This window comes from Cnephaeus nilssonii (genome assembly GCF_951640355.1).
Source record: "Cnephaeus nilssonii genome assembly, chromosome: 22".
NCBI lineage: Eukaryota > Metazoa > Chordata > Mammalia > Chiroptera > Vespertilionidae > Cnephaeus > Cnephaeus nilssonii.
This window is the reverse complement of record NC_137093.1, coordinates 11,965,849-12,090,843: the sequence shown is the minus strand read 5'-3', so window position 1 is coordinate 12,090,843 and position 124,995 is coordinate 11,965,849. Positions and strand designations below refer to the sequence as shown.

The following is a 124,995-nucleotide window of genomic DNA, read 5'->3' as shown; positions in this document are numbered from 1 at the left end:
CTGAATATAAATGTAATATATATTTGTTTCATAAATGTAAACAAACTTAAGTAAAAGTCCGTTATATATAGTCACAAGTTTCAGTTCCATAGCTCGTTGTTCACAGTTAGGTATAACTTTTTCTGAGCAAATACTAAGAATTTTTTTAGTATTTTGTATATATAAGTCTTATAAGTATGTGTTTTAATAAAAGTGAGGTTATGCTACACTTTCCTTGTCAGTATTTGAAACCTATTATTCTTTTTTTAAAATATATTTTTTATTGATTTTAGAGAGGAAGAGACAGAAACAGCAATGATAAGAGAGAATCATTTGCTCAGCTACCTCCTGCAGGCCCCCACTGGGGATTGAGCTTGCAACCTGGACATGTGCCCTGACTGGGAATGGAACCATAACCTGCTGATTCATAGGTTGATGCTCAACCACAGCCAGACTAGCTGGGCTGAAATATTTTTTTAAAAATATTTTTATTGATTTCAGAGAGGAAGGGAGAGAGAGATAGAAACATCAATGATGAGCCGAAACCGGTTTGGCTCAGTGGATAGAGCGTCGGTCTTCGGACTGAAAGGTCCCGGGTTCGATTCCAGTCAAGGGCATGTACCTTGGTTGCGGGCACATCCCCGGTGGGGGGCGGTGCAGGAGGCGGCTGGTCAATGTTTCTTTCTCATAGATGTTTCTAGCTCTCTATCCCTCTTCCTTCCTCTCTGTAAAAAATCAATAAAATATATTTTAAAAAAAATCAATGATGAGAGAGAATCATTGATCGGCCCCCACCCCCACTGGGGATGGAGCCCGCAACCTGGGCATGTGCCCTGACCAGGAATCAAACCATAAACTCCTAGTTCATAGATAGATGCTCAACCACTGAGCCACGTTGGCTGGACGAATCTATTATTTTTAATGGCTGCATAGTAGCATACAATATTTTATTTAATACTAGAGGCCTGCCCTAACTGGTTTGGCTCAGTGGATGGAGCGTCGGCCTGCAGACTGAAGGGTCCCAGGTTCAATTCCAGTCAAGGGCATGTACCTTGGTTGTGGGCACATCCCCAGTGGGGGTTGTGCAGGAGGCAGCTGATTGATGTTTCTCTCTCATCGGTGTTTCTAACTCTCTGACCCTCTCCCTTCCTCTCTGTGAAGAATCAATAAAATATATATTTTTAAAAAATACTAGAGGCCCGGTGCATGAAATTCGTTCATGGGTAGGGTCCCTAGGCCTGGCCGGCAATCAGGGCTGATCTGTGGGGAAACCGGTGGGGCGATAGGGGCACCCACTCACACCCACCTTGGCCTGGCACCACCCACTCACCTGCTCCACTATCCCCCCGCGGTCCTGCTCTCATTGGGGCCCATTGGGCCAGCAGCACCTCCATTGCTGCCCACTGCCAGCACCACGTCACCCATGGCCACCATGTTCCATACCACCTCCTGGTGGTCAGTGTACATCTAACTCCTGGTCGGTCAAACTCCAGCCTGTGGAGACAATTTGCATATTAGCCTTTTATTATATAGGATTGTTTACAGTATTTTGTTAACAATGCTGCAGTGAACATTTTATTTTATTTGTTTTTAAATACATTTTTTATTGATTTCAGAGAGGACGGGAGAGGGAGAGAGAGAGAAACATCAATGATTGCTGCATCGAACATTTTAAAAGGTAAATGTTTGAATATTTGTGCAAATGTATATAGGATGCATTACTATATTATCAGATTGAATATGTGTTTATTGGCAATTGTTATTTTCTGTGACTTGGTTTATATCCTTTGCTCATTGTTCTATTTGTTTACTTAAAGGAACTATTAAAATTATACCTTTTGTTAAGTACACTGTAAAATTATGTTTTTGATTTGTCATGTATATTTTTACTTATTTATGATGCCTTTTGAGGTACAGATGTGTCAAATTGTTAGGAGTCAAATCTTTGAATCTTTTCCTTTATCAATTGGCCATTTTAGAGTGATGATCGATTTTGCAAAATCATTTTTGTTTTGCAAATTCACCATCTGATTATCCAATAATGTGGTTATTGATTAAAGCTGGTATTGAAAAATTATTTCTGTGCTCGCTTGAACAGCACATATTCTAAAATTGGAACAATACAGAGAAGATTAGCATGGCCCCTGCACAAGGATGATATGCAAATTGGTGAAGCATTATAAAAAAAGAAAAGAAAAATTACTTCCCTCCCCATGATTTAAATGTACTTAGTAAGACTATCCCCTTATGCCGAAACCGGTTTGGCTCAGTGGATAGAGCATCAGCCTGCGGACTCAAGGGTTCCAGGTTCGATTCTGGTCAAGGGCATGTACCTTGGTTGCGGGCACATCCTCAGTAGGGGGTGTGCAAGAGGCAGCTGATCGATGTTTCTCTCTCATCGATGTTTCTAACTCTCTATCTCTCTATCCCTCTCCCTCTATGTAAAAAATCAATAAAATATATTTAAAAAAAAAAGACTATCCCCTTACAACTAAATTTCTTTTCATGTAGATGATTTTACTAATTCCTGTCCAAATTTGGTTCACTATGCCCCAATTTCACTATATTTTAGGTTTTCTTTCTGAATCTTTTATTAGATTTTTTAAAAGTATGGAATAACTTTTTTAAACTGTAGAAAGAATGACTGGGGCAAAAATGCCAAAAATATTTTATAACCTAAGCAAAAGAAAGAACAGGTCATGTAGGAAAAAAAAAAAGTTATGCCCAGTCGGTGTGGCTCAGTGGTTGAGCATCAACATATGAACCAGTAGGTCACGGTTCGATTCCTAGTCAGGGCACATGCTCAGGTTGCACGCTTGAGCCCTAGTAGGGGGCGTGCAGGAGGCAGCCAATCAATGATTCTCTCTCATCACTAATGTTTCCATCTATCTCTCCCTCTCCCTTCCTCTCTGAAATCAATAAATATTTTTTAAAGTTATAGTACTAATCTTTTTATTATATCTGTTGTAATGGGAAAGTCTGACATATCACAAACTTTGGAAGTACATTTTCTTTTTTAAAAATATTTTATTGATTTTTTTTACAGAGAGGAAGGGAGAGGAATAGAGTGTTGGAAACATCGATGAAAGAGAAACATTGATCAGCTGCCTCCTGCACACCCCTCACTGAGGATGTGCCTGCAACCAAGGTACATGCCCTTGACCGGATTCAAACCTGGGACTCATCAGTCTGCAGGCTGATGCTCTATCCACTGAGCCAAACCAGCCAGGGCATAGAAGTGCATTTTCTAAACAAAATTAACTATTAACAATCTGACTACATGTGCAATTTTTGTAATACAAGGACTCACTGAAAATGCAACTGGTAGATCCTGACTCAGCTTTCTATGGTTCTAGACAGGCAAGACCGCTTTTCTGGATGGGTGCCATCATACCAGGGTGAATTGTTCATGTTTTCAGTCGTGGAGGCCAGTTTGTTAGTCATAATTGGCGAATGACACATGAAACTGGACTAGGAGAGGTTGTGGGATTGGACCCAGGGCAAATTTCTCATGGGCTTCAAACAAATATCCTTCTGTTCTTACCACACTCTCTCCATGCCTATCCTGACTTTTGACTCTCTGAACCAATCACAGTTCTGCTTTTCATATTGGTCCAATTTAAAGTTTTTATAGACTAGTATAATGAAGAATATAGAGGCCCTTCTCTATGAAGGTGGTTGAGAGCTAATATGGTTGCATGATTCAGGAAATCAAAGATCAGGACAGGACCTGTCAGCGTAGTTCAGTGGTTGAGCATCGACCTATGAACCAGGAGGTTCAGGGCACATGCCTGGGTTGTGGGCTCAATCCCCAGGATGGGGTGTGCTAGAGGCAGCCAATCAATAACTCTCTCATCACTGATATTTCTTTCTCTCTCTCTCTCTCTCTCTCTCTCTCTCTCTCTTCATCTCTAAAATTAATTAAAAAATATATTTTTTAAAAAGATCAGGACAGACATAGCAAGCATGTGGTTATATTTGAAAGAAATGGTTAAGTTTTTCTAAATTCTGCCCCAAAGGTCTATGGACTCATAGTTAAGAATCTCACATTATGCCGAAACCGGTTTGGCTCAGTGGATAGAGTGTCGGTCTGCGGACTGAGGGGTCCCAGGTTCAATTCCGGTCAAGGGCATGTGCATTGGTTGCGGGCACGTCCCCGGTGGGGGGTGTGCAGGAGGCAGCTGGTCGATGTTTCTCTCTCATCGATGTTTCTGGCTCTCTGTCCCTCTCCCTTCCTCTCTGTAAAAGATCAATAAAATATATTTTAAAAAATTTTAAAGAAAAAAAGAATCTCACATTACAAAAACAAAAAACAAAAAACAAACAAAACAAAAAAAAACACAACACGAAAATAAAAAGAATCTCACATTACAGGTTCCTCTGATGGTCCTCTGATTAGAGCAGCCAGAGCAGAGATGTCTCAGGCCTGCCTTGGGGCATTTGCTCTGTTTTCTTGCTTGAACCACTTTCCCCTTGAAATCCATTTACCCTCACCTCCCGCAGGTCTGTGCTTAAATTTCAACTTCTTAGTGACACTACCTTGACCACCTGATTTAAAAGTCTACACACACACACACACACACACACACACACACACGCGCCACCCAATCACTCCCAATCTCCCTTGATCTACACTTTTCCATAGTACTTTCTACTATTACATAATTACTTTGTTTATTGTTTATTGTCTGCCTTCTCCCACTAGAATTTAAATTCCACAAGAGCAGCAATCGCTATCCACTGATAATATTGCAAGTCAGGAAAACCAGCTCAGATTCAGCAGTGGGGAAAGAAATTCCTCCTCTTTGGATGAGCTACAACATATTGTGGCTTTTTACCTTTTACGTCTATTATGTATGTTTCGAGCGATGTATTGTTAAGTCTCCGGTTCTTTAACTGAGCATTTTCATGCATCATTCACTTACTGCAATCTGTGTAGTCTAGCAAGTACGATTTAAAATTGGTTTGAAACTCACCTATTTTGGAAATATTTGAGATAAAGAATAGGTAACTTCCAGAATAGGAAAAAAAAAAAGTAGAATAAGAGAATGTTTAAAATCAGAAACTGCTGGGATAACTATGTCAAACAGTAATGTTAACAAACCAACCTAATTTTAGTGCACTCAATTTTCAAAACACTCTACTCTTATCCATCTGGCATGTAATAACAGGTTGCTCTTCCAAGAAATTGTTTGTCTTATGATTGGCCCAAAGTACCACATTCAAGTTCAAAGTCATATCTGTTTTTGTCTCTCATGATTGTTGATAACTAATAGACATCAGTTTGGTAAGATTCAAAGTTGAGCCCTAGCCAGTTTTGCTCAATGGATAGAGTGTCAGTCCTTGGACTGAAGGGTCCAGGGTTCAATTCCAGTCAACGGCATGTACCTCAGTTGCAGGCTCAATCCCCGGCCCCGGTCAGGGCACCTTCGGGAGGCAATCAATGATGTTTGTCTCTCACATTGATGCTTCTCTCTGTCTTTCCCCCTCCCACCCATTCTCTCTCTAAAAAGAAAAAAAAAATCAATGGAAAAATAGCCTCAAGTGAGGATTAACACCAAAAAAAATTAAAAGTTGACACAAATTGAATCATATCCATATGAATAAAGCAATAGACACAGTCAACCTCGTCTACCTTGGAGCAGGACTCAGAACAATGTGGTATCTCCCAAAAGCAAATTCAAGTACACTAAGAGCATTAACCAGTAAGGTACATTTTCTGAAGAATCTGGAGTAAAACACAGGCAACATATAGTAAAACAATACAAATGCTCAGTAGCGGTTTCTATTTTATTTTTTAAATATATATTTTTATTGATTTCATAGAGGAAGGGAAAAGGAGAGAGAGATGGAAACATCGATGAGAAAGAATCATTGATTGGCTGCCTCCTGCACCCTCCATACTGGGGATCAAGCCCGCAACCCTGGCACGTGCCCTTGACCGGAATCGAACCTGGGACCCTTCAGTCTGCAGGCTGACGCTCTATCCACTGAGCCAAACCAGCTAGGGCCGTTTCTATTTTCTTCATGAAGTTCCTTTTTTAACCAGTCTGTTAGCCCTCAAATATTTATTTTATTGTTCTAAGTAGTTCTATTTTGCTTCTTACCAAATATTTGCCCCCAGATAAATAGCTCTCTTCCTAGGAGAGGAATCCTGTTCTTTCAATTGTCCTGTTCTGCCACCTTGGCCGGCTGTCTTTTGTCTTTATGCTCATGACCTCAGGTTAACAACATGGCTGCCTCAACTCCAGCTCTCATACCTGTGTCTGTGTCCATTTAGCAGGGAAGGAAAAGCCTTCCCAGAGCGCCTCTAAGCCAGCTTTCCTAGGTAAGGTCTGAGTAAGTGAGCAGAAGTTATTGGCACATTGCTATGTCAGGTATAATTTGGGTTTAAGTAAAAAGGAGGGGGGCAAGGATCTTGAGTAGACAATCAGCAGTGTCAGGCACAGCTGAGCTCTCTATGGGCGGATGTCCTGGTTCTGTGGCCCAGTGATTGTTTGCTTGGCGTCTGCTCCTAACATATGCTCTTTCTTGGTTCAGTCAGGACTCAGAGCTTCCTCCTGCTGACTCAACCTTTCCTCCACTCACTGACACAGCAGGCACCCCTGCGTCTCTACCACATGCTGCTCCTGTGGGTCCCAGAGCAGCCACACAAAGCTCTCAACTGCCTTTCGTGACACCCAGTGTCCAAGGCCTAGAAACGCAAACTGGATCTTCCTTATGATAACCTGCCCCCACCCCTCACCCCTTCTTAACACTGTTGGCATGGACTCGTCATCCTGCCTAAGGGTTGTCTTCCAGACTCTTGAATGTAGAAAGGCTCTTGTTCTGGGAACCACCCTCTTCCCTGCCCCAGATCCCAACCTGTGGCTCTGCCTTCCTTACTTGCCTCTCTTCCTTTTATCCCATCAACTCCCAGGCCTAGAAGTATAACACCTCTTATTTCTTCTATGCCGTATCCTCTTTTTTCCCATCTCCAATCTCCTGGTTAAGTCCTTTATATTTTTATCTATCTATCTATCTATCTATCTATCTATCTATCTATCATCTATCTACCTACCTAATTGATTTCAAAGAAAGGAAAGGAGAGGGAGAGAGAGATAGAAACATTAGTGATGAGAGAGAATCATCAATAGGCTGCCTCTTGCATGCCCCACACTGGGGATCAAGCCCACAACCTGGGCATGCGCCCTGACCAGGAATTGAACCATGACCTCCTGGTTCATAGGTCAACCCTCAACCACTGAGCCATGCCAGTTGGGTGAGTCTTAATGTTAGACAGGAGACTCTTCTGTACATCATAGCAGAAACTACAGGAACTAAAGGAACTTTCTTTTTTTAAGGTATAATTTTTTAATTCATTCACACTGGACAGCCATTGCTGTGTTGGTGGTTGCAACCTGGGCATGTGCCCTTGACCGGAATCAAACCCGGGACCCTTCAGTCCGCAGGCCATGCTTTATCCACTGAGCCAAACTGGCCAGAGCTAAAGGAACTTTTAATAACCCTTTCTCTCTTGACAATGCTGGAATACAAAGCCCTTTTTTTTTCTCTGCAAAATTCTGTTTTGGGTTGCACAACATTGGAAAAGCAACTATGTATGCATAAAAATGGTTAAAATGGCACATTGTATGTTATGTATTTTTTTACCACAATTTAAAAACATTAATAATGTAACATACCCCAAATCATTGAATTGTACACTTCAATGGGTACATTATAGGGTATGTGAATTACATCTGAATAAAGCTGTTACAAAGATCCTGTTTTGAATGTCAAAACCTGAATTCCTTCTTTTTCTTTGTTGTTCTCGGGTAACAATTCAACTTCACTTTCGCTCCCATCTTCCAGTCACAGCAAATGGATTGTTTAGGGTCAAAGTCAGGTATAAGGAAAGACAAGAGAAGAAAAGAGCATTAATTTTGGCTTAAAATAAATACTTCCATTAAATATATCTATTTATATAAAAGCCTAAGCGACCGAACAAATTGACTGGATGCGCACTGACCACCAGTGGGCAGGCGCTCAATATAGGAGTTGCCCCCTGGTGGTCAGTGTGCTCCCACAACAGGGGTGCAGCTCAGCTGACTCAAGGGTGCCAGAAGTGGGGCTCATGGCGAGTCTCTTCCGCCTCTGGGGCAGCGCTACTGAGCGGAGGCAGGTGCAGCAAGGCCGGGATGAGTGGGAACAGCACAGCTTGGGCTTCTCCCTGGCTGCCTGTGCTTTGAGCACTACCACATCCCTTGGGGGATGTCAGACTGCGGGTTTCGGATTTGCAAGAGGGAGCAGACCAGGCTGAGGGACCCGACTGGTGCACGAATCTGTGCACCGGGCCTCTAATACAGAGGTCACCAACCTTTCCGACCGCACGGACCACCAGTTGGCAACTGCTGCTCCAAAGGTTTCCTTAAACCAGCGGTTGCCAACCTTTTGGATCTCACAGACCACCATTCTATATATTATGCACACTGTATGGCACCTTGCTTTAAAAATATATGTATATTTTGTTGTTAATATATTTTTATTGATTTCAGAGAGGAAGAGAGAGGGAGAGAGAGAGAAACATCAAGAATGAGAGAATCTTTGATTGGCTGCCTCCTGCACACCCCACACTGGAGATCAAGCCTGCAACCTGGGCATGTGCCCTGATGGGAATTGAACTGTGACCTCCTGGTTCATGAAGTCAACGTTCAACCATTGAGCCACGCTGGCTGGGCCCATCCTGCCTCTCTTACCCTCAGAACCCCCCTTCCTCTGGCCTGGCCTGGGCTGCCTCTGGAAGATGGTTATTCAGGGTGTGTGTGTGTGTCTGGGGGGATATGTGTGGGTCTGGGGGTGCTGGTCCAGGGGGGAGTCACCCACTCCTTCTTCAGGTTCTGAGGCTCAGATTTCATCTGCCCACCGCCCTCTTTCCCGGTCCAGCTCTGTGGGCACCTGTTTAGCAGAATGAGCAGAGCAGAAGAGAAATAAACAGAAGTGGTTACAGCTGCACCCGCCATTAGTTAGCAGTGGTCCTTGCCTCACTCTGTGGCATCTATGATTATTGCACGGGATGCCTATTAGAGCTGAAAAGTGTTTAGATGGGCGGGGGGGGGAGTACCTTTCAGATGAGGACTATGGATACTGGATTTCAGGGGCTGCCACCACCACTTGGACCTCGGAGTTTGCAAACCAGGGTGGTGTTGAATCAGGAAATAGCGGTTTGGGGGATTTAAAAGGTGAATGGAGGGGAGGGGCCCCCAGATCAATTCACTAGGTTCAGGATTTCGTGCCTTTCCCCTGTAGTTCCCTCCCCCCTGCTCTGTGCAGCAGCACCATGCTTTGAATAAAGGTCAGCAAAGGGGTCACCCTCCTGATTATTCTCTTCCGTGCGGCAGGAGGAGGAAGCCGGGGCTCCCTTATCCGCCACAATCCTGACAGCTGCAGTTCCCTCCCAGGGGCTGCAGAGCTTCTGGGGTTGCCATGGTCCATGGGAGTGAAATGCTGGCCGCCCTCTGCGGCACCAGCCCGGAGCGGGCTGTCGCTGTCACCCCTCCAGTCCCTCTCCAAAGCTTTTCAAAGAGATCCCTGGGCGGAGGAGGGCTGGGAGGAGGGGACGGGACACTAACCAGGGCTTCAGTCCAAGCGGCAGGGGCGAATCAAAGAGGCCTTTCTCAAACGATGGGAGGAAGTGCTGGGCTCGTTTCAAGGGGTTTTCAGCCCTCGGTCTTTTCCGGCGCTTCGCTGGCTTCCCTCGCTGCGGGCAGCGCCTTTCGGCCTCTCCCCCCCGGGAGTCCTCACCCCGACCTCCCCGGAGGGAGACAGGATGCTCCCTACTCGGAGCAGGCTGAGCGCACCTCCTCCTCGATTCTTTCAAAGAATTTCTCGCCCCCGGGAGGTTTGGGGGGAGGCGGGGGCAGGCGGGGGAGAAGAGGGACGGGGAGGCCGAGCCGCCAATTCACCGGCTGGGGTCCCGGCTGGATGGGGCGTGGGGTGTGACTCGCACCTTCTGGGACTGAAATGCGGAACCGAAATGCCGAGCAGCCCGAGCGCAGGCCCCCGCGGGGTCCTCGGCGCCTTCCTCCGGACCCGGGGCCGCGGGCGCGGGGTTCCGGGCTCGGGTCCCCGGGTCGCGGCGGGTGCAGACAAAGCGGCGGGGTACGCGGGGCCGGGGCGCGGGGCGGCCGAGGGCGGGGCGCGCGGGGAGGAGCCGCCCCGGCGTCTGGTGCAGGCGGCGCGCGCCCGCCCGGCCCCGCGGCGGCGCGTCACGCTGTCCCCGCCCCGCCCCGCCCCGCCCCGCCCCGCCCCGCGCCGACAAGCCGGGAGGCGGGAGGCGGGAGGCGGCGGCGGCTGCTGCTGCGGCGGCGGCTGCTGAGGTGCAGGTGGCGGCGACTGGCGGCGAGAGAGGCGGCGGCCGGCGGTGAGTGGGGCCCTGTTCCTTCCCCGGCCCTCCTCCCCTCGCCCCGCCGGCCGTGCGGGGCCCGCGCCGGGCCCGTCCCGCGTCCGTGAGGGGCCCAGGTCCGCGCGCCGAGCCGCCCCCCCGGGGGCCCGGGAGCTCCGAGGGTGGGGATGGCCCTGGAGGCCCGCGGTCCCTGGGGTGCTTCCCGGGAGAGCGGGGACCGAGGCCGGCCCTGTGGCGCCCAGTCCGCCTTCCTTCCTCCGCCGCCTCAAGATGGAGCTGGGACTCCGTGGTGCCCTGCGCCGCCCCGGGCGACCCTCTCCCCTGCGCTCGGCCCTGGGGGGTCGGGGCCCGGCCGGACCTGTTGCCCCCCGGGCGCCGCCCCCGCCGGGTCGCCCGAGCCTTCCTCAGCCCTGGGCCCAGGTGCCCGCGGGCCGGGACGGAGGGCGCCGTGGCCCTGGCCTCCGGGCCTGGCTGGCGGTGGCCTTTGCCCCCGTCACCCCCCCGCAGTGGGACTGTGATTCCGGGGGAAGGTGGAGGGGGAGAGGGCACCGGGGTCTCTGAAACCGCACCGCTGCTCCGTCCACCCGAACCCTCTGCCCGGGCAGCGGATTGGCCCGGGGGACGGATGACACTTGTTTAGAGGTTATTTCAAAAGCGGAGCCTCCATTCCCTCCTCCCGGGCTTCAGACACCGGATTTGGGTTTGGGGGTAAATCCTGAACTCGGCTGTGGCTCCACTTCGTGTGGCTTTTCCATCTGGCAGGGCCGGGGGGTGGGGGGGAAGGGGACCCGAGCGCCACCCCCTCATCCCTTCACGGCCCCACCTCTGGGGCATGGAGAAATGACACGTTGAATCTGCAGTCCTTGGAGATGTCTGTTTTTAGCAAAACTTGGGCACCAATTACCGTATTTAAAGGAGGGTGGAGAAAATCCTGCAATTTTATTTTATTTTTTGGATTCAGCAGCCTTGCCTTCCTGTTTTAGGTTAGGACAGTGTCTGGCCGGTGAGAGGTCAGTAAGGGGTCCTGTTGCTGCTGCTGTGACAGGTGATGATTCTGTTTGGTGGTGTTACTCTTTTATTATTATTATTGCTGTTACTTATAGTGTCCACAAGTCCAGACACCAAAGTCTTTGACTTTGGCTTTTTAAAAAAAATTTTTTTTCAATTACAGTTGACATTCAGGATCACAGTGTTTGACTTTGGCTTTAATGATAACCTCTTGCAAGAATCCTCAGGTATATTTGCTCCCAGCCTTGGGGCATTTTACCCTCTGAAAATAATAATTACGTTTATTGAGGGCTTCTTGGGGTTAGGCTCTGGGCAAGTCTTTTGTATGTTTTATCTCAATCAATCTAACCCAATGAGGGTGCTCTGTATCACTATCCCCATTTTAAAGAGGAGGCTTAGAAAGGTTAATTACCTTGACCGGGTGCACACAGCTAATAAGTAATAAGTGGTGGTGTCGGGATTTGAGCTCAGGTGTCCCGACTCCAGGTGCTTAATAATTAAATTAGTGAATCTCTAGCAAGGAGCCAGTCTAGCCTTAAGTAACTCAAAGAAATGGGTGATTGCTTGGCTAAGGGCTGGTGCTGAATTTTTAAGGTTCAGAGAAAAAAGTGCATCTTAGGTTTCCCACTAGACGTGGTTCAAAGGAGTAAAAAAACAAAACAAAACAAAAAACCCACAAGACTAAAACTGGGTGGAAACCTGCAGGTATTCCGTCTGAAGATTAAGATCACAACCTTCTCTGCTTTTTAAATAATTGCTTAAGCTCCTACCTGTGCCTAAGTACAACATAAGCTGATCTGGTTTCTGTTCTTTATAAGTTTAGAATTTGGTGCCCTTATTTATAGTTAAAATTTTTTTTTTTTTTACCCAGTGTCTGATACTGAGTCTGTTGCATCCCATGTGACCCATAAATGCATGTGAACTTAACTTCAGTCATGTTTGACTCTTGCTTTTTAAGTATTGTCTCTGTTGATATTTCTAAGCTTAATGGATGGAGTGTAAGAGATGAATTGGTCCTCTTGTACTCCAGACATCTTTGAATTCATCACATGTTGGCTGCCTGAAGTTCTTCATTTGCAGATAAAGTTCTGGTCTTCCGTGTGTGTGTGTGTGTATGTGTATGTGTGTGTGGTCCTTGCCTTGTATAAGGTCCTTGCCACCATGTATATTTCACTTCATAGTATCCTCTGCAGGATTCTGAAGAGTCCCATGTGTTCAGTAAGTCCCATGTGTTCAGTAAATATTTGTTATTTAGTTAATTGAAAATATGAAATCCGTAAGTTTCAAGACTGGTTTTATAGAAGTCAAAGCTAAAGAGAAAAAAACATACCCAGAAGGTGGTGTTGTAAAATCACAGAAAAATGGCTTAATATCTATTAACATTCAAAGAAAATCTTATCTGTGCAGTGTTAGCTAAAGGTAACTTCATAACCTCACTGCATATAGCGTCCCATTTTATCCAAATTACCAGCTTCTTTAATCCCTTCCTTGTACAAGAGAGATTCTCTCTATGATAAAAGAATGGACAGTGTTATTCCTTGCAAGCCTGTTGTTCTCCTTTACAGTATTTCTGAAGTGTTGTGATATTCTCCCCAAAGGCAGCTCGAGGGGCAAAGGTTTACCTGTCTGTGCGCTGTAGTTCTCTTCCTCAACAGATTTTTACTGAGCACCTACTGCGTGCCAGATGCCGCCCTGGGAACTGGTGATACAGCAGTGAATAAAACGGACAGAAATCCCTGTTCTCTTTGAACTCCCCCTTCAAGGAGGGGAGGCAGACAATAACCATATTAGTAAAATTTACAGCGGTGATATATGGTAAGAAAAAAAAAACAGGGAGGGGGGAATATTAAGTTTTGTGGAGAAAAATTAGGGTAATAGAAGTTTTAGGTAGGGTGGTCAGAGGAGACCTTGTTGAGAATGTGACTTTTGAGTAGAAATCTGTAGGAAGTGAGGAATATAGATCCAAGAGGGAAGAGCATACTAAGAAGAGGGAACAGCAAGTGCAGAGGTCCTGAGGTGGAGGCTTGGGAGGGGGGTAGATAACATCATATTGGTTGTAGTTCTAAATATGTATTTATTAATATAGTGAAAGGTACAGAATCATGCCATGATTTTGATGAAGAAAGAGTTAAAGATAGGAAAACTGAGGCTTAAAGAATTTTACTAACTTACTAAAAGGCCATATAGCCAGTGAATACAGAGCTAGAAATCGAACTCGAGTTTATGTTATGCTAAGCAATGCACAGAATATGTTGGCAGTGGAATCTTCAGATCTTCGGTACTTGATGTTCAGACTTGCTTTGGGTGTATACTTTCTCCTGTTTGTGTGCAGGATCTTTGCTCTACCCTGGGAGGCTTTGTAACTGGTATTTGCACATACAGCTTTTCCCTGGAATTGTGCTCCTGGCTACCAAGTCTTCCTTTTTCAGTCTCAAAAGTTTCTTGGTTCAAAATTTATGTTTAATATAAACCTTCATGTTGGTCTCCTAAATATTTTTTAAAATATATTTTTATTGATTTCAGAGAGGAAGGGAGAAGGAGAGAGAGAGATAGAAACAACAGTGATGAGAGAGAACCATAGATTGGCTGCCTCCTGCATGCCCAACACTGGTGATCGAGCCTGCAACCCGGGCATGTGCCCTTGACCAGAAATGAACCCAGGACCCTTAAGTCCACAGGCCAACACTATCCACCGAGCCAAACTGGCTAGGGAGGTCTCCTAAATTTTAATTGGAAAGCAGTGGCAGAATCACCCTGGATATGAATTTTTTTTTAAGATTTTTATTTAGGGAGGCTTTAAGTTATTATAGCATCTTATATATTTTTAATATGTGTATGTTTCCCATGTAGATAGAACTCGAAGAATCCATATGCTTTAAATCAGCATTTGAGCTACAATGCACTTTTAAGGGAAACCATATTGACTGATGGTACTACACAAGAATTTCAAGAGTGACCTCTTCAGATTCCAATCAGGTCAACAGAAGAGGCCCTTTTTTTTTTTTTTTTTTTGATAGGTTTGGCAGACTTAACCAACCTTGAATTTGGCTAGGACATCTGGGTTAATATCCTGGCCCTGGCACTAAGTACCAAGGAATCTTGGCCATAATTAGTAAATAACTTTTTTTTTTTTCAATCTCCATCTGGCAGCTCCAGAAGGACAGATTCCACTCACACTAACTCAATGGGTGGGTCCGTCTTTTGACTCTGTTATTGTGGTTCAGCAACAAAATCTTGCAAGTTTTCTTTGCAGAATATTAGGAAAGAGGAAGTAGTCCTGTTACAGGATCCCTGTTGGGAACCTTCTCTGGTATGTCTTTCCCTGGGGAAACAAACGCATTCTCATCCACCTCTTCTCAGGAATTCGAATGAGATTACAGACAGACATTTTTCGGCCCTAATGTTTTATGGAAGCAGAAGGTCTAATCTACTTTCGACTTGAATTAAGGAGTTTTGATATTTGTATTCTCCTTCGCTTACTTACGTCTAAGTATAGCTTGGATTAGATCCCAGTTTTAACTCTGCCCATTTTTCACACTTAAAATTGCCAAGCCCTTGATTTACTGTGTCTCCTCGTAAGTTAAGGGCCTAAGAACCAGATGTTCAGGGTGCATGCCACCCGGAATCCGGGGTTTGGTGTATAAAGGACATATAAAAGGAAGGCACCTTTAATGTTCGTTTTCTGATTCTACAAATCCCTAGTCAAGTAGTGCACTGAAATATTTGGCATATCTTTTTTTCTCTCTCAGAAATGATAAGAGGTATTAGGGATCTTTTCCTAAATATCTTGTAATCAAATCTTTTGACCTCCTGCATTCTCTCTTTAACTGATTTCCTCCATAGGATGAATGATTTAATATTTGGTTGTTGTTAATTCTTCCCCAAAGTTATTTTTCCCCATTGATTTCTATGAGAAAGAGGGGAAGGGAAGGAGGGATGGGGGGGGTGGGGGGTGGGGAGGGGGGCGAGAGACATCAGGGCTGGGAATTGAACCTGCAACTTACATATGTGCCCTTGACCAGGAATCGAACTCTCAACCCTTTGATGCTTGGGCCGACACTCTAACCACTTAGCAACACCGTCCAGGGCACCTCCACAGAATGATTTCTTATTAGAGATATTATGTTCTAATACCTAAGGCAGTAAGGAACCTATTTCGATTTTTTCCCAGACTATAGAATAAATAAACTTTGCAGGCAAGGTAATTTTTTTTTTTACAGCCTCAGTGAAAGAAAACTTTTATCACTAAGTCTCATACATGGGTGTATCACATGAAGCCATATTGATAATTTTTGTTGTAAGGCACACGTGGCTTGCTTAGGTTATTCCATTGAGATTCTAGTATCAGAGTCAAATTTAGATTTTAGTTTTCTAGTGAAGTTATTTTTCTTTGAGGTTCTCAGGTTTATTTTTTTCCTTATGTTTTACAATTCAAGTGACCCTTACATTTTCATAGCATATATAAGTTATCTTATAATATGTGGGTTCAGTGCATAAGGCATAAAACACACCACAAAAAACACCCACAGAAAAAAGCAAATTATTCATAATTCTACTGTCTAGAGAAAATCATTTTAGTATTTTAGAATATGTCCTCCCAAATGGTAAGATTTCATTCTTTTTTATGACCTAGTAGTATTCCATTGCAGAATTTCCTTCCTTTTTAAGGCTGAATAATAATACTCCATTGTGTGCATATACCACATTTTGCTAATCCATTCATCCGTCAGTGCTTCCATGTTTTAGCTATTGTGAATAATGTTATTATGAACATGGGTGTACAAATATCACTTTGAGATACTGCTTTCAGTTCTTTTGGGCATATACCCAGAAGTGGAATTGTCGGATCATATGGTAATTCTTTTTAATTTTTTGAGGAACTGCCATGCTGTTTTCCACAGTGACTGTATCATTTTATATTCCCACCAACAGTGTACAAGGGTTCCACTTTCTCAATATCCCCTGCCAACACTTATTTTCTTCCTTCTTTTTTATTTTATTTTTTAATTGCAGTTATCCTAATGGTTGTGAGCTGGTATTCTTAGTGTAGTTTTTACTTACATTTAAAAAAAAATGATTAATGATGTTGAGCATCTTTTCATGTGCTTATTGGGCATTTATATAGCTTTGGAAAAAATGCCCATTTAAGTCTTTTGTCCAGTTTGAATCTGGTTGTTTGTTTTGTTGTTGAGTTTATCCATTCTCTTTTATTTTGTAAAATATATTTTTATTGATTTCATAGAGAAAGGGAGAGATGGGAGGGATAGAAACATCAATAATGAGTGAGAATCATTGATTGGCTGCCTCCTGCATGCCCCCTGCTGGGGATTGAGCCCTGCAACCTGGGCATGTGCCCTTGACCAGAATTGAAACCGGGACCCTTCAGTCCACAGGCTGACTCTCTATCCACTGAGCCAAACTGGCTAGGGCGAGGGCATATTTTAAATGAACAGTTGTCACTGAAGAACTTGTAATTTATGAGAAGTTAAATATTCAGCATGGAAAAACAACTCATGCTCCTCATGTCAGAACTTGTGCCTTGCCAGATTTCAGGCCCTTTAGTATGTTTGTCAATTTTATTTTCCACAGCTTAATGACAGAGGTGTGTGTGTGGGGGTGTCTTTCTAAGGTAGAACCTGCTGTGTGTCTGTGTAGATTACTCAACAGATAAAAAATAACCAACAATGAAGTTGGGTGTTAAGATCCAAATGATCCAAATGAAAACAATTTCTTTTTGTTGTTATTTTTTTTTGTTAATCCTTACCTGAGGATATTTTTTTCCATCGATTTTTAGAGAGAGTGGAAGGAAGGGGGAGAGAAAGAGAAAGAGAAACATTGATGGGAGAGAGAAACATCGATTGCCTTCTGCATGTGCCCCAACTGGGGCCTGGGATCAAGTTTGCAACCAAGGTACCTGCCCCTGACCGGGATTAAACCCGGGACCCTTCGGTCCCAGGGCTGACACTCTATCCACTGAGCCAAACTGGCCGGGGCCAAATGAAACCGATTTCTAGTTTCCATTTACAGTGTGTAGGGTGGTTGTGTAGAAAACTATCGTAGGGATTTGTGAGTAAATTTAGTAGAGTGTTATCTTCTCTTGAAATAGCCAAGCATCCTTCAGTAGGTATTGTGAAAATAAAAATGTGGGTACTTTTTTCTGTTGGCTCTAAAGACCAATAATCCTCGGGTGCAGGGGCCTCAATAAATGTACATCACTCAGAGGGGAAAAAAGTACATCCCTGAGGGAGGGGGTGGGGACGGGGCCTGTAGCAACTCTTAAATTTGCTCATTTGCAAAGTGAAAATAAGAATGCTTTTATAAAGAGAAAAGAACCAACACGGAAGTAATTGGTTCTTGTGTGAGTTTTCTTTGTGCCCCTTTCTTGCTCAGAACAAACAGTTGGGATGTGTTAGCTTTTAGTGTGGGCAGATCAGAAACTTTTACTCATCAGCATACTTTATGTAGGTCAGGAGTCTTTCATTTGGAGGTTGGGGTTTAAGTCCTAGGCTGTTTTAAGTAACTGCGACCCTAACAAATGATTTCACTGTACATCTATATCTATTTAATCAAACCTCCGACCCTTCAGTACGTGGACTGGCTAGGGTATGATTTCACTTTTTAGAAGCGTTTTCCTCAGTGGTAAAATGAGGAAGTTGAACTAGATTGCCAAGGTCTCTTCTGAGTCTAAAATTCCATGATGCTATATTAAGCACATTTGCTCCTTTTTATACATTAGTATAATTGACTGCTATCGACCTATTAAGTTCTTCTGGGAGATACTAACCAGGCTTAGTCACTTCAGTCCCTTTTAAGATCCATCTTAAGCTGATGGTAGTAGAGTTACAAAGCCAACTAGGTTTTGTAGAAACTTGTGTAAATGAGCAAAATAGCTCCAATTATTCAGCTTTTCATGGCTCCTCCCTATCCCTTTTTCAGTTCTTTTGTAGATGGAAGATCTTTAGGAGGATGCTTATATATATATTTTTTAAAATTCTTATTAAAAATATATATATTTTATTGATTTCAGAGAGGAAGGGAGAGGGAAAGAGAGATAGAAATATCAGTGATGGGAGAGAATCACTGATTGGCCACCTCCTGCACGCCCCCCACTGGAGATTGGGCCTGCAACTCGTGCACGTGCCCCTGACCAGGAATCGAATCTGGGACCCTTTAGTCTGTTCTATCCACTGAGCCAAACCAGCCAGGGCTGGTTTGCTTGTTTTTTGCATAGATCTAAGTAGCAGGAATAGAAAATAACTCTTCACTCAGACTGGGCTGTATGAAGATGTTCCTGGTTGCAGGCAGTTTGCACCATGGCACAGAGTTCTAAAGACTTGTCTAATGCTCCAGTTCGCTTTGCCTCGACTGGGTTTCTGCCCCCTCCTCCTCCTTTTTAAAAGTGCTATGGACTTTGAAACTCGGGGTACAGCTTGCATTCTATATTATGTCATACACACTCTAAATTTTAAAAATGTAATTTTCAAGCACCAAAGTAAATTTTCAAAGGTTTAGGTCTATTTATACCCTGTTCTGACTTCATTCAGCAAACATCCTAAACTTGAGTCTTTATTTACTTACAATTTTTATTTCTGAGCCTGGCCAGCATGGCTCAGTGGTTGAGTGTCAATCTATGAACCAGGAGGTCACAGTTCAATTCCTGGTCAGGGCACATGCCCTGATTGTGGGCTCAATCCCCAGTGTGGGGTGTGCAGGAGGCAACCAATCAATGATTCTCATCATTGATGTTTCTATCTCTCTCTCTCCCTCTCCCTTCCTCTCTGAAATAAAAAAAAAAAATACATTTAAAAAATTTTAACTTCTGACTTTGATAGAAAGATGTGGTAAAGCTTTCTCGGTATCTTATTGTATGATATTCTCAAATCAGCCCTTAAGGTTGGTAGGCCGATTTCATAAATTGCTTTGTAAGTTAGAAATTGGAAATACCACTTCTTGTAAACACCATTTGAATTAAGGAGCCAATTAATTTTCTGCCCTTACTGGCTTGTGTCAGTCCTTTAGTGTCTAAAATGGGCTTTTACATTGTTCTTTGTAAACAACCACTGCACTTTTTGCTTATCTTTCATCTTTTGTACTTTATCCTTGCTGGAGAATGCAGTTTGTGTTTTTTAATTGTTCAGTTGATTTTAAAGCTGTTTGAGTCTGGCCTACTTAAGAACTTGTATCCTATATTGTGGATGCAATAAATACTTACATATGTAGATAAATATCGGTGGAAATAGATCTTAGTTGTGCTTTAGAACAATGAGGTGACAGAAGGCTAAGGCAGAGCCGGGGTTCTGCTTCCTGGAGTCTGCCTGACATTTTTGGAGGGCGTTTCAGGGAGTGCTTTTCTTCTGAGTCCAGAGTGATGACAGCAGTAGGGCCTGGATAGATGTGAGCGAACGCTTGGCAGGTTCCCAGGGGTGGAAACCTTTGAGGAAATATCGGTGTTTATGAATATTCTCGACAATGGAATTAAAAAAGGATAGTTTGCACGGCTTTAATATTCAATCAACCCTGGTTCAGTAATGCACCATTTGAAAGGCACACAGATCTGAAATTAATAAGGGATGGCCCCTTGTAAGGGAGGACGGTGAGGGACATGTTTTTGAAGAATAGACACATGGCTCTTTGGAGTTAGTGTAAGTAAATCCTGTAAAACAAGGGAATAAACTTGATGGAGAGATGTGGACCTGAATGGAAGTATTGACAAGTGGTGCCATAGTTCAGCTGGTTTGGTGTCTTTTTACATTTTACCTGTTTCTCTCAGGTCTTCTTTTCCCTTCCTTGAACTGATTTTATTATTTTGTGTCATGCTTTATAATGGCTGGTGAAATGTGTCCATTTAGCAGTACAACAATATAAGTTATTACCAAGCTTGTGGATTAGCTGTAAGTTTATCAGAGGCCGTGCAGAGTAACTTGAAGGAACAGTGAGAAAGGCCTCAGGCAACTTTCACTCCTTGGAGGTTCTGTTTCTTTAGCCAGGTGGTCCTTGGAGAATGCTGGTGCTTTTCAAGCTACACTAAAGATGCTGCCTTGCCTTAGCCCCGTGGTCGGCAAACTGCGGCTCGCGAGCCACATGCGGCTCTTTGGCCCCTTGAGTGTGGCTCTTCCACAAAATACCACGGCCTGGGCGAGTGTATTTTGAAGAAGTGGCGTTAGAAGAAGTTTAAGTTTAAAAAATTTGGCTCTCAACAGAAATTTCAATCATCGTACTGTTGATATTTGGCTCTGTTGACTAATGAGTTTGCCGACCACTGCCCTAGCTGGTTTGGCTCAGTGGATAGAGCGTCGGCCTTCGCATTGAAGGGTCCGGGTTTGATTCCTTGTCAAGGGCACATGCCTGGGTTGTGTGCTTGGTCAGACGTGCAGGAGGCAGCCAATCAATGATTCCCTCTCATCATTGATGTTTCTATCTCTCTCTCTCCTTTTCCATTCCTCTCTGAAATCAATTAAAAAAAACCACCGCCAACAACAAAACCCCACCACTATTTCCAGATGCTCTGGCCTCCTGAACATATTTGCTCCACCCTTTTAGGCATACCCCTTGGAAGGACAGTCAGCTCTCTGGAAGATGGACTCTCTTTCTGTCTCTTTCCACTTGGAAAATGGCTCTCGTTCACTTTCTATGTACTAGTATGTTTATTTCTGACAGGGCTAGACCTTTTTCCCTGGCTCATCTTTTCATTATTCCCCAGTCTTGGAATGCACTGCTGGAGATGGTGGGATAAAGACATTTGTAGTTTGCCCTTCTATATCGTCATAATCACCAGCCTTAGTGTGTGTGTGTGTGTGTGTGTGTGTGTGTGTGTATATGTGTGTATATATATATATATATATATATATATATATATATATATATATATATTGATTTCAGAGAGGAAGGGAGAGGGAGAGAGAGAAACATCAATGATGAGTGAGAAACATTGATCTGTTGCCTCCTGCATGCTCCCCACTGGGGATGGAGCCCACAACCAGGGCATGTGCCCTGAACCTCCTGGTTCATAGGTCAATGCTCAGCAACCACTGAGCCATGCCGGCCAGGCCCATGTGTAAGATTTTAATGTTACCCTTTAAACCAGGGATGGGGAATGTCCGGCCCATATGGCGTATAAGGCCCTCAAAATCATTTGGTCTGGCCCTGCCAAGGCATTAGGGACGAGTTAACTATATGTTTGACCAAATATAGCAGGCTAATTTTTAAGTTGATAATTTTATATGTCCCTCGAATGATGTTATAAATATCCAAATGGCCCTTGGCAGAAAAAAGGTTCCCCACCCCTGCTTTAAACCAACCACTTTACTTGCTGCTGAAAACAAATGGTTCCAGTCCCCTCGCTCTCCCCCTCCTCCGTCTTGCTCTTCTCTCTAGTTTATCTCACTTGTTACAACACTCATTTGGAGCAATGGTCCTTCTGTGGCCCATGCCCTAAACTGTGCTTGGTGACATCACACACATTTTCTCTGTGTTCAGGGGCAAGCTTCTGAGGCCAGAACGATGATGAATGATGACCTTAGGTGGCTGCATGTTGCTCTTGTCACCTTGACCAACCACTCATGTGCTTGACAGATACTCTGTCCCGGAGGTGCTTCCCTCCCCATCCCCCGTGGAGTATTCTGTGTCTTTATTCAGACTAACTGTTTTCCCAGATGTTAAAATGTTGGGACAGTGCTCTTTCTTCCCTGGTCTTACATTTTATAGTCAAAGGCAATTCACCAAAGGTTTGCGGGGGGGGGGGGGGGGGGGCGGGGGCGGGGGCGGGGGCAGCGGTATCTGATTAGTAAGAAACGAATAACTTAAAAACAAAAAACAAACAAACAAAAAAAACACACACGAATAGCTGATACCAAATTCACATCCTTTATCTCTCTCTCCTGCAGTTTTCCCTCCAGTCCCCAAGCCTGTCTTTCCACATGCTCTTATCACGTGGGATTAGTTTCTTGCAATTGGAAAGACAGCAAAAGCTACGCTGCTTCAGTAGCATTGTGCTCTCCCTCCCTTCTTTGTGCTTGAAATGCTGCCGCCTGCTCTATTGGCCTTACGTCTGCCAGTCTCTCTCAGGTTCCTTTCTTGTATCTTGAGACACACTTATTAAATTTTCATCTGTAACTCAATCTCCGCACTTTGCTTTGAGTTTTGTGTGGGCGTATTTTCAAACTCCTGGCGTTGAGCTGTCAGTTTTCCTGGGCCTTGTGCTATATAAGCAGGGCTTCTTCAGACGTATCCCATCAAATAGCCCTCTTACTGTAAATGCTATCTTTTCCTTTTTTCTCTTCAGAGCAGTGAAATTATTCACAGTTTTATATGCAAGGGTTTTTGTGCTCTTTTCCTCACGTGTTGTAATGATGTAGGGAAGACAAATGTTGCCTACCCAGGGGGCTTGGGGTATCTGATTGGTAAGTTTATCATCAATGCCAACCTGAAAGCTACTTTCTATGCTGCCTTAAACATGTATTCTAGACCTGCACTGCCCATTGCAGTAGCCACCAGCCAGTCACGTGTGGCTGTGGAGCATGTGAAATGTGGCAAGTCCAAGTTGAGATGTGCTCCAAGTATAAAGTACACCAGGGATTTCAGTGACCTCATATGAGAAAAAGAATGTGAAGTAGCTCATTAATAATTTCCATATTGATTACATTTGAAGTGATATTTTGGATATATTGGATTAAATAAAATGTTATTCACTTCAGCTGTTTCTTTCTAATGTTTTAAAGCATGGTTAGTAGCAAATTCTAAATTACACATTTGCTTCGCATTATATTTCCATTAGACAGGCTCTTCTATAAGAGTATAAATAGTGTCAGGAAAGGTAATGATATATTTGCGACTTACAGCTCTTGCATACCACTCACTAGAGGTAGTAATTGAGCAGTTTGCCTATAGCTGCATTGGCTTACTTTCAAAAGGAGACTCCAGGGTCTGGAAATCCTCTAATGCTGTCACGTTCATCAAATGCTTAGAGGGTGAGTTCCAGTTACTTGATGCTCTAGTTTGAAATAGCAGTGGTGCATCATTTGACAGGTTCTTTCTTGTTCTGATACTGAGTCAGTTCAGAACTTTTTAGAACTCTTGGTGTGTATCAGATACTTTTCTAGGTCCTTTGGACGCAAAGAGAAATCTCATCCCTGACCACGAGGGACTTAGTCACAGCATGGTATGCAAACAAGACGGGAGTGAGTATGATTCATTGTTCAATAATAGAAGACTGCACAGTGGCTAGGGGAGTCCAGAGGAGGAGATGATGGGGCAGGAAGTGTAGTCAGGAAAGACCCTGTGAGGAGATGCCGCTTCTTGTATTCTTTTAGAGTCCATTCCTGAGAAAGTAAACAAAGGATATGCGCTTTGGATGTAGAAACAGTCCATTCGCCGACCTGGCATAATGATGCACTCCCATCTCTGGACAGTAAGCTCAGTTCAGCTAGGGTCTGAGATGTGTTTAAATTGGCCCCCCTGCAGGCCTATCAGCTATCAATTAGGTTTTGATAGTCGTCTGTGAAGTTAAAACCTTTCATGTTGTACTTAGAAATCAATTGAAGAAAGCATGTAAATGCTCTTCAGGTTTGTTTCCTTCAGTCTTTTCTGTATATGCAGAAATATGCATGTGAATGAAACTGAAAGGAGGGAAAAATCGAATAACTTTGCCTTTTCTGGTGGAAACGCAAGTCAGTTTGGAAAGCTACCAGAATGTTGTGTAATGTTTTCAGTGGCTGAAGCAGACGCGCTCAGGTTTCATTGCTGCGTCTCTGTGTGTTGGGGGTGGGGGACAGCCAGTGACACAGCATACAACAGACACTTACATAACCATGACTTCAGGGGACAGGAGCAGGCTGTGAATGAACCTCCCAAACTCGGGAATGTGATATCAGAACACAGCCTTCGAATTTCTCTCTCGCTTGGCTTGAAAATCAGCTTCAGAAACCTCTTTCTCTCAAACTAGACTTCCGTTACTCTCAGAACTTCTTTCCCTCCGGCTATCAAGCTCATGGACATATATATAGCATGTTAGAATTAGAAGGGGGTTCAGACGCCTCAGAGTGCAGTTGTTTACAGGTAAGTCTCTTAGCCTGCCTGCTGCTGGATTTCCTCGGGGTCCCTCCACTGTAAGCAACAGCCCTGTTCCTGGAGGCCCAGTGTGAAACTCCTTCATTGCCAATTCTTCGACTCTCCCTTGCCTCCCAACAGAATTTCCGGATGTAGTAAATAAAGGAGTCTGTTTGTTTTGCTGATGGGACAAAGTGGACTCTGAGGGGACTGAGGTGGAGTGTGGAGATGTGATTTGCCTCGTATCATGCAGTGGAGAGTGCCAGGTGATGTGGAAGCTGCTCTTATCAGATTCGGTTCGTTCTGCACGGATGGCAGAGGATTCTGCTTACCGGCTGCCGCATTTATCGCCTCCCTTTCACTTTTGAATCCTTGCCCTTCCACTTGAGTTTTGATTTGAAATCCAAAACAGTGGAATCACAAAAGGATGGAGTTAGAAATGGATCTTATCTGATCAGTATCCTCAGGTGGTAGATGAGAATATCGAGGTCCGGGAAGGGGTTGTGTACTTGTTTGAGGTCATCCAGCTGGTACAGAATCCTCGTGTTCATTTCCTAGTACAACTTGCTCTCTTATACATTTGTGTGTTTTTTAAGCCACACATTTTTTTTAAAAGGTTAGAGTAAAAAATAAAAAACAAAACCTTAAGAATTATGGGGAATACTATTCCTTTTTTTTTTTTTTTTTTTTTACCATAATTTACATGATGCTTGTTTTGGGGAACTGCTTGTTTTGAGGAACCTCTTATTTCTGTAAATTGCTTAAGCATTTTTTTAGGTTATGAGGGGTTGAGAAGGCAGTGTGGTTTGGATTTTACTAAATTACCTTTTACAATAAAATTTTTGTGTGAAAGATGTTAACATAGACAAAAGTAGAGGGAACAATGCCATCACCTTACTTGAATAGTGATCGTTCATCACTAGTCTTCTTATGTAAGTTGTATTGTCTGTGGTACTTTAACTTATTACTCGTGTAATTATGCTTTTTTTGCTATGAAGCATTTCTAGCTCAGGTGCTTATCCAAAAAGTTTCTTTGAGCACTTTACTTAGCCGAGATGATTGCAAAACTCCGAGCAAAGTTTTTATTATCTTTTTGCCACTGTATTAGGTAAGATAAGCTAGCTGCAGTGACAAACCCCACTAATTTTAGTGACTTACAGGTGCAAGTTTATTTTCAGTTTCAGAAAAGTCCAGGGTACATTTTTCCTGATGCGGAAATGGGGAGATGGGATTCAGGCTTCTTCCGTTATGACCCCGCCATCTTCAATCCACGCGTTTGATGACATTGCCCAGCTTGTCTTCATCAGGCCAGCGAAAGGGCCTAGGGCCCGGGGGATTGCACGTGGGAAGATTTTGTGGCTGGGCCTGGAAGTGACGCACATTTCACACGCTCCTCTCATTTCATTGGCTAGAACTCAGTCACGTGGCTACACTGAGCCGAAAAGTGAGCAGGGAAATGTGGCCTGTTAGGAAAGATGGCTTGGTGAACAGCTTACCTACTGCGCATGCGCATCCACGCCTCACACTGGCCTTGTGCCGCATTTATGTTCCTACGTAGAAAGCCGCCCAGTAGAGCCCTGGCCGGTGTGGCTCAGTTGGTTGGGCATCTTCCTGCGCCCAGGTCAGGGCACGTGCCCAGGTTACGGGGTCGACCCCTGGTAAGGGGCGTGCAGGAGGCAGCCAATGGACGTTTCACTTTCACTGCGATGTTTGTCTCTTTCCCCTCTTCTCTCTTTAAAAATCAATTAAAAAATACAAAAATCTTGAGAAGAAAAAAAGAAGAAGAAAGAAAGCAGTCCAGTAGAGTCTGCTTCCTAACTCCCTGGTTGAAGAAGCCATCTTATTGTGGCTCAAAACATCATTACATTTATTTTTCTGCTTATGAAATTATACCTATTAGATAAAATTTGAGAAACCCAAGAAAACACAAAGACGATATAAAAACTAACAGTAATCCCAGCACCTGGCGATAATTATTATTAATCCTCTATTATATTTCCTTCTGATTTCAGAATTTTTATTATTTAGAAATATTAATAAAATTTCACTAATTTTATGCTGGCTTGCAAATGCCACAACTAGGGAGGAGGGGAAAACAACAATAATAACATGGGCGATTTTGCCTTTTCTCAGCAAAGATGGACTATTGCAGAGCCATGGTGAGATCTGCACTTTTGGCATTTTTGAAATGAACTTCTTGCTTACACATCATAATCCTCACCCTTAGCAAACAGTAAACATTGAGGCTGGTAAAATTTGTGGTATATTAGAATGGCAAGGCAGGGGGATAATATTTTAACTTTCTGACTACTTCCTACTCAGTTTTCAGACCTCTTAAATATAGCTTAATTTTCAAGGAGAGAATGCTAAGAAAAGGTGTTTCAAACTGAACCCAAATGAAAACTTGCAAATGTGAAAGATATAAAAACACATTCCTGGCAGCGTTCTTAGGTGGATGTGCTTTTTTCTGCTTACCTGCACTGCTTTCCAGGCCAGCAGTGGGGAAAATGCTGCTGATCTGAGATGGGAGGATCATTTGTTGGGAGAGAAGGTACATTTCTTGAGTCATCAGCTCTAGATTCAGGGATACAGGGCCTTCTGGTTTTTCCTTAAAGTGCTGTGGTTGCAGCCTAGACCAGCATCAGAATTCCTGTTTGTGAGGTCAGCATCATGACCTCACAGCCAGGGTTGCTCAAAATGTTTGCCCAGCTTCTGGCAGGATGTGAGCTGAGGCCTGGCCCGATTCTCCAGACACCATGAGGTACCGCTTTGTCCTATATTGCCAGATTTGTGTTGACTTTTCTGTGACTTCCTATAGATAAAAAGCAAAGACATTGATGTTAGGCCCTCCATAGTTTACTGAAAAAGATTGTATGATAAAAAATCACTGTTTTAAAACATCCTCTGGCAGGACATTTAAAAACAGAAAACTCACCAGCAGCGCAGAGGTATTTTACTGTGTGAATGAGTATGTGGTTAACCATTTGCTGTGGCAATGGCATTGCTATTGCCAATAACCATGGCTCTATTTGCTATGAAACTTGCCATCAGTTTTCCTGTTCCCTGCAAATAAACATAACATTTTTTTGTTCAGTGCAAACACATCTATTGCACCAGGCAAGTAAACATTTGAAATGATGAGACTTGGTTATCAGTGGTACCAATTATTTGTGACCCAGATACCTAAAATCACATGCATCACAATTGAGAGTTACCCCCTTTTGCTTTTAATATATATTGTTTTGCTCTTTGTACCAGTTTTAGTTGGAGTTGAAAGAAAGGTGTTGGTTTATACACATACCCAAAACCTATTCGCTGAGGGTTAATACATATACTTTCTTAAGGATTGTACAAGCACTTAATCAATTATCTACTCCCACCCTTTATTTAAGTAGATATTGGACCCCGGGGTGCTTGGATACTTCCCAATTTGATTCTGTGAGTTTAAGTTGGGAGATTATGTGCCCCCCCATTTTTTTGTTTTGTTACCTCTTTTGCTCCTTGCATATAGCATGTCAATATTAAAGAGACTCAACATCCCATTTTTTGAGCATCGTCCTCTGTGTTCCCTATCCCGCCCCCCCTCTGTAACAGTCACATGTCCCAATTTTCTTAAACCTATAAGACCTATAGTCTTAAAATATTTACTCTCTTTGAGACGAGGAGCCCTTTATGGATTCAGTAGGTGTGTTCCCTTTCAAAGGCATCTCTAACTGGGTTGTCTATAACAAAGCTCTTTATTTTTTATTTTATTTATTTTTTAAAATATATCTTATTGATTTTTTTACAGAGAGGAAGGGAGAGGGATAGAGAGCTAGAAACATCAATGAGAGAGAAACATCAACCAGCTGCCTCCTGCACACCCCCCACTGGAGATGTGCCCACAACCAATGTACATGCCCTTGACCGGAATCGAACCTGGGACCTTTCAGTCCGCAGACCAATGCTCTATCCACTGAGCCAAACCGGTTTCGGCAATAACAAAGCTCTTTAGAAATGAGCCATCCCGTCCACAGAGGTTGTAGAAACGAAATTGCTGGTTTAATAGTAACGCCTAGTTACGGGGACAGTATGTAAATGCTTTAGATCAGTTTTCATTATTAAAAACAATTCTGTGCTTTTAGCATTTATTCTTATACAGGAAGAATGGAGCTGAATCTTTAACTTTTGAATTTCTATTCCCTTTGCAAGATCTCTTTCATGAAAGGGTATAATTTCATAAGCAGGAAAAAAATTTAATGATTTTTTAAGCCACAATAAAATGGTTTCAACCAGGGTTATTGACGGTGTGTGAACGGTAGTGAGTGGTAGCAAAGGGGGCTGATCCCAGAGGCATCTTGAACGGACACTGTTCGTCTCCTGTGTCAGCTGGAACGGGAACCTCCCTGTGTGCCTTGCATCAAGTGTTAGGTGGCCCTAGCTTCACCTCCAAACTTGGGATTCATTCCTCAAGTCATGGGGTTTTTTCCCTCCCCCTCCTTCAGGGTCCTGGTAACTAATCCATTGTGTTTTTGTTTTGTTTTCTTTCACTACAAGTGAATTTATTCCTTATCTGGATATTATTAATATTCTTACCTTTATGAGGCATATTTGAAGTGATTGCTTATTAAAAGGAATAAGTGCAGTAAGCATATGTATTATGTCTTGAGAAGGCTATAGTCTTTTTTAAAAAATATATTTTATTGATTTTTACAGAGAGGAAGAAAGAGGGATAGAGAGTTAGAAACATCGATGAGAGAGAAACATCAATCAGCTGCCTCTTGCACACCCCCCACTGGGGATGTGCCCGCAACCAAGGTACATGCCCTTGACCAGAATCGAACCTGGGACCCTTGCGTCTGCAGGCCGACGCTCTATCCACTGAGCCAAACCGGTTTCGGCAAGGCTATGGTCTTGAACTATTATCCCCAACCTCTGAAAATTTGTTTAGAAGACAGATTTTTATGTGCTTTCCTGTTCAAATAATGTGTTGTGAGAGAGGTTGTATCTGAGAGGAAAGCAGGGTGCTTGGATTCTTGGAAACAATAATAGCTAACATTTGTGGTGTTTACCATGTTCTAGCATTGTTCTGATCACTTGAAATCTCCCCAGATGCTAGTATTTTTTAACATTTAACATGCTAGACACACGTGTACCAAACTTTGACTTCCTAGAGGGTAAGACACTTTTCTTGGGGGTGGGGGAGATGGGAGGAGAACAGTCCTGCTTTCTGGAATCTTAAGTTTGAGTAAAGCTGACATTCTCAAGACATATAAAAAGTACATTTCTTTTTTTGGAACTACCAAAGAGGATGGGTCTTCTAAGGTTATTTGCTTCCCTGAAATAAATTACCTTGCACTTTTAAATTTGTTATTTAGATCAGATCTCAGAGTTAAATCACAAAAGCAGGATATTATATCTAGTTCAAGAATTTTGCTTATTTCAGGCCTGGCTCTTTTTTTTGTGTCTCTTAAAATAAACCTGTACGTTACACAGAAATAAACAACACTGTTCGCCTAGTGTTGATGTTTAGCAACAAAGCTTCCCTGTTTTTAGGTGGAACTGGAAACCTTTTCATGAGAAGGAAGAGAGTAGAGGGGCTGTGCAGCTGAGCCACCTGTGTCCTGGAATCCCTTTCCCTCACCCGTAGTCAGTGCTTGGAAGTAGATTGCTCTTCCTGCTTCTCCCTTTTGAGAATGTGCAAGCAAAATAGTAGCTATTTTTAACTGTTTAAAAGTGAGTCGAGTTCTAGAGATAAGCATTTTATAAGTGGTTCTTGGCTTGAAAAAAATCTTAGAACTGTGGCATCAATGGTGTAAATACAGGATTCTGGGGTGGTGTTTATATTATACTAGAGGCCCGGTGCACAGATTCGTGCACCAATGGGGTCCCTCGGCCTCGCCTGCAGGGATCGGGCCGAAACTGGCCTCTGGGTCCAGGGTGCGGGTGAAGCAGATTTGGGGCCGACAGTGCTCCAGCAGCAGCCTAACCCATGACCGATTCTGCAAGGAATTGGGCTCCCTCCTCTACTGGTTGGAGCATCTGCCCTCTGTTGGTCATTGCATGTCATAGCTACCAGGTGAACGGTCGGTCGGATGGTCGCTTAGGTTTTTATATATATAGACTAGAGGCCCGGTGTATGGATTTGTGCACCAGTGGGGTCCCTTGGCCTGGCCTATGCCCTCTCACAATCCAGGACCCCTCAGGGGATGTCAGACTGCTGGTTTCAGCCCGATCCCCGCAGGCCATGCCAAGGGACCTCAGTGCACTGGGCCTCTAGTATGCATATAAGATCTTTGGTTAATCTCTTCCCGCCCTCTCCCTTCCCCCTTCCCTCTGAGATTCATTAGCTGTTCCATGTTTCCATGCCTGTGCACCGAGTGTCTGCCCCCTGGTGGTCAGTGCGCATCATAGCTACCAGGTGAACGGTCGCTTAGGCCTTTATAGATATTGCCATCTTATAGTTTGGAAAGCAAGATTATAATATAATGTGACTGACTTATATGTGTGCTTTGTGAATTCTTGGTGCTTTACACATGTAGGTCATTTTAGTAATGCTGGTACAAGTATTTTTAATTGTGTATGGTCTCTTGTAAGCACTATACAAATCACACTCAAGTTCACATCTGCTTCTTAGCCAAATGAAAGAAAAATAACGTGTTAATCTGAGGCGCACCTTCATTTAAGAAAGGATAAGAATAGTAGCTAATGCACAGTGTTATAAGGCTCAAATGGGATAATGCACGTAAAAATTATTTCTAAATTATAATATTCTATGTATTATGGGATAATAATACACATAAAAATTATTTTTAAATTATAATGTTCTGTGTGTTATGGTCCTTACATATTGAGAAGGGTGGGGAAGAAGGGTATTTGTCTTATTTTAGGTCCAAAATTCTTGATTCAGTGAGCATAGGCATAAAAAATTCAATTATGTTCAGTTCGTTAGAGGGGCGGGAACACTTTTTTTTTTTAAATCCTCACCTGAGGATGTTTTTCCGTTGATTTTTTTTTTTTTTTTTAGAGAGAGTGGAAGCAAGAGGGTAAGACAGAGAGAAGTATCAATGTGAGCGAAACACATCGATTGGTTGCCTCCTGCATGAGCCCTTACCAGGGCCCAGGCCAGGGAGGAGCCTGCAACCAAGGTACGTGCCCTTCAGTCTGCAGGCTGACACTCTATCCACTGAGCCAAAACGACCACCTTTTTTTCTTTTCCCTTTTGCATGTGTAATATATTGCTACCGTTAGCTACTTACCTTCAGGATAGTAAATTGCTTTAAATTCATCTCATTAGCATTTTGTGTTTTTAGTATCTAGAATTTTCTAGGTTCCTAGGTTCACTACAGCGATGGTTTATTATCATAGATAAGAAAAAGTTGAGGCTGTGAAAGGTGCTTTAATAATAACTGTTGTATCTACCTTTTTTCTCCTATAGATTCTAAGCTCTTTTTGTGTTTTTCTCTTTGCAGATTTAACCCAGAGACCGACTTCCCTCTAGAAGCACCCACAGCTATATCCATGGTCGGGGAAAGGTAGTGGCAGCAGGCACGGGAAGCGCAGCTCTGCCGTACTGAGGACAATGAGTGTGCTCAAACCAAGCGGGCTCAAGGTCCCCACCAAGATCCTTAAGCCTGGCAGCACAGCCCTGAAGACACCCACTGCTGGTAATGCCTTATGTTTTCCTCCAGAGCAAAGAAATTACAGCCCCACATGAAGGCTTCGGTGTGAAGATTTTAAAAAGACAATCTGATAAAACCTCACATTCTTGAAAAATATTTGAAAATGTTTTGATGAACAGAGTAGCATCTTATGGCTAAAAGTCTGAATCAGTGAAGAGTTTCCCTTGTTGTAGGTTATCTTTACTTGATTTAGTGTCGGGTGATAAAAGAGTGGTCAAATTAAGTACCTTGGGTGTTTGATCCTTACAAATCGAAACTCTGCGGACTCCCTTAGTATAGTGTAAAGAGATGTTCGGCATCTGCTCTAGGCCGGCCAGGCCCCTCTCGTCCCCAATCTTTGCACAATCGACTCCTATTCATCAAGTCTTGGGCCAGATGTCACCTTCTCCAGGAGGCCTTCCCTGACTGCTCTGCCCAAAGGCACTGTCTCCTCCACAGCACCTAAGCTACCTGAAACGAGCTGTTGTGTCTCTTTATTTACTGCCTGTCTCCTCATCTCTAGACTGAGCGCTATGAGGGCATGGATTGTGTTGTCTTGCTCTGTCCCCCAGTGAAGAACCATGCCTAGGACTTGTCCCAGAGTGGCAGGAGCTTAAAAAACATGTGCAGCATAAATAAATACATTTTCTCATTTAATTCTCAAGATAGATATTTAAAAAACCCTCAAGATAGATATTACTTCCCCCTTACCAATGAAGAAATTGAGCTCAGAGGGGTTGTGTGACATCTTAAGATCACAATGTGCCTAGGAAATGGTAGAGTGATGAAGAATGTGGGCTTTCTTTGCCAATTCACACCAAATACTGATTAAATGCTTGCTGGGTGAGTGTATGAATGCATTTCCAGTGTAAATATCACATTTCTGGCAAAATGTAACTTCTGTCTTTACCATAGCGTAGAGATTGCACAAGGTCGTCTTGCCTTAATGGGGCCAGATGCTGTCTCTCTTGCCTCGCTGTGACCGCCATCTCCGCCAGCAAAGGAATGGTCTCTTTGGTTGTCTTGGAGTAATGATGATAGGGACCACAGCACAAACCCCGCCTTCACCCAAGCAAATGCCAGTCTCTAGTCAAATGGACCTAGTCTTGTCAGCTGTCGTTGGCTACTCAAATGTGGGAACGAAGCCCACCTTAGTGGATTTGAGTGGTATTTGTTCATGACGTTCAGGGTTGGGGGTGGAGGAAAGAATGAAATCAGACCTGCATTATGAACTTTGGAAAAGGACTACTTAAAAAAATTTTTTTTTGCCCTAGCTGGTTTGGCTCAATGGATAGAGTGTCGGCCTGCAGACTGAAGGGTCCCGGGTTCGATTCCGGTCAAGGGCACATGCCCGGGTTGCAGGCTCGATCCCCAGTGGCGGACGTGCAAGAGGCAGCCAATCAATGATTCCCTGTCATCATTGATGTTTCTATCTCTCTCTCCCTCTCCCTTCCTCTCTGAAATCAATAAAAATATATATTAAAAAAAATTTTTTTAATTGACTTCAGAGAGGAAGGAAGAGGGAGAGAGAGATAGACATCAATGATGAGAGAGAACCATTGATCAGCTGCCTCTTGCACTCGCCCTACTGGGGATCGAGCCCGAAACCCAGGCATGCGCCTTGACCGGGAATCAAACCATGGCCTCCTTTTCATAGGTCGATGCTCAACTATTGCGCCACACCGGCTGGGCAAGGACTACATTTTTTTTCTTTCTTGTTTTAACTTCATCCAATCTTAATTGTAAGTAAGGATTAAATCTCATCAGCTCACTGAGTTTCAACAGCATTGAACATGGTAGTGATGGAGCCAGTAATTTTTGCCTCCTTGCTAAAACAGAAAGAAGGAAAGGAAGAAAAATAGGGCACTTTGACTTTCTCTAGTGTATTTCCCTTTAGGTCTGCTTGAATGTGAAACCGAATCTCTTCTGATCCTTCCATGTGTTTTCAGTTGCAGCTCCAGTAGAAAAAGCAACATCCAATGAGAAAGCATCAGGCGCCCCTTCCTCTGAGGCACAAGAGGAATTTGTGGACGACTTCCGAGTTGGGGAGCGAGTTTGGGTAAACGGAAATAAGCCTGGATTTATACAGTTTCTGGGTGAAACTCAGTTCGCACCAGGCCAGTGGGCCGGAATTGTTCTAGATGAACCCATAGGCAAGAATGATGGCTCAGTGGCAGGAGTCCGGTATTTCCAGTGTGAACCTTTAAAGGGCATTTTCACCCGGCCTTCCAAGTTGACGAGGAAGGTGCAGGCTGAAGATGAAGCCAGTGGCCTGCAGACGACTCAAGCTTCCAGAACGACTTCGCCTCTGTCCACTTCTGCAGCCAGCATGACAGCCTCCTCCCCAGCCACCCCCTCACATATTCCTCAGAAGTCGTCCCAGCCAACAGCAAAGGAACCTTCTGCTACACCTCCGATCAGCAACCTCACAAAAACTGCCAGTGAATCCATCTCCAACCTTTCAGAGGCTGGCTCGGTCAAGAAAGGAGAGAGAGAACTCAAAATTGGAGACAGAGTACTGGTGAGTCCAGAAACCTTCCAAAGTCGTCGTGTTGAACTGAGATGTAATCACTGATGAGCGGTTAGAAATACAGGCTCAGAGTCTGTTCTGGAGGAATGACCACTCCCTAATAGAGAAATGAATCAGCTTTTCTAGTGGTTCAGTTTATGTGTAAACATGCTGTGAATTAGAACCTCGCCATGTAGTTTGAAAAGAGTTGTGAGTATAAGTTTGCAGTGATCAATTCTAGTTTTATCTCCCAGTTTAGCCAAAAGAATGAGTTTATAACTTATAAATAACTAGAGGCCCAGTGCACGAAATTTGTGCACTCAAGGGGGGGTTCCCTCAGCCTGGCCTGCACCCTCTCCAATCTGGGATGTCCGACTCAGGGGATGTCCGACTGCCGGTTTAGGCTAACTCTGCCTGCCAGCCTGATCACCCCTACCTTGCCCCCCTGCTGGCCTGATTGCCCCTACCTTGTCCCCCCTGCCGGCCTGATTGACCCTAACTTGCCCCCCTGCCAGCCTGATCGCCCCCAACTTGCTCCCCTGCCAGCCTGATCGACCCTAACTTGCTCCCCAGCTGGCCTGATCGCCCCTAACCGACTTTGCCTCGGCCCCTGGCCTAAGCTGCAGTCTGGCCTCCCTCTGCGGGAGGAGACCTGGCAGATCAGGGGAAGGTGCTGCCCCCATTACCGTGCTGCTGTTGCCACTGCTGGCCTGAGCCTGGGCCCTTCGCAGCCATGCCTCGGCCCTTCGCAGCTGTTGCGGCTTTGTCCGGAAAGACGTCTGGGAAGGTCATCCGGAAAACATCTGCTCTAATTAGCATATTACCCTTTTATTAGTATAGATAAGGTAATTTTACTTGACAAAATAGGCTCAGAAGTGGACTTAGATGTCTTTATAAGTTTTAAAAACATTTTAATCTTGCTTTAATGATGCACAAGCTCTATTTCTCCACCAACTAAAGTAAAAAAAAAAATTAATTCAAGTACTAGTCTAATAGAGTTCATAAGAGAATATCTGCTATACATCATCTGCTCTTGTCACATTACTTTTTTAAGGGGGTTTACTTACCATCATATGTTATAGATGGAGAGGCTCAAAAAGATATCAAGAAGCCACCTTACAAAATCTTGTTGCTTACAAAATTCCTGTGAAACAAGCCCTATTACCACTCATTGGACTTTTTATAGCTTTATAAACCCAGGCCAGTGAGATTAAATGGCTTGTTTGGGACTTGATAATGAATAGATTGGAGAGTTCAAAAAGGATTCACTGTTTCCTATTTCCTGTTTGCAGACCCACTCATTAGCCCTGCAGAATTGATCCCTGCTCTTACTTCTCACAAGAGTTTACGAGAAGGGTGTTTGCTTCCCGGTCAAGGCACACACCTGGGTTGTGGGTTTGATCCCCAGTAAGGGGTGTGCAGGAGACAGCTGGTCAATGATTCTCTCATCAGTGATATTTCTCTCTCTCTCTCCCTTCTCTCTGAAATCAATTAAAACACACACACACACACACACACACACATATAAAAAAAGGAATTTTAGGTTTGGTGGGGGAAAAAGTATAAGAAAACTGCCAATTCTAGGAAGTAAAGAAACATATTGGCATGGCATTTCCCCCCCAAGGTAAATGTATATTATATTACTGCATCTAGAGAAGTGTTGCCAGTCTGTTTTATGGTGATTTTTTATAAAGCTTCAGATTTGAATGAAGCCCATGGTTTGCTTGGAGATTTTATTGCCCACAGCCTGTTAGATGCCTCTTGGAAAAACAGTCATCATGACAGCGACTTAGACTCACCCCCAAAGAATTCAGCAGATTAGCTGAGGAGATTACATCATCTTTAGCTAATGTGCTGAGTTCTCGCATGATGTTGGTTCGACCTGCTTTGGATGCTGTGGTGTAGGAGTGGGAAGGAAACTGAGGCCAGTTTTACAGAGGTGATTGCTTGTAGATTCCACGAATGCCATAAGAGTGTTAGAAGGTCAGATGTGCCAAATCTAGTGCTGGAGTCTCGTTGGCATGAGAAAGCTAGCTGCTAACATATAGTAGACTCCTACGCTATCCGTTAAAACAGTTTTTTAAATACATGTTTTTATTGATTTTTAAATATCCTATCTAATAATAGACAAATATGCAAATTGACCATACCTCTGACACATCCACAAGCCACGCCCATCATCCAATCAGAGCGAGCATGCAAATTAACCCAAACCAAGATGGCTACAGCCACAGAGAGCAAGGTTTCCTGGTAACAGAGGAAGCCAAGGTTTCCGCCTGCCCTTGCCAGGCCTAAGCCTCCACTCAAGCTACAAAGTTTCAATTATAGAAGGTAAACAAATTCAAACAAATGGCGGCAGAATGGAGCTTGAGAAAGCAGGCCAGGGTTGCTGCCGGCAACAGGGGAAGCAAAGCTTTCCGCACACCCTGGCCGGGCCCACCCGCTTAAGGCTACAAAGTTTCAATTATAACCTCAACACAAATGGCTGCCGGCCTCGGAGAGAGCCCCAGGCTTGGCTCCGCTCCAGGCTACAAAGTTTCAATTGTAGAAGGAAAATAAATTCCAGATACCAGGGCCTCCGCTTGGGTTGTCAGGGGGCGTGGCTGGCCTGCAAACCACCACAGGCCCCTTGCTCAGGCCGCCCCACACTCCAAGGGAACCCCCACCTGATCCGGGACGCCCTTCAGGGCAAACCAGCTGGCCCCCACTCCTGCACCAGGCCTCTATCCTATCTAATAAAAGAGTAATATGCAGATTGATCATCACTGCAACACACAATATAGCTGCCCCCATGTGGTCAAAGATCCTGCCCCCATGTGGACACAAGATGGCCACCACAAGATGGCCAACAGGAGAGGGCAGTTGGGAGGCACCCAGCCTGCAAGGGAGGGCAGTTGAGAGGGACCAGGCCTGCAAGGGAGGGCAGTTGGAGGTGATCAACCCTGCTGGAGAGGGCAGTTAGGGGTGACCAGGCCGGCAGAGAAGGGAAGTTGGGGGCAAACAGGCTGGCAGCAGAGTGGTTAGGGTGTGATCAGGCTGGCAGGCAGAAGCGGTTAGGGGCAATCAGGAAGGTAGGCAGGCAAGCAGTTGGGAGCCAGCAGTCCTGGATTGTGAGAGGGATGTCCGACTGCCTGTTTAGGGATCCGACTGCCCACTGGGATCGGGCCTAAACGGGCAGTCGGACATCCCTCGAGGGGTCCCATATTGGAGAGGGTACAGGCTGGGCTGAGGGACAACCCCCCTCCGTGCACGAATTTCGTGCACCGGGCCTCTAGTATATATATATTATTGATTTTTTACAGAGAGGAAGGGAGAGGGATAGAGAGTTAGAAACATCGATGAGAGAGAAACATCAGTCAGCTGCACACCCCCTACAGGGGATGTGCCCGCAACCAAGGTACATGCCCTTGACCGGAATAGAACCTGGGACCCTTGAGTCCGCAGGCCAACACTCTATCTACTGAGCCAAACTGGCCAGGGCTGATTTTTTTTTTTTTTTTTTTAGAGAGGATGAGAGAGGAATAGAGAAACGTCGATGAGAGAGAAACATCCATGAGCTGTCTCCTGCACACCCACTACTGGGGATCAGATCTGCAACCTGGGCATGTGACTTGAGCGGGAATTAAACTGTGATCTCTTGGTTGTTCATATGTCAATGCTCAACCACTGAGCAACACCAGCCGGGCAAAATGTTTCTAAACTTTTATAAAAAAAGATTAAACAGAGTTGGGGGAAAATATGTGTCATCCCAAACTCATAAAAAAGTTATATTCAGAGAAAAAAGCAGAAATAAATGCCTTTAGTATTAAAAAGCAAGATAAAAAATAAACAGTATATGTCTTAAGAAATTAGGAAGGAGCCCTGTCCATTGTTTCTCAGTGGTTAGAGCATCGGCCCGTGCACCGAAGGGTCAAGGATTTGATTCCTGGTTAAGGGCACATGCCTGGGGTGCGTGTGGGAGGCAACCAATTGATGTGTCTCTCTCACATCCATGTTTCTCTCTCTCTCCTCTCTCCTTCCCTTTCACTCTCTTTAAAAATCAATGGAAAAATATCCTTGGGTAAGAATTAACAAAAAAAGAAGAAGAAGAAATTAGGAAGGAAAGAACAATAAGCCAAAAGGAAGTGGAGAAGGGAAGGAAGCCTGCTGATAGAAATAAGGGTGCGCAGTGTGCCGTCATTGGTGGGAACTGTGGAAGATGAAGTGTTGTTATGATGCTCATCTCCTCATTTTAACGCTCTCTTCTTCCAGGTCGGTGGCACTAAAGCTGGTGTAGTCCGGTTTCTCGGGGAGACGGATTTTGCCAAGGGGGAGTGGTGTGGTGTGGAGTTAGATGAGCCACTCGGGAAGAATGACGGGGCTGTTGCTGGCACAAGGTATGTTTGGAATTGGGCACCATCTTGTCTCATTCTTGCACGAAAAGGTGCCCGAGCAGATCTCGCCCATTGTGTCTAATAACATGGAAATGGGTGTCTTGAAGAGCTGCCAGCATTAAGACACTTGTTGGGTTTCCTTCTCCCTTCGTCTGGCAAGGTTTTATGAAGCAGATCACTGTATTGCTGAACTCCTTTCTGTATGTTTATCTGATGGTAGAAATATTCATTCCCTTTGTTACTTTAGTACCGATGAGCAATTCTGCCTCTTGCATCACATTATTATTTATGAGTGTGTTTTCTAAAACATTGCTGAGGTTATTTAGCAGCCTTTATCCGTGTGAACGCTGCCTGCTGTGCGCCATCCCCCCTCCCCATATCCACCTCCCTCCCCAGCTGATCGGTAGAATTGACAGCAAACCAGTGACGACTTAGGAGTTAGGAGCGCTTTCTCATTACAGTTTCTCTTAATGAAGTGTTTTGGTTACTGTCCTTATTATTGTTCTCTCAAGGTATTTTCAGTGTCAACCCAAATATGGCCTGTTTGCTCCCGTCCACAAAGTGACCAAGATCGGCTTCCCTTCCACTACGCCAGCCAAAGCCAAGGCCGCCGCGGTGAGGCGAGTGATGGCCACCACGCCCGCCAGCCTGAAGCGCAGCCCATCCGCGTCCTCTCTCAGCTCCCTGAGCTCGGTGGCCTCCTCCGTGAGCAGCAAGCCCAGTCGCACAGGATTAGTAAGCCTCTCTCTCCTCACTGCATGTGTCTGCCTCCCAGCGCTCACAGCCAGTGCACCCGCTCTGCTTCTAGAAATACTAAGTCGCCCCTCACCCTTGTGCTAAACGTTAGCTGTAGCTCGTGAATGTCCGTCCTTGCCAGAGTCACAGAATAAAACTCTAGCAAGAATACACGTTTTAAAATAGTTTTTAACAACCCCTTTCCTATTCCTAAGGCTTCATGATGGAGCAGTTCTGGGTGAATCTAGCCACTACTGACAAGATGACTGCTTTTCTCAGAAATTACTTTGGGCACAAGAAAGACTGGAAAACTGGGGGGGGGGGGGGGGGGGATCCTTTTCCTTAAGGACATATGTCTCTTTCTTATTTCAAACAGTTTTAGGAACTAAAGTATTTTGAGCAAAGCCATGTTCTTGGAATTTTGACATGAATACAGTCTAACCCTCTGAAAGCAGATAATGTGTGGAGTGTTCCCGATCTGAGCCAGAGGACACAGAAGGGAACTTGTAGAACTTGAAAGGATGCTCGGAAGAGCTATGTTTTGTTTTGTCCTCTCTCTATGTCCTCCTCCCACCTCCTCCCCTCTCCCCCCTTTCCCCATTTAGATCACTAAACATAGAGAATTATTTTAATTCTGATGTTTAGATCACTAAACATCAGAATTAAAATAAAACAGCAGCGTCTCATTCTGGTTGATAATGCGCGCTTCATCAGGGTCAAAGTAGTGCCTTTTTGGCGTTAACCCCTGCCATTACGCTTATCTACTTGAAGAGAGGCAAATACCGTTGAAGTTTGCAACGGCAGTGTTGTCCTCCAGGCTGAGTTCGGGATCTCTGCATAATGATGGTGAACTACGGACAGGAGTTAGGATGCTGAGTGGTGTGATTTCGGTCTGCCTTCTTTCGGGTGATGTCAGGCAGGGAAAGGCAAGGCAGAGGGATCTGCCCTTAAGTGGGGGTTGTGCTGCTCTGCCCGCCAGCCCAGGTGCACTTCTTCCTCATCAGTTCAGTAAAATCCCGCTTGGACTATTTCATTTTGCATTTGAAGAGTTACAAATGGACTTTATGGAAAAGGTTGCCAGGAGCAACGAAGTGGAGGTGAAAAACCTCAGTGCCCACAACACCTTGTTCCAGGGGTCTGCAAACTCCAACGTGGATGTCTCGTCTGCTTTGTCAGTCCTGGACGATTCCACAGAGGTGTCAGGTCTGGGTTAGGAATTCTTTCTTGAGTCATTTCTATGACGTTGTAATCATGAGTCCATTTCCTTGGAAAATAGCCGAGCTCTCCTCGCTCCCCCCAGCCTCCCCTCTCAGACCAATTCTGACAACTCATTCAGGGAAGGACGCCAACAAAAGAAAAAGGAGTCTTCTCGTCTTGCAAAACAGCTGATTTTAAAAAATATTTTTATATAGGGTAGCTATGGTTTCTAAGTCAAAAATCACGATAGAAGAATATGCCAAGAATATAGAAAATCTGAAATGTGACTTCCTAGAAATGTTTCTAAGCAACATAATCCTACTCACATATATAAAAAAGTCTAAAGACTTTCCTGCAAAATGATCTGGAAGTGTTGGGCACAGAGATTCCCAGGCTTCCTGGGTTCACAGGCCCGTTAGTGACTCAGTTATTTTTTCATGGTGGACCTAGGTCAAGAGAGGTAGCTGACAGTTCTGTTTATTAAGTAATTAGGTCTAAATAACTTAATATTTATGTCTCAGGAGTTGGTAGCTGTTTAAAAAAATGATATCTATTAATTAAAAGGACAACTATTTTAAATTCATTCTTGAATAACCATAACTCATCACTACCAGGTTGTATGCTGCAGTTGGGCACCTGTCAAATCTTGGAATCTCCCTGAGCACCATCGCCCTCATTTTCGGTGCCACACTGATTTTTGTTGGCTTAGTCCTTGCTTTCTGTCATGGCAGTAGCCCAAACCCAGCTTCGGAAAGACATGACGTCATCTAAAGGAATATGTATGACCACCTGAAGCGTGAAGAAATAAAATGGAGTCACTGTGGTCAAGTGGCTAAATTACTAAAATCGCATCGGCCGAGGCACGAGGAAACAATTCATTAATTAGCCTAGGAACTTAAACTTCTTAGGAAAGAATGTTCACGTGTCCAGACCACCTGATGCCCATTAGCCAGACCACGGAACGTCTGGAAGATGACCACCGCAGACCCATCCAGAGGCTAAGGATGCAGAACGGATCCTTCTCAAGAATGTGCACTATGAGAACTCTTAGATTTTTATTTCTTCTTCAGAGGGACACCCTGGGTATTTTCTACCTGTGTTTCCAGTTTGTAAGCCTTAAAACCCTTGAATAAATCTTTAGTGTTTATTTCTAGCCACAGCCTATTGAAACGGAATTGCCTCAAACTATAGTTTGCATGGTGACCAACAGGTGTCGCTGTTTCCCTTGAAATTCACTGCCCTTTGCTGCAGTCCCCTGGGGCATCTCTGTGCAGGAACCTCAGATTTAGTGTCTCCAGGAAGAAATGTTGGTATGGGAACGTATAATTTAGCCACACACGTAATGAAACTGGGAAGTCAACGTCAAATGGTAAAGGAGAGAACAGGAATCCCCCCTTCCCCAGTATGTGTAATTCAAGCAATTTCACTAAATAGAAGCCACAAAGGACTACTCGGGTTTGATTGGATCCTTGCCTCTCCTAGTCATCAAATTGCCTCACTAGGAGGGGATGGCAGATCCCCGTCCTCAGACTGAGTAAGAGAAGAGCATTCAAGCCTCAGGTGAGGCCCCAACTGCGGAAGGTGAAGTCAGGGCTGCGGTGGCCCGCAACCTAGCGGTCGCTGAGGGAACAGCCCTGCACACACACTCGCCAAGCGCCAGGCAGTGAGGCCCTTTCTCGACCACCGGCCTCTAAAGCTGGGCTTGGAGGAATAGTACTCGACTTGCCCAATTATCTGTTAACATGTAGTAGGAGGTTCTTTGCTCTGTGCTTTTATGTGACGTTAGCCTCAAGATGGAGGATTCAGGCATGTGAAACAGGTGTCCTGCTGATCCACTCCTTTCCTAGTCACTCTCCCCCACTTCTCATTGTCCCCCCCTTCCCTCTCCATGCCCCCTTTTTTCTCACCCTTCTTCCCTCCCCTACTTCTCTTTGTCCATAAATCTCTTTCTCCTCCTTTTCATCTCATGTGTTTTTTTTTCTTCCTCTTATATGTGTCCTTACCCAGACATACGCACACACACTCACCCACTCCCACGCACCTGAAGGCACATCACTGGTCCTCTTCATCTTGTCCTTGTAAATCTCTCTGGGGATGGGCATTCAGCTCCTCAAGGCTACGTTGCTGGGCAAGATCGCCTCTGCCTTTCACTCTGAAACAAAGACGAAGAAAGTCCTGGCAATGGTCCAACTATTTAATCCATTGAAGGAAGGTTCGTGATGAAGAGGGGGATCTGTTGGTCTCAACTTCAAGTCTAAAGATCAAAAGATTGCCCAAAATGTCGTAACAAGAAGACAGCTGTAAGTGAAGCTTAGGTCGGGATGAAGTGGAGAGAAACGTGTTAAATGGGTTCTGTGGAATGTTTCTAGATTCCTGTAAGGCCCTGCCGGCTGAGCTCAGGGTCCCTTTGACTTGAGCCACTCCTTCTTCTAGACATCTTCCTGATTGGTCCACGGCCTCTTTGCATTGATGTGTTCTTTGTGGAATTGACAGACAGGAGGCCTCGCATGCTGTCTTGTTTTCTTGATGAAGAGCCTTTCCGAGTCATTGGCAAGCCTGAGAGCTGGGGCGGCGCTTTCGCTTTGCTGAGGAGGCACCCACCCTGCATGCATCGCTCCCTGCCCGCGTCCCTCGTAGCATCATCACCCTTCACTTCTCTCACTTTCCTTTGCAGTTGACCGAAACCTCCTCCCGGTACGCCAGGAAGATCTCCGGCACCACCGCCCTCCAGGAGGCCCTGAAAGAGAAGCAGCAGCACATTGAGCAGCTGCTGGCCGAACGGGATCTGGAGAGGGCGGAGGTGGCCAAGGCCACGAGCCACGTGGGGGAAATAGAGCAGGAGCTAGCCCTGGCCCGGGACGGACACGACCAGGTGAAGTCTGGTGCTGGCCTTGTGGTGATGGTGACAGGTTCTAAGCTGATCGCGTTGCAGAGATGGTGGCAGGCTCTAAGTTGAGGGAGGAGGCCGAACTACCTTCCTGGTGCCGGGAGCTAGTCTTGGGTGTAGTCCTGGGAGCACTAGAAATGTCTTTGCTGGGCTTGTTTGAAAGCTGTGAACCGGAGTCCCAGTTTGCATCATCATAAAAATGGAGTTTTGTTCTTCTTGAGTGCACCTTAGCCTCTTGGTCTTTACGTCCAGGTCTTTTGGCCTGTGTGTGCTAGGTGAGCTGGCTTAATTGGACTTCATCTGTGATTGCAACTTCTGTTCTGTAGATGATCCTCTGCATGAGTTTTAGCTTCCATAGGTGGGAATCGTTGTAACATTGCCCTCTGCTGCCATCATGGTGTGGTTTCCATCCTCGTCCTCCGGGAATGCGGCTGACAATAACCTATTAAAAATCATAGAATGCATTCTAACGTTAAAGGTTCTGGAGGAACGCCAGCCCACAATGGTGCCACTTAGCCGTAGCTCTTTGGAGGTGTCCCTGGGCCTGTTTGGGTCAGAGAGAGGCCCCTCACTGACACCCTTGCCTCCCCAGCATGTCCTGGAGCTGGAGGCCAAGATGGACCAGCTGCGAGCCTTGGTGGAAGCTGCCGACAGGGAGAAAGTGGAACTGCTCAACCAACTCGAAGAGGAAAAAAGGTGATCCTAAACTGTTCCTGGGGCACGTGTGGCCTTTTCCTTTTAAACTTCCTTCCCATTAGCAACCATGTTGGTGTCAACCCGTAGAACCAAAGGAATGGCCGTGTTCAGCGGAAATAGAAGTCTTCATTCTGTGAGAGGAGGGTTTGCTTTGATTTGACTTCCTGTGAGTCGTTTGTAATCATCCAGACATGGCCTGATTAACTGAAAAATCATTTAAGGAGCACCTACTGTGTGCCAAGCATCCTCTTGAGGGCAGCCTTAGTTGTGTGGTGGCATTCACTCAGACCCAGCCCCCTGTGGAGTCATTCCTGGGGAGGGGTGCTGGGCCCAGCTCCCTAAGATTTATCCAGGTAGCTGATGAAATCCTATTATGTCTGATGGGTGATACAAGGTCCCTGTCCTCAAGAAACTCAGTACCTTTTTAGGAAAACAAGGCTCTCACGTGAGGCAGTTAGGAAAATTTCCAGGTCAGGCTGAAATCAGGTGCTAAACTGAGAGAGAAAGCAAGCTTGGGTGTGATAGAAGGGTTTTGAGGCCGTTAAACAATATCTCTACAAAAAACATCTTCATGGAAACCATGTGAACATCTCTGGTTATGGGATGTTAGTCCTCAGCTGTTGCACTTAATGCCACCTTCTGCCGTTTCTGACAGCGACTTCCTAGTCGCTAGTGATCAGGATGGTCATAGACACTGCGTGGTGAGGGGACAACCCAGTGGAGGTGGAATGCAGCCTCTGACCAGGGGAACCACTTTCTCATTGGACAGAGAAACACTGTACAGGGGACATCTCCTCGCCTCCTGAGTACGGGTGCAAGTAAAGGAGCGACAGTGACAGGTCCTCCCGGACTGTTTGCTCCGTTGTGAAACCTGCCCTGGCTCTGCTGACTGCGGGGCAGAACTGTCCTCCCAGCTCCGCAGTAGCTTGAGGGCATCCGACCTTTTCCCGTGAGGCAGACCTCGTCTTGATCGCATCCATTCTGGTGCTTATGATGAAGGGAACCGATTGATTTTTCTCAGCTCTTACTCCTGCCTTCTGGAACGCATACCTGGATAAAACTCTGGAGCTTCCCGAGGAAGAGTAGAGCTCTCGGGTGCATACACCAGAGGCCTGAAGATGCACTGATTTTCTGTGCTTCTGAGGCATTTCTTCCACGGCCATGTGCTAAGTTCACCAGGGTGTGATTGTAGAGACACCGGCGCACACTTGTTCCTCGGTTATTTTCTTAAGTGCTTTGTTTCCATCTCGTTCCACAGGAAGGTGGAGGATCTTCAGTTCCGGGTGGAGGAAGAATCAATTACTAAAGGCGACCTTGAGGTAAAACCCCTCCAGCTGTCTAAAGCGTTTATGGGTCCCCCTGTTCAGAAATGTGGACGAAATCATTGTGCCAGCTGATGTGGCCAGAACTGGCAGCAGAGGGATGGCAGGAGCCCCGCCTCTGGCCAGCTGGGCTGTGGGCGTGGCTGCCGGAGGTGATGGGGCGGCCTCTGAGCCTGCGACTGAGCCATCCCACCTCCTGTGGCCCAGTAAAGTTTTCACTACTCTTTCCTTGTGCTTTGAAATTAAAAATCTCGAATTGGAGTTAATCGAGTCATACATCTGGCAGTGTGTCCCAAGTGAGACTCTCCATGTCTCTCTGATGAGCAGAAACGGCATTCCTTGGAAGGAGCATTTTTTGCTTCCTCATAATAGTCCGAGCAGGACAAACCTTTTATAACCCCGTAAAAGGGGTAAATATATGTTTTAGTAGTGGAGCTTTTCACAAAAGTAATTACCAGAAAAAAACAAGAGCAATTTATATTTTAGTTTCTTTTACTTCCATGGCATATTTTAAATTAATAGGGATTTTCCTTTACAATCAAGTTTCTCATCTCGTAACAATTATTCATAATAGTTTTTTTCAAATTTAGACACCACAGTTCAATGGTCTTGATCAGGGGTCCTCAAACTTTTTAAACAGGGGGCCAGTTCACTGTCCCTCAGACCATTGGAGGGCTGGACTGTAGTTTAAAAAAAACTATGAACAAATTCCTATGCACACTGCACATATCTTATTTTGAAGTAAAAAAGCAAAATGGCAAAAACACCCGCGTGTGGCCCGTGGGCCATAGTTTGAGGACGCCTGGTCTTGATGCTTTTCAAACCACTGCTAGATATATGACAAGTATAAATTATTAAAATTTTCAAATTCTGCAGATTTTTGGTACTTTAATCTGTAATATTTTAGTAAAAACTGCACGTTTCTGTGCAGCTATCAAAGTATACATGTATGCTACCATTACAATTTTAGAATCTGTTGACTGCCCACACCATGCTTACATTTCAAGGGACTTCCAAATAGGAACTCTGATTTCTTTGGAAATAAATGTATCCTTATAGTAAACAAAAAGTAAGGAAAACATTTTCTGAGTTTTAGTTTTATAAAGCCCAGGATTTAATGGATTATTAGTTATAAGTCTTCATTCATTTCATATATTGTACAATTACATTTCTTTAGTTTACTTTTGTGTTATTCTCATCCACTTAAAAACACCCTAAAGTTTCATTAGAAGTTTCATATCATCATCCAATTCATTTGAAATATAGCCTATGGTGTTTGGGAGAAGGACAAATGAAAATATTTACATAAGCACTAGGCTAGTATATAGTCTGTCTGATAAACTTACTTGAAATTAATCAAAGTTATTTTGAAACCCTAACATTGAAACTTTAGTCGAATCTCTCTTTTGTTGTTGTTTAATTTTTTATTTTTTTACTGATAGCAAAAGAGCCAGATTTCTGAAGATCCCGAGAATGTAAGAGGGCCCTTAACTGTGTGGATATTTTCCTTGTTAACACAGATTGATTACAGATTAAAATGCTTATTGATATGCTCAAATACTAACTGCATAATCTGACCTTGAGACATTGACCTTAATATTTCTGTGCATGTGGCTTTCAAAGCAGTTACATTTGTATCCTGAAGAAATTGTATGTAATGACTAAGTTCTATAAATCCATTTTGTTTAATGCATAGGCGTGCATTTACTTTATAAGAAATTTTGTCAAAAACGGGCAAAATTAATTTTGTCTGGGAGTCTGGCCTTCACTTAATTCATAATGTCTTCTAATTTTAATAGAATTATTCCAAAGGAGATGAAACATAAAACATATTAGGTGAAGGAGTTATAGAAATTCTGGGGGAAGTTTTCCCAGATTGTCTAATTTTATTCCCAGGAGAGGTAAAAGGGAATTGTGAATCCCAGACTGATTGCCTTGGGTGTGAGCACCCCCTGCTGGCCAGTGCCTGTCCTTGCAGCTGACTAGAAATACAAACTTGGTATTCGTCACTGTATTTTCCCTAGGGTGTGAACCTAGAGGCTAGAATTCTTCAGTGAAGAGATTGAGTGTTTTAAAGTTATTATTTTTGAAGTGAGGTTTTTAGGGTAGCAGTGCTACTAGGCATGTAGGTGTTTTTCTTTTCCTTCCTCCTTCTGCTTAAGATTAAACACCCAATTCAAATCTTACCAAAGTGACCTCGAAAGCCTGGCTTCCTGGTGCCCCTTGCCAGCTCTAATGCCAACTGAAGGAAACCTAAAAACTTCTCACGGTGATTTACCGCCACAAGAGAACAAAATGAAGGCAAAGACTGTTTCTTCCCACCGCCTCCTGGCAGGTAGAATATACAGCTCAAGACTGAAGTTTTACGACAGCCTCCGTTCTGAAGGTTCCCTTTTTGTGAAGCTACTTCAGTGATCTGGGTCTCCTCTCTCCTTCCCACACGGGCTCCCGCTGCGCCCAGTGTCCGTCTGCATGGGGTCTCCCTCCCGCCTCTCTGTGCGCTTCTTGCAGAGCCGCTGCTTGCCCTCTCTGCCTGTCCCAGGACTGCCCTCTGGGAGACGTGTCTTCTTCTGAGAAAGGAGTCAGTTAACAAGGAGGGTTGTCCTGTTGGGTGTAGCGTTTTGACTGCATACCATGGCGTGGGCGTGGATCACTAGTCCCCATGCTGATGGCTGGTCGGAGACCGTGGTGCAGTCCCAGGTCATTGGTGTGCACCCCGCCAGCAGGGAGGTCTCGCTGCAGTCACCCGGAAGGGGGAGAGGAGCACACTCAGTGGATAGGGGCTTTTTATCTCGAAGTGGTGACCTTTCACCCCCAGGACACTGAACTCGGTGTCCAGAGGAGAAAAAAGGTTTTGTTGCCTTTTGCTATTTGGATTTCAGTGCTTGAGGCTGCGACCACAGTTATGTAGTCCTGGATCAGATTCTTTTCTTGTGGAAGCAGTAAATAGAACAACTTCTGTCTGAGGCACTCCAGAGGAAGGAGACTATCCAGACAATTAGCTTTCCAGTGTTGTTATTTTTGTTGAGTGTAAGAGCTGAAGGAGGTGAAGATGACTTTGTTTTGTTTTTAATTTTGTGTTCACGGTTTAAGCATTCCATGGTGATTTATACCTGGTTTGCAAGCAAAGGGAGCTCTTGAATGCATTGGCCTCCCCAGAGTTCCACTGGAGGTGGTAAAGACGTTTACAGTGTAAAACACCCCACCCTCTATTAAGCTCTGCACTACTTTTTGCTTCTTTATTTAGAGTTTGTTGTCGTTTTCTCATTTCCCGTAATGGTTCAGACTGATAGATCTGTCTGGTTGGAACCACAAAATAGTTAAGTTACTACAGTAACTAGAAGCTTCTGGGAACAGCTCTGTCAGTGGGTTATGCTGGACCTCGCGGGTAGAGAGGTGAGCGGGAAAGAGGTGCATTCAGACTGACATCAGGATTATTTGATGAAGATTCTGTTGTACTTAAACCTGCTAGAAAGAGGTCACCTCCGGCTTCTCCATCGGGTCCGCATGAGTGAGGGAGGATGGAGAAGCTCAGCGGTTTTGAAACATGGTAGGGTCTCACCAGCTCTTGCATGGAGTTCAAACTCACGCTTTTGTGTTGAGTCACCATTTCTTACCTCTAAGATAAGAACTACGTCTAGGGATCAAGATAAAGAGTCCAGTTTTGGCCAAACTTTTCAACTTTTCTCCTGCTCTGAGCTTCAGGGATGGAAGCTATGGAGCATAACTGTTACTGGAATTTTCTTTTTGTAAATCTGATTTCTTTTTTTTTTTTTTTCTGTCCCCTGGTGACAGCCTTCAGAAAAGCCAGTGCTGGAAAGAAATTAGAGCTTTCATGGCTCTTTCCTGTCAGATGTGAGAATGTTGCCGAGAATCTCACCAGAGGCCACTGGTGTGATTTCCTTAGCGCTCGTTTCTGGATTCCCTCTGTGAGGTGTCATGCTTGACCCTTGTTCATATCAAATTTGTGCCAAAGTGCAAGGTTCTGCTCTAGGGATTTACTGACCATTCATAAAGCTCGCTACATTACCTTCTCCGTATTTAGTCTTAGTGGTCATCGTGAGGGTCAATCTACTTTTTAAAGTCACCAAGTCAGTTACATATTCGTTAATGCCAAATAGCCGTCGTGGGGAGGAGGGAAGAATGGTAGTTTAGAGGAATATTAACTGTTCTAATTTGTGCTGATAAACCTCACTTATCAATATAACTTGTATTTGGCTGCATGCACCTGACATTTTTCATCCTGCCTCACGTGTTTTCCATTTTTCCTTTCTCAATAGCCTAGCCCATGTCCCTCGCCCACCTCATCCTTCTGTTGGTAGTTTTCATCCTCACCCCCAACCTCCTCATCTCACTTCCATCCTCTTCCCGCCTCCATCTCCCGTCTTGTTCATCCTCTGGCGGAAGGTACTGGTGGCTCAGCCTGCATGCCGCTGTCCCCTCTTGTGCTGGCATGTCATGGTGGCACTGTTGTGTTCTCTTCCTCTTCCTTTTTACTAACAGACGCAGACCAAACTGGAGCATGCCCGCATTAAGGAGCTTGAACAGAGCCTGCTCTTTGAAAAGACCAAAGCTGACAAACTTCAGAGGGAGTTAGAAGACACTAGGGTAATGGTTTTCACTATTTAATGAAGCGGACCCGTGTATGTGAATGCTGGACACCTCGGGTGACACGCCTTGCAGATGGCCTAAGCCTTGACCCAGTGGTTCGACCTGAGTTTGGTCTTGATACTGTTCGTGAGCTTAGACGGATGGGTAGGCACAGGAGTCTTATGTCAAATCTTTGGTCAGAGGTAAAAAGACTCATTCCTTTGTTTCACTCAGCCAAAACCAAGATCAGAAACTCGACAACTGTATACACTTGTATACATGGCTGCATTTGCGGTTCTTTGTATTCCTACCTCGAAATTCATTTCTCCAGTTCGCCATAAACAGTCAATTATCCTCTTATTGTCCTATTCCTAGTCACTGGGTTTTCTAGATACTTTTTTTTGTTTCTGTTTTTTTACTTTAGCTCTCTTTTCCTGCCTCCTTCCCTGGCCTCTTGAGGGAAGGGAACGGAAGCATTGATTCTTTTAAGTGAGAGTTAAGGACTTTTACCCCACTTATCTTCTGTTTTTGTTTTTTTTTCTCCTTGATATTTGTTTTCTCTTTGCATTTCCCTCCTTTCTGTCACCTCGGTGGTTAAAATGCCAGCTGTCAGGAAGGAAAGGTGTGTTGGGAAACAGAATGGCTTCTTACCACTCAGAGCACCCTTGGAACCATTGCGTTTGTCATGTTTTTGCTTATATATTTATTAACACACCTACACAGTACTTACTTCATGCCAGGCACTATGCTGAGTACTTTACAAGTATTAACTCAGTCTCACCACAACCCCAGGTAATATTGTCCCCATTTTACAGATGAGACACTGAGGCACAGAGAGATTAAGTAATTTGCCTAAGGTCACACAGCTAATAGTAAGGCGGAGCCAAGATTTGTATCTAAGCCATTTGGCCCCAGAGTCTGTGCCCTTAACCACAGAGTCTGACTATTATGGAAATAGTTTTGTGGTGAAACATTTAAGAAATAATATGAGTTATTTATATAGAAGAAAATGTGTGTGTGTGCGCGCATATCATGAATTTGACTGTCAATGGCTAAATTGCCCAGATCTTTAATTTTAAAATTTCAAAAATTACTCTATCTCTGATCAACTATTGGTTATAAAACCTGATTTTTTTCTTTTGAATCATTAGTATTTTTAGAAATGTCCCTAGTTGACAAATCATCGACTGATCTAAAAATCTACATAATTGAGTGATTTTTCTTCTCTAAATCATGTTTTTACTTTTTTAAGAAGAAAGAAAATGTTCTCAGTCAGCCTCAACACTAAAGCTACCTCCTGTGTATGGGGTGAGAGGAATTCCCTGGTAGTTTGGTGGTTTCTCCATTGCTCAAGAGCCAAAGACTTGGCCTGGGAAGTAGAAGAGACTGATGATAAGGCTGAGCTCCTTGGTGGGGCTGGCTGTCGAAGGAAGGATAGTTTTTTACTCCCAAACTCCTCTCCCAAACTGCTTTGTCAGCAAACACCTTGGATGCTTTTTTGTGTGGCTATGGATAAGAAGACATCCATTCACCGCATGGATTATTCACACATTTCCGATTCAAGCTGTCATTTCTCTTTTTATCTAAGATTAAAAAAATTTTTTTAAATTGACTTGAGTGAGAGACAGAGACAGAGACAGAGACAGAGAGAGGAAGGAAGAAGAATGAGAAACATCAATTTGTTGTTCCACTTATGGATACATTCATTGGTTGATTCTTGTATGTGCCCTGACCCGAGGATCGAACCCGCAACTTGGGTGTATTGGGACGTTGCTCTAACCAACTGAGCTACTTGGTCAGGGCTCAAGCTGTCATTTTTCTGTAACAAGTCGTGTCTTCTGTTGATCCTCACTTTTGGTTTGTCAAGTGTGAAATCAACCAGTGCCCCATATATGTTTCATATCACCTAGACTCCTTTTAGGAAGCGCTTTGGAATTCCTAAAAGCCAATAAGCCCAGCTCATAAACAGTGTGCTCGGGGCTGTAGAGATCTTAACAAGAATAAGAAATGACACCTGACTTTTCTGGCCTCAAATTAACAGGAGAGGCAGACCCATAGGTAGTTTTGCCTGAGGGCAGACTTTTGGGAAATCAAAAAAAAAAATAGACGTGCTATGAAAATGCTACATAAAGTACAACCACACTATTTATTATTTTCACTTATTTTCTTCACTTGGCATTTCCTCAGTTTGACTGTTTTGTTCTGCCTAATGAAGAACTATTGCCCTCTTGGATTCATTTGTCATAGACCTTGTAGCAGTGGGCCTGTCAATATTTTGTACCTTACCTTGTGAAAGCAAACTCTGGAACTCCCTACTGCACACCCCAGAAAAAATGTTATTGAATTAACATCTTGAATCTGAATGGGCTGTGGCCCGGAAACACAGCAAGGGTAGATAGCTCTGAAGTATTTAATGGCTCAATTATGCAGTCTTGGAGACCCAAGTACTTTCTCTTCCTATCTTTCCGGGGGCATTTAGTCTATTGACATCACAGCCTGTACGTGGGCAGAGGAGAGAGAGTCAGTGCAGCCATTCCTTTCTGTCCCGGTCCAGGCAGTGAGGGGGAGGAGTTTGACCCAGGAAGCTTGGGACTGGCTGGTGTGTTTAATCATTCACGCTCCCTCCTATCTCCCAGGTTAGCCAAATACCTTTTATTCGTGAGGCTACCGCTTCCCACACATTTTGTAGACTAATCTGACTGCCTAACAGGTGGCAGAGGGAAATAATTTCCTAAGAAAGAAAGGCCACAGGTCATGTAAGTGTTTTCCTTAGTCCAGGGGTGTGTATTTAAAAGAAGCAGGTTCCTGGGTCCCTCCCTGAGCCGAAATAGAATCAAAATATGTGGGAGTGACTGGGCACCTGCACTGTAGACACGCGTCCAGGTGGCTCACGTGCACACTGGAGTCCGAGAACCACTGGGTTAAGGGAACGAGGTATGCACCTCAGAATGCGACAGAATTAAACAGTCCAAGAGGGGTGCTATGTAGGATTCTTTTATATGATTGCAGGTAAGTCGTCATTCTTTATCATTTTTTTAAAAAAAGGTTAGTAAGTTAATTCATCATCCAGTTGAGGCTTTTATTCTATAGTTGCTGTGCTATTCGTTGAAACATTGGATAGGTAATTTTACACCTCTGATACCCGTGCTGTTCAATAGGAGTATAATATGAGCCACATATGTGTATATATATAATTGAATTTTTCTGGTACTCACATTAACATACTTTTTAAAAAAGATAACAGGTGAAATTAATAATATATTTTATTTAAACTAATATATCCAAAATATCATTTCATCATGCAATCAATATAAAATCATTAACAAGATACTTTATGTTCTTTTTTCTCCAAGTCTTCAAAATCTGATGCATATTTTATGCTGACAGCCATGTCACCTCAGACGAGCCCATTTCAAGTGCTCTGTAGCCATAGGTGGCTCATGGCTGCTCTACTGGACAGCACCATCCTTTAAAATCATCTCCTTCAGATCAATAAGCATTGATACATCCTGAGTGAAGCGGAGAGAAAAAACAGGCAAAATAAGGAGGATTCTGTCCACCAGCCTGCAGATATATTTGAGAACTTTGAAAGTTACTGTTTCTGTTAACTTCTTATCAGTTTCATGCTGGTCATCATGTACTTCCTCGCTTTAAGCTTCTTTGGAGGAAAAGGAAGTATTTTTGGAGTTAAACTCAATATCAATTTTAGATTCCTTTAGCGTGTCAAGATGGTGGAAGTTTGACAAAGATTATAGTTTTGAATTGGAGCTATCAGAACTGGGCTTAAACCACGATCATAGTTAGAGACAGACTATCATGTAGGCATTGTGGGGGTAGTTTGCTGCCTTGGGATGGGATAGGTTTATTTAAGATCTTCCAAGTTAAAGAAAATCGTCCATGATTTGTTATTTAAATGATCTCTTTTTCTTTGGACTGCTGTTACTAGGTGGCTACAGTGTCAGAAAAGTCTCGTATAATGGAGCTAGAGAAAGACCTAGCGTTGAGAGTACAGGAAGTAGCCGAGCTGCGAAGAAGGCTCGAGTCCAATAAACCTGCCGGGGATGTTGACACGTCACTCTCCCTTTTGCAAGAGATAAACTCTTTGCAGGAGAAGTTAGAAGCCGCCCATACTGACCACCAAAGAGAAATTGCCTCCCTGAAGGAGCGTTTTGGAGCCCAGGAGGAAACCCATCAGAAGGAGGTGAAGGCTCTGCAGGCTGCCGCGGAGAAGCTCTCCAAGGAGAACGAGTCGCTGAAAAGCAAGCTTGACCACGCCAACAAGGAGAACTCGGACGTGATCGCCCTGTGGAAGTCCAAGCTGGAGACCGCCATCGCGTCCCACCAGCAGGCCATGGAGGAGCTGAAGGCTTCCTTCAGCAAGGGGGTGGGGACAGAGCCGGCCGAGGTGGCCACATTGAAAACGCAGATAGAGAAAATGAGACTAGATTACCAGCACGAAATAGAAAGCTTGCAGAATCAACAAGACTCCGATCGGTCTGCTCACACTCAAGAGATAGAAGCCGTCAGGGCAAAGCTGATGGAGGTCATTAAGGAGAAAGAGAACAGCCTGGAAGCCATCCAGTCGAAACTGGATAAGGCCGAAGACCAGCATCTGGTGGAAATGGAAGACGCCCTGAACAAGCTGCAGGAAGCCGAGATAAAGGTAAAGGAGCTAGAGGTGCTGCAGGCCCAATGCAGTGAGCAAACCAAGGTTATCGATAGTTTTACGTCACAGCTCACGGCTGCCGAGGAAAAGCTGCTGGATCTGGACGCCCTTCGGAAAGCCAGTTCCGAAGGTAAATTGGAGATCGAGAAACTTAGACAGCAGTTTGAGGCAGCTGAGCAACAGATTAAACGTTTAGAGGTTGAAAGGAATGCTGCAAGTGACAAGGTTTGTATTGACATCCTTCATCTTTTTCTTTTCCATTTGCTTTACTTACTTTTTCATTGTATGGTTTTGTTTGTTTTTTTGAAGTTAACTCATCTTCCAAATTCTTGATTTAAGTAAGACAAATTTCTTGGTGTTAACCAATTTCCCAGTTTGAATGTAGTATGTTTTGATAGTCTTGAGTATGGTTTCATCTGAGGAAATTGGAGAAAATAATGGCTCAGTTATGTGAATTTGTTTCCAGGGTGTTCCTTTACCTCCATGCTTTTCTGTGATCTACCATTCAAGCTTAGTTTCAGTCTAGAATCTCTTTTTAAAATAGAGAGCTCCCTAATTTGATGGCTCTAAGGTAAATGAATGAATAAATTCGATAGAAACTCACATGATCATCGCCTTTCCTAGCACCATAGTTGCCTTGTCTGTGAGGTCATATATGAAAACAAAATGTGAGCTCCGAGCAGTACTTGGCTGTAATATATGAACATGCCGTGATGAGTAACGCTCACGGCAGAATTCGGGTTGAGAGCCTGGAGCCCTTCGCAATGCCTCTTAGGTCTCATTGGAGAGTTTCTGTGCCACAAGCAGAACACTGTCTATTCCTCCTTTGGGGGGAGAGACTTGATGAGGGTGCTTTTGGTCAAAGCACAGGAAGTTAGGTGAAACATCTGCCAGCTTCCTTTCCTACAGCGAGCCTTGTTCAACAATGTCGTCTTCACTTTCTGGCTTGTTCCAGGAGCTAATGCTCTTCCCAGTCCTCCTGCCACTCGGTGAGGCACCGGCACTGATGCCGAGTGTCCTGAGCTTTTTGCAGGAGAAGCAGCTCTATCGGCAAAGAAGGAAGGGTTGTGAGGGTTAAGTGGGGAGGGGAGGACAAATGGCAAAAATTGCTAAGTAACCTTCGTTGAAGATGATAAACTATTTACAGGAAATTTTTCTCAAATCTCACTCGATTCCAAAATTCCAATCAAAATACAAAAGTCAGTTAGTGGGGAATATGCAGCTAATGGTTGGTGCACTTTTTTTAAAAAAAAATCAGGATTTAATGAAAGCCCATTTCTGATGACTGTGGTCTAGTGCATTTTTATAATTTCATTTTTTATGTTAGATGTTGGAATACTTTAGGCATATAAAAAATACAGAAAATGGTAACCCAGACCACAGGTACCCATCTTTTCTATCTTAAGGCTTTTAAAGTCCAGGAAATGAAATTGCTTAACTAACTCATTCAGAAAGTAAGCATCCGTACTTGCTGCTTTAAATCATGTTGATATCCCAAATAGAGGCATAAAAAAACATTCTATTTTGATTACTTTAAAATAGCCATTAGATAATCATATCTAGGACTGACTGTGAAAAGTCATTTGTTTCTTAGAGTAAAAAAAACAAACAAAACAAAAGGGTTTCTTACCCCCACCTTTATCCCTTTCAGTTGTGTTTGTTTCTCATAAATTTTTGTGTTTATTTTTTTTTGTTTGTTTCTCATTATTATTTCGTTTTTGTTCATTTGCTTCTGCACCACGTAACTGTGTATGGTAGGCTAGTAGCATTTCCAAAGAGCTGCAGGGGAAAGAGCTCACACTCAGCAAACTTGAGGAGCACGTGAGTGAAGTCAGTCATGTGAAAGAGGCTTTGGAGAAAGAACTTCAGATGTTGGTAAGTACCTGCTGGGAATCTGAGTCTCTGGCCAGTCGAATTGTTCCTGTTTACAAACAAAAATCTCCATAAAGAAAAAGCATTGTACGTAGTTCTTTCTCTCTCAAAGTATTGATTTAAACCGAGTGTATTAGTAATTGGCTGCTAAATACCTTGAGGGGAATCTGATCACACCCAAACTAGCAATAAAGGTAGGTATTACAGTCAGTCGTCCCCCCTTATCCGCGGGAGATACATTCCAAGACCCCTGTGGATGCCTGAAACTGCGAGGGTACTGAACCTTGTATGTACTATGTTTTCTCCTATGCCAGACAGATCTTTGATAAAGTTTATCAGTTAGGCACAGTAAGGGATTAACAACTATAACTACTAATAAAATAGAACAGTGATAACAATATACTGTAATAAACGTCATGTGGTCACGCGTTTCAGGGGCCCCTTGCTGAAGTCCTCATACAGGCTCAGTGCTTTCTGGCACAAAACATTGCCATTAATTGAGACATGTTTTCTGCTTGTCTACCCACAAATTTTAAAAAATATATTTTTATTGATTTCAGAGATGAAGGGAGAGGGAGAGAGAGAGATAGGAACATCAATGATGAGAGAGAGACTCATTGATCATCTGCCTCCTGCATGCTCCCTATTGGAAATCAAGCCCACAACCCGGGCATCTGCCCTGACCAGGAATTGAACTGTGACTTCCTGGTTCATAGGTTTACATTCTACCACTGAGCCATGTCGGCTGGGCCACCCACAAATTTAATGCCTTTTCCATCAAGCACTAACCATGCACTGTGGTCCTAACTTTTGGAGTTTGAGGTGCAACAGCAAGACTAACAGGAATTTCTTTTCCTTCACAACTTCACAGATAGAAGATTCTCACCTCAGCATACAATTTTTTTTCTTCCTTAAGTTGAGGACTTTCACCTTTTTACTTGCAGGGGTGGGGAACGTTCAGCCCGTGGGCCATATATGGCCCTAGAAATCATTTGGTCTGGCCCTGCCAAGGCATTAGGAAAGAGTTAATTAAATGTTTGACCAAATATCGCAGGCTAGTTTTTTTTTTTTTGTTTTTTTTTAAAATATATTTTATTGATTTTTTACAGAGAGGAGGAGAGAGAGATAGAGAGCTAGAAACATCAATGAGAGAGAAACATCAATCAGCTGCCTCTTGCACACCCCCTTCTGGGGATGTGCCCGCAACCAAGGTACATGCCCTTGACCGGAATCGAACCTGGGACCCTTGAGTCCGCAGGCCGACGCTCTATCCACTGAGCCAAACCGGTTTCGGCCGCAGGCTAGTTTTTAAGGTGATAATTTTGTATGGCGCGTGAATGGTGTTATAAATAACCCTATGGCCCTGGGCAGAAATAAGGTTCCCCACCATGAAAAGGAAGCACTTGATGCTGATCTTTGCCTATCTGAACCGCCAGCACCACTGCTCGAAAGGCTGCTATCCAGTAAAATAAGGTGACTTGCAATAAGCATTGCGATATCTCGACAGTCGATTTGATAACCAGGATGGCTGCCTAGGGACTAAGGGGCAGCCAGAGTATCCAGCATGGAGACGCCAGACAAAGGGATGAGGCACATCTGGGCAGAACAGGGCAGGATGGCACAAGATTGCATCACGCTACTCAGAACAGCACACGATTTAAAACGTTTGAACTGTTTATCAAATAGTTTATTTCTGGATTCCACATGTAATATGTTCAGACCTTGGTTGGCGGTGGAACTGAAACCATGGGAAGTGAAATCTCGAATAAGGGGACCTTCTGTTCCTTCAAAAATAATCTGTCCTTTGCTCTGGTGATGTGTTGCTTTGGCGTGCTATTGAGTGCTTAGTTTTGTTAGACACAGGGACCTTCCTAGTTAGGCACCCAGCATGTTTGGTTTCATGTATGATGAGGCCATGCACTGTGCCTTCTCCATTTGCCTGGTGACAGCCAGCCAGCCTGGACCCCTGGACCCTCTGTTAGCAAGGCAGGTCCTAATTCCGCAGATTCACACAACTCTCTCTTACAACTCAGCTTATTCACATCAGGAAATTTCTTTTTCTTTTCTATATCCTCCTCGGTTTCTAATCCCAAGAGGTATGATTTTTTTTTTTTTAGCTTTTCTCAACTGTTCTTCCTACCTTGCCTCTTGCATCAAAAACATGAGCTTAACCAAGGTTGATCACCATAAGCAGTGCCAGTGATAACCACACATTGGTGGGAAAGGAGTTGTAGGCTTATGGAGGAACTAGGTAAGGGAAGCATGTACCACACTGTGCACACACATGCATATACTTAAATATGTGTGCACACACACACATATATCCAGATGCATGTGTATGCCCAGGCATGCACACATGTACATGCAAATCTCATTCACTCGTGCTTATACATGCACAGTATGCATACGGTAGTAATTGATGCCTCCATGTTTTAAGTGTAAGTTAGTTTTAATAAAACAAAACCAGTCACAAAAATTAGGTAGCGTAGTTATAACTGAAACATTTAGTCTTCATAATTTGAAATCTCTCTATTCTGAATACCCAATTCTTTTTTCTTTAGAAAGAAAAGTTTGCTGGTGCTTCAGAGGAGGCGGTCTCTGTCCAGAGGAGTATGCAAGGTATGTGTTTCTTTTTTCTTTATTAAATATATTTTTGTTGCTTTCAGAGAGGAAGGGAGAGGAAGGGAGAGATAGAGACATCAATGATGAGAGAGATTAATCGATTGGCTGCCTCCTGCACACCCCACACTGGGAATCGAGCCCACAACCCGGGCATGTGCCCTGACCGGGAATTGAACCATGACCTCCTGGTTCATAGGTCATCGCTCAACCACTGAGCCAGGCCAGCTGGGCTGCAAAGTATGTGTTTCTAGTGTATGAGTAGATTGGGTTAGAGAGTAGATTGTGTTAGAGAGTGTCCTGTTCTTACAGTGGAGCTGGCCCCTGCAGTACACAAAGTCCATGCTGCCCACAGTCCGACTGCACCATCCTCCAGGCCCCTGCAGTGCCCAGTAATACTGCATTCCAATACTCAAATGCCCAGTAATTTTTTTCTTCTTTTATTTTTATTGATTTTAGAGAGAGAAAGGAAGGAAGGGAGGGAGGGAGGGAGAGAGAAACACCTATGGGTTGCCTCCCACCCCCCACCCCCCGACGGGGGTTCATCAAACCCACAGCCGGAGTATGTGCCCTGACCAGGAATTAAACCCTCCACCTTTTGGTGTACGGGATGATGTTCCAAGCAATTGAGCCACACCAGCCAGGGCATTCATTATTTTCTTCTTTTGACTTAAAGTTTGTTTCATATTAAAATGTAAGTGTACTTAAGGAAAGTATTATCTTGCCTAAGCTTTAGTCCCTGATAGCTCTGTTGAGTTTTAAGTGGAAGGATGCCTGCATAATCTACAGATTTGCGGAGGCAAAAGTGATGCATGCTTATATTCTTGAGGTTCATTATACAGTGTTTGATTTGCAATGGAACTTTTTAGTATTCCTGTGACTTCAAATCTCACACATATGATTTGCCAAGCTCTAGATGGCTTGTTAAATATGAAATATATTAAACTTTTCACTTTATCCTAAATAGAAACTGTAAATAAGTTACACCAAAAAGAGGAGCAGTTTAATGCGCTATCTTCTGAATTGGAGAAGTTGAGAGAAAATCTAACAGGTAAGAAGATGTCTCTGGTTACTAAACATTAAGTATAGTATGCTCCCTAGGATTTGAGATAATTGCAGTATGTTAGAATAACATATCTATTGAGGCTTAATGTCTTCACTCATTAGGGTGATATAATGAGACAAAATACTTGCTGAGGTCCTTCAGCAAACCCTCTCGGCCCTGTTTTCAAACGAGCCAGTGTCCAGCCACATCGCTCCGCTCCCACTGCTGTCCTTGACCCAAGCCAACCACCTTGCATCTGCGCTACTCCAATAGTTGGCTTCTTGCCTACTTCTGCCCTTGTTTCCTTCTGTCTGTCCTCAGCACAGCAGCCAGAGCGACCCTTCAGCATCAAGTCAGCCCCCAGCTCCTGCCACTCCTCTGCTCAGGATCGCCCATTGGCTCCCATCTCACTCAGGACCAGAGGCTGTGGTCCTTACCACCACAGGCTCTGCTTTCTCTCTACTTCACCTTGTACTAGTTTTCTCTTTGTCCTTTCCACTCCAGCCACAGTGGCCTTCGTGGTGACACCTGCATGTCAAGCATGTTCTTGCCTCAGGACCTTTGCACTCGCCCTCCCCTCTGCCTGCAGCCCCTTGCTTCACTTCCTTCAGGTCTTGACTGAACTGTCACCATCTCAGAGAGGCCCTATCAGAGATTTAACCCCCCCACCCCAACTTCTTTCTTACTCCTTTCTTTGCTTATATTTTCTTCTTCTTAGCACTCAGCACTATCTATTATAGTATTTCCTTTCTTTATTGATCTTGTTTATTGCTTGTCTTCTTTGCTAGAATATAATTTTCACAGGGATTGCTATATGCAAATATCCTCAGAGCCAGGCTTGGTGTACAGGATACAGGCAGTCAATTTTTGTTTATTATAACAGCAGTGCTATTTTTTTTCTATGTCTATTCAGGCATGGAGGCAAAATTTAGAGAGAGAGATGAAAGAGAAGAGCAGTTGATAAAGGCAAAAGAAAAACTGGAAAATGACATTGCAGAAATAATGAAAATGTCAGGAGATAATTCTTCCCAGTTGACAAAAATGAATGACGAGTTACGTCAGAAAGAAAGGTGCGTATGAGCGCTAATAAGAGTGCCTGCTCTAGGTTAGGCTCTGAGGCAGGGCCTCTCGGTGGGAGGGTAGCCCAGATCTTCAGGGTTGTTATGTTTTCTTTCCCGTCTCTTCTTTCTCTTATTGCCTCAGTGTATACTTGAGTCTACTGCTTAACCTCTAAGGAATACAATATTGTAGCCCTTCCGTTGACTTGTTAGGAAAAGGTGGTAGTTTATCAATGGCAGTAACATCTTTTACAGGCAGTTAAAAATATTTTTTAAATATGTTTTTATTGATTTGAGAGAGAGAGCTAGGAAGAGGGAGAGAAAGAGATAGAAACATCAATGATGAGAGAGAATCATTAATTGGCTGCCTCCTGCACGCCCCTCCTCCCCCCCTCCCCCCGCCCGGGAATGGAATCTGCAACCTGGGCATGTGCCCTGACCAGGAATCAAACCATGACCTGGTTCAAGGTCGATGCTCAACTACTGAGCCACACCAGCTGGTTATTTATTGTCATTTTTATGTTTTATGTTCTCAAGCATCACTAGAATGAGTTTTTTAAAAATCTAGTCTGCTAAAATTTTGACACTTTGTAAATGCTCAATATGTTTACTTTTCACTCATTTTTTCCTGTAGATCTATGGACATAAAATAATCCTAACAATTATAGTAGATGCTACTCTAAATAATGTATTTATAGCTATGAAAGTTGTTAAAATTAGTCTTCAGGACAAATCAAGTTTTTGGTTGTTGCTTATTTCAGATGTTACTAATTACTCATAATATTTATAATCATTAATACAATTATGATTAATAGTACCTTTCTAGTGGAACTCTAGAACTGAAAGCATTCTCTTGAAAAATCTGACACGGTGTATTGAAACTTCTCCTAGAAATGTGGAAGAATTGCAGCTAAAACTTACAAAGGCCAATGAAAATGTGAGCTGTCTGCAGAAAAGTATTGGGGATGTAACTCTCAAAGCTGAACAGAGCCAGCAAGAAGCAACTAAAAAGCATGAGGAAGAAAAGAAAGACTTGCTGAAAAAACTGCTGGACCTGGTAAGGAGGGAACACACGGGACTGTTTGCTGGCGAGGCAGGTGAGGGGCAGTTCAGTTGTGGTGAGGTGACTCATCCCTTCTCTCGGGGCTCCCGCAGGAAAAGAAGATGGAAGCGAGCCACAACCAGTGTCAAGATCTGAAAGCCAGGTATAAGGAAGCCAGTTCTGAGACCAAGGCGAAGCATGAGGAGGCCCTGCAGACGCTGCAGACGCTGCTGCGGGGCACAGAGGAGAGGCTGGCGGCCACCCAGGAGCAGAACAGGGACTTGATGCAGGAAGTGGTGGAACTGAAAAAACAAGCCGAGGAAGCTAGAGTAAGTGGCAGAGGGAATTTCGTTGCATTTGTTTCCTTGGGTTCTGCTTCAGGCTGGAAGGGCACTTAGCAAGTGGCAGCTAAGGAGAGGAGCTTGACAAATGTTCGCCTTGCCAGTGCATGGCCTGATGGTGAATCACATTTCCTGCCAGCCGCTGTCCTTGTCCAGGGTAGGCCATAGCTGCAGGTCTCTCCCCTGAACATACCATGTGGCCATCGCCCCCTCTGCTGTCACAAAGCGTCCGATGTGGCCTGAGATTGGTCTGCCTTCTTGGAATAGACTCTTTGTTGTGAGAAAGCTTGTTCCTCTAATCTTGGCCACCTTGCAGCCACCTTGCGGGCTAGGAGAGACCTGTTGCAGAAAAGCCAGAGGTAGAGGCCAGGTGCGGAGGTGAGCAGGGAATGAGCCTGGTTGGAGCAACAGCTCCCAGAGGACTTAGAGGGTAGGACTCTGGAGAGCACTTTTGCATGCTCCCCAGGAAGGCACAGTGAGCTTATTGACAAGGAAGCTGGATTCAGGGCCCGCACGGAGACATCGTTATTAAATAAGAGTAGAATTTGATGTATTGCATTTCGTTTTGTGGTCAGGATTGTATCTGTGCCCTAGTAGATTTTTATGACTCTAGTAACTTAATGTTCAACCTTTCCACTAGTGATTTTTTTTTAATATTATTTTTATTGATTTTAGGGAAGGGAGAGGAAGAGAGCAATAGAAACATCAATGATGAAAGAGAATCATTGATCAGCTGCCTCCTGCATGCCCCCTACTGGGTATCAAGCCTGCAACCCAGGCATGTGGCCTTGACCGAAATCGAACCTGGGACCCTTCAGTCCGCAGGCCGATGCTCAGTCTACTGAGCCAAACCAGCTAGGGCTTTATACTAGTTTTTAACTTTTTCTTACTGCTATTTAACTTACTGAAAGAAAAGTAAATACTTGTCTTTATTTTGAATGTTCCAGAGAAATGTTTATAGAGGAGGAGTTTGCTAGAGAGAAAATCTACAAAGAGCATCTGTAGGTCTTGAAACAGATCCCATTTAAAGCTTGTAAATTAAGTGGATCGTGACACAATATATGTTGTGTATAAGATGTCTAAGTTTTCTCCCTCCTGCATGCTGGCCACCAGGGCTTTCTCTTCTCCCTGTAAAATACCTAAAGTTCCATGAGCCATTCACTTAGCACTGGGTGTAAGTTCCAGATCTGCTGTCTTTGTGGTTCCCTTGATCTGGACAGACTCCAGTTTTTTCGTGGTTCCCTTAAGAATGTTGCAGCCTGACCTGACCACAGCATTCTAGTAGTTTGTGTAAAGTCTCATTAACCTTGTTTGCTGGCTGGGTGTCTGTTTGTTTGTTTGTTTACAAGGGTCATTTGGTTCACATGCCGGGACTGCTCCCCCTCCAAAGTGTCTGGATATTCGGTGTCTGTGGCTTTCAGTGTTTGTCAACAACACTGGCTCACAGGCTCTTTTTGAGAATCTAATGGAATCTTATGATGTTTTTCCTGGGAAAGTTTATATATACACCCAGCAAGCTTTATGTGACATTCCAGGAGGTGCGTGGAGCCCATGAGGCCTCTGCTTCCCAAGTTGTAAGAGCCCTGGTTCTATAGCTGTGCTGTCCAGGACAGTAGCCACTAGCCACGTGTGGCCATTCAAATATAAATTAGTCAAATATATATATCTACATATATATATATTATTGCATTTATTGGGTTGACATTGGTTCATAAGATTATATAGGTTTCAAATGCACATTCTATGATAATTGATCTGTATATTGCACTGTGTGCCCACCACCCAAAGTCTGATCATCTTCCGCCACCATACATTTGGTCCCTTTACCCTTTACTACTCCCCGCCCCTCTTCCCTCCGGGGGCCACCATACTGTTGTTTGTGTCAGTTTTATATCCCACATATGACTGACATCACATGGTTCATAGCTTTTTCTTTCTGACTCATTTTGCTTTGCATGATAAGTCAGATTTTAATAAGATCGGCTGTTTAGTCACACTCACCGTGCTCAAGTGCTCACACATGTGGCTAGTGGCTAGCATACAGGACGGTGCAGATGGAGAACATTTACACCATTGCTGAAAGCTCTGGACAGCGCTGGTTTAGACACTGGTCAATTTATGCGTTCTGTAAACGGATGCATTTGTTTAAAAACCCACTTATTTTCATTGCCAGAGCTTAGTGAATTATTCTGTATTTTTAATGTTGTATGTAATATTGGGATGTAATAATGTTGTATGTAATAATGTTGTATGTAATATTAGATCCGTGTCAGGCCAGCGACTCTCCTTTAGTAAGTAAAGGTCTGCCGTAAGTTTGAAAGCAACAGATTTTTTTCCCCTTGCCCTTACCCTGCCATCCCCCCCACTTGTATTTTTTGAAAATATGCTCACTTTTCATAGTTTGTTGGATTGTATTTTTAAAGATTCTTTTGTGCATCCTTTCTACATAGACATTGTTGGATAATTAGAATGGCAGGGAAGAATCTTATGCCCCGATGTCAAAAATCACACTACTGTTTTTTCTTTTTAATTTATATATTTTTATTTATTTCAGAGAGGAAAGGAGAGGGAGAGAGAGAAGCATCAGTAATGAGAGAGAATCGTTGATTGGCTGTCTCCTGCATGCCTCACACTGGGGATTGAGCCTGCAACCTGGGCTTGTGCCCTGACCGGGAGTCAAACTGTGACCTCCTGGTTCATAGATTGTCACTCAACCACGGAGCCATGCCGGCTGGGCCACACTACTGTTTTTACTCTTAAGCAGCTGTCAAGAATAATCTCAAAAATTCTCTGAAAGATAAAAGAAACTAATAGCTGTCTCAGCCCTTTGTGGAGCTAATCCCACTCTGTAGCATCTTATTATGGGCTCTGTTCTTCGGGACTCTTTCCCTTGTTATTCAGATAGTTTTCGTGACATTTATTATAAAAAATTTTTAACTTTTATGATTTAGGCTACATTAAGTTATCTGGGCTTGCATGTGTCTGCTTGATTTCACCTTATTTCCATTCTTCCCACCTTTTGTTTCTGTAGTCGCTAACTTGTTTGTTAACATCAGCCCAAAGAGAAACTGAGCTAATGTCAGAAGAGCTGAGGGGTCTGAGGTCAGAGAAGCAGCTTCTGGCGCAGGAGGGCAATGCTTTAAAGTCAGAGAAAGGTGCGCTTTTGTCCACGCTCGTAGAGGCAGAGGCCAGAGTGACGTTCCTCCAGGAAGACCAGCGGAAGCTGCGGTCGATAAACGAAGCCCTTACTTTAGAAAAGGAGAAACTCTTAGAAGAAAAGCTGCGTCAGGAGGAGCAGCTCCAGAGTGACGCTCTGGCTGTCGAGAGAGAGAAACTGCTTCGAGAAGTCAGTGCCGCACAGGAAGAGCTCTCGAAGATGCGCACGGAAAACGACTCTCTGCAGGCTTCCAGAGCCACCTTGCAGGCTCTCGTGGAGGAGCTCCAGTTCAGCAAAGAGAGTCTGACTGCCGAGTGCCAGAAGGATCGGGAAGAAAAAGACCACCTGGAGGACCACGTCAAGAAGCTCGTGAGCGAGAACCTTGCTGTGGCCAAAGATAAAGATGAGATCATTCAGAAGCTGCAGAGCTCTTACGAGGAGCTGGTCAGAGACCAGAAGGCCTTGGTGCAGGAGATGAAAGATCTCACGGCGGAGAAAAAGTCAGCGTTAGAGAAGCAGTCGGGCCTTGAAAACATATGCGTAGCCCTGAAGGTTGAAATGGATGAGCTCCTGCAGAGCAGCAGGGACCTGCAGCTAGAGAAGGGCGCACTGCTTCAGGACCAGGACAAGCTGAGCACCAGCCTGGCCGCTGCGCTCCAGGTCAAGCAGCTGCTCAGCGCCGAAGCCAGCGGGCTCCGTGCGCAGCTGGATGCCACCAGCAAAGGGCTGAGGAAGGCCGAGCTGGAGACCATGCAGCTTCAGGCCACAAACACCAGCCTCACGAAGCTCCTGGAGGAGATCAAGACCAGCCGGGAGATCACGGACTCCGAGTGCATCCAGCTCCTGCACGAGAAGGAGATCCTGGCCATGTCTGAGAGGAGGCTCCTGGCCGAGAAGGAAGAACTCCTGCGTGAAAATAGGCTTCTCGCTGAGAAACTCAGCCAGTGCTCAGAGGAGGCCGTCCGGGTCGAGGCAAGCCTGAACGAGAAGGTCGCGTACCTGACTTCGGAGAAGGAGATGGTTTGTCAGAAAGCTTCTAAGATAAAAAAGCAGCTGGACAGCCTCCTGAAGGAAAAGTCTGTGCTGGAAATGCAGAATGGAGATTTACTTGCAGAAAGAGAGAATTCCATCAACAGCATAGGAGAGCTTAAAAGGAAGTACGATCAAGAGTCTGCAAACAGGAGGCTCGTCATGCAAGAGAAGATGAAGCTCCTGGGTAACCTCGATGCTCTGAAGAAAGAGCTCCAGGAGAGAAAAAAGGAAAACCAAGAACTGGCCACCGCCAAGTGTGAGCTCTCGCTGAGGCTGAAAGAGGCCCAGGGCGCCAAAGAGCAGCTGGAAAAAGAGCACACCCGCATCCAGCAGGCCCAGGAGAGCCTGAATGCTGAGCTGGAAACGTGCTGCTCCGAGAAGGACCTGCTGCTGCGGGACAGGCTGAGCCTGCAGGAGGAATGCCAGAAGCTGAAGGAGGAGGTGCGCGCCGTGCAGCAGTCCTTGCTCCGGGAGCAGGAGGCCCGGGCCAAGGAGAGCGAGTCAGCCTCCTACGAGAACAGCAAGCTCCTTGGGAGGGCAGCGCACCTGGAGCAGGAGCTGGAAGAGCTGAGAGCATCCACCAAGGAGCTCCAGGCCGAAAACGTGGGGCTCGTCCAAGAGAAGAGCACCTCCGAGCAGAAGGTGGCGGAGATCCTAAAGGAAAAGGAGCTCCTGACTGCAGAAACGGCGCGGCTCGCTGCCAACATCGAGACACTGCGGAGCGACTTTGCCTCCTTGTCCAAGTCCAAGCTGGAGTTACAGGAGCTGCACAGCTGCCTCAGCAAGATCCTGGACGACCTGCGGCTGAGCCACGAGGCGGCCCTGGCCGATCGGGCCCAGGCGCTGCAGGACCACAGCAGCCTGCTGGCCGAGAAGAGGGAAGTGGCGCTGAAGCGGGACGAGCTCCTGAAGGAGAAGGAGACGCTGGCCGAAAGCTACTTCATCCTCCAGAAAGAGATCAGCCAGCTGGCCAAAACCAACAGCCACATTTCCGCCAACCTCCTAGAGTCTCAGAACGAAAATCGTATCTTGAGGAAAGACAAGAGCAAGCTCACCCTTAAAATTAGAGAGCTCGAGACTCTTCACTCGTTCACGGTAACGTGGGAGGTCCCAGCACTGAGCACCTGGACTACTAACACTGCACTAACTCCTTAGTGGCCAGGGCGTTTGTGTCCGTTTCCCTGCAAGGCAGTCCACCCCACTTTCTCCATTGTTTGTATGTCTCCATCTGTTTGTTGCCACCCAAAAGGGCACTTTTTTACTAAATGTCTAATTGCAGTAATCTCTCTCCATTAGAAACAGTTGTAAACTGTGAATACCAAGGATATATTTTTTAACTTTAGGGGAAAATTTTCATGAAAAAGTCAAATGGGGTTCTTTTTTTTTAAAATATGTTTTTATTGATTTCAGAGAAGAAGGGAGAGGGAGAGATAGAAATATCAATGATGAGAGAGAATCATCGATCCGCTGCCTCCTGCATACCCCACACTGGGGATCGAGCCCACAACCCAGGCATGTGCCCTGACCGGGAATCGAACCATGACCTCCTGGTTCATAGGTCGATGCTCACCCACTGAGCCACACCAACTGGGCTCAAATATGGTTAAGGCTTATGAACAATAGTAAAATGGTCACATTGTTGAAATATATAGTATCTGCTGTTAGGCTTTTTACTGTTTCATTGTGTCCGTCCATTTGGAGTTGGAAGGCTCCAGTGGAACCTCCATGGCTGGTAACAGGGAAGGCGTAACACTGAATTCCCCTACGTGTCATTGGACCGCTTATAGTTGCAAGCAACTGCCTAAAAAAGTTTTCATTTATTTTATGATTTATTTTTTACAGATTGCCAGCTAAGGGTTTATTTCCCTATTCATCTTATCTTTTTTATTCACAGCCATGTTTATATTCTTTACCCACCACTTCTCACATGGACATTTCCATTCAGTGCTACTCCTTAAGCACTTGACCCTTACATTCTAATTACACAAATAATTTTTATTTTTACTTGAAAAATTCCCCACCTCAATTCTGAGTGGTTTCAAAAGCCCCCCAATTTGAACTAGCAAGGATAGCATTTTAAGCTTCGAACGGGTACATGTGATTAAGAGAAAAATGCAGCCACGTAAGGGTATCGCTCTTGATCGTCACTGCACGTTTCTCTCAAGCCTAAGCCAGGATGGCGAGTGTGACTGTCAGTGTCGCTCGGAAGGTGCAGGTTCAGAGGGGTCTGGAACTGTGCACATTGCCCGTGATAATCGGTTTACTGAGAAATGGCCTGGGAAGGGAGCAAAGCCTCTCATGTCTCGGTCAGCGTGTGCTGACCTCAGGCTGGCCGGTCCCTGTGTGACCCCTGTGCAGCGCAGCCTGAGCGTTGACCTCGCGGGGTTGGCGAGCGTGGCCCCGTGCCTCACAGTGCTTTCTTGTATTTAGGCTGCTCAGACAGCAGAAGACGCCATGCAGATCATGGAACAGATGACCAAAGAGAAGACGGAAACTCTGGCCTCCTTGGAGGATACCAAGCAAACCAATGAAAAACTGCAGAATGAAGTAATCAGATTTAAATGGCTTTTTGTACAAAGGACAGCTTATCGACTTCATGGGATGTTTGATCACTAACTCAGGATTGTTTATTTTTTTGAAGTGTGGCCTCATGCAGGTTTGATCTTCGTTAGTGGAGTCGAATGTACACCAGAACCACGATATTAAATAAAGTGTATTACTTCATTGCTTACCTAGTAGGATCCACCTTTTAAAAACAGCGTGGCTTTCTGTGGTAACTGTTTGGTAGAACCACTGAGAGGAGGCACTGATAACATGCTCTAGTTTTTATATCTTTTCTCTTAGATCACATACACCTTCCCCCCCCCCCCCCCCCCAACTTTGAGCCATTAAATTTCATTCCTCAGCTCTGAGTTTGACGTAGGCCTTTTCTTGGCCTAATTCAGTACTGGTTCCCAATTGTGTCATCTCAAATTAGTCACTTCTGGGTCTTGGATATATTTATGTTGTCGAGATCATTTCGATTCTGTCCAAAAGTAGCATTCTCATTCTTACACCCTCCTCTGATTTCTTCCCTCCATCCTCCCAACTCATATCAATCCTTTCTGTCTTTGGAAAGATGTTACCAAAATCCTAAGCAGGGTGATTCGCCGGGAATAGTTTACATAAAATTCTATAGAACTTTGGGTGCTTTTATTTTTTATTATATTTTAAAATATATTTTTATTGATTTCAGAGAGGAAGAGAGAATTAGAAACATCAATGATGAGAGAGAATCATTGACTGGCTGCCTCCTGCATATCCCCTACTGGGGATCGAGCCTGCAACCGGACATATGCCCTTGACTGGAATCGAACCCAGGACCCTTTCGTCCACAGGCTGACACTCTATGCACTGAGCCAAACCAGCTAGGGCCTTTGGGTGCTTTTAAACGTGACAAGCAGATAAGACATTAAGTAAAGCACGATAAAGACTAGGCCTTCTCATTATGGAAGATCCAGGATGTGAATCTGTGAAAGACATGAGCATTTTGAGATAATTATAGGGTCAATAAAACTTGACACGGTAGGGAGTATATTTATAGAATTGACAGTCTTCGGAGAAGACTTTAAGCTAAAAATATAAAAACATTTAAAAAATCATTGATGATCATCAACATTAAAAGCTAAAGTAGATGAGGTTTTAGGGACTGGCCCTCACCTCTGAGGCTAGAATCGGGTGCCTCAATAGCCTACGCCCAGGTGTCTTGGTTGCAGCCAGAATACAAGGCAGAACAACTCATTTTCTGGACCCACGGTGATATTTTGTTTTTCTTGTTCTGTGACACTGGAATGTTAGAGGGCACGAACAGGAAGGTGGTGTGTAAAAATTAGCAAGACACTTTCTAGGACTCCTGACCGGTGACATGTGGCATAGCAAAAGTCTCTCTGGCCATGGGAGATAAGTGTACAAATCCCAGAAAGCCAGCCGGTGCCCGGAGCACACCCTGTGTGATGGGTGATCCCCTAAAGGGCTCCCCATCCTTGATGGGGGCTCCCCACCTAGAACTGCAGCCCCTGCCAGAGCCTGTGGTTGGTCACATCCCCACTCATCCCTGTCCCATGTCTGGATTCCCGCCAGGGGCCAGGCAGGCCCTACACCCGGCTATGTCCCCCGCGGGCAGGTGGCGGGGCGGAGGGTGTGTGAGGGCCTTTTAGTATCACTACATGGCTTTGTCCTCCTCAGATTGAAGTTCCAGTGGATAACTCTTTCATCCCCCGTCTACACGTTTTGTTTCAAGTAACTTTTTAAATGAGGACTATGTAAAATTGGTACTGGTGTTGAAAAATATCATAGCCTAAATCACTAATCTTAAGGAGAGAGGTTTGTTTTCATTACAAAGAAGAACACTTACTGAGGTCAAGCCTTTGAAATTTCTTTCTTTTTTAAAGGATGGTTCATACTTGACTAGCAAGTTCAATGATAAATGTCAGGAATTGTACACAAGGTGAAATGAAACTTTCATTTTACTTACGAAGCAGTTTAGTCTGACATTTTGACCAGGTGTACAAGAATCCAACTAAGTGTAAAGGGGGGGTTTACAGTTTATAACACTTGGTCATATGCAATCTCTTCACCAGGGTGATTTTTTTTTTTTATAAGTGACTGAGTTCATTTTTTTTTTAATGCCCATTTTCGTGAATAATTTGTCATTATTCAGTCATGTCATTGGAAAAGGAGATAATTTCACTGAGCTTTTTTCTCTTGGTCTTTAAGTTGGATACACTTAAAGAAAACAACTTGAAAAATGTGGAAGAGCTGAACAAGTCGAAAGAACTTCTGACTGTTGAGAATCAGAAAATGGAAGAATTCAGGAAAGAAATGTAAGTTTATCTCCTGTGAGAGATGTTGTGGAACTTACTAAAGTCACAAACGTGAAAACAATGCTAATTATTAAAAAATATATATATACTTGACAAGTACATGGAGTAAAAACAGTCACCCTCCTGCACCTGAGAAGGGGCCCCTATAACACACTGACGTAAGTCAGAAATACAGGTGTGGTAAAGATCAAAATGAAATGTGTGCTGGCTGGTGGCCCGAACCCCAGCCCAGCCCCCCACTGCCAGCATCCCACCTCTGAGCTCTCTGGGCCGTCCTAGGAAACGGAGGGGCAGGGCCAGAGTGAGCCTCGCCAAGAGAGCTTGGGAGTCGAATATGATTCCTCCTCCCAGCTATACGACTTCGAGACTCTGGTCACGGTCACTCCACTGGTTGGGGTTGAAGTATTCAAGGTCCTTGCTCAATCATTCTGTCCTGCCCCCTCCCCCACAGTGTTGGGTGGTTTCACCTCTCGTAAGAGGTAAATTGTTTTTGTGCCCCCTTCCTTGAATGAGCCCCTCAAGCACTGCAAGCTTGGCCTCATGCCAGTGGAAGCAGAGGAGCAGGAGCAGAAGGCGGTGCTGCTGCCCCTCTAACCTCGGCCCGTCTTCCTTCCTGGAGCCGCACTCCCCTGATCCCTGATGGCCGTGGTCCAGGCGAGGGGCCAGGCCGAAAGGCGGACAGAGCCTAGGCTGTTTTTTTTTTTTTTTTTAAATCCTCAACCAACAATAAGTTTTCATTGATCTTTTTTAGAGAGAGAGGAAGGGAGAGAGAGAGAGAAACAAACATCGATTGGTTGCCTCCCACAAGTGCCCCAGCTGGGGCTGGAACCTGCAATGCAGGAATCAAACCCGAAACCTTTTGGTGATGCTCTAACCAACTGAGCCATTGGGCCAGCGCTAGGCTGCTTTGATTCTTAACTTTTTTTTCCTGGCCCGCCTCTATGAAGTGCATGTACCCACTGCGTTCCAAAGAAAAAAAAGGTGTTTCTATTTTCAAATCAGGTCCATGTCGCCAGTTTTTAATATATATATATATATATTTAAAATATATATATATATATGTTTTATTGATTTCAGAGAGGAAGGAAGAGGGAGAGAGAAGCATAAGTGATGAGAGAGAATCATTGATCGGTTGCCTCCTGCACACACCCCAGCTGGGGATTGAGTCCGCAACCCAGGAATGTGCCCTGACCAGGAATCAAACGGTGACCTGGTTTATAGGTTGATGCTCAACCACTGATCTATGCTGGCCGGGCCACCAGTTTTAAGTCCAGTTTTCTCAATTCTACAACTTACTGCTGCCTTTACAATTTGGGACAAATCTTTTCAGTTCCCTGAGCCTCTGTTTTCTCATCTTTAAAATACAAATAATACCATGAGCCTCCTTAAGGGTTTGAGGATTCAGTGAGAAAATGTGTAAAAAAGCATTTTTGTTGATTTTAAAACATCAAACAAAGACTTAGGACATTTTGATATTTCTTAGACCCCTTTTTTACATTTTCCTTGCTGTGGGCTCCTAAAAGACACCAAGGATTGAAAAACATTTAAAAGATGGAGATCTTTCCTAGAGAAAGAATAGGGTCAGAAATGTCTCTCACAGGCCACACAAACGCCAAGACCAAACATCCCCTGAGGAGGGCAGTGTTCACCTGGGAGTGAAAGGTTTGGCTTATGATGATTTCATCATGAGTAAAACCTTCTATTTGGTCAGGAATTCATTAGACAGAAGATGGACTTCAGCTGTCCTATGTGCGTGTATGTTTTGATCCATGGCTAACATCAAGCCTCCCAGGTTTTGATGTATGTTTGTTTCTTAATATATTTTTATTGATTTCGGAGAGTAAGGGAGAGAGATAGATAGAAACATCAATGATGAGAAAGAATCATTGATTGGCTGCCTCTTGCACACCCCCTATTGGGGATTGAGCCCACAATCCGGGCATGTGCCCTCCTTGACTAGAATCGAACCCGGGACCCTTCAGTCCACAGGCCGACACTCTGTCCACTGAGCCAAATCAGCTAGGGCAGTGGTCGGCAAACTCATTAGTCAACAGAGCCAAATATCAACAGTACAACGATTGAAATTTCTTTTGAGAGCCAAATTTTTTAAACTTAAACTTCTTCTAACGCCACTTCTTCAAAATAGACTCGCCCAGGCCGTGGTATTTTGTGGAAGAGCCACACTCAAGGGGCCAAAGAGCCGCATGTGGCTCGCGAGCCGCAGTTTGCCGACCACGGGGCTAGGGCAAGCCTCCTAGGTTTTGAATGACTAATTACCTGAGGCTAAAATTCCCTCTCAGTTTTTCTTCACTTGCTAAATAAATATCTCCGTAAAACACCAAATTTAATGTGCTAATAAGAGAATTGCTTTGCAGATTTATTCCCCTAAGTCTTCACGAGGCTAGCCCAGCGTGCATATTATAGGTGGATGGAGAACTAAAAATCTAGAAAACGGAGATGCCAAGCACCGCCACCCATTAGACAATTGAAGTTAAAAATAGATGTGTTCATGCGTCAGTGGATGGATTCATACCCAGATGACTGGACTCAGAATTCAGCCATGTATGGCAGCTTGCTAAAGGGAGTGTAGCCAGCACAGACTCAAGATGCATAATTGTATCAAAACCTGCGATGGCATAAAACTACAAAGTAGTGAGCAAATAAAATATTTGGAATGTCCATGTATGGAGGTTAACAACTTGGGAGGTATATTTTGGATTAATTTTAATCTTGGAAAGATGCTTAGTAAATAGAGTTAGCCAGCTCAAGTTTTTTTTTGTGTTGTTGTTTTTTTTAAATAGATTTTTACTGATTTCAGAGAGGAAGGGAAAGGGAAAGAGAGACAGACACATTAATGATGAGAGAGAATCATTGATCGGCTGCCTCCTGCATGCCCCCTATTGGGGATTGAGCCCGCAACTGGCCGTGTGCCCTGACCGGGAATCGAACCCCGACCACCTGGTTCATAGGTTGATGCTCAACCACTGAGTCACACCAGCCAGGCCCTGCTCATGTTTCATATGCTGATATTCACAAGATAGGTTAGCAGGCTATTTTTAAAATTTTATTTCCTTTGATTACAGATTAGCATTATAGAAAGAATATAGTCCAAATAAAAACACCTGCTACATAACTAAAAAACTACATTTCCTTTGGGATTACACCTCTAGTTGGCAAAAAAAATATACTGAGATTCAGACTAGCACTTGATTCTGACAGATACCGACAAATGAGACCATTAGATTTTTATTTCTGCCAGCAAAAAAAATAAAAAAATAAAAAAATCCAACAATAAAAAAAAAGATTACAGACTTAATGCAGTTAGGACAGAGTACCTTGGCGGCAAAGTAAATCCCTTTTTCAACATAAGTAGGCTTTAGTATGATTTTCTAATGGATATATTCCTGAAGTCAAGAGGGGTACTGACCATTTCTCTTGTCATTTATTTGATAGTGACATTGCGTTTTGTATGGGGAGTGTTTAGAAGTAAGGTGAATGTGGGTGGTGAAAGGCTGGATGTAGATTTTATTAGTTTTTTTTAAAAAATATAATACCCGTGGGTGGCAATCCTCCTCTGAGAGGTTAGAGCCATTTAGCCCCTCCTGCGTGGAGATAACACTGCCTCCTGTTATTATAGATCCTATCGGGCACGTGACCCAGATACATTTTCCTCAGTGCTGTGAAGCTGGTCGGCTCCCACAGTTTCCGTGCCTGTCTTGTTTCTATGGTAACCCTGCACCCACTGTCCTTGCAGAGAAACCCTGAAGCAGGCAGCCGCTCAGAAGTCCCAGCAGCTTTCAGCACTGAAAGCGGAGAACGTGAAACTTGCCGAGGAGCTGGGGAGAAGCAGGGACGAAGTCACGAGTCACCAGAAGGTCAGTGGGCCTCGGGTGGGCGTCCCTGCCTCGGCCACGCCAACGCCTGCTGCTGCTGGCGGGGCGCTGCTTAGAGGCAACCCCAGAGGAGCTCCATGTGGCTGGGTCCTTCCCACTGGGATGTCACGCTGCCTGTGTTCCGTGTCTCCTTGTTTCCAAGTTGCTGTGCTGTAGGGCTTAGGGTAGGAGTCACTGACAGGTCCTTAAACACAACACACCACCACTGGGAACTTGGCCAGCAACTAGAAATTAAGATCATTATTAGCTGATCTTACAGCAGTGCATTTACATGGACAGGACGGTATCTTCTTCCTACTACACTTTTAAAATGATTTTCTCTAAGATTTTGTTTTTTCTTTCATCAAAATTGGTTTAAAAGGGAACAGATTCCAAGAATACGGTTTTGGTGTGAGGCTTGGCAGCTGTTTCTAAATAGAACTCTGCTTCACTTTAAATTTTAAGACATTGAACAGACATTTCCTACTGGAACCACGTGTACGTGTGCACTCCTGTGCATTGGTGTGCAGGATGTGCGTTACACCCAGAATGAACACTAGCCACAGCCCGTTTGCTCCTGTGTTTAAACCCCACAGGTTTCTGACAAGTTTATTAGACACTGAAACCAACCGGACTTTAAAGAACGTCACCTTCTGCTCTTTATTCTTTAGCAGCCAGATCCAAGTGCTCGGTTGTTAGTCACACCTCATGTCAGAGCCGAAGCTCAAAGTGGCATCGTGGAGGGAACGTCACTGTGTAGTAATTCTGACTCTGCGCGGCAAGGGGAAAAATTTTCCCAGCATGCTTTTCAAACATTCATTCTCACGGGGTGGAGTAGTTTGGGGTAAGTGTGTAGCGTATCTGGGGACATTATACAGTCTGTGGCGAAAGCACTCTTTGGAGAATTGAGCTCAGACTTTTAAAGTCTCCATTATAGCTTTTCACAAAAGGGATGCCGCATCTCTCCAGCCTCTGGGAGGACCAGGGTGCTGTTGGCGATGGTCTCTCTCCTCTGTTGAGTCCTACACTGTGACGGGCACAAACAAGTGACAGCTGTCATCTCACTCATCTGCACAGTGATTCTAGGAGTGGCATTGTCATGAACCCATTCGTAAAAGGGGAAACGGGAACACAGAGAAAATGGTAACTTGCTCAACCTCGTTCAGCTAATGGTGTCAGGCCATCTGTCGTCTTCTGATTTGGGCCAGGCCAGAATCGGAGTGGGCTGCCTTACCTAGGGTGGTGCGCTCCTTCGATCGGTGCACGAGCAGCTGGAGTTCATGAGAAGTAGAAACCCAGGAGAGGTTTTCTTCCTGTGCAGCCCCAGTCGGAAAACCCAGGAGAGGTTTTCTTCCCTGTGCAGCCCCAGTCGGAAAACCCAGGAGAGGTTTTCTTCCCTGTGCAGCCCCAGTCGGAAGCACTGGGGAGCTCTGAGGTCGGTGTGTCTGTGCAGATTGGCCAGGGAAGGCCCTCTGCTCAGTGCTGCGTCTGTTCCCATCTCCTTCATCTTGTTCTGTTGAACTTGTCTGGGGGGAGAGCGGGTTCTGTAAGTGGGAGGAACACCCAGAGGTCATCCTCTCATCTCATGTCCTGACCTTCGCTGGGCCGTTGATTACATTTCTGTTTCTGTCACCCAGACCCAGAGAGGACTCTGTAGGGGCTGCCACGGTGCCTGGGGCGGTTTTCAGGGCTCCTCTCCATCCCCCAGCTCTTCCTCTTCCGCATGTTGGGGCCTGAACTACCTTCCTTTTGAAAAGGTTTTGGCTCAGTGGATAGAGCGTTGGCCTGCAGACTGAAGGGTCCCAGGTTCGATTCCGGTTAAGGGCATGTACCTTGGTTGCGGGCACATTCCCAGTGGGGGGTGTGCAGGAGGCAGCTGACCGATGTTTCTCTCTCATCGATGTTTCTAACTCTCTATTCCTCTCCCTTCCTCTCTGTAAAAAAATCAATAAAATATATTTTTTTAAAAAGAAAAGGTTTTGTGACTAAACATTTGAAAGTCAGTGACGTTGAAGGGTGTTAGGAAATAGCACCTGCAAAGGAGCAGCTAAGAAAATGGCTTCCCTGTAAGGACTGAGGTTGCTGTGCCCTTTGCTGTTTTCTAGGTTTTCCTCAGGAGAGACGAGGGGTGTGAATAAAGCATCATAGGCTTTGATGCTCAAGGTTGTTAACGACATTGATTACCAAGAAGGAGTACAGAAACTCTTCCCTTGATATAGATCTACAGTTTTACATAGAGACGTGTGTGTGTGTGTGTGTGTGTGTGTGTGTGTGTGTGTGTACATATTTCAGAAGAGTGGCGAGAAGCATTCATTTAAAATACCTTAGAAGAAACCTTAGTCTAAAGAAGGCTGGTGCATTTGCTGGCTTATTCCTCTGATTGTATGACTTCTAGGAACCTAGAGCACTTTTACTTGTGTGAAATTACAAATTTTCACTCTCTTACATTTCCAAACTATTGATCAACTATGTTCAGAAATATACTACAGAGCCAGTGTTCGGCAGAAACCCTATTTAAAAAAAAAAGACTTTTCAATGTAGTACTAATAAAAATATTTAATGTTTCATTCTAAAAATTAATACAGTCAAGACTAGATTGACACGGGGTAGGATCTGAATTGTCCTGGCTCCCTTACTTAGCGGCCCCAAAACTCCCTGCATATCTCGTGAGCAGACTACTGTGCACGTTTCACAGAATCGTCACAGCACACCTCTGCGACAGTGGGTTACTTTGTAGTCGAGGAAGCGGAGGCTCAAAAGTGAGGTCTCTTGCGAAGGACATAAATTTACTGCTGTAACCATTCTGTAGTGTGCAATTCAGGAGCATGTAGTCCATTCACAGTGTTATGCTGGTCCAGAACAGCTACATCACCTCAGAAGGAGACCCTGCCCCCATTTAAGCAGTCACTCCACATTCCTCTTCCAGCCCCTGGCAACACTAATCTCTTCTCCCTCCCCACTTGGTGAATTTTGTCTCTATGGATTTGATGATGACGGTAATGATGATGATTTTTAATCCTCACCCAAGGATATTTTTTCCATTGATTTCTAGATCGAATGGAAGGGGGAGAGAAGGGGAAAGAGAGAGAAAAACTTCAATGTGAGAGAGACACATTGATTGGTTGCCTCCCACTCATGCCCTGACTAGGCCTGGGGAACCCGCAACCAAGGTATGTGCCCTTGACCAGGAATTGAACCTGGGGCCCTTCGTCTGAGGGCCGACACCCTAACCACTGAGCCAAATCCGCCAGGGCTTATTATTCTTGATATTTCCTATAAATGGCATCATACAGCACGTGTCTGTTTGTGTCTGGCTTCTCAGCATCGTGCTCTCAAGGTTCATGCAGGGTGTAGCAGGTGTCAGTGCTTCGTTCCTTTTCATGGCTGAATAGTCTTTTATTGGGTGGACGTACCACATTTTGTCTGTCCATTTGCTTCAGGTGTTTTATGTCTCCTTTCTTCGTTCAGCTTGTCACCTGTCCCTCCTGATGTCTGCATTCTGCCTATAGTTGCTACCACTAGTTTTCCATTAAGATCCCCCGTGGGTTGAGAAATCTCTTTTCCTTAAAAGCAGTTCTAAATCTTGCTGTGCGTTTTCACACTTACAACCCCAATTCTTCCTTCTTTTCAAACTTTAAAAAAGAGTGTTCTGTTTTCTGCCTCTGTCTCCCACCTCCTGCCTCCCTCCCAGCCCCCTGCATGCTGCTCTATGCACCCGAGGTGACGGGTGCCTGAGTCATCGCTTACCGAGTGGTGGCACCGATCTTGCCTTCCTTCCCACTCTGAGCACTTGGCACCGCAACTGCATTCTCAATGCTCCTCTTGTAACTTCTTCTGCTCCTTCCGCTCCTTTTTCTCTGCATCTCCTGCCGTACCTGGTCACCTCCCTTCACGGCTCTGCTGCGACATCCCGTCTCCCTCCCCACATGGCGAACCTCTCCTCGTTGTCAGGAGCCCACCCTAAAGCTCGTCGCCTCGCAGCTCAGAGCTCTCGGCTCCTTCTTTGTGTTCCTGTCACAGTTGCCACTGTTGTCTTACGTGGAGCGCTCAGAGCTCCATGTTGTGGTCGTTTTTACTCTTCTCTCCCCACACGGACCTCAGGACAGCAGGAGTCATGGAACACGGCAGGAATGGGATGAGATGAGTGTGTTGTGTTTAGCCAGGGCTTCACATCCTGTCCTGTCTTACAGGAGGTGTAGAGACTTTGAGATGCCCTTGGACTTCCTCACACGTCCAGTCCAAAGCCTTGTTGCAGAGAGTTGTGCTGCCAAAAGCCTGATATTTAAAAAAACACACACAAAAAAACACAAAACACATTTTTATTGATTTCAGGAGGAAGGGAGAGGGGGAGAAAGAGAGAGAAACATCAACGATGAGAGAGAATCAATCATTGATCAGCTGCCTCCTGCACGCCCCTACTGGGGATAGAGTGTGCAACTGGGCATGTGCCATGACCGGGAATTGAACTGTGACCTCCTGGTTCACAGGTCGATACTCAAGCACTGAGCCACACTGGCCAGGCAAAAGCCTGATCTTTAACTGAGTGGAGCACTTGCTATGTATGGACAGTGAAGACACATGTTGTGGATTCCGGCAGCTAACATGGTCTCAGGAGGAATGGCGAGAATTCAGAGCATTCTTTCTTTTCATGGGGAATACTAAAAATAACCATCTTACTGTGAGTTCTGTTCCAATAGTCATCTTAGGCAGTCACTTCTGAAATGTCTGATTTATCATTCCCAACCCTCATACATCTTCTCCTTTGTAAGGATTGCAGATGCACTCGGCTGTCACTATGGGAACGGTGCTGATTTCCTCTGGTTATTTGCAGAATGAGGTTACAGTTTGCCTGTGACTATTTGATAGGATTAGAGACTCAATACCAGTATTTCATCCACAGTTCTTCTTGGTTATAGCGCGTGGTGCATACAAAAAACATTACATGGGGTTATCATCTAAACTGAGTCATGAATGGGCTCTGGCCAGGCAGCTCAGTTGGTTAGAGCATCATCCCAATATGCCGAGGTTGCAGGTTCAAACCCCAGTCAGAGCACATACAAGAATCAACCAGTGAATGCATCAATAAGATTGATGTTTCTGTCTCTCTCTTCCTCTTCCTCCCTCCCTCTCTCTAAAATTAATAAATAAGAATTTAAAAATAAGTAAATAAGTTGATGCATTAGTGATTGCCTGCCTCTTAAATAAACCTGAATTACCAAACATGAATGCTTGGGAAGGGAATGCTATTTTTAGCTTGCCATGTTTTATTTTGGAGAAATGGTGATCATCAACCCATCACAATTTTCATTGGGTTCAGGGACTTCTGGGCAAGTGGGGCTGAGTGAAGCTGGACCATAGAATCTCTGTCTCTCTTTTTTTTATAAAATATAATTCTTAAATGAATTTTTATTGATTTCAGAGAGGAAGGGAGAAGGAGAGCTAGAAACATCAGTGATGAGAGAGAATCATTGACTGGCTGCCTCCTGCACACCCCCTACTGGGGATTGAGCTCGAAACTTGGGCATGTGCCCTGACCAGGAATGGAACCCTGACCTCCTGGTTCATGGGTCAACGCTCAACCACTGAGCCACACTGGCCAGGATCTTCACTCTTCTTTACACTGGAGGATTCCCTCTTTCTTTCTCTTTTATGACTTGACTCTTTGGAAACCTTTGTATTTTATAGGCGAGAAACGAAGGCTTGAGATAGAACAAGCATAAAACAAGGCCCACAGAGAGTAAATGACCTCTTCCTAGCCCTCCCTGAGTTGGTGACATTCAACCTCTGTTGTTTCAGGAAAGGAACCAGAATGTTCATAATGACGTTTTCACTCATCTGTTAACATTTATTGAATGTCTAAGGTTTATGCCCTTTACTGTTCAGATGTTGTTTAATACTTTCTTTTGTTTTGTTAATCCTTACCCGAGGATATTTTTCCCCATCAATTTTCTTTGAGTGAGTGGAAGGAAAGGAGGGAGGGAGAGAGAGAGAGAGAGTGCCTGTTGCATGCACTCCAACCCAGGCAGGGATCCTGCAACCCAGGTATGTGCCCTTGACCAGGAATCGAACCCTCAAACCCTTGGTCTGTGGGCGGCCAACACTGAGCAAACCAGCTGTTGATTAGTAGTTTTAATTCTCAAGTCTGTGAGGAAAGGGAGTCAGTCAGGTCATACATGGTTTGTAAACAAATAGCTGTACTTCCTGTGATATGGTGCCAACTGCTCTCACTGCCCTGGGCCTGGGAATGGAACCCGGGCTTGAGAACTAGGCCTCTGCGGGCTCGCTGGGAACTGACCTTCCATGTGTGTGCTTTTTTCCAGGTGGAAGAGGAGAGATCCGTGCTCAATAATCAGTTGTTAGAAATGAAAAAGAGGTAGGTCTTCTTTTTCTGTTTATTGTGGGCATGTGTGTGAGTGTGCGAGTTTAATAAGGAAAACGTTAGAAGGTGATGTGTACGGTGGTGACGTATAGAAAGTGTGCGACCTTCTCATTCAGAAAATTGCATCGTGATAGCTCAGTACTCAAACCATTCACAAATGATGAAAACTCACTTGCCAAAGTCTCGGTCTTCATTGCTAAAACAAAGAACAGCTGCATTTTAAGTCACGTTCAGTTGCATTTGTTTGGAAGTGTTCTAAAAGCAGATTGTCTCACGTGATACTGCTGTTCCCTCCTAGTTTCAGTAACGAAAAATGCTATCATTTTACAAGGAGTGATTGATCTGCCTATAAACACGGATTTCCATGATATAAACATTTTAATTTTTCAATGATAACGGGTAACATAATTGTAAATGTTTATTTTCAGAAAAAAAGAGCTTTGTCATTTTTTTCATGATAATTAAATAGTATTCAAGTGAAAGCCTCCCAGTCCTTTTGAGTAAGGATACACAGGCCCACAGAAACAGTCATTTAGAAGCTTAGTGCTTTTATACATCCTGACAGTCTGTCTGCTCTTTTAAAATGTGCAGTTTGTGTCTAGAGAAATTTTAAAAAAAATAATGAAATAAAGTAGAAAAACAAGAATTCCCCACGCTCTTGCAAAGTATTCTCCTACTTGTCAGGGCCGAGGGGCTCCCCTGCCAGGCAGCTGCACACGTGTGTTATTTACACCTCAGTGCCCCTCCTGCCCGCTCGGCAAACCTGCTGAGGAATTGAGGGCTGCACTTCGCCCACAGATATCTGAGTTCCATAAGCTACATTCTAACGGATGTTAGGCCTTGGTCCAGGGGTGCCGTTCTCCATTCCCTCTAATTAGTTTCATTCTTTGTTCAAGTCTCACACCAGAATGTGCATGTGTTTCGGCACCGCCACGCCCCTGGCCCAGCCCGGTGTTCTCCAGGTGACCAGGCGTGAGCGTGGTGACCAGGCTGGCCTGCCTTAACCCAGCTCCTGGCACAGCCCCACCCATGTGGGCCTCCGGTGTTTATTTTTTCATCCATACAGCTTTGTTTCTGTAAAAAGAACTTCGTGGGGGAGATCTGTAATACTCTCAACAACAAAGTTAAATTTAAAAAAAGAAGCAGCAGCAGCTCATGCCCGCAGTTATCTAGGACATGTGAAGAAGTTCATAGGACTCTTCCTGTGACATTCTGGCCAGCGGACAAATAAAAATGGGCTGATGTAAGCCCTGGCATGTCCCCTTGCATTGACGTAGCAAGTCTGTAATCTCAAAACAACCCACTGAAGTATATGGTGAGGCATGCATTTAAAAATGATGAAACCTCAACAGTAAAGATAAACTTAAAAAAAAAAAAAGGATGAAGTGCCAGCCCAAAGAGTCAGGCACCTTGGCCAAGAACTTAGATGCAGGTGTAAGACACAGATCCTCAGATTTTTATGCTGGTTCTTGTCTCACTATACAGTTATTATTATTTCTTTTTAAAAGAAAGATGCTGTGCTTTGTTCATCCTTACCACATGCCTTTCAAAATGTGATTGGGGCCCTAGCTGGTTTGGCTCAGTGGATAGAGCATCAGCCTGTGGACTGAAGGGTCCTGGGTTCAATTCTGGTCATGGGCACATGCCTGGGCCGCAGGCTTGGTCTCCAGTAGGGGGCGTGCAGGAGGCAGCCAATCAATGATTCTCTCTCATTGATGTTTCTATCTCCCTCTCCCTTCTTCTCTGAAATCAATAAAAACTAGATATTTTTTTAAAATGTGATTGGGCGTTGACTTTTTTCATGGCTTCAAAAGGTGGAACATCCCTGTCTTCATATTTCACCATCTCTGCTCCTGTTTTCGGTGCTGGATAAATTTAGGAGGATGTCTCTTAAAAATTACTCTTGTTACCAGTAAATACAGATAAAAATGATAATTTTTCTGGGAGTGAAAAAAAATTTAAATCTATGTTTTCATATTTACAACTATTTTTTTAAAATATATTTTGTATTGATTTCAGTGAGGAAGAGAAAGGGGGAGAGAGAAACATCAATGATGAAAGAGAATCATTGATCGGCTGCCTCCTGCATGCCCCCTACTGGGGATCTAGCCCACAACCCGGCATGTGCCCTGACCAGAAATTGAACCGTGATCTCCTGGTTCATGGGTAGAGGCTCAACTACTGAGCCACACCAGCCAGGCTACACCTTTTTTTTTTTTTTTTTTGGTCAAATTGTTTATTAACCCTCATGGAAAGTTATGTCTGTTTCAGAAATCTGAAAGCAAGTATATGTTTGAGCTAATAATTTGGGCCCCTAAATACCTTCTAAAGTCAGTTTGATAAAGAATTTGTATATGGGTCTATGTGTATCATAGTTAAGTAAATTTAGCATGGAGTACTAAAAAGAATTTGATTTGCTCTTACTTTAAAAGTCTGGAAAGTACTTAAATCATAAAGTTATTTGAGATGTAGTTGTTGAGACAAGAATTGAGATCTTAGTCGACAGTTTAATTTGGAAGTGACCGTTGAATAGACATAATCAAGAAAGCATAGACTTGCCTTCATTACACTGAAGTCATTGTATTGAAGTGCAGTACTTACTCCCGACTGTAGGATGAAGCTCCTTTTCATGAAGAAATTAGTAACAAAAAGGGGACATCTGTAATCCTTTCAACAATAAAGATAAATTTTTACAAAAGAAAGTAGTAACATCCTTCTGTATTGCTACAGTTTATTGGTATCTAAACATTGAATTGCAAGCAATATGTAGTCAAGATTTTCCTCTTAAGAATGTAATCATTGCCCAGCCAGCATGGCTCAGTGGATGAGCGTCAACCTAAAAACCAGGAGGTCATGGTTCAGTTCTCAGTCAGGGAACATGCCCAGGTTGTGGGCTTGATCCCCAGTCGGGGGGCGGGGGGTGTAGGAGGCAGCTGATCAATGATTCTCATCATTGATGTTTCTTCCTCTCTGAAATCAATAAAAACATATATAAATATTTTTTTAAAATGTAATCATTTCTTTGGAAAACTGGTTTCCATGTTAGGCAGACCTCCTTCAAAACAGGTTCCAGGATGTCTGAGAGATACGGCAGAGCCGACCTTGATTTGCCGTAACTGACCGAGAGGAGAGGTGGGTCTTCTGACCCCTGAGGTCTGCAAGCAGATTAGAGGACTTGTTTGGCTTCCCTCCCTCGCTCTAGGCTTTTCCATGTTAAAGAAGGGACTTGAGAGCCAAAATCTTAGACGTGGACTTGTTGGAGTCAGAACCAATTCTGTCAGTGTAAATGCTAGATTGCCGTCAGGGCTGGAAACTGGTTGACAGTTCCCTCGACAAATTCTGCGGAGTCCCGTGCTGCTCACTGTGGGTGGCTGACTGTCTGACTGTCTCCAAGCTTTCGCTGCTTACCAATGCTCACTTCACTCCTCTCTTTTCCCTTCCTACTCTTGCTTCCTTTGCTATATCTGTGTGTCTTTCATGGTAAGACTAAAGAAAGTCTATCCACATTATAATAAATAAATTTCATATATTTTTAGTAAACCAAATTGTTGTATATATATTTTTGGCTGCCTTTGTCCCTCTGTGTCTTGCTTTTGTTTTGTAAAATATTCTCAGCAGTATACGCACACACACTCACACACACATTATCTTTTTTTTTTTTTTTAAGCAAAGAATTGCAGTGCAAACTTCTCCTGACTTGCATTTATCTTCATGTTTCTAATATTTGGTTCTTGTTATTTTGCATTTTTAAAGCTTGCCCAGTTATACTTTAAGGTATTCGCTTTACTGCTAGAATTTATTTCTTGTGCAAGTAGTAAGGAAAGAATCTGGCTAGTATGTTCCCTTGGAGGAAAGATTTCACCCCCTCCCCGCCCCCCCCCCCCCCCCCGGCCCTTCCTTCATATTCTGCTTATCTTCCCTATTTGACATTTTGAGTAACACCAAGTCAGTCCATTCAGCATGGCTTCGGGGAACACGGGCCTGCCTGCCGGTGTGATTTGTGACGCAGAGGTCCATGATGTTGGCTAAATGGTTTAACTCAGCCTCTCTCGGTCCACACAGTGGGATTGGGGCTTAGAAATAGTGAAGGAAGCCAGCAGTGAGGACCTGCCCCAAAGATGAGCTGCTAACAGCTGTTTGTCCTGCCATTTGTCACAAGTAAGGTCCCTTCCTCAACCATGCACCTTTTGATAAACCGCTCCTTCTGAAGCGGCCTTGCTCAGAGGCTGTGTGTATGTGAGGATGAGCAGATAAAGATGCTGTGCCTTCCTCCTCCTGCCGGCTGGTGGTCCCTAACACCAAAAATCGGTGACATCTTTGCTAACGAGAGTTCCTATGATGGAAGAATCCAGATCTGTTCAGTAATCCCTAAATCCTCATTTTTTTCCCCAGTAAAAACATTTCAAATAATGTTCAGATTTGAGTTAGTTTTCTAACAAGTGACGCTCTGGAAATAGGTGTTACTATAGAGCAAATCACCAAGTCAGTTTGTTAGAGGCTTAAGGAGACTGAGCTTTATTGAATCTTTGGATCGCATCAGATACTTACTTTCCAGGGGGAAGAAAGGTTCGTACGTTCCTTCTGTTAAAATCGTTGTTTTGTTTTAACCCGAGCAAGATCCTATTTCCTAGCAAGGTGCCACTCAGTATTTCAGCGTCACTGCTGCTCACCCCATTTCAGTGTACAGATAGTGCTCGGATATTGAATTCCAGGAATGTTTGTAAGTCTCAAATTCTTTTCTTACTACTTACCATTCCGGAGTATGAGTGTCAGCCACACAATGAGATAAATACACTTAATATTTTTATCTTTGTATAGAATCTACCATAAATCATGAGAATTCTGTAATTCGTGTGCCGGATATCTTGGGTCTCACTAACCAGACATGTACATTCTTCCATTTCTAACCTGGGCCTCACTTTTCGATCCTTCCTGTTGGCTCTGCAACAGACCGAACCACGACATGCTCCACGCTCACCCCGTTACTTCCAGCGGAACCGGGAGTAACTTGGCTTGTTGCCTAAGTTATGAGTTCTCACTGAGGATTAGCTCCATGAGTGACGTGTCCAGGTTGTATGGCCTGAGGGCTAGCTAGCTAGGAAAAATTCTCTCCAGTTTTGTCGTTTTCCAAACCATTATTGTGATACAAGGTCTTTTTCCTCTTGTTTCACACTGCATACAATTTAAAAAAAAATTTTTTTAATTTTTAAAATTAGAGGTTTGCAGAAGAGTTGCCAGGGTAGTTCCGAGTGCTCCCACATGCCCTCCCCCCCCCCCCCCGGTCCATCATCCATCCCCTGGTACATTGACCAAAACCTAGAAAGTGACACTGCACACACTCTCAGCTAGACTCCTGGCCTTACTCAGATCCCCCCAGCTTTTCCACGAACGTCCTTTTTCTCCTCCCGGGTCCAGCCTACAAATCACACTGCATTCACTTGTCACTGAGGAGTTAGTTTCTCCCAGTCTGTGGCCGTGCTCAGTCTGACCTCCTCCCTCGTGACTATGACCGTGGCACTCTCGAATGCATGTAATTTCTCAACAAAAATCTAAACGTGCACACACACAAACACATAGTAGCCGGCCCTTCCGGGTTGTGACTATTGTGTCTTGCCCCCTCCCTCCTGGTCGTCCCCTCATCTTTCCCTTTCTTCCCCACACCCTCCACGACAGGTGTTTCCCTTTCATCCCAGGCCCGGTCCCCCCTCCGCTGACGACCACAGCCGAGTCAGGCTGAGGACAGAAACCAGTGCTGGCCCTCCTTCCTCCCCACGTCCACACGCGTGCATTCTCTCCCCGGAGATCCATTTTACCATGTCTGCTCTGGCCTTTATGAATTACCTGTCATTTCTACGAGCAATTTGATGTCCCCTTCAGGTTCCACGGAGGAAGAGTGAGACTCCTTCAGCCTGAATAGCAGTGGTACTATTTGCTACTGTTTGGCCCATTAGATCTCAAAAACTCATTCCTGGAACTTGCTAAAAGTTACTGAAATTAGTGAGAACCAATTGATACTTCCAGCATAAAACTGCTCTGCATGACATTGTATAATCGCTTTGCATGTGTGTATTTTAGTTGTTGGTATTGCTTGGTAGTAGTTTATTCAAAAAGTAATAGAATTCAGCTGGGGTTCGATATTTAGAAGAATTCTTTGGGGGTGCAACAGTTTTATTATTATTTATAATCGTAAGTCTTCCAAAGTTACTGTTTCTTTAAATTCAAATGGCTACAATGGTAGGCAGATTCAAGCATGTCTGTGCATAGTGAACTTTTTCTCCCCTCACAGTAAGTAAAATTTGGAAGCATAAAAGCCTTCTTCCTCTAAAAACCCCCTGTGATGCACTTTTTTCTTTACATTAACTCAGGTTAATTGTGTGCTTGTTCTAGGGCAGTCATACACTGATCACTCTCTCGGTTGATTTCTGGAATTTTTAACTCTTTGGTCTTTTAGAGAATCCAAGTTAATAAAAGACGCAGATGAAGAAAAAGCCTCCTTACAGAAGTCCATCAGCATTACTAGTGCCTTACTCACAGAAAAGGATGCCGAGCTGGAGAAGCTGAGGAACGAGGTAGAGTACCTTCCAGGGCGAACGTTCACGCCGCCCCATTCTGTTCCCACGCCTAAGCTGCGCTGCTGTGTTGCAGGTCACGGTGCTCAGGGGAGAAAACGCCTCTGCCAAGTCCTTGCATTCAGTTGTCCAGTCTCTTGAGTCTGATAAGGTGAAGCTTGAGCTCAAGGTAAAGAACTTGGAGCTTCAACTCAAAGAAAACAAGAGGCAGCTCAGCAGCTCCTCAGGTAACATGATGACCGTGGCACCCCCTCACCCCCGCTCCACTGCTCCCTGCAAAGGAGCCGTTTCTGGTCAAGATGCGCTGCTCCCAGATGTTCCCTTTCATCCTTGGCTCTCCCACCCTTTAATCAGACGAGGGCTCAGCACCACCCAGGTCCCATGCGAAGGAGCGTGCCTGGTATCCCCATTGCTGGGCCTTCCCCCCTGGTCTTGAGTGTGGGGAGAAGCATAAGCTGGTAGATGCTGGCTGCCATCCCAGTACAGCCGTGGGTTCTGAAGGTACACAGTGAGGGTGCAGAGATGGTCCCTCGCTCCTCCAAATTCAGTTGGACGTGACGGCCATTCTTGCCAGCAGTGAGCCAGCCCAAGAGAGGACACTGGAGGGATGGGGCCAGCGCCGGGGCAGGTCCCTCAGGGGCCCGGCCGTGGGACAGGAACTCACGAGTGTGTACTGAGAGGCACATCTGAGAATTCCACAGAGAATGATTTTCAATGCATTCACAAGGAAAAAAGATTGTGGTTTTTTAAACATGCCCCTCCATTTTTTTTTTCATATAAGGTAATACTGATACTCAGGCAGAAGAGGATGAAAGAGCCCAGGAGAGTCAGGTAATACTCCTTCCTTTGGTTTGCTTACTTGCTATTTAAAAAAATCATTTAATCTTTTGAACAGGTAGTGCATTCATATGACCTAAACATTAAGCAATATTAAAAATATGTTCAGCAACTCATCTCCCTCCAAACCTTTCTCTCTGGTCAGTTCCCAGCTCTCCAATGAGGTAACCACTGTTATTGGTGTCTTTTTAAAAAGTCTTTTTCAGAGATTTAAAAAAATGTAACTATAAGCCAAGACTAATAGTCTTTTTCCTTTCCCATTTAACCTACATGGTGGCATATTACATAAACTGGTCTCTACTTCCTTTTTTGGCAGAACCTTGCCCCAAAAAGCCAAGCCTAGCCCCTAAGCAACACCTGTTCTTCCAGCTGGCCCAAGGAAGCCAGCCTCCATGTGTCCGAGTGATTTGCACAGGCACCTCCCCCTGGAGAGTCAGCAGCCCTTTCCACCTCTGGTTCCCAGGCCAAGTGTGCTCATTTAAGGGTCCTTTCCTGTAAGGCAATCTTGTGGGGACCTGGGCTTCCCCATGGCCCGGGTCAATTTGATTTTAATGGACTAGCCTGGAAGACCCAGCCAAGGCCTAAGAGCCCAACCTAGTTCCAAAGGGCTGACCCTAGTTCCGAAGAGCCAGCCTAGCCCCTGAGACCTCAGCCTAGTCCTGAAGAGCCAAAGACAGTCCCAGAGGGCAGAGCCTCGCTCCTAAGAGCCAAAGAGCGAAAGCCAGTCCCAAAGGGAGGAGTCTAGGCCTGAAGAGCTGAGCCCAGACTGGAACAGCTGTAGCCAGTCCCGAAGAGCAGAACCTCACCCGGAAGAGCCCAGCCCCGCCCCTAATCAGTACCCCCTCTTCCTGCAGGCCCAAGGGAGCCAGCCTTGGTGTGTCAGAGTGACTTCCACAGGCACCTCCCCCTGGAGAGTCAGCAGCCCTTTCTACCTCTGTGCTTCCCTTTTATAGCTGGATAGTGTTCCATTATGTGGATGTAACTTAATGGAATTGGTTCTCTGCCCGTTGACATGCTATTTGGGAGGTTTCTGATCTTCTAAGTATATTGTAAACAATGCTGAAATTTTGTAGATATACTAGCATTTCTTTGGGGTACACTTCTAGAAATAGAATTGCTCTGTCAAAAAGTTCCTTGCTTATCTCTACCTTACGAAGACAGGGTTCTCGGAAAATGTTTCCTAAATCCAAAATTAACAAAACAGCCTTAATTTTAAATGTGGGATTATATGGAAACAAAGTATTCTCCATTTGGAAATATAATGGGACAGACAATAAGCATCCATCTTCAGTTTTAATAATATATCTTGGGGTATGTTTATCCTGCGCAAAAATCATAGGTACAAAGCCTTCTTTCATTTTTAAATAAAAGCTCAGGGAGTTTTGATTTGTCTGACATCTCCTTTAAGAGACATGAAAGGATTCAGCAATCTACTAACTTACCCAGTTAGCATTGTCTGCTTAGTGTGTATGCGTAATAAACATCCACTTAATTAACAGTGTTTTCTCTTTCTCCCCCTTTCCTTTCTGCTTCCATTTGTTTCATCTGCTGCTGCCAACACTTTCTTCCAACCAGCAAATGGTTTGTTTTATGTTTCCTAATTTGCGAGCACGTGTGTGTGTGTGTGTGTGTGTGTGTGTGTGTGTGTGTGTGTTTTCCCACTGTACTAAATCCATGTTGTGCCATTTTCTTCTTCCCGAAACGGAGCTCCTAATATGATAAAGTCTTAGAAAATGCAGTTTCAGAAGTGAGAATAGATTCTGGGGGTCTGCCTCCAGTGTTGGCAGGGATGTTCTGCATAGAACCACAAAGCTACTGATTACTAGCTTCGTTTCATAGCATGCCCCAGCAAGAGAAAGAGAACAACGAGTTCTTTAAAGATTGAGTTACCTGTGTATGTGTATACACTCATACACATTTTTTAAATTATAAAGTGAGATTTTTTTTCATCAGCTATTTAGAAATATGAGAGCTTTTTATTATTTGTAGGAGAGGGAAGAAACTTTCTGTTTTTCAAGGAAAGTGCCCTTGGTTTGAAAGCAAATGTTAGGACAAGGGTGTTTCCTCCTGCTGGTCATCTCGTTATTCCACTGCCCAGTGAATCCTGGCACAGATGCTCTTCCCAATTGGGGTACCTGAGCTCCACTCTGTACCTGAGCATGTGCCTAAGGGTCTCCTTGGTGGAAATGGAGCTTGAGCCTTCTCTTTAAAACTTCTCCATTTTACTCTAAAGTCTCATTTACCATCCCATCACAACCCATCAGTGAGTGTGTGAGGAGGATGTCCCTGTACGTTTTCAAAAGACGATAAGTTGTGGATTGGTTCTACAGTGTCAAGACAACTCTCTTGTTATGTTTTTGTAAAGTGTTGTATGTGTATGTTTGTGTATCAATATATAAGGTATAAGTTCAGTAACAGCCACCACTGGCCCCTCTGTGACGTCCAGCACACTCGCAGCCATAGCATGAGTCTACGTCTGTGACTTCTTGATAGGCAGTCCACTGGACACATTTCAGACATTTTATACATGTTTCTTTTTTTAGATTGACTTCCTAAATTCAGTCATAGTGGACCTTCAGAGGAAGAATCAAGACCTCAAGCTGAAGGTGGAAATGATGTCAGAAGCGGCCCTTAATGGGAATGGTGATGACCTAAACAATTATGACAGGTATTTCATATGAGACAATACTGTTCAGTTCCATCTAAATCAACTGCGCTTTTAAAGTTAGGTTCTTCAGTGGGTTGGAGAGACAGCTACCTTTGGCTGATTGGCCATAAATCCATCCCCATCATTCTGGCAAGACAGTGATATATACACACCATAAATGGCTTTGATGTAAACATTTTATTTATTTGCTTTAAAATTTTTTTAAATATATTTTTATTCATTTTTAGAGAGAGAGGAAGGGAGAGAGATAGAAACATAGAGAAAAAAATAACATGGGAGATTAAATATGGCAATGGAGTAAGTAGATGCTGCAAGGACACGCTCCCAGCACCAAACTGGAATTACAACTAAAATACAGAAAAACTTCCTGAGTAATCAATGGAAGACTCACTTGAAAGAACCCTGATAACTGAGGACGGAAAGTGGAGATAGCATAGAGACTGGTAGGAGGGGCTGAGGCACAAAAGGGCTGGCTGGGCTCCCATAGAGAGTTCCTGAAAGATATGTCAGCTGTTGGGGGTTGCCACTGAAAAATCTGGGGTCTAATCTACAACCTGGGCCCCCCAACAGAGAGCACCAGAACTGAACTTTTCACACATCTGGCTGTGAAAAGCAGTGGGGTTGCTGTCTGACAGGGAGAGATGGCTGGAAATTCAGGCACCCTCTTAAAGGGCCAATGCACAAAATTCCCTCTGAAGCTACTCACCTTGTGCTCCGGCAGAGAGAGGGCAGAATGAACTAGAGCTGTATGAGCAGAAGCCAGGATCAGGGGCTCTGGGATTAGGGCTCAGAAGGCAGATACCTGTTTTCCTGTCCTGAGTCATTCTCTCATGCTGCGAAGGTCATCTTTCTCATGCAGACATCTTCTATACAGCCGGCTTTGCCTGGGGGGTAAACACCTTGCCCCACATTGCAGAGTTTCTGAGAGAGACAGAATAACAATTAGCCTCCAGGCAGAAGCAGTTGCCCCACCCTGTTGAAAAAAAACTCGCACCACACCTGAGGATGATTGCCTAAGGGCAATTCAAGGCAGAATCCTATCAGTTTGTAAGCAGAGGTGGTCTCTGGAGGCTTTGAGTCTTTGCCTGATCTAATTAGACAGAAACAGCATTTGACACTGTCGTGCACTAGATATTGAGAGGCGTAGAAGATCTACCTAATACATAGTCACAAATCCAAACAGGCAGCCAAAATGAGGAGTCAAAGAAACAACCCCCAAATGAAAGAATAAGAGAAACAAGAGAATTCTCAAGAAGAGATCAATGAAATGGAGATAAGAAATTTATCTGATATAGAGTTCAGAATAATGATGGTTAAGATGCTCAACAGCATGAGAAAAGATGTAGTAATTATAAAACAGAAATAAAGAATGATATAGCACAAATAAAGAACACATTGGAAGGAATACACAGAAGATTAGGGGAAGCTGAGGATCTAATCAGCGAATTAGAAGACAAAGTAGAAGCCCTAGCTGGTTTGGCTCAGTGAATAGAGCACCTGTGGACTGAAGGGTCCCAGGTTCAATTCCGGTCAAGGGAATGTACCTTGGTTGCGGGCACATCCCCAATAGGGGGTGTGCAGGAGGCAGCTGATCGATGTTTCTCTCTCATTGATGTTTCTAACTCTCTCTCCCTCTCCCTTCTTCTCTGTAAAAAATCAATAAATATATTTAAAAAAAAAAAAAGACAAGGTAGAAAAAAATCACTCAATCAGAGAACCAAAAAGAAAAAAAACAATTAAAAAATAAGAGGACAGCTTAAAGCTGTGAGACAACATGAAACGTAACAATATTCAAATAGCAGGTGTGCCAGAAGAGGTAGAAAGGGAGAAAGGGATAGAGAATGTGTTTGAAGAAATAATAGCAGAAAACTGCCCTAACCAGTTTGGCTCAGTGGATAGAGCGTCGGCCTGCGGACTCAAGGGTCCCAGGTTCGATTCCGGTCAAGGGATTGTACCTTTGTTGTGGGCACATCCCCAGTAGGGGGTGTGCAGGAGGCAGCTGATTGATGTTTCTCTCTCATTGATGTTTCTATCTCTCTCTCCCTCTCCCTTCTTCTCTGTAAAAAATCAATAAAATATATTTTTTTTAAAAAAGAAATAATGGCAGAAAACTTCCCTAACCTGGTAAAGGAAAAAGTCATACAGGTTCAGGAGACACAGACACGGAGAACCCCAAGCAAGAAGAACCTAAACAGGTCCACACCCAGACACATCATAATTAAAATGCCAAAAATTGAAAAAAAAGAGAGAAACTTTTTAAAAAATACATTTTTATTGATTTTAGAGAGGAAGGAAGAAGGAGAGAGAAATAGAAACATCCATGATGAGAGAGAATCATGGATTGGCTGCCTCCTGCAAGTCCCCCACTGGGGATCGAGCCCACAACCCAGGCATGTGCCCTTGACTGGAATTGAATCTGGGACCTTTCAGTTTGCAGGCCAACCCTCTATCCACTGAGCCAAACCGGCTAGGGCCAAAGAGAGACTCTTAAAGGCAGCAAGAGAAAAGCAAACTGTTACCTACAAAGGAGCTCCCATAAGGCTAACACCTGATTAATCATCAGACATTCTACAAGATAGACGGGAATGGCATGAAGTACTCAAGGTAATGGAAAGCAACGATCTGAAACCAAGATTACGATATCCAGCAAGGCTATCATTCAAAATAGATGGTCAACTAAAGAGCTTCCCAGACAAAAAAATAAAAAAAGGCTAAAGGAGTACATTACCACTAAGCCAGCATTACAAGAAATGTGAAAGGGACTGCTGTAATGATAAGAAATAGAGAGAGAAACCTAGGCATACAGAATTAAAATGGCAACAAGTAAGTACCTATCAATAATAACGTTAAATATAAATGGATTAAATGCTCCAATCAAAAGGAATAGGGTAGCTGAATGGAAACAAAAAACATGACCCAACTATATGCTGTCTACAAGAGGTCCACCTCAGAACAAAAGACACACACAGGATGAGAGTGAAGGGATGGAAAAATTTTTTCCATGCAAATGGAAAAGAAAAAAAGCTGGAGTAGCAATACTCATATCTGACAAAATAGACTTAAATGAAGACCATCACAAGAGACAACAAAGGTCACTACATAATACTAAAGGGATTGATCCAACAAGAAAATATAACCCTGGTAAACATATACATATGCACCCAATATAGGAACATCTAAATATATTTTTAAAAACTTCTAGAGGCCTTTAAGGGAGAGATCAACAACAATACAGTCATATTGTAAGGGACTTTAACACCCTGCTGACCTAGATCTTCCAGACCAAAAATTAACAAGTAAACAGTGACTCTAAAGGACACACTGAGCCCTAACCGGTTTGGCTCAGTGGATAGAGCATCAGCCTGCAGACTGAAAGGTCCCAGGTTCGATTCCGGTCAAGGGCATGTACCTTGGTTGCAGGCACATCCCCAGTAGGAGGTGTACAGGAGACAGCTGATCGATGTTTCTCTCTCATCGATGTTTCTAACTCTCTATCCCTTTCTTTTCCTCTCTGTAAAAAATCAATAAAATATATTTTTAAAAAGTAAAAAAAAATAAAGGACACACTGAATCAGGTGGGTTTAACTGACATTTATAGAACATTTCACCCCAAAGCTGCAGAATATACATTCTTCTCAAGTACACATGGATCATTCACAAAGATAGACCACATGTTAGGACACAAAACAAGTCTCTACAAGTTCAAGAAGATTGAAATCATATCAATCATCTTCTCAGATCACAGTGGAATGAAATTAGAAATCAACTACAGTAAGAACACCCAAAAACATTCAAACACATGGAGGCTAAATAACATGTTATTAAACAACGAATGGGTTACCCACAAGATCAAGGAAAAATAAAAAACTTCCTGGAAACAAATGAAAATGGACACACAACAACCCCCAAATCTCTGGGACCCAGTAAAAGCAGTCCTGAGAGGAAACTTCATAGCACTACAGGCCTATCTCAAAAAACAAGAAAAATTAATAAACTATTTAACCCTACAACTTAAAGAACTAGAAAGAGAACAACAAGAAAAGCCCAGGGTAAGTAGAAGGGAGGAAATAATAAAGATTAGAGCAGAAATAAATGACAGAGAGACTAAAAAACATTACCAAAAAAAAAAAGAAAAAGAAAAAGAAAAAATCAATGAAGCAAAGAGCTGGTTCTTTGAAAGGATAAACAAAATTGAACCATTAGCCAGACTCATAAAGAAATAGAGAGGAGCCAAATAAATAAAATCAGAAACGAAAGCAGAGAAGTAACTACTGACACCACAGAAAACAAAGGATTGTAAGAAAATACTGTGAACAACTATATGCCAGCAAGCTGGAAAATGTGGATGAAATGGACATATCCCTAGAAAAATAAAATCTCCCAAAACTGAGTCAGCAAGAATCAGAAAACCTGAATAGGCCAATAACAACTGATGAAATAGAAGCAGTAATCAAAAAATACACAGCAAATGAAAGGCCAAGTCCAGATGGCTTCACAGGTGAGTTTTAAAAACATTCAAAGAAGAACTAACACCTGTCCTCCTCAAATTAGTCCAAAAAATCTAAGAAGAAGGAACACTTCCAAGCTCTTTTTATGAAGCCAGCATTATCCTAATTCCAAAAGCAGATAAAGACAATACAAAGAAAGAATTACAAGCCAATATCCCTGATGAACATAGATGCTAAAATCCTCAACAAAATAATTAGCAAATCGGATCCAGCAATTTTTTAAAAAGATCATACACCATGACCAAGTGGTATTTATTCCAGGGATGCAAGGCTGGAACAATATTCACGAATCAATAAACGTGATACATCACATAAACAAGTTGAAAGACAAAAATCACATGGTCCTATCAATAGATGCAGAAAAAGCATTTGACAAAATCCAAAACCCATTTTTGATAAAAATTCTCAGCAAAATGGGAATAGAAGGAGCATATCTCAACATTATAAAGGCCATATATTGCAAACCTACAGTGGACATCATACTCAATGGGCAAAAACTAAAACCATTTTCCCTAAGAAGAGGAACAAGACAGGGATGTCCGCTTTCACCACTCTTATTCAACATAGTACTGGAAGTCCTAGCCACAGCAATCAGACAAGAAGAAGAAATAAAAGGCATCCCAATTGGAATGGAGGAAGTAAAACTCTCACTATTCACAGATGACATGATACCATATATATATAGAAAACCCTAAAGACTCCACCAAAAAACTACTAGATTTAATAAATGAATTTGGCAATGTAGAAGGATACAAAATCAACCCCCAAAAATCGATGGCTATTTTATACACCAATAATGAATTCTCAGAGAAACTAAACAATTCCATTTACCATTGCAACAAAAAATTTAAGATACTTAGAAATAAACTTAACCAAGGAGGCAAAAGACCTGTACTCAGAAAACTACAAAACAGTGAAGAAAGAGAAGATAAAAACAAGTGGAAGAATATAACGTGTTCACGGATTGGTAGAATCAACATCATTAAAATGTCCATACTACCCAAGGCAATCTATAGATTCACTGCAATCCCTATTAAAATATCAACAGCATATTTCTCAGATCTAGAATGAACTTTCCAAAAATTCATATGGAATCAAAAAAGACCCCAAATAGCTGCAGCAATCTTGAGAAAGAAAAACAAAGTTGGAGGAATCACAATACCAGATATCAAGTTATACTACCAAGCCACCTAATCAAAACAGCCTGGTACTGGCACAAGAACAGGTATATAGATCAATGGAACAGAACAGAGACCCCAGAAATCGACCTATGCCATTATGCTCAATTAATATTTGACAGAGGAGGCAAGAGCATACAATGGAGTCAAGAGAGTCTCTTCAATAAATGGTGCTGGAAAAATTGGACAGATAAATGCAAAAAATGAAACTAGACCACCAACTTACACCATACACAAAAATAAACTCAAAATGGATAAAAGACTTAAATGTAAGTCGGGAAACCATAAAAATCCTAGAAGAAACCATAGGCAGCAAAATCTCAACATCTCTTGTAGCAATATGTTTACGGATACATGTCCTAGGGCAAAGGAAACTAAGGAGAAAATAAACAAATGGGACTACATCAAAATAAAAAGCTGCTGCACAGCAAAAGAAATCAACAAAACAACAAGAAAGCCCACTGTATGGGAGAACATATTTGGCAATGATACATCTGATAAAGGGTTTATATCCAAATCATATAAGGAACTCATATAAACAATCCAATTAAAAAATGGGCAAAGGACCTAAATAGATGCTTCTCCAAAGAGGACATACAGATGGCCAAGAGACATATGAAAAGATGGTCAAAGTCACTGATCATCACAGAGATGCAAATTAAAATGACAATGAGGTATCACCTCATACCTGACAGAATGGCTACCATCAACAGATCAACAAATGACAAGTGCTGGTGAAAATGTGGAGAAAAGGGATCCCTACTACACTGCTGGTGGGAATGCAGACTGGTGTGTAACCATTATGGAAAACAGTATGGTGTCTCCTCAAAAAATTAAATATGGAACTTCCATTTGACCCAGTGATCCCTAAGAATATATCCTAAGAAACCCAAAAACACCAATCAGAAATAATGTATGCACTCCTATGTTCATAGCAGCATAATTTACAATAGCTAAGATCTGGAAACAGCCCAAGTGCCCATCAGTAGATGAGTAGATCAAAAAGCTGTGGTACATTTATACCATGGAATACTATGCAGCAGTAAAAAAGAACAATCTCTTACCCTTTGAGACAGCATGGAGGGACCTGAAGAGCATCATGCTAAGTGAAATAAGTCATTCAGAGAAAGACAAGAATCACATTATCTCACTCATATGTGGACTCTAACTAACAAAATAAACTGATGAACACAGTGGATCCAGAGACATGGAAGCATGGAACAGAGTGCAGAATCTCGGAGGGAAGGCGGGAGTGGGAAGGTGGGAGGAGAGGGGGAAGGGTGAGTGGGAGGTAATCAACCAATAACCTTGTATGCATATATGCATGGCCCATGGACACAGACAATGAGGTGGTGAGGGGTGAGGGTGGGGATGGCCGGAGGGGGTCAATGGGGGGAAAAGGAGACATATGTAATATTTTCAACAATAAAGGATTATTAAAGAAAAAAGGAAAAGAAACATTGATGAAACATTATCAGTTGTCTGCCTCCTGCACGCCCCCTACTGGGATGGAGCTGGAAACCCGGGCATGTGCCCTGATCCGGAATTGAATCAGTGGCCTCCTGGTTCATGGGGGTTGACCCTCAACCATTGAGCCACACCAACAGAACTGATGTGAACATTTTATTTTTTAAAATATATTTTTATTGGTTTCAGAAAGGGAGAGGGGAAGAGAGAGAAAAAAACATTAATGATGAGAATCATTGATTGGCTGCCTCCTGCACACTCCACACTGGGGAGTGAGCCCACATCCAGGGCATATGTCCTGACTGGGAATTGAACCATGACCTCCTGGTTCCTAGGTCGACACTCAACCACAGAGCCACACCAGCCAGCCTGAATGTGAACATTTTAAATGGGGATTGAGTAGTTACACTTGAGGTTCACAGACTTGGCCGTAACTCTTGCTTGTTTTTTATCCTTTACAAGTGGTAGAGATGAGTTTCTGTTTTTCATTATTAAGTCTATTGGGGTGGCATTGGTGAATATGAGAGTTTCTGATCATGCACATGAACCTTTGCAGTGACGACCAGGAGAAACAGTCCAAGAAGAAACCTCGCCTCTTCTGTGACATATGTGACTGCTTCGATCTCCATGACACAGAGGACTGTCCCACCCAGGCGCAAATGTCGGAGGACCCCCCGCACTCCACACACCACGGCAGTCGGAGCGAGGAGCGCCCGTACTGTGAGATCTGTGAGATGTTTGGGCACTGGGCAACCAACTGCAATGACGACGAGACCTTCTGACGAAGCCTCACCTCCAGGACTGGGCTCTCTCGGACGCACCAGCATCTGGGCAACCGAACACCAGCATTATGTGTGCAGACTTCCGGACAACTCACGATATTTTTGACCCCCACCAACAAATCTAAGAAAATATTTTGATCTTCAACAAATCGCCCTTTTAGTTTCCCCGTATACGTTAGAATAACAAATGCTTAGGAGGTGAGTTTTCACCTCTTATTTTTGTCGTGTTGATTTTTAAGTTTCAACAGGACGTTGCACCAGAGGTCGTTACATATATTGTCCCGAGGGAAACCTCCAAGAACAATCCCTACCCTCCAGTACCTTATTTAAGTAACTTTAAATTATGCCATTACTTCTCATATTTGCACTAAAATCTTCCCAGGCTGCGTTTTTGTATAGTGAGATGTTTTGGTTAAGCTTTGACACTGGAATGAGTTGAAAAAAATGTGCCATTTTGCATTTTCATCTACTCATATATTTTTAGTCGAAGAAATATCTGAGATCTTTGCACTACCTGATGTCAGTAGTGCCTTTACTTCAGGCTTGGTAACACTTAGGTGTGATGATAAATCATGAAACAGGTAAAGCGGGGGAAGCCCCCAAACTGCTGTGGGACATTTTATCATCAATATGCTGCACCCACTTACTCTACTGTGGTGTTTTGTTTGTTGGTTTTGCATAATTTCAGCTATATATTATATGTATATATTTTTAAAAAATCTTTATTTTGGGAAAAATAATACACAATTGTGTCTTTTCAGATTTTTACCTTTATAAAAAAGAAAACACTTAGAATGTTTATCAGGACATAATGGGCTAGGCCAGAAATAGCATCACACAGCTTTGGAGCTATTTTTTATTTTTGTTTTCATTTTGTTTCTTTATCAGATATAAATAAATACAATATTTTTCCTTCTCTAGCAGATATCCCCAGCAGTTAATTAATTAGATAATAAGCTGCTATACAATACTTACATTAACCAATCCACAATCTTTACAAGTTGTATTTACTGTCTTCTTAGATGAATGTATGATGAGAAATTCAATATTAATAATTTTGGATTTTCTTATCACAAAAAATTAAATGAAGGACCTCAGCCACCAGAAGTTTATCAACCAGTTTTATTATTAAACTATTTATCTTGATTTGAATTGAATGTCTTCTAGAAGATGTAAAAAGTAATAAATGTATCTCCATGCTACATGTATAATAAGAACTTCTATAATTGTATATATGCCTTTGATGTATTTTCCCCTCAAGATTAACTGTGTTTGACAAGTGAAAAATCTGTAATCAATTGAATTTCTGGTTATAAACATAATGAGAATTGTTTCACAAACAATATGTAAAGCAGTATTAAAATTTGAGCAAAAAATGTTCTGTACCTACTTCATTTTTTTTTTAGTTAAAGAATACCATTCTTTTTAAAAATAATTATTTATTGTTGAAAGTATTTCATATGTCCTCCTTTCCCCCCATTGACCCCCTCCAATTCGCCCCCACCTCCACCCCTTACCTCCCCTTTGTGTGTCCGTGGGCCATGCATATAAAGTCCTTAGTTGATTACCTCCCACTCACTCATCCTCCCCCTCCCTCCCTGCTCTCCCCCTCACCTTCCCTCCGAGATTCTGCACTCTGTTCCATGCTTCCATGTCTCTGGATCTACTCCATTCATCAGTTTCTTTTGTTAGTTAGATTCCACATATGAGTGAGATCATGTGATTCTTGTCTTTCTCTGAATGACTTATTTCACTTAGCATGATGCTCTCCAAGTCCCTCCATGCTGTCTCAAAGGGTAAGAGATTCTTCTTTTTAACTGCTGCATAGTATTCCATGGCATAAATGTACCACAGCTCATCTACTGATGAGCACTTGGGCTGTTTGCAGGTCTCAGCTATTATAAATTGTGCTGCTATTAGCATAGGAGTGCATACATTCTTTCTGATTGGTGTTTTTGGGTTTCTTAGGATATAGTCCTAGAAGTGGGATCATTGGGTCAAATGGAAGTTCCATATTTAATTTTTTGAGGAAACACCATACTGTTTTCCATAATGGTTACACACCAGTCTGCATTCCCACCAGCAGTGTAGTAGGATTCCCTTTTCTCCACATCCTCACCAGCACTTGTCATTTGTGGATTTGTTGATGGTAGCCATTCTGACAGGTGTGAGGTGGTACCTCATTGTTATTTTAATTTGGATCTCTGATGATCAGTGACTTTGAGCATTTTTTCATATGTCTCTTGGCCATCTGTATATCCAGTTTGGTGAAGCATCTATTTTAAATATATATAATAAAAGCGTGATATAATCAGACCGGACAGCTGAACAACCTTCTGGATGTCATTCTGGATGTTCTTCCGGACAGAGCTGCGACAGCAGGGGCCAAGGCAGAGGCGGTTAGGGGCGATCAGTAAGGCAGGCGAGCAGCTAGGGGCAATCAGGCAGGCAGGCAAGTGGTTAGGGGCGATCAGCAGTCAGGTGAGTGGTTAGGGGCAAAGAGGCAGGCAGGCAGGTGAGCAGTTAGGAGCCAGCGGTCCTGGCTTGCAAGAGGGATGTCCGGGTTGCTAGAGGGTGCAGGCTGGGCTGAGGGACCGCCCCCCTCGCGTGCACTAATTTTGTGCATTGGGTCTCTATATATATATTATTTCAGAGGGAGAGGGAGAGAGAAACTTCAATGATGAATGAGAATCATTGATTGGCTGCCTCCTGTATGCCCTCTACTGGTGGTCGAGCCCACAACCTGGCATGTGCCCTTGACGGGAATTGAACCAAGGATTCTTTAGTCCACAGGCCAATGCTCTATATCTAATAAATGATTATTCTTTTTGCCCAGTGGTACTGATATTTTCAGTTTCTTTTATCATAATGGTTTTTCTTCAAATGAGCAAGCACTATAGATCCAAATAGCAATTTCTACTGCAGTCTTGCTGATAAACAGCTTTAAGAACTTGGTATATTCTTTTTTTAAATGTTTTTATTGATTTGAGAGAGAAAAACATCTGAGGAAGAAACATCGATCCCATACATCCCATATGCACCCCAACGGTGACTGAACCTGCTACCTGGGCATGTGCCCTTGACCAGAAATGGAACCGGTGATCCTTGGGTGCTCAGGGCTGAGAGGGCCGACGCTCTGACCACTGAGCACACCGGTCAGGGCCTGATAAACTTTTGTATGTGAATGACGTGCTCCTGTGATTTCCACAGCTGATGAGGTAATATGCGAATTTTACTGATGAAGCAAGTGCTGGGACCTGGATTCTACATCGGATAGTATTTTCTAAGAAAAGTCTACTAAGGAGAGCCAAACAGACAAGTCCCTCAGGTTCCTTCGGACCCTGGCCATTTTTCTAAATTTTAGCCCACAAACCAAAAGAGCAAAGAGAAGGACCTTTTAATCGCTCTAATTGAAAATATTCTCATTCACGTTTAGCTTCCAATTACCATTTTACAGCGAGTACGCTCGCTGCTAAGATGAAAGTGGCGATTTTTAAAACTTAAACGGAGCGAGCAGGATCCAGTCTCCGCCTTTAAACTCAATTGTCAGCGCCCAGCGACTTCAACACAGAGACAGTGTTAGTGGAAGTAGCCGGCGGCGCTAGGGCCCGGAGGAGCCGCAGGCGCCGGCCAGGCCAGTTCCGGTTTCCAGGTTTGCGTGCGAACGCCAGCGTGGTCACGTGGACGCGCTGCCACGTGACTCCGCCTATGGACCTCAGGAGAGGCTGAGGGGACGCGTTTGGATGCGGCGAGAAAGGGGGGTGGTGGGGCAAGATGGCGGCGCACCTGTCCTATGGGCGAGTGAACCTGAACGTGCTGCGCGAGGCGGTGCGCCGGGAGCTGCGCGAATTCCTGGACAAGTGCGCGGGGAGCAAGGTGAGGGGCGGGAGGTGGCCACGGCGCCCTGAAGCCCCGTCCGGCCTGGCCTTATCCGGTCCGACCGCTCGGGCTCCCATTGGCTGAGGTGGCTGGAGCTTCCCCGGAGGAGGCGAGCAGGCGGTGGGCCTCGGGGCGGACGGCCCGGACTCCGCGTGGCGTCGCGGTGTTGTGTGGTAGCGGAGTCAGCCACCGTGTTGTCTCAGTGCCTGTGGACCAGCTTATGTCCGGTGCTGTGCAGACACCGGGGCGGGTGGGGTGATGATGCCTTGCATTACAAGGATCATAGGTGTCGTAACAAATCCTACTTTGGAAAGTCTCTGAAGCACCAACACCGTCTCACCTGCTGCTCGTGCGGAGGAGGAGAGAAGTTGTTACTTGAGGTTTTCCCTGGACCTCCCTGTTAGGCGCTTCCTACTAGCCCCCAGTTCGCAATGGAATCCGAAACTGTAGATCAGGGACTTGTAAGTGATACTCTGCCCTCTCCCCCTAGAATCTATCAGCTCTTCCCTCCCCCTAAATAACTGACAGTAAAACTCTGACCAGAAAAGGAGAACTGCGGAAACTCAGGAATCCGTCTTAGAAGAGAAAGCCAAGAAGTAGAGTGGGTGCTAGCAGCCATTGAGAGGAGAAAACAGGCTAAGCCCTAGATCCCCAGTTCAAGCTCCAGAAATGATGCTCAAATCTGAAGAAGGTCGTGGATTGGATCACTGTCAATACCCTGGATGTAATATTGGATTATAGTTTTTGCAAAATGTTACCTTTGGGAAACTGGGTAAAGTATAGAAGGGATACCTCTGGAGTACTTCTTACAACCGAATGTTACCTACACTTATCTCAATAGGAGTGTCAGTTAAAAGGAAAAGAAATGATCCTGGAGTTTAGCAGTAGAAATGCTCCGGGGGCCCAGAGCAATGACCTGTGGGGTCGTTAAGTCCTAAATTGGAGTTCTGACTCCCTTATTATTATTCGTACAAGGGGCTTTTCCCTGGTGGCACTGGCGGCCCCCCTCTGCGGCCTGGCCCCTGCCCCCGCCTTGGGGAAGGTCGTTCCACCATCCGGTCTAATTGCCATATTAACTCTTTATTATATAGGATGCTAGGTCACTATGTGGCCTTGAACATGTTACTTAAATTTTCTGAGCCTTTTAAACTGTCATCTTCTGTCAAAATAAGATTTGTAATACATCAGAGGTTTTAATTTTTAAAAAATACATTTTATTGCTTTTTTACAGAGAGGAAGGGAGAGGGATAGAGAGAAACATTGATGAGAAACATCGATCGGCTGCCTCCTGCACACCTCTTACTGGGGGTGTGCCTGCAACCAAGGTACATGCCCTTGACCGGGATCAAACCTGGGACCTTTCAGTCCAAAGCCCAACGCTCTATCCACTGAGCCAAACCGGTTAGGGCCAGAGGTTTTAATTTTTATGTAATTGGGTTATGATACTTATATATAAAATACTAGGTTGAACTATTTCCATTGGTAGTTTTCATATAGTTTAATCCAGTAATACCATGACATAGGTACACAAAACACTACAGCTCCTTTCTGTTGAGGGTAGTGATGAAGTCTTAATTTTCCTGTGACCACCACTACCATCCCTTGCCCTTGCTGTTTTTCTTAAACCTGCAGGGTATGAATGTGGTCAGAGTCTATTAAAATTTTTAATTCAGAGCCCTAGCCGGTTTGGCTCAGTGGATAGAGCATTGGCCTGTGGATGGAAGGGTCCCGCGTTCGGTCCCGGGTGGGTTTGATTCCAGTCAAGGGCATATGCCTGGGTTGTGGGCTAGATCCCCAGTAGGGGGTGTGCAGGAGGCAGCCCATCAATGATTCTCATCATTGATGTTTCTGTCTCTTCCTCTCCCTTCCTCTCTCAAATCAATAAAAATATTTTTTTAAAAAAAATTTAATTCAAAGTTTGAAGCAGAGAGTCCTACTATGTATGACTGCTATTTTCTGTTGATACTGTTGACATTCCTGATAGTAACCATAATAAGAGAATGTTTCTCCCCTCTTATAGGCAATAGTTTGGGATGAGTACCTCACAGGACCATTTGGCCTGATTGCACAGTATTCACTACTGAAGGTAAATGAGCTATTCTGGTTTTGTTGAGGGATTAATAATTGTGCATTTTCGCAGTAATAATGGAATTTTACACTTTCTCCTGAACAATTGGCTTATAAAGCTGTTTGGTCGCCGAAACCGGTTTGGCTCAGTGGATAGAGCGTCGGTCTGCGGACTGAAGGGTCCCGGGTTCGATTCCGGTCAAGGGCATGTACATTGGTTGCGGGCACATCCCCAGTGGGGGGTGTGCAGGAGGCAGCTGGTCGATGTTTCTCTCTCATCGATGTTTCTAGCTCTCTATCCCTCTCCCTTTCTCTCTGTAAAAAATCAATAAAATATATTAAAAAAAAAAAAAAAAAAGCTGTTTGGTCTTTGTAAACACGGATACTAATTCTTGGCTAACATCTTGATCCTTTGGCCTGTGATGCTACACTGATTCTAATTCTAGGGAAATTACTAACATTGTATTATATGACCACTAGAGGCACATAGCACAAAATTTGTGCATGGGGGGAGGTGTCCCTCAGCCCGGCCTGCACCCTCTTGCAATCCGGGGCCACTGGCTCCTAATTGTTCACCTTCCTGTCTGCCTGATCACCCCTAACCTCTCGCCTGCCTGCCTGATCACCACTAAACACTCGCTTGCCTGCCTGATTGCCCCTAACCACCACTGCCTGCCAGCCTGATCACCCCTAACCATTCTGCCTGCCTGCTTGATTGCCCCTAACTGCTCGCCTGCCTCATCGCCCCAAACCGCTTGCCTGCCTGATCACCCCTAACCACTCTGCTTGCCTGCTTTATTACCCCTAACTGCTCGCCTGCCTGCCTCATCATTCCTAACAGCCTCTACCAGCCTGCCTTATCACCCCTATCTGCTCACTTGCCAGCTTGATCACCCCTAACCACTTGCCTGTCTGCCTGATCACCCTAACTGCTTGCCTGCCTGCCTGATCACCCCTAACTGCCTCTGCCTCAGCCCCCACTGTAGCAAATTTGTCCACAAGGACTTCTGGAATGATGTCCGGAAGGTTGTTCGGTTGTCTGGTCTAATTAGCATATTACCCTTTTATTATTATAGATTACCTGGTGTCTTTGATAGGTAATCATGTGAGAGTCATTTGAATTCAGATACAATAACAGTGACTTCATCCTGAAACTTGGTGCTTTATACATCTGGCTTTGGGGGAATCTAAATTTGGATAATTAAGTGCTAAGAGCATTTGGCTAGGAGGGTAGGATGTCTGAGTCTGGATATGACAGGTAAAGACAGGTTTTTTTGTTAACCTTTTGTGTTTGTTTCCCTAGGAACATGAAGTGGAAAAAATGTTCACCCTTAAAGGAAGTCGTTTGCCGGCAGCTGATGTCAAGAATATTATTTTTTTTGTCAGACCCAGGCTAGAATTGATGGATATAATTGCTGAAAATGTGCTCAGGTATCTCTCAGAGCTTGTGTTTGATCCAAAAGAGGTTGGTCCTCCAGGTGGTCTTAATGTACTGAGCTCCTCATTGCAACCCCACTCTCTTGCCAGTGCATTGGAAGGTGGTCTTTTGAAAACGGGCAGGCATGAAAGGATAGGGGGGATGAGACACTTGTGAAGTTGTTCAAACAGTTTTGGGGGCGGGGTGTCATCACATAACCCCATTCTTTTATTGGACAGCTAAATATTTGGACCTGTATTAGTATAGGGGACCCTAATTAAAAAGAAAAACCTCTGGTTGTTTTTCAGTATACTGAATATAGTGTACTTGAATCTCATAAGCAGAATAAGTAAGAGCTGATTAAAATTTAATACAGCATCGCTATGTAGAGGAAGCTGTCCCTGCCCAGTCTGCACTCTGGTACAATTGATTGGTGTGGCCCCTAAAACCTTAAAAGCAAATGGACTATTTTGGGAAGTTCACTGTGAAGGAGAGTGCAGGGGGGAGTCAAGAATGATCTTTCGTTTTAATATAAGACTCTGTATCTGCATTGGTGGTTTGGTTTAAAGAGCCATTTGTTTTCAGAAAGACACACATATCCTGTTTCAATAAACCTGAAAGCTTTAGTGCCCCATAAATAGTTTAAGAGGATGCTAGAAAATGCATTACAAAGTTGTGGCAATGAATCAATGTTGCTTTCCTTTCAGGGAGGAAAAAAAAAGGAGAGCAACTGTAACAATTTGGGTCTGAAAGTCAATATTGGTATATTTATCTAGCCAACATTTATTTAGTGCCTGCTGTGTACCAGACGTAGGACCAGGCTCTGAGAATAATATAAATAAAATAGTTTGTGACCTTAAAGAGCTCATAAACTAACAAACGTTACTTCTTTTGCAGTGAAGACAGACGTGGCCCAGCAAGAGATTTCCACATTTTGTTTGTGCCACGACGTAGCTTACTGTGTGAACAGCGGCTGAAGGATCTGGGTGTTTTGGGCTCCTTCATTCACAGGGAGGAGTATAGCTTGGATCTCATTCCCTTTGACGGGGATCTCTTATCCATGGAATCCGAGGGAGCCTTCAAAGTAAGTCTGGTATTTTCTTTCTTAGTGTCAGACTTAAACTTTTGCCAAATTTACAAGTATGACAGTGTCCAGGCTATTGTTTTAACTTGCATTTCCTTGGTTACTGGAAGCTGAGCTTTTTCCATAGATATATTAATGCTTAAGATTTTTCTTTTTAGCAAATTGCGTGTTCATTTTTCTTTGCCCATTTTTTCCTTTTGAAGAATTCTTTATATATTTTGGGTACTTATCATTGCGGGTTATAAAAGCTGCTAGTATCTTCTCCCAGTCTGTGGCTTGGCTTTTAACGTTAATTATAATATCTTTTTCCCAGGTAGACATTTCCAATGATTAAGTAGTTACATTTTTAAAAAATGTTTTTATTGATTTTAGAGAGAGAGGAAGAGAGAGGAAGAGAAAGAGAGAAAGAAACATCGACGTGAGAGAGAGACATCAATCGGTTGCCTCCTGTACACACCCTGACCTGGGATCGAACCCACAACCTGCGTACATGCCCTGACCTGCTAATCGAACCCACAACCTTACAGTGCATCTGATTATGCTCAACCAACTGAGCCATACCGGCCAGAGCTGGACTCTTTTTCCCCCCAAATTTCAAACATAGAGAAAAGTTGAAAGAATTATAGAGGGAGCGTGCACATACACATCACCTAGATTCTGGAATTAACATTTTGCCGTATTTGCTTTGTCACATATCTATAATAGTACTCTCATAATTAATTCACACATGTAATTAATGTGAATTGGCAGCAGCTAGGAAACGTGTCCTGGCATGACAAAACCTGTCCAGAGGCACGAACTCCTGTTTATGTAATCCGGGATTTGCAAAGAAGGGCAGAATTATTTACTGCTGAGAACGTTGAGCCCTGGGCTTTGTGTGTTCACCTAAGTTTAGAAAACAAGCAAGAGTTCTACCTAATGTTAAATTCAACCCTGATTTCTGATGGAGTTGCATTTTAACTTATGTGATTTAAAAAAAAATTTTTTATTGATTTTTAGAGAGAGAGGAAGGGAGAGGGATAGAGAGAAACATTGATGAGAGAGGAACATTATCCATCAGCTGCCTCCTGCATGCCCCTATTGGGGATCAAGCCCACAAACCAGGCATGTTCCCTGACTGGGAATTAAGCTGGTGACCTCTTGGTTCATGAGTTAATGCTTAACCACTGAGCCACACTGGCTGGGCTATTTATGTGACTGTTAAACTGCAAGCATTTCTCAGCATAAGGAGGCACTCTAGAGCTTTCCATGCTTGCAGGATATGATGATCATCTCCATCATTCTACTGTACAAAATGTGGGGATTCCAGTTCTGCCCAGTTTAATGCTCAGTAACACTGCTGAATCTATTGTGATCTTAAGTTGTTTGTATATGTAAAAATCAGTGTATATAATATCTACTTTGTAAAAACTAACTTAACCCTTTGCACTGGCTTGCTTTTTTCTCGATTCCTTTATTCTACTCGGGATTTAATTTTTTTAATACCCCAGATTTTACAAAGCGCGGCAGTAGAATAAAAAACTAGAGTTTCTTTTCATACAAACTTATTTATTTGGATTTTTTTTTATATTTCAAATTATTGATACATTCAAAGAGTAATTTTAATCTCGACATCCGAGTGCAAAAGGTTAAAAAATAACTTTGCAAAGTCAAAAATGTGTATTTAAATGTTAATGGGTGTTAGCATTTGGCTCTCCCAAAACACGCTCATGGATTGAAATGCCACGGGGAATTTCGAACATGCAGAATAGAGTTGGGATGTCAATACAAACAATCTCCCCACCGCCAGTAATATTAGAGCAAAAAATTTTATACCTGTTGTTAACTCTTATATCTTTCTTAAAACATAGAATTATTTTTAAATGCCTTGGTAGTAATACAACTTTTAAGCTAAAAAAATATATGAATGCTCTTTTAAGATATGTTCCCTGATGGTTGTTTTTTTTTTTTTTCTTGAATTTTCACCTTATCTCTGCTCCAATCGGGAGTTTTTAGTAATTTTGACAGAAAGTCTGTACACATTCTTGATTTTGGCCTGTCACATTCAGTGAAATGGTGAGATGCACGAGACTTGGAAGAACCTTCCACTGTCTCTTCCTTAACCCCTGGCCATCCCTGTCCCCTCCCTCTTGGCTTTGGAGACTAGAGGTACATTGGTGGTGGTGCACTGAACCATTGGATGATGGTTGTAAAAAATCCAAATTTATAATAAATGTTAACCTTAATTAAGCACGTTTCAGGTGCTAAATATAAAGCTGTCTTTGTAAGCATTTAGTCCTTATGCTGTGTGGAATGTGCTCCAGTCTACAAAGGAATAAATCGAGGCACAGAGAGGTTATCTAGTTGTTGTAGGGACCAGCTGGGAAGTGACAGCGGGGATCAGATCAGGGCACCCTGAGTCCAAAATCTGGGCGCTTCCTTCCAGTGTCAGAACTGATAGCTTCCGTTTCTCACTTCGCAGCAAAAAAAAATTAAAAAATAAGTATATTTTTGTATATTTTACAAAATGCACTTTGTGTGCTTTATAAAGTGAAATATGTTTTCTGAGAATGATAGCATACTTTAAAGATGGTTCGACCATTCCTTTTCCTCTCTCACAATGTTTACGGCCGTCATTTGTTGTCGGTACATGTGAAAACCTGCCTCATGTTTGTAAAAACTGGTGTGTGGTCATCTGGGACTTTGGGGGTCAAAGAATGTGCACATTTGTGAGTATTAGCATGTGGCCCTCCCAAAATATCATACAAGAGTTTATATTCATCATGGCGAATGGGAGAACCCGTGTAAGCCTTTATTAATCAGTAATTTATTCAGGAGCTGATAAACTAAGAGCTGGCATGCCTGGTGAACCCTTTTCTTCCAGAAGGTTCTGCCCCGGAGAATTGCTTCCACAGCTGTACCCTGAGAGCTGAGCTGTTGGTCGTGTTACCTAGAATGCCAAACAGCAGCTTTGTAAAAGGGACTTGGGTCCCATCTCCTGCTTCCCCGGCAAAGTGGAATCCCAGTGCCAGACGGGTAGGCACCCAGGTGACCGTGGCCTGACAGTGACCTTCCATTTCTCCCGCAGGAGTGCTACCTGGAGAGCGACCAGACCAGCCTCTACCACGCGGCCAAGGGGCTGATGACCCTGCAGGCTCTGTACGGGACCATCCCCCAGATCTTCGGGAAAGGAGAGTGCGCCCGGGTGAGAAACGGCCGTGTTTCTGGTGGGGAAGGACGGGGCCCCTCGCACCCAAAAGGGGGAGGGAGTGGGAAGCCATTTATAAACAAATCCCACTAATCCTTTTTATTTGGGAACTTGCCTACTTGCTAAAACTACTCATAACCCCCAAAGTGGTAGTCAGTGTTTTGTGGACATGCCCGAAACAGCAAACAATTGGAGCTGCCCAGTGCGCATGTTGGCAGCTGAGGTTGAACAGAGTGCTGCTCTGCCCTCTTGTTTCGGCTCCTACTGTAAACAGTGTCCTTTCTGCCACTAAATGGGCCCACACACTGTTTAATGCCACAGTTTTTGCACCTTTGTGCTTCTTATTGGTGGTTTGCTGTTAAAACGGTCCTCTGGCGTGGTGAAAGGGTGTCTAGTGTCCCTGAGCTCAGAAAGGCTGTGACCAGCCTCCTGAGAAAACACGTCAGGCTAGCTTCATTCGGGTGTGGGTGATGGTGCCGTTGGGCTGTGAGCTCACTGTCAGTGAATCAACAATATATCTTTTTAAAAAATATATATATTTTTATTGATTTCAGAGAGCAAGGGAGAGGGAGAAAGAGATAGAAACATCAATGATGAAAGAGAATCATTAATCGGCTGCCTCCTGCAGGTCCCACACTGGGGATCGAGCCCACAACTCTGGCATATGCCCTGACTGGGAATCGAACCATGACTTCCTGGTTCATAGTCATGCTCAACCACTGAGACATGCTGGTTGGGCTCAACAATATATCTTAAACTAAGTGTCTTTAAACAGCAACACATTAAACAAGGTTACATGTTGACCAGTTGACGGACATGTGACCAGAGCCCGAAGGAACCTCACCCTCTGTTTCCTCCAGGAGCCGTGGCTCAGTACTCGCTAATTCCTATCCACATGACTTTATAGAACACAGCCACCAGGAATAACACAGACAGACTGTCCCTGATTTTGTGCCCCATTGAGAAATACCGGTTGCCATTGGCCACAGTGGGAGTGTTGGGATGGGTGGCCAGCAGCAAATGCTTTCTATAGCTGCTAATTTCTTATCTATCTCACCATTCCATAGTTTTTCTTTTTTTACTTTTCTGATTGTCTTTCTGTTTTTAGCCAAATTTTAAAATCGGCTCATTCCCAGGAGGGTCCCACCTGATCCAATATTTTATTTCCAGCAAGTGGCCAATATGATGATCAGGATGAAGAGAGAGTTCACAGGAAGCCAGAATTCCGTATTTCCTGTTTTTGATAATCTCTTACTGCTCGATCGAAATGTGGACTTGTTAACGCCCCTTGCCACTCAGCTGACGTATGAAGGACTCATCGACGAAATTTATGGCATTCAGAACAGTAAGAAAAGTGCCATCTATTTTTACTAATGGGTCATTTGGCAAAGATAACAGTCATTTTTTTTGAAGGTGCTTTCTTTGCATATAACTCAGAGAATATTTGAAAATTCAAAAATACTGCTTTTGACTTTTAGACACTAGAGGTAAACAGTGTCCAAGCGAACGGGCTGGCCCATGTGTAGTGTGAGGACTGTGCTTGTGCCCGGTGAGCAGAGGCCTGGGGTTAAATCCAGGCGGCACTGCAGCCGTGTGGGAAGCTGTGGGAGAGGTGGCTTGGGGTGGGTTTTGAAAGGGGGAGAGTGTCGAGGGTGGTGCTGGTGGGGGCAGGCAGCAGCATCAAAGCGGGCAATGACAGGTGACCAGCTTGCTAAAGCAGAGAATGTAGCTGGGAACGTCACTCTGGGGGAAAGGCTGATACGGGCATTTGGGGACACGAGGGAAGACGGAAGGCCTGCAAGAGTTTAGGCTTGACAGAATCTTAGGTCAGAGGTCACCAACGTGTTTGTTTTTGGCCCACATGCTGTTTGTTTCTGTCAGCATTTAAAACTGAAGAAAATCTTGGTGATAATCCTGACTGATTTACTTATGATCCAAGTCTACTTTGATCATGGAAAAGTCAAACCCTCAGTGCTGTGCACCATTTTCAGTCAAGGCGGCTTACGTGTCCTTTTGGGAAAACTCTGCTCTGAGCCTGGGCATGTGCGTGGTTCTCCCAGGAAGCGCACACAGGCACTTGTTCCCGTCCCTGCTGTCCAGGTTACGTGAAGTTACCTCCAGAGAAATTCGCGCCCAAGAAACAGGGCGATGGCGGTAAGGATCTTCCCACGGAAGCCAAGAAGCTTCAGCTGAACTCTGCGGAGGAGCTGTACGCCGAGATCCGCGACAAGAACTTCAACGCCGTGGGCTCCGTGCTTAGCAAGAAAGCCAAGGTGATCTCGGCTGCGTTTGAGGTGAGCTGGTGTGGCTGTCACCTGCCGCTCTTGTCACAGGCCGGACCGCCCTTTTAAACTTCTCCCCGAGGAGAAAGGTATTCAGTTAACTCTTTCCCCTTTTTGGGGAGGGGCAGGAAGTGTTTGCAGTTTACAAGCTTTTGCCATAAACACTTGTTTTCCCTCCTTTTTCTTTTTTTTTTTTTTTAATTTCTTTATTGATTAAGGTGTCACATATTTGTCCTCATCCCCCCATTCCCATCCCACACCCCTCCCCTTGGATGCCCCAACCCTCTGTTGAACTTAAGCATTGGTTAGGCTCATATGCATGCACACAAGACCTTTGGTTGATCTCTCCCCCCTCCCCCCACCCTCCCCTATCCTCCCTCTGAGGCCCGATAGTCCGATCGATGCCTCCTTGTTTCTGGTTCTGTTCTTGTTCATCAGTCTATGTTGTTCATCATTTCCCCTAGATGAGCGAAATCATGTGTCACTAGAGATATTCTTATAAGAATTGAATGTGCGACGAGCAATAATAGTTATGCTGACAGGCAAATGAATCAGTCTGTAGTGAGTTTCTTTCTGGACCAACAGTTCTTTTGAGACCCAATATCAATGTCCACCAGTTCCCTATGAGTACATGTCGGCACTGACCCCTCAGCTCTGGATGGTGGACAAATGGTGGTAATGCAGGTCCGACTCCCTCTGGTTTGGTCTCGGCCGGACCCAGGGGCACTGATTCACCCGGATCCAGGGGCCCACGGCCTCACCCGGACCCGGGGCCAGGCTCACCCGGATCCAGGGGCCCACGGCCTCACCCGGACCCGGGGCCAGGCTCACCCGGATCCAGGGGCCCACGGCCTCACCCGGACCCGGGGCCAGGCTCACCCGGATCCAGGGGCCCACGGCCCCACCCGGACCCGGGGCCAGGCTCACCCGGATCCAGGGGCCCGCGGCCCCCCCCGGACCTGGGGCCAGGCCCAACCGGATCCAGGGGCCCGCGGCCCCACCCGGACCCGGGGCCAGGCCCACCCGGATCCAGGGGCCCGCGGCCTCAACCGGACCCGGGGCCAGGCCCACCCGGATCCAGGGGCCCACGGCCTCACCCGGACCCGGGGCCAGGCCCACCCGGATCCAGGGGCCCGCGGCCCCACCCGGACCCGGGGCCAGGCCCACCCGGATCCAGGGGCCCGCGGCCTCACCCGGACCCGGGACCCAGGCTCACCCGGATCCAGGGGCCCACGGTCTCACCCGGACCCGGGGCCAGGCTCACCCGGATCCAGGGGCCCACGGCCTCACCCGGACCCGGGACCCAGGCTCACCCGGATCCAGGGGCCCACGGCCTCACCCGGACCCGGGGCCAGGCTCACCCGGATCCAGGGGCCCACGGCCTCACCCGGACCCGGGGCCAGGTTCACTCGGACCCGGGACCCAAGCTCACCCGGAGCCAGGGGCCCACGGCCTCACCCGGACCCGGGACCCAGGCTCACACGGATCCAGGGGCCCACGGCCTCACCCGGACCCGGGGCCAGGCCCACCCGGATCCAGGGGCCCACGGCCTCACCCGGACCCGGGGCCAGGTTCACTCGGACCCGGGACCCAAGCTCACCCGGAGCCAGGGGCCCACGGCCTCACCCGGACCCAGGGCCAGGCTCACCCGGATCCAGGGGCCCGCGGCCTCACCCGGACCCGGGACCCAGGCTCACCCGGATCCAGGGGCCCACGGCCTCACCCGGACCCGGGACCCAGGCTCACCCGGATCCAGGGGCCCACGGCCTCACCCGGACCCGGGGCCAGGCTCACCCGGATCCAGGGGCCCACGGCCTCACCCGGACCCGGGGCCAGGTTCACTCGGACCCGGGACCCAAGCTCACCCGGAGCCAGGGGTCCACGGCCTCACCCGGACCCGGGGCCAGGCTCACCCGGATCCAGGGGCCCGCGGCCTCACCCGGACCCGGGATTCCCTCCTTTTTCATTATTTCCTACCCGACTTGAGAGGAAGCCAGCTGTACTATAAATAAAAGGTCCTCTGTAATAGAACTTGCGATTTGGGGTGAAAACTCCCAAGGTTGACCAGCGTGCTGATGGCAGAGGCCCCTGCAGACTGGTGGGTGATAATGAGAGCGAAGTCCCCAGCGGCCGGAGCTTTGAAATTGGCAGCTTCATTCTCAGCTTCCTGCCGGCTCCTGCCTGGTCCCTGCGTCATTCTGGGTTCAGTTGATTTTGAACCGTGGGAATCAGTGCGATGTAGACGGAGTACTTGGGCATTAGAGACATGAATTTGGAGAACTTTTGAAAGCTAATTTTCCACTGAGTATGTATATCCAGATTTCATCTTTCTTAGGAATTACATCCATTCAATTTGATTTTCATGTTTCTGAAGTTACTTTTGGTTTAAATGACTACTCAATTTTACAAGAAAAATATTTTCTCATCACTAAATGAGGCTCACTTTGTTCAAGGACATTATTCAAAATTAAGGCTCAGTAATAAGGATGGCTCTTTCCTTCCTGTTATAGAAGGAACTTGCTGTTTATGTTCCCCTCTTAACATAGTGCTTTCCTTTAGTGTTTTACTGCAAAATGTCTGTGGTTTACCCAATACTGTCCCCCCACATATATTTAGATGCCCACAAAATACTGTTCCCAGCATGATCTGGCACCGGGAAGAGAAAACCACAGACATTTGCTCGGGACAGAAGCACCAGCGCAGTGAACAGGCACCGTGAACTGACCCTTTCTGGTTTTCCATGTGATGTTGGAGCTGGGTTTGGCCTGGTTCATTTTATCCCATTCTTTTTGCCACATTAAACTAAACTAAACAAAACAAAGAACAGAGCTCTTGACAGTGAGTATCTTCCTTTCTCGGTGGTTCTGCCCACTTCAGGAGAGGCACAACGCCAAGACGGTGGGGGAGATCAAGCAGTTCGTCTCCCAGCTGCCCCACATGCAGGCCGCCCGAGGCTCGCTGGCGAACCACACCTCGATCGCAGAGCTGATCAAAGATGTCACTAGTGAGTACCCAGGGATGAGGTTCGCCTGGGCTGCCTCGCAGACCCACCCAGTGTCTGCCACGTGGCCATGGCACCTCTGGGATTCTCAGTGTTAATTAAGCGCACACATGGTCACAGTTAAAAGTGCGCCATTCGTGGTGAGCACATTTCTTTTGATCATTAAAGTAATATAATCATGTGGTAAACTTTTTGGGATACCCATAAGAGGGAGCAAAAGTTCTCCATAAGTTTGCCACCATAATATGAGGTTTTTTTCCCTGTTGTTAAGGATTATTTAACTAGAGCAGTGGGATGTTTCTGTTTCTGTTTTTCCCTTGAAAACTCTCCACCGAACTGGCATATGGCATACAGTGAGTGTTGAAGGAGCCCAGAGGGTGTATATTAAACCAAAGACAAGCTTACTCTTTAAAACTCAGGCTGTCAAAGCTGCCTGGGAGATTGGTCGGTGCCCTGTACTATGAAGTACACTTTGAATCTTAGCTCTCGCACAGTGTTGGATAGAAATCAGGTGACACTGGGTTGAATCTGATGATGCAATACTCTGGGGAAATTAGCTTTCACTGAAACGGAGGCAACATTTTCGAGTTTTGAGGATAGCAAAGGGGTTTGGGGTCCACCCTATCTAGATGGAATTAAGGCATGCAGGGTCGTAGGGTTTCCGTGCTTTTAGAAGGTTTTTGCCAGGAGGCTGTTTCAGCCTGTGGCCTGCCTGCTTTTGCATGTCTTATTTCTTAATCATGCTCTGTTCATAAAAGCACTTCACTCAGATAAATGGACATTTATTTGATTTCTAAGTTGCAAATCTCCTAATTACATTTTAGCTTCTGAAGACTTCTTTGATAAGTTGACAGTGGAGCAGGAGTTTATGTCTGGAATAGATACCGATAAGGTTCGTGAACAATTAAACCGTCTAACAACTAATAAATACTGTATCGAACATAAGGCCATAGCTAGAAAAGCAATGGCTTTGACTCCAATGTCTCGCTTAAGTATTTTTAAGAGCAAATGCAAAATGAAAATACAGATTTTATCAGTAACAGGTATTTAACGTCACTCTGTGGAGAGCACTTCCTGTGATGCACGGAGAGGTGAGACCCAGCCCCCGAAATCAGAGCTTTAAGGGCTGTAATAGGCAAATTGAGATACTTGCTTTCAGAGAGAATTGGTCATATATTTCTTTACATAGTCACCTCTATTAGTAAATTTAAAATGGTTCATTTTATGAAAATTTCCATCTTCTAAAAACATTCCTGTTACTGATAAATTGCTACTTTACTGGGATAGACTAGGTCACACATCCCTCTCAGGACATTGTCCATAGAGACAGATGAGCCCAGACGGGCATCTGGATTGTTGAACATGTCCTCACCGGCCTTATGCTCCTGGTGACACGGGGGGAGGGGGGTCCTAGGGGCTGGAGGGGGCTTAGGGAATGGGAGGTTGCGGGGGGGGGGGCGTTCTCCCACATATCTCCTTTATTTGATTTTTAAAAATAATAGTATGTATCAAGGTCTTGAGGTCCCCAAACCAGGTGATGGTATAGGTCTGTCTGTACTTTGTTTCCAGGTCAATGGTTACATTGAGGACTGTATTGCCCAGAAGCATTCGCTGATCAAGGTGTTAAGACTTGTTTGCCTCCAGTCGGTGTGCAATAGTGGACTCAAACAAAAGGTTCTGGATTATTACAAAAGAGAAATTCTCCAGGTCAGTGTGTGTGTGTGTGTGTGTGTGTGTGTGTATTTAATATATTCTTATTGGTTTCAGAGAGGAAGGGAGAGGGAGAGAGAGAGAGATAGAAACATCAGTGATGAGAGAATCATTTACCGGTTGCCTCCTGCACTCCCCACACTGGGGATAGAGCTCGCAACCCAGGCGTGTGCCCTGACTGGGAATCAAACCGTGACCTCCTGGTTCATACACTGAGCCACGTGAGCCGGGCTACGTCAGTATATTTTTAAATTACTAATTTGCCAAGGGAGAAAACAATAAAAAAATACAAAAAAAAACCCACAAAGACTTCCAAAATCTGCTCATTCAGTTGGGCCCGTAAATTTTGACTGAATACATTAAATGCCTCTGAAACAAATGAGCTGGATTCATTGTGACGGACAGGCAGTTTTAGGGCAGGTTCTTTCCCCGTGCCATGGTCAGTCATAACCTGGACCTCAGTGGCGTGCCCTGGAGAACAGAACAAGTCGATTTATCAGAGGTGCTCTTTTATGAAAGTCGCAAAAGCCTTTTCCTGATCTGACACCCAGGCCGAATGACTTGTCTTGCAGACGTATGGCTACGAGCACATTTTGACCTTACACAACCTGGAGAAGGCTGGCCTACTGAAACCGCAGATCGGGGGCAGGAACAATTACCCGACAATCCGGAAAACCCTGCGCCTCTGGATGGATGACGTCAATGAACAAGTAAGGCACCCTTCTCCCGCCAGCTCAGTCAGTAACTGGTTAACGGTCTCTGGTGCCAGCAGTGTTCTGATGTGAAAAAGTAAAGCATTTGTGTGTTATATCTGTCAAAATCCTAGCAGGAGATGGGGCGCTCTCACTGGGTAGTTTGAGGAGAGTGTCATAAAGATGGGGCGGGGGCAGTGAGAGGCAGTGCAGTGGGCAACCCTTACCAGGCAAGGCCTGAGGGCAAGGAGAGCGAGCTGTTCCAGAAACCTGTGCCAGTCGTGGACAGCAGAGCTAACTGGAGAGGCCGTCTGACAAGACGAGGGGTGACCGGCCTCTGGTTGCGGGACACAGCCAGCCTCCAGCTGAGTCACAGAGAGGAAGCCAGGGTGGAAAAACCCTGACCTCACTGCTGCCCACTCTCCCGTGCTTGTCTGGTGCTTCCCGTTGGCCCAACCCGAACAGAGGACTCGAGTGCGTTGGTGCAGAGCCTGCAGTCTGCCCTCTGGGCTCAGAGCCAAGAAGGGCAGAGAGGATCTGGGAGGAACCCAGCGTGTGCGGTGAAAAGTCAGCTTGTGCTAAAGTAAGGCCGACAGTGAAGTTAGGTTCCTTCCACATCTAACCCCAGTTTCCCCTCAAAGGCAGCTGTTGTAACCCTCACCCGCTTTTGAACCCTTCCAGAAAGATTCTGTGACTATACAAACGCTTTCACATAAATGGTGCATATTCTGTACCATTGATCTCCAAAGCGGGTGCACTTTGTTTTACATGTATGGTTGATTACACTCTTCCTAAACTTCTTTCTCGTATATTCTCTCTTGGTTTTTCATTAAGCTGCCTCTTGCAACAAAGACTAATAATTAGACTGTCTCCTCTGTCAGCAGCAAAATTGGATTGTTTTTCCCCATTTGCAGTATAGAGACTTCATTTCTGTTGTACGATGTAAATGAGTCTTCAGTTTGGCTCTTCACCGATCTGACCTGCTGCTCCCACCCCACGCATCATGTCCACTGTCTCTTGAAGGTCGTCCTGTGACCTGCCTCTTTATTTATTTTTCTGTTTTTGCTTCCATTTTCATTAGAATCAATGCTTTAGGGCTTACATTTAAATAAAGGTTTATTTCTATAATATAACAATTACAATAGTTATAATAACTTGCAATAATTAGAAATAAGCATTTCTTGATGTCTCTGAGAGGCAAAAAGTACCCTAATAAAATAATATCTATAAATTCATAACAAAACTAAATCAAAATCCAACCTTACCACATCCTAACATATTTCACTAGAATTAAATACAGTATGTCTTTTATCACGTGAAGCAGACATTAAAAACACAGTAACCATTTGTGAAGAGAAGTGGCAAGCAGCGTTTCTCAGGAGAGCCTAAGACTAAGGATACTCATTGCAGAATGATTTATAAGCTAATCTGCATCAAGGCAAAATAATAAACTGGATTTCATTGAGATCCTTTGATGATAGAATTTTGTGTTCGGTGAGTCACATGAGAAGAGGGAATCAGTAAATAGGAAAAGAAACTCCTTATGGGCTATAGCTTCATGGTTTGAGTCCAGAGGAGAAACCCTGGGAAAACAAACACAAACGAAGTACAAGTCAACTTTCCAGCTCATGTATTGACACGAACTCCTTCACTAAGAAAAGGAACACAATGGCAGCATGGGAATGGGAAGTTGGTTGTTATTTTTCTAGAGGTTGCAGCCACAGCTTTCGGGAGAACCATTTCTGATGGCAGAGGTAAGAACAGAGATAAACCCACACTTAAAATCTGCAGTTACTATTGAAGGCAGAGAGTCATGGTCAAAGTGAACTCCCATTCTAATAGAAAGGTAGAAAACCCTCAAAATCCAATGTGGCATTCTTAAATAAGGCCCTATATTTTAAAGATATTCATTTGCTTAACATGGAGAAAGAAAAAAACATAATTTTATAATTTAGTCAGAAAAAGTCATACAAGATATATGCTTTATGTCCACGGGTTTCTGAATTCATATGCTTTTAAAAAATCTTGATCTTAATCAAATTTACCCGCATAATATACTAGTATTTACTATTAAACCAACCAAATTGCCAAATGCTCTCAAAAGATACATATTTTTTAATATATATTTTTTTATTTCAGAGAAGAAGGGAAAGGGAGATAGAAATATCAATGATGAGAAAGAATCATTGATTGGCTGCCTCCTGCACACCCCCTACTGGGGATCCAGCCCGCAACCCTGCAACCCGGGCATGTGCCCTGACTGGGAATAGAACTGTGACCTCCTGGTTCATAGGCTGACGCTCAACCCCTGAGCCACACCAGCCGGGCCTGCCTTGTTTTTTTAAAGTTCTTTGTACTTGTTATGAGGTGGTTCTACAGATATGCCATCTTTATAATTTAACAGGTTTCTTCTGCTAGTAATTCAGGTTGTTCCCAGTCTTTTCCTGGTGCAGGTGGTGTTGCAGGTACTGTCGGTGCTTTGGTCTGGTCTCCCCTGGTGTGCCAGCTCCTCTGCAGGATAAATGCCTAAAAGTAGAATTTCTGGGTTCAAAGATTATGCACATTGTTACCCAGCTAGAGTGCCAAGTTACCCTCCAAAAAGTTTCTTGCCAAACGAAGTAAGTTTTCATCCCCGGTCCCTAGAGATGCTCTGCATGGCTTTTCAAAATGTGAGTCAAAAGTCAGCTTCCAGCTGCTAAGATGTGGGGGGTTATTTGTGGCTTTGCCTTCAAAGACAAATCAAATAATTTTGGGTTATCCGAAAGGCCACAGTTAGGTGGCTCTGAGTCTCTATACCCACAGGCTTTTTCCCCCCTTTAATTTTGCCACAGAATCCCACGGACATATCCTACGTGTACAGTGGCTACGCCCCTCTCAGCGTGCGGCTGGCCCAGCTGCTTTCCCGGCCTGGCTGGCGGAGTATTGAGGAAGTTCTGCGCATCCTCCCAGGGCCCCACTTTGAAGAACGGCAGCCATTGCCCACGGGATTGCAAAAGAAACGTGAGTCTACAGCCCGGATCTACAGATCGTTCTGTGCTGTTAGTGTGGTTTTCATGTATTATGCAGTTGCTTTGTAGAATACATTTGTAAAGTCCTTGGGAGTCAGAGTCCAATATACCTCTTTTGTTAGTTGCTAATGTATATTGTAAGCAGGGGGACCCATTATTCCCTTGGGGGTAGCAGCTTTCAGCTCCGGAGTTGAGGATCTCAGTAGTTAGAAAAAACATTTGAGAGCAAAATTGTGTGTGTGAGTTTCAAATGAACTGTCAGACCAAGACACATTTGACTTTTTTTTTCTTATGAATGATGCAGTTTTGTTTTTTAAATATGTTTTTATTGTTTTTTAGAGAGGGACGAAGGGAGAGGGAGAGATAGAAACATCAATGAGAGAGAAACGTCAACATTGATTGGCTGCCTCCTGCACGCCCCCTACTGCGGATCGAGCCCACAACCAACCAGGGCATGTGCCCTGACCTGGAATGGAACCGGTAACCTCTTGGTGCATGGTCTGACGCTCAACCACTGAGCCACACCAGCTGGGCAATATGCAGTTTTTAAGAGGTGGGAAGAGAAGCTCCAATAACATACAACTTAATTCTGAAATGTTTCAATTTTAGGTCAACCGGGGGAAAACCGAGTCACCCTGATATTTTTCCTCGGGGGTGTTACCTTTGCCGAAGTCGCTGCCCTGCGCTTTCTCTCCCAGTTGGAAGATGGAGGCACAGAATATGTCATTGCCACCACTAAACTAATGAACGGGGCCACGTGGATAGAGTCTCTGATGGAGAAGCCTGTGTAGGGCGCTCAGAGCGGATTGAACAAGTAAACTGCAGAATAAACTGCCCCTTGGAGGAAGTTGCTGGAAGGAAGTACAGCCCCACAGAGGAATAACAAACCCAGGAATACAAAACTGACTTTGGGGTCAGCCTCTTGAATTATGCTGTTTTCTCCCTTCTGCTTCTCTTTTGTGTTCCTAACTTTTTGAAGAAAGAAGACAACCTAGATAAAGACATACCAGTTTTTTGTGGTCTCAGCTCAGTATCTTCATTGGAGACGTGTGGAAGAAGTATATTAAGGAGGTGGGGATGGATAATCTTACACAGCTGCACAGATGGGACCAAGCAGGTAAAAATGACAATAAAAGTGGAAAGTGTTGTTAAGTGGTTAGAGTGTCGGTCTGTGCACCAAAGGATTGAGGGTTCGATTCCCGGTCAAGGGCACATACCTGGGTTGCAGGTTCGATCCCCAGCCTCTGTTGGGGCTCATGTGATAAACAACCAATATGTCTCTCTCCTTCTCTTCCTCCCTTCCACTCTAAAAATCAATGGAATTGGTTGTTTATCACATGAGCCCCAACAGAGCCTAGGGATCGAACCTGCAACCCAGGTATGTGCCCTTGACCGGGAATCGAACCCTCGATCCTTTGGTGCACAGATCGACACTCTAACTCTCTCTTCCTCTTTCTTTCTCTTCCTCCCTCCCACTCTAAAAATCAATGGAAAAACTATCGTCGGGTGAGGATTAACAACAACAACAAATTAAAAGATTTGCTTGTCCTGGGTTTAATTTAATTGGCATTCAGTACGTGGAAATGGTCTTAATGAAATCGATTCCTGTGTTAGAAATCCTTTCTCAGATCCTTGTTATCCCAGGGAGATTAGTTTATACCTTCGAGCCCCAGCAGTGGTCGGCCTGGGCTGCCTTAGAGAGAGAAATGCACCTTTGTCCCTCAGTGTTTCTGCCTCCTGGGATTCAAGTCCAGTCGAGTCTCCTTGGCTGGGGTCTTTGTCCTATGAACAGATACTCGGTTGTGTCTCATGTGTCTGCATTCACTCGTAGCTCTCGACTTGCCTGCTTGGAGCATAGTTAGGTCAGCTCCTACAAATGCATTCCGCAGAAGACTTAAAAACATCAATTGCTTCATTTGTATGCAAATAGAAAGTGGTGAATAATTATATATTATACGCTTTTGTGTCAGTTCATTTAATACTTAAAGCAGTCTTTGTCTCAAAGGAGTGTGGCCTTACTGAGAAAAGGGTATGTGAATGGTACATTTATTCCTGGAGTGGGGAGATTGTTTACATCACGTCTGGACTTTTGTCTCATTGGGCAGATAATTCTGCTACACCAGGAGTCTGCATAGATAAAGAAGTCTACATAGGCACTGTTCTGTGTTTTACTACACGCTTTTGAATTTTTGCCAACAGAGAAATAAGTATTAGAACTGTAGTTAACTGTGAAGCAAGAGTGTAATGGTTAAAAGGAGGCAGATTAGTCTGTCTGGTGTGGCTCAGTGGTTGAGCATCGACCTATGAACCAGAGGTCACAGTTCGATTCCTGGTTGGGACACATGCCTGGGTT

General features: G+C 44.4%; 2 protein-coding genes across 5 annotated transcripts; both read left to right on the top strand.

Annotated features, from left to right (window-relative positions):
* Positions 1–10,264: 10,264 nt before the first annotated feature.
* On the top strand, positions 10,265–101,697 carry CLIP1 (CAP-Gly domain containing linker protein 1). Of its 4 annotated transcripts, XM_079762408.1 has the most exons (25): positions 10,265–10,378; positions 31,864–32,058; positions 34,002–34,573; positions 38,813–38,937; positions 39,447–39,669; positions 43,541–43,738; positions 44,346–44,449; positions 45,708–45,768; positions 54,308–55,252; positions 56,786–56,902; positions 59,461–59,518; positions 60,486–60,569; positions 61,477–61,633; positions 62,513–62,678; positions 62,777–62,992; positions 66,036–68,288; positions 69,624–69,740; positions 71,949–72,055; positions 75,810–75,930; positions 82,248–82,300; positions 88,758–88,875; positions 88,952–89,102; positions 89,657–89,706; positions 92,256–92,380; positions 100,090–101,697. In XM_079762408.1, exons 2-25 carry the CDS (start codon positions 31,974–31,976, stop codon positions 100,313–100,315), a joined length of 6,432 nt encoding a protein of 2,143 aa, XP_079618534.1. In that variant the 5' UTR covers positions 10,265–10,378; positions 31,864–31,973; the 3' UTR covers positions 100,316–101,697. The 4 variants fall into 4 exon arrangements, with proteins under 4 accessions (XP_079618534.1, XP_079618531.1, XP_079618533.1 ...); XM_079762405.1 differs by lacking the exon at positions 66,036–68,288; XM_079762407.1 differs by lacking the exons at positions 10,265–10,378; positions 66,036–68,288 and adding an exon at positions 23,993–24,421.
* A 2,346-nt stretch (positions 101,698–104,043) lies between these two features.
* On the top strand, positions 104,044–123,642 carry VPS33A (VPS33A core subunit of CORVET and HOPS complexes). Its single transcript, XM_079762351.1, has 13 exons — positions 104,044–104,191; positions 106,215–106,280; positions 107,565–107,692; positions 108,576–108,762; positions 111,830–111,946; positions 113,120–113,294; positions 114,050–114,243; positions 117,109–117,235; positions 118,057–118,124; positions 118,802–118,939; positions 119,515–119,652; positions 122,466–122,634; positions 123,252–123,642. The coding sequence occupies exons 1-13, from the start codon at positions 104,090–104,092 to the stop codon at positions 123,431–123,433; spliced, it is 1,791 nt and encodes a 596-aa protein (XP_079618477.1). The 5' UTR covers positions 104,044–104,089; the 3' UTR covers positions 123,434–123,642.
* The last annotated feature ends 1,353 nt before the right edge of the window (positions 123,643–124,995 follow it).

Excerpts from the sequence above, each read along its gene's own strand:
- VPS33A (XM_079762351.1), top strand. The coding sequence starts at position 104,090 with ATGGCGGCGCACCTGTCCTATGGGCGAGTGAACCTGAACGTGCTGCGC. Across the intron at positions 108,763-111,829 it reads AATCCGAGGGAGCCTTCAAA|GAGTGCTACCTGGAGAGCGA; the intron begins GTAAGTCTGGTA and ends TTTCTCCCGCAG. Across the intron at positions 114,244-117,108 it reads TGATCTCGGCTGCGTTTGAG|GAGAGGCACAACGCCAAGAC; the intron begins GTGAGCTGGTGT and ends TGCCCACTTCAG.
- CLIP1 (XM_079762408.1), top strand. The coding sequence starts at position 31,974 with ATGAGTGTGCTCAAACCAAGCGGGCTCAAGGTCCCCACCAAGATCCTT. Across the intron at positions 32,059-34,001 it reads CCTGAAGACACCCACTGCTG|TTGCAGCTCCAGTAGAAAAA; the intron begins GTAATGCCTTAT and ends ATGTGTTTTCAG. Across the intron at positions 68,289-69,623 it reads AGACTCTTCACTCGTTCACG|GCTGCTCAGACAGCAGAAGA; the intron begins GTAACGTGGGAG and ends TCTTGTATTTAG.